The sequence below is a fragment of the Notothenia rossii genome (assembly GCF_949606895.1).
Source record: "Notothenia rossii genome assembly, chromosome: 1".
Taxonomy (NCBI): domain Eukaryota; kingdom Metazoa; phylum Chordata; class Actinopteri; order Perciformes; family Nototheniidae; genus Notothenia; species Notothenia rossii.
Window position 1 is genome coordinate 70432548 of NC_136912.1, and position 126435 is coordinate 70558982.

Sequence of the window (126435 nt, forward strand, 5' to 3'; positions counted from 1 at the left end):
ATTTCTGACCTCTCAGCGAATGTCATGAAAAAAAGGTTTGAATACATTTGTGAGCTACTACTGCATTAGTAGAGACCTGTTGAGCGCAAGGTACAGTTAAAAATAATTCCGTAAATGATGGCCAATCAAATGTTCTTTTGACCATAATACAAGCTGACTGTGAGAAGTGTTTGATTGAGTATTAAGTTGTTGCAAATTGGTGTAATTGTGTACAACTATGTTTACTCATAGGTTGCAAGTGGAGGAAAATGACCTAATTTGCCGGTACATTCAAGATGGTCGATTAAAAGAAAAGGTTTTTCTTTCGCGAAAATAGCACCATGATTTTTTTTAATGAGAAGTTGGTTGGAAAAAGCATATCCACCAGTGGAGCAGAAACTATTGGGAACCACAGATTTAGAGCACAGTTTTTTATATTGACCACGATGTCTGAAAGTAAGCCCTTTTTCACCTCTCACTGCACAAGCTTGAGTTATCACAGGGTCAACACCATGATCAACAACAGTTCCACTCTTTAGAAGTGACGCATGTACTGAGATTGGCAGTTGTTCGATGGCAGTAACAGCTGTAAGCATTTGATTCCAGCTCTTCTTGTGCTGTTTGTCACTTTAAGAAGAGGGACACAAGTTTGCAACGTGACTACATGGCCGTTTGAAAGCCAGTGCAATTCTCTCCATCAGCATCATCTTAGAATTGTTTTCTTGTAGTAGTCAGATGGGAACGGAATAGGAACATCCTGTAAAGCTACAGCAGCAATAGACCTGTCTCCTCTGATTCTGATTTTATATCTTTGGAGCAGTGGTGCTAACAGTCAACATGTACAATTCTGTATTAAGTATTATTTACTTTTATAATGTACAAGAGGCTTGTTTTATAGAACTGTACATCATTCAAGTATGTGCACACTGTGTGGAGCGTCTGTGTGTACATGATTCTGAGAAGCACTTATTGGATGTTATCACGCATATGTTAATATTTGCACATAGGATTTTAGACCCTCAGAGTGAAGATATTATGTTGGCTGTATCTCAATTTAGAATCTTTTATCTGCTCTTTGTTAAAGGCTCACAGTGAAAGACAGAAAATGAATTATTTGTGCAACCAACAAACTCTCTGAAAACCAGCTTTTGGGCGTTTTTAGGTATGTTCTACTGACTACAAGGGCAACAAGATACATTTCTAACAGCATTAAACAAAACAAATTGACAGATTTTCATGAATCTTAGAGGAAGGTGTAGCTTGGGCTAAGGAATAAGCAATTACGTTTTCAATTAACAGGGTGTATGAAAAAAATATTTAACATTGCGAAATAGGTGCATTTGGGCTGCATTCATGTTTTTGGAGAACATTTGAAAGCCCACTGAAGTGGGAACAACAACTCGTAAAGAGCAATGTGTTGTTATAACTCTTTGAGCAATAAAATACAACACATCTTCTTCGAATTGTCTATGTAGTTTCCAAATTAGATCTTAAAGCTCACATAAGGTAGTGGGATGTATGGCTTCCTTATTTGGGAAATGGGACCATCCATGAAGCTTGCTAATGCGAGTGCAATTCTAATGTATTGTCTAATGAAGCATTTTTCAAAGTGTGAGGCGCGCCTCCCTGGGGGGTCGGCAGAGAGCTTCAGGGGAGGCGCAGCGTGAGAAAAAAAATAACGCTGTCTGTTGAGACCGAGTTCCCCCACCTCGCTGAACAGTGTTCATTCCCTTCACCGCCAGACTGCCATCTGTGTGTTCTGGAGAATCACAGAACGGCCGGTCGTCAGCTGGCCGTTGACGGCCGGCTCGGTTTGCTGACGGCCGGCACCGCCCTTTATTTTTTATGTTTTTAAACGGCATCATTTAAGTTGCGCTGACAGGCGACAGAGGTCCGTTCGGCGGGCCGTTTCCACGCAGCAAGGCTCCCCCCAAATGCTACCAGTGCTCTACCAATTTGTGTGGGCTGGCCTGGGTGAGATTCCAGGGCTGATTTTTAGTCCCCGTCTGACACTGCCTTTGATCAAAAGCAAGTACCAGTCAAGGGTGCAGCCAGATGATGATCTATTCCTGTCTACATTGCATCCCTGCATCATCCGTCTGTGCGCATCAAAGACGCAGACTCATTGTTCCCACTAAAGTAGGGGTGAGTGTAATAAGGAGGCAAAGTTGACGTCCAGTGTTTTCCCGGGAGCAATTTATCCAAGAAAAAACCATAAAGATCATAAGGTTTTAAAAAGTTATTGTTTAATGTTTTAAGGAGGTGACGCTACTCAGCCAATCAAATCGGTGCAGTCAGTGAGCACGATAGATTCAAACACAGAGATGAGACAAAAAGAGAGAAACAGCAGTGAGTCATTTCAAATGGCGTGCTCAAAAAGGAGAAAGGTAGACAGCGAAAACAGAGCATTTAATGACATTTTCTCTTACTGGACCTCTTTGAAATGCAATTGAATACCCCTGCATTATAGCAACAACAACAATAATAATAATAATAGCAATAATAATTGGGAGGGGGGGCGCGGCTGTTCTTATGTTCTCTGAGGGGAGGCTCACCCTCCCACACATTGAAAACCCCTAGCCTCATTTATTTGTTTGTTCATTTGTTGTGACTGTGTTTCTCTGTGAGCACAAGATATTATACTGTAATTGCCCATTGGTGGGAATAATACAGTTGAATGTAATTTGAATTTGTCAATGGGCTAAATCAAATAAAAAATGTGTGAAATAAATTATAAATGACTGAAATACTGTATCCCCACCAGTGTCCTCAGACATTTACAAGAAATGTGTAAATGCGACCCCTGCCAACGCTGATGCATGCGAGGTGGGTGGACAGCCTCAGTGGCAGTGAGCCAGTGGCTCCAGCTAGAAAGCAGTTGAAGATGAAAAGGAATGGAAATGCAAAGCGCTCAGCTAAATCCTCCCCAATGATTTAGAAATGTAGCATCCAGCCACTGTGAATCTCAAAAAGCCACACAGGGGCATTTAAAAACAGTTTGATGAGCACTCTCCCTCCCTGCCTTGTGAATATTTATCGCATGTCATCAAAGGGTTACATTCACACCGTATTTTCACACAGAGATTTTCAGTGGCCTAAGGAAGGCTTCTAATTTACACTTTAATGATAGGAGGCTGACACAAATGCTAAATATTTCCTACATTTACTGGTTAATCTCTCTTATCCTTAAGGACTTTACAGCACAATGCATGGGGTCACTTTTCAAATTAAAATTGGATTCACGATGCTCACGCTGAGAGATATCACCTTAACGTTTTGCATATTGATAAAAAATTAACATGACTTTGAAAGTAGCCAAGGACATTGGACTGTCCCAACAGTTTGGTTCTGAAGTGGCCTGTGGGAAACAAATGATGTATTCATATCAGAATGTGGCCGATTATTAATTGAATGTTATCAGTCAAGGCCACTGACTGGTTATAGAACAAGTTCAAATGACTGAATGCTACTTTTATCAGGCATGACTCAGGGTATTACACAGAGGTGGGAAAAAACTGAATTAACACCTGCTTCTGGTGCAGGTGGGTATTGAGACTGTATTGGAATGGGGCCAAGATATACCCCTCTGCTGCAGTTCAGCAGGGAAAGACTAATTACTCTCCCAGGATACATATTGCATGAATATGTTATAATAAAACAGATTGGACCTATCCTTTAAATGACATGCATTATTATTATTGTGTTGATTGATAGAGATTACACATATCTCAATGCATGTTTATTGTGTTTCAAATATGGCTGACAGCCGGTTCTCTTTGGTTTACAGTTGTGGCTTTCGAGAATTGGACTTGAATTCTTAGGTGATTGTTGTATACTAACTGTAAGTTAGCTACTGTATAGAGCAAACTAGCTAGCAAAAAGTAATCCATTCCAAGTTAAAGTTCTGAGATTCAGCAAAATAAAGTGTTATGTTTGTACAAGGACAACTTTACAGACTTTATCACAATTTTAAGGAAAACAGATTTGATGTTTCCATATTTGTCAATACGGCATACTTTTTGATCGAAAATGGTGGCAACCTTTTTGAGATTTGGTGGGACAACATAACAATTAACACTACTTAATTGATCAATAAAAATCAATAAAAATGTAAACATAATCAAACCTAATGTCAGCTAACGCCAAAATAGTATACTTGCTATTAAAGAGGGTAGAGGTACCATTTCACAAAGAAAATATAAATATTTAAGAGATTACACTGTTTAAAACATCATTTTATACAAAGTTAAACCAAAAGATGAGATGTCAAGACGGATCTGTCCGACTCGACTCAGCTCAGCAGATGACAGTGACTGATTGATCTTCCTGCGGGGTAACTTTGTGACTGCATTGTCAGATAAGTGTGCAAAAGGCTCGGAAGAGCGGGACAAGCTGAGACATATCCCACCAAACCAAATCTTTCCAAATTTCAAAGCTCAGAGATGCTTACGAAACAGCGTGGCAAAATCCATCTTTCTGACAGAATCATTTCCAAAGCCCAAACCTTCAACGGGGCTCCTGGATGCACTTCTGAGTGCGCTGCCCGTCTGGGAGTAAGCGTGTCAATGTGTGTGTGTGAAAGGTATCGAGAATAAGAGGATAAAGTGTGAGTCATTCAATACAAAATATAAAATGTGTGTGTCGGTTGTTTCTGCTTTCTTTCAGATATTCCATAGAACAAGAGTGTTACTAACTAATTTAGCCATGCACCCTTTACTGGTTTCACTACGCGTCTGTGTGCCGGCTTGTAAGAATTTGTGCTAGCGTGTTGGTGTGTGTTAAGGAGAAGATTACTGGTGTGGACCTTTCAAAGGGTTGTTTTCATCTCTCAACAAATACGTCTGAGGCACCAATTCAAACAAGTCGCCTCTTAGCACTGTGTGTGTGTCTGTGTGTGTGTGTCATCTCCTTAAAAAAAACAGGCTGCGTGGTACAAGTTTGAATCCAAGGATTATACCCTGAGGCAAATTGACTGAATGAACTGGACCTTATGGTAACAATCCTGTGAGGTGGAACTGAGTGCAGGGAGGACACTCCAGATCTAACAAACATACACTTGCTCTCTCATACTCACAAATCTCCTCCCCATGAGGTTTCTCTATTGTTCATTCATTCCGTTATTCAGCCCAAGCCTTGTCACTTATTCTGATCTTGCATATAAACCAAGACTTTTATGACCAACGTTAGAAGTTTTGTTCAATTTTTCAGTGAAGTCAGCCATATTGTTGGCACTTGTAGCCAGCCTTCAGTTAATAGTTGTTGAACAGGTTCACAAAGAACAACATTTTCCATATTGGGTTGATACTTGTTTTCAAGTAAACAGCAATTTGGATAAAGATAAGACAAGAGATGTCCTGATATTTCAAATAATAATTGAGGAAGGTTTGAAACAAATTTAAAAAAAAGTTGAAAAACTTGGTTACAACCAGTTAGCAACCAAGCTACCATTGCTAGTTTGTCATCCAGCCACATAAATAGAGAACTGGTGGAGATTTCAAGCCACTTTGTACAAAGATATCTACATTCCTCACTAGGCTTACAAGATATTCTTAAGAAACAGGTACCTAATCAAATGAGCCAGAACTATTGAGAAGACCATGGACTTTCTACTGCCAAATGACGGCTGGGTAATGAAGCGAGCACCCCTACACAAGCCAACCATGCAAATAGAGGAAGGGTGGGGCCACAGAGCTTTGAAACTATTTGGAGCCATTGAGGTGCCGCCTCAGCATGAAACCTTTTTTGCAGTTGTAAAATGTTGATGAATTAAAACACACATCTTGACACGTTCAAGAGAAGTTGAGGATAGGATCAACTTGTATGGGGTTTTTGATTGTTCAACTAATGAACAGTGGAGATGATAATGAAGTATGAAAACTAGGGCCGGGACTCGATTAAAAAAATTAATCTAATTAATTACAGGCTTTGTAATTAATTAATCGCAATTAATCGCATTTTTAATCACATATAAATATTTGACCTGAGAACAGTGAGAAGCAATTTTTTTCACATGGATTTTAGTATACCATTGAATAATGACTGAATACATAAGCTTAAGCGACAAAACATTGTTTATTTTTTTCAAGGTGGTCCTTAACCAAGACCAACAGAAAAGTGCAATTGTTGCCATAAAGTGTAGCAATAGCATATTTAGGAATATAGTACATTTCAGAGATTCAGCTAGCCTATAGGTAGGTAGACCTTCTGTAAACTATAACACTTTGTTTTTTAAGTATAACACAATACTTTCAAGTACATTCAGAACATTGGAAACCCTGACTATTAGAAAACATCTCTCTGATGCTTCAGAGGCCATAACAGACTTTGTTGATTTACCAACAGTTGATTTAAAAAATCTAATACATTTCAGTCCAACTCTCTCAATAACCTTGGCCAAAACAATAAACAGTTCAACATAAAGTGCAAGTTGCACCAACAACGTAATAAATAGTTCAACATAAAGTGTACCATTTAAAATACAAATAAAAAAGTGCCAGTGATTGACCTCAATCCCTCCTATTCTTCCAATATCCTGATGAAAAATAAAATCTCTCTGTTGCATAGGCCACTGTTTGATCAATGCGAATTGGGTGTGGGTCCTTGTACTCCGAGTCGGGCTAACGTCCACGCTAGCTTCCAGGCTAGCTGCTATATGTTTTGCATTGAGGTGATGCTTGAGGCTTGATGTGCTGCGGTGATATGCAAATTCCTTTTTGCATAATTTGCAAACAACCGTGCTCTTATCGAGGCTTCCATCCGTCCGTTTTTTAAAACAAAATGTCCCATCCACGGGGCCTACCAAAGCGGTCTCATCAGCTTGTTCGTTCATGTTTGACTATTGTTCACTGTGGTTTGTTGTTGTTTGAAGTCATTAACGTTAGTTGGTGCTCCAGTATAATCGGTACCCCTGAAACTCATCCAGTGAGAAACGTTCCGCGGTGCAAAAATAAGTGCGATTAAAATGCGTTAATTTTTTTAACGCGTTAATTTTTGTGTAATTAATTCATCTTAATTAACGCGTTAAAGTCCCGGCCCTAATGAAAACATAACATTATGTGTCACTATTGGAAAGGTAACAATAGCACTTTTACATGTAAGGAGATGTATCATCATAATTGGTCTGCTCATTTATTACATGCATTATTAATATACAGCATGTATTGAAGTTTCTGCAAAATAGATTTTTCTCAAAGTACCATATTCAAAATGAATTAACTGTTCGGCAGAGTCATAGACCCCATCTCTGAATGTCTGTAATGAATGTCTCTGATATGTTTATGCAGCATTTTCTTTATAACATCTTCGTGCTGTCCTGTCCTTGAGTCAGTAAAATGTTTCATTAACAAACTACAATTTAATTATTTCTTCAAAATGTCAACGCTTGCACTGACAGGGAAAAAGGATTCTTATTTTCTGAGACACAACACTGAATTTAGTCAAGTTTGGATTAAAACGTGTTTGAAAGAAGCCCAATGAGGACCAAAGTTCATAAAATAAAAAAATAAAAAATAGTATTTCTCTATGGGGAAGAAATATGACATTTTATATTTAAAATACACCTTGTGGTCTCCTTACCTGTAAATGGGATCCTGCATCACCATCATCTTGCTCTCATCCCACGTCCACTCCTTCCTCTGTGGAAACAGAAACAAAACAGTAAGTTCAAACAAAATGTAAGATTTTAAATAAGTAAGCAAAAGACTGAAGTAAGGGGACTTAATCTGTTTATGCCCATTGTCTTAAAATCCAAAGTGAACTGTATAAAATAATATCTATGTGTGGAGATAAGATAACATTTATTTTTAGTTCTACTTTGATCCGGCCATCGGTTTCAATTTACCTTCCAGTTTAATGCCATGATCAAAATGTCAACACATGAGCAGCGAGCGGGAATTATTCATATTGATTTCTATCTCCACAGTGTTCTGTTTACTCAATCAGTCAATCACTCCTATCTCTGTTCTTTCTTCGCCTCCGAGGCTCTCAGAGATGTAAATAGATTGCTGACCATCACTCTTGACATTTCCGATTTCGGGCCAGCAAGACAAACGGGATGAGAAAACGATCGAAGGCACAACATCCTTCTATCGAGCGGCCTTTCATTCAAGACCGCCGCTTAATTTGACACTGAACCTTCGATGATGGCTTTAATATATACCTCATCAGCCAATACAAGACAGAAGGGACATTTGTATAAACACTTCCTTCCCATTATATCTCTCTTGAGAAATTCCAATTTCAATCTTTACTTTAATTATATCATCAATGTTTTTCAACAAAACTCCCTAAAAAATTGGTATTTCACCAGGTTGCCATGGTTTTGCAGGGCATAGCCTATTTGACTGTCAGTTTGTGCTCTGAGTACAGATGAATGTCACATGTATGCATAGCCTACAATATGAGATGCCTTTATCCTATTCATGTCAAGTATGCAGGCAAACAGAAAATACTATTTATGTCTTCCTATCATTTGTTGATTTGGTCTCACGTCTATGTTACATGTTCGTTGATATTCTGCCTTGTAAGACAGTTTGGGCTTTGAATCTAATGATGCAAGATACCACACCATGCTGTTGACCAATCACAGAAGAGCATTTAACCAATCAATCAGCGAAGGCCCTTATTCTTGATAGAGGGTAAAAAAAGGTGCTGAAGCAAAGGCAGTATGGGAAAAGTAAAGCACTTTTTGAGAACAGCATTTAACACTTCACGGTAGAGGCAAAACATGTGAACCTGAAAATGAGTATAAATGGGCCCCTTTAACACTGTAAGACAGGATGCAAGACATCGCCACAGTGAGAAATACGTTTTGATGCAGGTCCTTTCTCGAAATACATGTAGAAGTTTATGCTAAATATGGCCAAAACTGCAAAATCCAGGAGACCCAGCTGTCCGATATGGGGGTCGTAGCAATAATCCACATATTCTACATATCATGTACCATTCACGCAGATTACTGTTCACACACTAAAGTTGGCGCACACACTTACATGACTGAGCATGTATAATTGTGTAATGAATAAGCTTCTCCTGAGAGGACCGTTCAGACAACTCAATTAAGACTCCTTTTAATGAGACCCTAATGTATGTCCGTGGTGTACATCTGCGTGCAATTACAAGTGGAGTTCAATACATAGCCCTTTGTAACATTCATTCAATAGAGAGGTCCTTGATGATCCAATTGTTTTGATTATTTATGTTAATTAACCGGTTAGCCAATAGAGAGTAACTCAAGTATTTTTATTACCTTTTCAACAGATGTCCTTCAAACTGCAGCACTAAAATGGAAATACATTATTTTAATAGTCACTAATAAAAAAGGTCTAGTTCCGTCAATGTTAATGTAATACTTTTATCATTTTAGGAGGAAACCAATGGAGCTAATGGAGCGAGTTTGTGCAGAATTTAGAGGGAATATTCTCTGCATCTGAACATGGCATTCAATGCAGAGAATATCAACACATAATCAGGAGTCTATTTATGTTCTTTTCCACTAAGAAAGCAATAAGATGTGACTTCCTAAAGGGTTAAAACAATCGGTTGATCTTTTTGCACCAACATGTCAACACTGAATCAGATCTTTGAGCTATTCCTACAAATATTCAATCTAGTAAAAACAACTCAAGAGTTCCTGTCCCAGCAGACTGTTATCCTTCTGAACCGTTCTCACACAAGATGATGGTTGACAGTCACTGCTTGTTTTATTAATATTAAAACACATTTTAAAAAGACTCAAGCTGGGTCCAGCTTGTTCCAGCAGAGCAGCCTGGAACCTTGAACGACAGTGAATGGTTTCAAGTCTGGATCAATGAAGATGAAAAACTAAACGCTTGCTGAGGAGCATGGACGGAAATACTAAGTGGTTTCTGTTTGTTTCCATCCACCTGTCAGAGTCTCTGTGATTCTCGACGCCGGATTGTCTCTGAGCATTACAGCTGTCCCCACCAGGAACCACAGATCAACTTGTCTCAACACTCCTCTACTTCAGCTTCTTCAGGTTTATCTTTGCTCGTGCGTCTCATCTTTAAACTCTTTCCTCTCTTTTCATCCCGTCTCTTTGCTTTTCAGCAACTCTCCGTTTTTTTATCTTCCCCAATATTTTAAATTCCTCTCAGGACCCTTGTCCTACCTTTTAAAGTCTCCATTCCAGTAATGAAGAGGAGGATCGATCACCACCTCCTGTCACTAACAGGATGCAGGCAATTCATTTGGATTGGCACTTTAGCCCAAACAACCCTATGGCATCAATGAAACCATATTTTTGTCAAGCTCTACCATCTTCATGTCTTTATTGAACTGTCACAGTCTTGTCTATGAGCCTGACCCTCTATTGTACCTGTACCTGTCTTCAATGTTGTTCAATTCACTGTAAGAGCCCATGGTTTTGGTAGAAGATGTACTGAACTTGTCTCTTATCCATATGCAGAGAAAATAGGTCCCTTGCGAGGATGCTTTTCCACTTGTTGATCTTGTTTTGAGTGCTTGTGTCACCAAGCATTTTGAGACTCAACATGATCCAACCAGTTAAAGGAAAAGGAGGAAAGCGAAGGGACAACATGTAGCAAAGGGTCAAGGGTGTGAATCTAACCCGGATGCAGTTACAGTTAGGACTTGTAAGATTAAAGATGTTCTTATAATCATGACCTATGAAAGCAAGAAATTATTATCATTATGACAAAGTGTATAAGCTTAATGGATTAAAAAAGGTTTATTTCATTAAACAAACTTCATATAAACTTATGATGAGAAAGTAAAAAAAGAGACTGAATATGATTGTACTAATGTTCAGTAGTCATATGACTATTGAACATTAGTACAATCATATTCAGATGTGTCTTTATCTTGAAAGAATACCCTTTTATAGGACTTGAGGATCAAAACCTCCTGCTTTCAAATCTGACTAAATAACTACCAAAACATATCAAATTCACCAAATAAGAAGATGAGAGAGAATATACAGTTCAAACAAAAGAAAAGGTCACTCACTTTTTTCTTTTTCCTCAAGCCCACTCTCACACCGTCTACAGACACCACGATGTTGACTTTTTTCTTCTTGATGTTTTTCACCTTGAACTCATACTGTTGAAACAAGACAGACAGACAGCAATACATTACTATTTGTTGGGGGTTCAAATGTAGACAGTGACGTTGCTAAAGACTCAGATATTTAAAACATTGCTTGAACTTTTTGGTGAGTCATGTGGGTGCAGAAAAAAAAAAAATTAAATAACTTAATAATAGTATCAGAATAAATGTTGAAACGCAGTTTGTCTTTTTTTTTGCGCCATCCATCTTTACATGTAGTTAAGGCCATGACATCCTGTGTTACAGGGGACTTTTACAGCAACAGATGATGATGTTAACATTGGAAAAGTTGTTACATATTGATAACTAAGTTTGCTAACTTTCTCTTAAAAGCCTGAAAAAGGAGGAAATAAATATGTTATAGTTATTATTATTTAAAATTGCCTTATATTTTGAATACGTTGTATAAAAGAGAATTATAGATTGGTAAATTAACAGAAAGTAATTGAGAATTATTTAGATGATAATTATAATCACTTTTAATTCATGCTAAAATGGCAATGGCTGTTTTCAGCAAAACAAATATGCATTTTTCCGTTTTATATCATATTACAGATAATACCTTTGGGTTTTTAACTGAAAAAACAAGACATCAAAAACTTTTAGGAACTGACTTTTTCTAGACCATTAATCTAGAAATGAATATACCAAAGATAATCAATAGGTGCAGCCAAGTAGCACGGGCTTTGTTGATATCTATACGTTTTATTGGAGATCTTGGAATATGTTTGTATGATGGCAACCTACTGCAGACAAAATTGCACGCCATGACCGTCAAACTATACAATAAGACATTTATATGCCAAGCATTTATATGGCACCTTTCTGTAGTTAAAGATTTCTCGAATCCTTGCTACAGTATTTAAAACGTACTGAGGTTCAAAACCCTGCTGTGTAAGTGCAGAGGAGGGATCATTTAAAGTTGGCAGGAAAAACTCAATGAGCATAAGACTCCTTTGAGAAAGGCACTTGACCCAGACAGTACTTGAGTTAAGCTGCTAGGAGGCTAATAGCAGACAAAAAAGTCCACCATTACATTTGTGTAAAGTAACATTTAAACAGTCACTTATTGAATTGAACTTCTTTTACACGTTGCCATTGAAGAAACAAAATAAAGCAGTTATTCCCCTCCACTCGAATTCAACTTTTGACGTGTCGTGTATGTTGAATCGATTTGTCAAAGCAAATGACAAAGAGCCCCGCCGAAAGAACACAGCATGGCATGCAGACCTATGTCAAAGTCAATGTATACACCAAAGATCAGACTGAGACAACCTTCATTGTCTCCACTGCCTCTAACAGAGCTGTGAGCAAGGTCAGCGTTTGAATATCAATACAACGCATGTGTGAAGAGTGGCTTTAATGTTTTAGAAGAATAATATGCCAGTGCAAGGGTATATGCAAACCCTACCTCCCTTAGCCGCAATTCTCTGCATGCTGATGTTGTTCTGAATGAGTAGGATGTAATTGAGTTGTATAGAAGCACCTGTTACACTAGCCAGGAGAGACATTAGCTCCAAGTACCGTCTATTCTGTCGTTCAGCACTCTCACAGAGTTGGCTAGTTGCCGTGTCCTGCTGGGTGAAACATTACGATGCTTGTGAAAGTGGAGTGGACGCTCATTAAAACTTCACTTGCCTGCAATGTTTATGTAAAAAAAAAAGTCTTGGTCATAAAAGTTTTCCATCCCTGAGATGATGCAAGATTCATCTCATTTGCCTGAATTTCAATTATGTTCCCAGGTATCGATGCTCGTGGGGAATCTATTCGGTGCAAGGAAGTGAGACAATTCAAACTTACGGCGGCAAGGAAATGGCAACAGCATTGAGACAGTACTTTGTTCAGACAAGCTGACAAACGTCTATATCTCAAGCCATCGTTTGAGTGAGGCCACCACAGGTTTTTTAAAGCTGATTGAGCTTTGGCAGCTTCAAGTGATTGTTCAAGGTCACTTTTGAAAGTTTCTGGCAGCACTGGTTGCAAACAAAATCTGCAGGGTCACACTGCTGCTGAAGATAAACTTCTGATGGTGTTTATCCTTTTCACTGAATCAGCTATCAACACATGAATCTGTCAGTCAGTCGCACTCTCTGTCCTTTGCTGTGTTTTGTTGGTCTTTTTAAGGTCTTGATTTGATCTAATGTGGTTGCATTTGGGTCCACATGAGAGCAGTGAAGTAGGTTTATATCAGCATTAACACATTTTCAAGTGTTCTTCAGTTATGGAGAATTAGATGAAGAGAAAAACTGGTTTCTTAAGTATCGCTTTATCTGTAGAGCAAACTCCAAGATGTTAACTTTGAATATTTCTGCTTACCATTGCTGGGATCATAAGCGCAAACCAATAAATCAGACTGTTCGTAAAGTTAAAACAACGCTGAGCCAGTTTTCAGCCAAGAAAAAGATATGCAGACCAGGCTGTTTGTGTTTTTTGGGGTTTTCTGGTGGACCAAAATAATGCAAAGTTTGACAAGGGTCCTTTGAGGGACCCATCGATTTGAACGTTCCAGCAGATCCTGACCTGCTTTGGAAAGTTGTGTGCAGTCAGGTGCTATAAGTAAAGCAATAGATTGTTTAGAAGAAAGAAATGTGGATCTTGTGGATTTTAGAGTATGCAACTTCAGTCTTTTTATAGATAAATAATACATAATTCAAATGCTCGAATGTTATTGTGCTCATTTTCTGCTTCATATTGGTATTTTGAGAAACGCCCTCTGAAAGGAACTTTGGGATTTAAGATTCTGAAGACCATTTACATACAAAAAAACGTATATAACACACAGGAAAAGGAAAAACCCAAAAAGCATAATAACTAAAGTCCTTTAACTAAAAAGGAAAACATGTAAGATAAGCTGGTTTTCCATCACAACATTAGCTGTAATGGTGATATTGGATTGTTTTATGTAGAATCAGTGGTGGCTGAAGTTCATAGATATTTTACCTAAGTAATAGTAGTAATACCACAGAGAAGAATTGGTCTGTTGAAGGTAGAAAACGCAAGTAGAAGTACAACAATATTGGCATCAAAATCAATCAAAATCAAACAGTAGCCTACAATAAGTAAAAGTAGCACATCACAACCTATCATATATTCACCTACATATGCACACACAACACAAATTACTATTATGATGCTTAATAATAATTTGAATTCTGAGGGGCAATTTTACACAATTAAGCGTGAAGGTCTAGAAAATTAGGTCATGTAACAAACAGCAACAAACACAGCTGGCACAAAGAACGTCAGCAGGGCAGTTGACCTTTATTTGCATCCAATTACTGTTTGGAGGAATGGACTGAAATAATGATGATTTATTTTACAAAGCCTTATTAGCATTTATTTGTACCACTATACTCAACAACCTGTTGATACCTTTATTAAAGAACAGGAGATGCACACGCATATACAGTACACTCCCCAGAGTATATCAGAGAGTAATATAGAGAGAGTTGGAGCACTCATACCATTTGGTTCTTGTCTCAAAGTGTGTAAGTGTTTATGTGTTTTGACATTTATGAGCGTCTTTATGGGACTGTTTTAATCAGCTGTAATGTTGACTGTGCTGCTTGTGCAAGGTTTAAACGTTGGTATGCAGGATGGATGGCCTGATTGACCTCCATGGAGATGATTACAGCTGCAATCAAACAGACGTTATGCAGGCTAAGACTGTATGCAGCACAATACGGGAAAAAGCACTTCACTATAATACGTTTGTCTATTTCTGTCTGATAGGGCCCGTCATTAAATCCACACGCAGCTACAGACACAGCAGCGATATGATTTAAATGTAAAATCTCATCACTGCATCTATCTGTGTTACATAAGGATTTAAATGGTAGCATTTAAAATACTTGTATAACAGAAAGTGCTGCACTTGTGGAATCGCACAGGCATTTATTTGACATAACCGGTAATTTATTTAGTCTGACTTTTCCCTAAATGCAGCACCTCTCCACAAAAAGGTGTTTTAACGAGCTCGCATAACAGCTCACAACACAGTTAGGATTTATTTAGGATAGTCCCTAATGTCGCTGATGGATGACACTCCTGAATTTACAACTAAAATGCTATTAAATTTGACAGATTTTCAAAACATTTTAACTGCAGACTCAATCATCTGCAGTTACACACAGCAAGGGCCCAGATGCTGATTCTTATGACTGATGTCCTCTGTACATTAAGTTCTTTATTTTACTCACTCAAAGCATGTCATGTTTTACATGTACACAACTGCAAGGCTGTGGTCCTTCAGAATTGTTACATTTCTCACAAATGTTTTGGATAATAATTAACAGACATACATTTTTTAAAACATATTTCCGAAACGTTTGTCACAATTGTTACAATTACTTTTATGTAAAATTACTCGCATGTATTTCAGACAATTATACACTTCACGCCATTGTAGTTGGTATACATTTTAAGTCATTGGTGCAGTATTTTTGTTTTTTAAAGATAACCCATTTAGAAACTGAACTGAACAGAAATGAAAGAATTGAGGGTGACTTGGGAATTGATTTAAATGATTGGCTTTGGCTAACACCATGCAAAGGAGAAGGAAATGTTTAGCGAAGCCAGTGAAGTCAAGTTAGGTTTGTTTATCAAATGACCAGATTAACGAAAGATTAATTGATTATAAAAAAAATAGGTGATGGAGGCAATTATAGGTACGTTTTCGTTTTTACATTTGACAATAATGAAAATCTGCATATGATTAAGAACACAATAAACCCAGGTATAACTGGTATTGTTCAACCATGGAGTTGTTCCTGTGTTTTTCTGCTCTGGGTAGCAGTAAACAGGACGTGCTTGTGTGCAGCAGTATATAGGTGAATCATGTCTGTATGCAAAGCACTGACAGGTTATTAGCGTCTATGTAAACAAAGAGAAATTAAATGAAAATTGAAGTCCGAGAATAGGCCCATCCATCATGCAAATAAGTCTGTCTCAAATATGCAGCAAACATTTCCTGATAAACTGGCCATTATTTCCTAAAGGTCCTTTTCCTCCTGTTTCCAGTCAAATCCATCATATTGGCAACAAAGACGCCAAACAGCCACAATAACGTCCTCAGCCAGCGGTTTTATTTACACTAGCAGAAATATCAACAGGGAGTCCGGAGAGCACAATAAAAGGCTTTTGTGGATGATCACAGTTCATTCAGGGAGGCTGAATGGAAGAGGGGTGAAATAAAGGATTCAAATAAACATTCAGACACACACACACGCAAACAAAACTCAGCTGAGGTCAACTAACGGCAGACAATGTGAGCGCACACTCAGCCTAGAAGTAGGGCTTAGTAATCAATATTATATTGTTATAATGATATATGTAGGTATTATGTTAGCTTATCATAATATCAGATTCAGAATACTTTTATATATATATATATGGAATTTTATGGAAATAGATTTTTTTTAAGTTGCTCCATTTGAGAATGAGATAAAATATTAGATACATTAAAAGATGAATACAAATGTTTATATAACCACAATTGAAAGTTAATGCAACACAATAATAAATATCAAATAAAAAAATATACTTCTATAAAAAAAAAAAATTAAGGGAAATGTCCGATAATGTCCTTAAAGAATATTTATATAAACACTAGCGGTTAAAGCAATATGTGCACATCTTACCAGAAAATATAACAGTCATATTACAATGACAGTGATGTAAAACGGCTTAAATGTAGTATTTTTCCTGGTTTTAAAGACTGCATTAATACGAAGTAAGGTCATTTTGTATTTATATTTCATGTTAGTTGTTTTACAGACAAAGTCATTATATCCACATTACTGATGATTTTGTATCAACAATCTCATTGTGTGAATATTTTTTAGTAAAGCATCATTAGTCAATTCTACAATATTGTCACAATATCGATATTGAGGTATTTGGTCAAAATTATGAAAAACAAAAAATATTATTGAATACATTAAATATTATAAAAAATATACAATATCAACTATTTCTAGCAAGAAGCTGCACTTCCCTCCCGGCCAATAATGAGCATTGGATTTATCTCAATTTCTATTCTAGAAAGAGGGAAAGGGATAAAGAGTGCTGTAAAGGATTATAAAGAAGAAAAAAAGAGAGAAAAGGAGACAAAGAGTGAGAAGGTGAGGTGGTGGAGGGAGGAAACGATCATTTACTGAGAATATGAAGTTTAATTAACAGCGCAGATCATTAAGCTCATAATTACAAAAAACGGAAAGTCAAGGTCCCTTAAACGTGCAAAGTGTCGTGTTGTCATTAGGTGCTTGATGAAGTGAAAAGCATGTGGGTTTAACCTTCACAGAGCACCTCAAGTTACTGCTCATAGTCAGGACTATGTTCCCCTCATATCCATATGAAGATTTTTTTCTTCCTGTACTCTTTACAAGTTTCATGCTACATCAATCCTTCAGCCAGTAGAACATTTATAATAAGGTTGCTGGTCTCCCTGTAGTCGTTTTAAAAATATTTAATGTAGCCTAGATCCGTAGGGGATGTCTGGAAGAGCTAATGATCTGTTACTAACTTGTGGAATATCCTATATGGATAACAGTGTGATTGAGGGGTTCATTACACTGATCCGTTTGTAAATCTTTAAGGGCAGCCTTCGCAGAACGACTTTTGAAATATGTGTTTAATTATTTGAATCAACAGCTGCAAAAACCATTGAAGCTGGAGTTATTAAATGCTTCATGCTCTTAGAATCAAACAAAATTAAAGTTCAGAGGTGTACAAGAATCAGTAATTACCTTACCTTTACTTTGAAAAGCTCATATGAGGTATAACTCAAACAGCATTAGATATTCTGTCGCTTTGAATTTGTTGGTTTGGGTCAATGGTTGAATAATCAAAGACACCACAGGCAGCTGTCATTTGCACACTACATCAAAAGAAAGCCAGATAACTGGACTCATTGGACCGACTGCAGGTACACCTGAGAACCGGGAGCCAATGAGAGCGACCTTAAATCAACAGGAAAGAGGAAGCAGACAATAATACCTCCAACACTTCCCCCAGCACGATGACAGCCAGGCGGTGACGGAAAAACCAACAATCAAAGCTGTTAGAGGAATAGCCGGACCTCCACAGTGCAACATGAAAGGTTTACTTTCCCCAGTTTTAACCACAGGAAGAAACAAGTGCACCTCTGTTCTCATTAGTGCAGTGTTACCTCCCTATTGCACTGTGACATACAGTGTACAAGACATAACTTTTCCATTGCAGCATGTGCAGCAGAGTAAAAAATAAAAAAACATGTATTGAAAAGAAAAATCGACAACTATAAAAAATAACAGCATGACAAAATGGGATATTCGACAAGATGGGGAAAAATGTAAGGTGATGAATTGTATGGCATTATAACCAACCCTAAAATGAAGGGTGCATTTTGTTTTAACCTGTTAAGCCCTGAGCCTGTTTTTCAAAAAGTGAAAAAAAACTACATTTGGGTGTATTTGCCGTATTGGTCGATTTTGATGATTGACACCACTTTTTAACCGTTAGAGCCAATAGAATCGAGGGGGAGTTCCTAAATTCACCTAAACATTACCATTGAGGAGTGAGAGTGATGCACACGCAGTTTTCCCAAACCAAAAGCTTCATTACACTCTATATGAAAACTACGTTTATTGCCATAAATGTTATGATGGATTATCAGTAATCATTTCATTACTTTGTAACGTGTTACACCCAAGTCTGATTGTTAATTATATACAGTTTAAAAAATGCTACCATTATCACAATGCACATATTTGTTAAATAACCCTGCCTTTATACTGATCGTGAAACCTAAGATGTGGGTGAGCTTGAACAATTCCACTTCAAGATATCAGAAATGGAGGTGAGAAAAATGTTCAATAAAAAGCTGATTTTCTACAGCCAGCGTTGTATATCTACTCATCTGTGAAGAGCTCCTGCTGTATCTTCTGATTGGATCACACTCGAAGTAAGTACCAAGAGACACCATCTTTCTTACCTTCTACCACCGCACACTTCTCTCTTCCTTGCCAACCACAACGCTTTCATCACTTTCTCTTGGCTATACACTCGTCCCCCTGAATTCTTCGTATCATCTATCTTAATAGTATTCCTTTACTGCTGATCCCTCTAGTGCAGGCGTGGCCAACCAGTCAGAGGTTAAGAGCCACATGTTTTCTATGTTACTGCAAAGAGCCACATCAAACACACAGTAACTGATACCGCTTGTTTCAGTTTTTTGTTTTCTGGAGACAAGATTTCAATCACGTCACTGATGCATTTTTGTGGCATTGGGATATATATTTTTTAAACACCTTGAATTTCAGGGGGGGCGTGGGACTCCGTTGGCGGGGTGCAGCGCCCCTCCAAGACAATGGTAGGGGAAACACTGGATAGTGTTTAATCAACGATAGGTTTTCCCCCCCTCAAAGGTGATTGATTCACTGCATCGCAGGTATTATTGTGATTGGCTCTTGGGCCACATCAAAATTAGACGCGCTGTCATCCTCTCATACTGACACCTGAGACCACACATACACACGTAGGGAGAGCCGGGATGAAAGTAACACGGGACTAAAGTAACACGGGACGAAAGTAACGGAGCAATTTTATCCGAGCCCAAACAACTTTGACCGGCCAAATTACGTCAGAATTATGAGCATTCGATACTTAACAGACCTACTAAATATCAGGTTTATCTGTCAGGAGTAGTGTTGTCAGGATACCAACATTTTGGTTTCGATACCGATACCAAGTCAAAAATTGCGATTCCGATTCTTTTCTTTAAAAAAGGGAAACAGTCTTAAATGTAATTATTGTGCTTTATTTCACACCAGAACCATAACCAGAACACACACTTTTAAACAATGAGAACAATAAATTAAATAAATGACAAGAATTCGTATTAAATAAAATGAATACATTTCTTACAGACAGGCCTCGTGGTGTCCGTAGGCTTGCCCTCACTGTCAGAGATATAGCTAAAATACATCAAAATGTTGCTTCTGGCGTCTTTTTTGTCAACAAGCCGAGGCGCAGCGGCAGTTGCACTCCCACTTGCAGCCATGTTTCTCGTTTTCTCACATGCTCTAGCACAGGGGTATGCAACTAAAATTCAACGAGGTCCAGTTAGAGAAAATCTCCCCATGCAAAGGTCCGGAACATCAAATGTCTAACTTGCTTCATGAATTAGTGTGATATGTATTGAAGTAGCCTGCAGCTTTATCAACGTCTGCATGTCATCAACAACTGACTGCCAATCAATTAAAAGAAAGTACAATTCAAAAACAACAATATTTATTGTCAATTAACATTGAACTATACAGATATACAGTAAATACTGTGGATATATGTAATGTTCCTCTCGTGCTGCATTTAAAAATAAAATAGAGAAAATAAATAAAATAGCTTTTGAAAATATGTTCATCTTAAAAATGCTTAATTTTAGATAAATAAAATAAAGTGTAGCAGCAGCTTGAGTTTCCCTTTTTCTTTGTTAACCGTTTCACATCATGACTTAACAGTTTCAGCTGATTATATAACAATATCAGTCTTTATACATCATAACAATTGAAGTTTTAAAGTTCACTCACTTTTTTTAAATTCAGTGCGAGAAGTGAGCTCGAGCTTGTCCTGCCAGGAGTTTGTAAATCTGAGCTGAAATGGTGTCAAAAAAACTAAATTCACAGCCCATTCATCATTTGGCCTTTCTTTCATTCTGTGCAAAGAAAAAGCAACCTCTTAATCCAGAGATCTCACCATGACTCACGTATGCATGTGCACGGTGTGGCATGACAACCAAAACAGAAAGATACTGACACCAAGATGTGTGCACATTTATTTAGTATCCTATCCATGTGAACATGATTTAAGTTGGGGGGGGGGACCTAACCTCCTGTAGGGGGGTCCGGGGACATGCTCCACCGGGAAGACTTTTTTTTTAAATATGGAAGTTCAAAGCATCAATCTGGTGCACTTTGAGAGCAACATGAAGAGATCTATGGATTCATCTTTCAACACCCATTTGAAACAGAACTGTAAGCAGATTTTTCTTTTTGGATATTTTACAAATCATTCACCTTTTAAACTCTATTCTTGTCATTTTTAACAACTTTTTTGTTACTGTCATATAGTATTTTATACCTGTTTTTAATTTAGTCCCATTAATAACTATAATGATCATATCAAGGTGTGCCTTAACCTCACTGCGCTGAGGTTATTTGAGCCTCTCAGGAGAGAGATCTCTTCCACCTGGTTGTAGAAAAGCTCTTTAAATTCGTTAGCATAGCTAGCTAACCAGATGCTAATAACAACAGATCGCCACTGTGCTTACAACTAAAGCCACGCAAACACTGCGGCATGTGTACGGCTCCTTATGGGTACTGCAATATTTGTATGGAGCTATTTCAGGGTCATAAGTTTTGATCATTCAAAAAAATACAATTTATTTGAAAGTTCAAATTTTTATCCTGAACTTTGAAAAATACAATGATGTATTCAAAATAAAAAAAAGTATTTGAAATAATTTTTCAGGTTGAATATTATTTTGATTCAGTTCAGCAATTTTTTTGGAATAATATATTTATTTTCAGATTTCACTTTTATACATATTTTGATATTTGAATCCTTATTTTTTTCAGCACAGATTTTTCGTCTTCAGATTCAAAACAATTATTTTTTCAGTTTCAAATCTTGTTTTTTCAGGTTTCACATTGCTTTTCATCTTCAGATCGGGGGAGCTTACCAAAAGAGTAGTTTGGCATCCTGAGTGACAGGCCTCCCTCTGTCATGTTGCCTTCATGGATGTTAGAAAACTGAGACCAGCGTCAAAGTTCCGTTAAGCGAGCTGTTGAGCATCGTAGTTGAAAACAATCAAGTACAAATAAACTGTGTTAGAATGTGAAATTACGTATCGGCAACAAGCCAGCAGGTTGTTCTGGTGGACCTGACGCCATCCCCCGCTGTCTCACGGAGAGATACCGCAGGTCCTTCCTCCCTGCAGCGGTCAGACTATACAACCAGCACAGCCCTTAGTAGACCCCGCACAAAACAACACAGACCATAACACCTCTTGTTGATAAATACTAACTATGTGCAATATTTGCAGTATGTGCAATATATATGCCGTTAAAAACTGAGCAATATATACCTGGCTGCTAAATCCGCAGAACTGTCACAAGGTGTGTATTATGTAAAATGTGTAACTTTAAAAATATAATTTCTTTTTTTAATCTTTAATACTTTTTGTATGCATGCTTTAGGTAACATTAAGCTTTCTTTGGCTCTTGTCTGCTGTAACAATGTAAATGTATCCCCTGTGGGACTAATAAAGGTATTCAGATTCTGATCGCAAAAACCAAGCCAATACTATGCTGCGTTCATGGAGCTACGTGGAAGTGGGGAAGGACAACGTTTGATTGCGGATACGTGATTTCAGAGCTAGCACAGTTTATTGCTCTTATAACTTGATTGTTGCCAACTACGATGCTCAACAGCTCGCTTAACGGAACTTGGATGCTGGTATCAGTTTTGTTTACCACCAATCACGGGAGTATTGTGTATAGAAAGTGTGTAGTTGTATTTCTTGCGCTACCTAACATCCATGAACGTAATGACAGAGGGAGGGCTGTCACTCAGGGTGCCAAACTACTCTTTGGTAAGCCCCCCAAGCAACATCAGGGCCAAAAGTCTGAAAGCGAAAAAAAAAGATATGAAAGCGAAAAAAAAAGATCTGAAAGTGAAAACGATCTGAAGGCGAAAAAAAGATTGAAACCTGAAAAAAAAAGATTTGAAACTGAAAAAATAATTGTTTTGAATCTGAAAACGAAATATTAGTATATAATATAGTATTCAAAGATCAAAATATGTGTATAAAAGTGAAATATGAAAATATATATTTTATTAAAAAAAATGCTGAACTGAATCAAAATAATATTCAACCTGAAAAATGATTTCAAATACTTTTTTTTGTTTTGAACACAACATTGTATTTTTCAAAGTTCAGGATGAAAACTTGGACTTTCAAATAAATTGTAGTTTTTTGAATGATCAAAACTTATGACCCTGAAATAGCTCCATATATTTGAAGGGCTGGAGCGGCGTTCCGGTGCTCTCTGTCAGCACTCCTTTCAGACGAGACATATACCACGTGTAGACGTTACGCTCGTGTTGTGTTCAAGGAACCTGTCCTTGGCCAGGAAAAACAGGTACTCGCTTGTTTAATTATGTTTGCGGTCTAGATTTCTTCTTCTTTTTTGAAGTGAGAAGTTGTCCGTCAGTCGGACTGACGGACGGACTCCCCACCCCCAAAACGAAAACTCTTCGGTTCTCCACGAATTACACAAGTCACCCAAATCAGCGTTAAAAAGGCGGGAGGCGCCGAAAAATCCCCTATTAATGTATTGATTATAGCTCCGGGTCCCTATATGTCGGCGTCTGGGTCCGGATCCGGACCGCGGTCCGCCTGTTGCCGACCCCTGCTCTAACAGCTAGCACGTGCACGAGAGAGGGGAGGCACTTGACCATGCTTGAGAGGGGAGGGACTGGAAGCAGAGCGCTGAACACACACGGCTCTTATTAAAACTGCGCTTTCTCACCGGAGTACTTTCCCCCGTCATTCTTAAAGTACGTATACTAATGAAACGGAGGAATCGTCACGTTTTTAACGGCAGGGTATCGCGGTATACCTTTCAAGTATCGGTACACCGTGCAACACTAGTCAGGAGACAGTGTCTCTCCTCCAAACTCACACATATAAAATTCGATATGAAGTGAAGAGCCGCATGAAACTAGGCAAAGATCCGCATGCGGCTCGATAGGCGCGGGTTGGCCACCCCTGCTCTAGTGCATCTATGTATGTTCATGTCATTTTTTACTCCCACCGCAGACTTGATGGAACATCGGGCCCATTAAGTGCTACTCTCTCCCTTTATCATATTCCTTCTTCACTTTTGCACTCTCTCGCTCTACACACCGTCTCCCACACTCTTACATTTTCGTTCCACATCGCCCCGAACCCCCTCCCCCTTTTTCTCCAAAGACTGCTGGCTGATTCAATCTCCAGTAATGTTGTTTATCAAAAAGGCATTTCATTTTCCAAAACCATTTATGTTTAAGACACTTCAGGGTCCGTCATGATTCATCAATCTTAGCAACGCAACTATTTATTTTGAACTGAAGCACAAATTCTCAATAGAATATTTTAGTATACGCAACAGGAACACAGACACACCAATACAAATGTATCCGTGCATTTAGCGTCTAACAAGAGAAAGATATTAAAGTTCTATGGAAAAGCAATTTAAAATCGCATTACATTTTCTTTTGTGTGTCCTTCAATATAGGGAGATATGAATGAAGCAACAGTCTAAACAGCTATGAAAACTGGGCAACCCACATGCTGAGGAATATCGTGTGATAGGATCTAAAGATTCAGATACTAATCTGTCCCTGAGATTGTCTTGCTCAGTTGCACGCTAAAGAATACACTATTAATGTATGTTACAAATACTATATAGTATAGCCACAACTCAGCCACTTTAACTTTATATTATCCTTAGATGTTTTTGTTGACCTGACGATCTACATAGCCCACAAATATGGACAGTCCTTAAAGCCCGCGTCACACTGTCCCGAAATTGACACCCGATGGGCACACGATAAAGGACATTTTCAAATTTGGCTCTGATTGTAACAACATCGGGCCATTCTTGAGGGCATCTTAAGCCATCGTATGACCACCGGTGGAGTTTCTCAGGCTCCGGCAGCAACTTCGTGAGCGGCAACTTCGTAAGGCACTGGTGAGGGCATCTTGTCAAATCGTGTCATCTTTGTGTGACCATCGGTGCCATCGGGCATTCACCCTCACTCTGATTGGGGCGAATGCCCGATGGCACCGATGATAACAAGATGCCCTCACGATGGCCTTACGAAGGGCAAAATTGACACACGAATTCAACACGAAAATGAACCTTCGCAAGGTCCTTCGGCAATTTTTTGAAATGCCAAAGATTTTCCCACCGCTCACGAAGTTGCTGCCGGAGCCTGAGAAACTCCACCGGCGGTCATAACATGGCTTAAGATGCCCTCATGAATGTCCCGGTGTTGCTACGATCAGAGCCGAATTTGAACATTTCCTTTATCGTGTGTCGATCGGGTTGTTTTATTGCACAACAAAATCATGTAAACATATTATGTAAATAACCCAATTTGTGTTCTGTGAAACTGAAAAGGATATAATATATTATTTTGAAGGCGAGTTCACAGGAAGTTGTTGTTGCTATGGAAACAACATTACGGAGAAAACTTAATATATTCTACATATAAAGACGGATAAAGTAAAGAACAAAGTCTGAAAATATCAGTACAGTATCATAGTACTTTAATTAATAATTATTAATTGTTTTAGTTACTTTTGTTGCAGTTGTATGTCCTAAATGTAATGTAAATGTTGCCTTCGTGTGTGGTTCGGGGCCATCTTCGTGCGAAATTCACAATTCCATATTTGTGTGTCCATCGGGTGTCAATTTCGGGACAGTGTGTCGCGGGCTTACCAGAACAAATCCCAAATGCACAAATCGAAATTCATAATGAAATTGTTTTCACAGTGGAGGATTTGACAAGTCAATAAAAGATCACCATCCTAAAAAAATTGGAATTAACCAAAGCTTGAGCCAAGGCTTTGTTCCAACAACAATGGCCCACCTAAGTAATGCTTTCGGATGAATGGGAAAACAGTTCTTAAGCCAGGATACAACATTGTATACCGAGCCTTAGAGGAAGAGTGGATGCTTTTACTGTATATCTACAGATTAGTGGCCATGGTTTTCGATATTTTATTGGGGTGTCCCCAAACTTTCTGCCATGGTCCATATACTTTTGGCAACATCATTTAAGGTATGATAGTGTCCACTAGGTACGTTGGGGGGAAAAATTATCAAAAGAACAAATTGATTAACCTCAAGCCTTTGAAGATGTGATGGAAACTGCTGAACGTGGAGATGATGCTGAAGGCTGCTCAAAGCCAACAAACGGTTCTGCAAGTGTAGTTTATATAATTGAGTGTAAGTTGCTCAACACCTGTTCACTGAATTCCTGAGCACATTTTGTCACACACAAAAAAACAACATTAGGACTGGCAGTCAACAACAAACAACACTTTTCTCTTTGCCAAGAAGAGAAGTGACTTCCGTTGGTGCTCAGCCATCACTAATACTTAAAACGCAACATTTTGGACTGCATCCATTTGAGATGGCATTTCAACATCTGGACTGTCACCAGTATTAAAACAAATCATCTTATGCAAGGAAGTTTAGTCTTCATGCTTGATAAATGAGCCTTTCCAAAGCTGTTGGCACAGATTCCTGTTGTGCTATAGGAAGGAATGGAAATCTATTTGTCTGTCGACTGTCACAGTGTTAATGCAAAGTTAAAGACTTTCTCCCTTGACACTTTATCACTGTCTCACTATCTCACTTCCTAGATTCTGCAAAACATCTGACTGATAGACATCTATACCGGTGTTGGATTCATACATAGATAAGCTTCAAAGACAACAGATGGTTATCATGACTTCTAAAGAATCACTTCAAGCATCTCTCTGTTTCACTGAAGGGTGAGTGAGATTCCCGTAAGCCAGATCAATACACGTCTGACTCGTTATCTAAAGCGCAAGATGATGAAATTACAGCTTCTTTCATGAGAAATCTCTTCAGATCATCTGTCTTCTACCTTGGTTACAATGGGTGTAGCGTTTTTCAGTTAGCAGTTTCTATGATATTAATCAATATTCTGCTTGTTTGTGGGAAAGTTGAACATCGTCCAGAGACTAATATGATGATGGATTCCAGAAGAATATAAATGGCATAGGTGAAAGTAAGCCGCTATCGTGATTTCAGCCCTTCCATCAGTCTTTTCTTTTCAGTTTCTACCTTTTAAATTATCAGTTTTCCTCCACCTCCGGTCATGAGAGCTGGAGCAGGGAGAAGAAGCGTTCCAAGGGCTTTTTCTTTGCTCTTATTGAACCATGTCGGAGGAGAAATCCCTCTCTTTCCCAAAAGGATACAAAGACAAACTCAATTTAGAGGCAGTTTGTGTATCGACAAATCACTTCTAGGGCCCTGCTGTATAAAAGCTAAAGAAGCTCATGTCCCCTTATTGGGTAGCGAGATTACTGCTTTCTTCCATCGGAATAGATTTCATTTGATGATGAACACGTCAAATGAAAGTGGAAGCACTGATGTCATGATCAGACCATCATTTTCATTGGGGTCCTCTTTTTGATGGCGGTACAGCATACAGGGAACACTATATTATATTCTTAACTTCAATCACAGCCAATTGATGCCCTAACCTTGTTTGTTATGGTTGGTTTTGAAAGAAAAGAAAGAAAGATCTTTGACTCAGACAGAGTTTGAAAAAAAAGCCATATATGTAAAGAAAACTAACTGAAACTTAGACCCTGTAAAAAAGTCATGCATTGGATGGAAAACTATATCATAAATGAAACTAGTTTTAGGGCTATGGGATCAGTGCAAAAAGTTTACATTCTCGTTAGCTTTTTATCAATGAGAAAACGAGGAAAAGAAGAGAAGAAGAATTTCTTGAGACTTTTGCTTTTGTGTATTGGGTTTAGAAAGGATAAAGAAAGATCTTTCAAAGTATGGGTCTTATTATAGTTCAACACATACTGCTTTGGCATTGTTAAGACATCTAAAGCTTGACACATCTGTGCCTACTTACAGTTGCTAAGCTACAGTAGGATTGGACAATAGCTTTGTGGCAAGGTTAAGCAAATGATCAATTATGTAAAAAAAAGTCAGTATCAAACCTGAAAGTATCGTCAGTCAGTCCTACATACCGGATTTCCTTTCATATTAATAACACATTATAACAGTTTTGCCATTTGGGGATTATTCACGACTGCCAGAATACAGTACATTGGAGACAACTGAAACAGTGGAAGCCAAAGATGCACTACAACAAAAGTAACTTTTGTGTCAAACATCCTTTTTGCATACCAAAGATATACTGATTGGAGTTTGAGGTGACACTCAATCAGTATCAACTTTTTCTGTTGGGTAAGCACAGGATGAGAAGACTGAAGGGTCAGAAAGTAGGTTACAGAAACTTTTTTCCTTCTTTTTCTGAACTCAATTCACTCAAACACGGCGTGATATCAAAAGGGATGGAAAACAAATTAGCTCTGCATTTAATTATATCTGTGCCATTTTTGTCTGTAAATATGTCAGAACTGAAAACAACAGTGTTTATTTATCTCTCTTTGTGCTTTTTCCATGGATTAGTCCCAACAAACAGCAAAACCAAGGCTTTGAGAGCAAATGTTTGGGATGTTAAGTCTCTGTTTGGGACCAGAGAGGATTGGGAAATATGGAAAAAAGAAAATGTAATTAATACAGCTGGTTAAAATAAACTGTTTCCGAGAGAGAGAGGGAATTGCCATGTTTAACTTCCTTATAGAAACCAGCATGTAAAAGGCAAAAGTACATGTGTTGAAGTACATCGGATATATTAATTTGTTTTTGTTCTGTATCATTGTATCAAACTAATAACAAAAATGGTGGTACGTATAAGATCGACCACCAAATCTCTGGTGTTATGACATACCTAGATGAGAGTAAACTGAAACAACCTTAAAGAATGAAAGAAAACTAAGAAATGTTTTTGATTCATTCATTTTTATTTGCTGTTTGGGAGGCATTTGTGTGATTTAAAATACCACTATGGGTTCACCAGACAGCACAGAGGCAAATTAATGGGAATATACTCTGTAATTAGGTGCGATAGTAATGATTTAAATGTCTCCTTATCTAAACTAACCTTTTGGGTAAATATTCTCTGTCAGTGAACATCTGGCCCAATGAGACTGATTAGCATGTCAAAGGCTACCAGTCAGTCAAACCCTACATTCCTTAGAGACACATGCCAAATGACACTGACGGTGAGTGTGTGTGTGTTGTTGTGTGTGTTTCTGACTACAGTAGCTTTGATGCGGTGTGGCTCTTAGTCTCAGGAGACATTAAGTATTTTTTTGTCTGCACTGAGTGGCAAGGAAGTTTGATTCTTTCACCGTGAAGCTAAAAAGAAGGCCTTTTATTCAAGAATGGGGACCATTTATTCCTCAAAGTCTAATGATCTCAAGGCACTGTCTGTGGTCTTAATATACCAGAAAGGCAAACAAAGATGAAATGAAAGGAAGTTATTCTCAACTCTAGGGATTAGAACTGGATTGTATGCAGGAGAAAATTGCATTTTCATATTAGTATTGTCTGTATTTAGTTTAAAAAAAGGTAGAATATTACACAAATAATTTGAGGCAGAAGAAATTGTTTCTGAAAGAATAATTGCTGTCTTTTCCTTGAGTCTGTATGAGGTTTTTGTAAGTTACTATTTCACATTAAAAAAAAAACTTAATCTTAAAGAGTGTTTGTGGATTTAATTATTCTATAACAAAGAAAAGCAGTGAAAAACAACCTGGAGAACACATTTCAGTTTAAGATAGCACCTTCATTTTACTGTTTGAACTTTGTGTTAAATGTAGGGACTGTGGTCACTGTTAGAAGAAACTAGGATTACCAGCAGTCTCTGGCTTGACATGGGAACATACACATGGGTCATTCCTAGGTCATGTTTGAGCAAACGGCCAAAGGTGACATCTTGGTGTCGAGGATAGTCTCCAGGACAACAAAGTACAGAGTACTTCTGGACTTATGTTGTTGGTTTAGAAAGTCTTTGCTTCGTGTATACACTGTTTTAAAAGCCAAGTTGTCAGGCAGTGCTTCCCCCGTGGCTAACATTCTTTGATATCACAGACACACATTGCGCCACACGTTGGAATGGAAACTACAACAAAAAGGCCAGCCAGCCAACAGCTGAGACATTTTCACATCTCCAGAACAGCAGATAACAATGCGTGAAGCAAACATAAAACAACCCCCGCCAAGTCTCTGTGTCACCAAGGCACCCACTGCAGCTCTAATCTCTACACCACAGTATGAAACACACATGTAGGGAGAAACAAAAATCACAAACAGGAGGGGGAAAAGCAACAACACCAGATAACCAATTAGAAGGAGGATACTCTGCCGTTGACAAGGTGGTCTCGGTTGGAATTTGATTACAGCGGGGGCCGAGCAGTTACTGGCTGTCACGATAAAGCCCTTCAGAAGACACAGCAAAGGACTATCGGCTCTTTCAGCTTTAATTGGCGGTTTAATGAAGTTGACCAACATGTATCTGACAGGCTTTAAAAGGCGGACATCCTGTTTGTATACATCAAATACACCTCAGGCTGAAATATAACTCTCACAGGGGACGGCAAACGCTTTCATTATCAGAGACCCTGTTTAATAAATGATCTTATAATGTGTCATGTAACTTCTCTTCACTTTTATTAATGGTAAAATGTGTTTTACAAGGGCAATTAGCACCGGATTAAGGGAATGCAGTTGTTTTGAGGAAGAGTCAGCTTCCACTTTTGCTGATAAATGCTATTTATACACTAACATTTCAAGTATAACAAGAAAAGTATTACTTAGGGGATTATAAACAGTGGCACCTGTCAGCATGGGAGGTCTGAAGAGTACCCAGAGGCAGATCATTGCAGCCGAATGAGAAGATTATACAGTGTAATAGTCCACCCGGCATAGTAAATAAAGCTTTTAAATCAGATTTTATTTAATATCTATTTGAAAGATACAGTTCCTTGATGTAATGGAACACATATTCCACAATGTGTGGAGCTTTTGAAAGAAATCTGTAAATTCTCAATGTAATATTTGTAGGTATGTCTAAAGCTTCAAACTCCAGTCATGATATGTCTGGCTCAGCTTGGCACATTTGGATTTGAGGATTTTCACACATTCCCACTCTTGGATTTGCTCAAGCTCTGAGTGTCTGTGAGCTGATATCTGTTAGTCATTACACACATTTTCACGGGGATTGAAGTTACTCAGACATTGCACATAATCCTTGGTGGACTTTAACATCTTGAAGTCACTCTAGTGTTGATGTATGGTTAGGGTCATCTTTAGAATAAATACCTTTACTATATCAATGAACATTCTTTTAGTTATTAATCCAAAAGAGATATTCAGATATTTAGATGAAAACTGCGTCTACCAAATAGATGTGAGGTTATTTATTGTAGAAGTGTATTTCTCCTGGAGATTTTCTTTATTTTAACATATTCTCCCTGTGTATAACATTGGAAAATATATATAGCCAATTCTAGCAACAACAAATGAACTTATTGTTTTTGAAATATATGAAATCTAGTGTGTTTTTCAACCGCACGTAGGGTAAAGTCCCACAGTGAGAGTAAGCCATTATAGGCATAGCAAGGACATGCATTACTCAACTTTACGATTTGACTGAAATTAATACTCTGGCCTGCTTACCACCCCCCGCACCAAACTGCGAACCTTCGGGGACAGAGCCTTCAGTGTGGCAGCGCCCCCATCCTCTGGAACGCTCTCCCTGCGGAGATTCGCAACATCCCTCGACGCCTTCAAAAGGGCCCTCAAGTCCCATCTGTTTGCCAAGTCTTTCGGCCCCTAAATCGATCTGTTGTTTTGCCTGTCTGACTTTTTGTTTTGTTATTTTTGTTTTTTGCCCTATTACTTGTAAAGCGACCTTGGGTCCCTTGAAAGGCGCTATATAAATCCAAGCTATTATTATTATTATTATTATTAAGCTAAATTGGACCTGAATTGACTACAAATCTAGGAGTTAAGGCAACTGTTGGTTAGGGGTGTGATTGCAATTTACCACTTTGGGGAATCGTACAGCAGGAAACTAATCAACAAAATGACAACCTTTGTAATAACAGTCAGACTGACTATACCAAATATTCTTAGGTACATCTTCAGCAGAATGATGGTTGAGTTCGTCCTCTCGATACAAAGCCAGTAGTGTTTCAACTTGAGGATCAATTGTTTGTCCTGGCAAAGACCGGTTTCAGATTATCAGCCATTAGGGTTGTTTTGATTTGACACCGTCTATTTTTTCCCCTTCAGATCCATCTGCAAATGTGAAAAAGCCTGTTATACAACTGCCAGTTGCTAACCACTAGTGCGTTTTACAGCTTTGCGGTATTATCTGCTATGATTCACCAGCAGTGCTGTAGTTGGAGCTGTGTAGAGCCAGGAACTGCAGTTAAGGGTTCAGAGTTTCCCTCCCCCTGGGGCCATTTGTACTAGAAATGCTATTCAATCAGGCTAATGTAAGGCACTTTGGATGAGAGCTGTCACCAAATTGTTATACATCCAGAGTTAGAGAATAAAGAATGAACAACTCTACTTCCAGATAATAACAAAAAATGTCTCTCTCAGCATTCAACTTGTATTCTTTAAAGAAAAGGGCTTTTTATTTATTGTACATCATCCATGGCTAACTAAAGGGTGGTGTCTCTCCCAGGGGAAAGTCCTTCTGCTCTGTCTACGAAAAATCCTTGAACAGAAATGTTGACATCAGACTGATGACCGCAGCATTTCTGTTCCCCAAAGAGCCAAGAATAATCGCTTTTTATGGTTTTGGATTGCGACTGCTGATACAAACTCACTTACCAGATCAAAACACAAACCCCATTGGTAAAAGAAACCCTGCTTACTCTGGGACATTAACCCACTATTATGGACGCTTGCAGACTTTTACATACATTGGGACCAGACACCAAACTGTTTCACCCTGCCAGCTGTCTGGTACAAAGTCTGTGTAATGTCCAATTGAACCCAAGCCACTCATGCTCAAAAGATTTCTGGGTGAATGACTGTGTATGTCGATGACATTTCAATGATGTGAGTAAAACCAAAAGAAAACAAATATCAGAAGGAGAAAAAGAAGGTTAATTCATAGAAAAAAATTGCAAGGAAATATTCAATATAAACGAGATTCAGGAATATCCACCAGGGAGGGCCAACATATTTTCACACAAATTCAAGGAGCAAATTATGAACAGGCTGCGTGAGCTACCGTAAATCAATGCATTTCGTTACTCATTTACGATCTGCCAATGCCCCAACCTAATGACTATCTCCTGGTTTGTGCTACGTGTGAAAGGGAAACTACATGAATGTGTGGACCAGATTCTCAGTGTATTGAATGGATTTAATGAGAAAAAACATCGCTACAGAAACACAAACCGGCATACAAATACACTAAGAAGGAACATTTTTTACAGATAAATGTTTTCGCTCACAGAAAGAAAAAAAAGGAGGAGGATGCATGCTGCAGGATACACTTTTCTTGGCAGTTTTCCTCCTCAATTGAGATTATTCCACCATAGAAACCAAATAAAGCCTGAAACAACTCGACAAGGGAGGAACTTCACAGTGAGCCGGAGGGGGGATGGGGTAAGGGTCTCTCGTGTGATTAACAGATATTCATGACAGTAGAGGCAGAATCGTACTTCAGTTTTCCTCTGATATCTGATCTCATGGAATTGCTGTTTGAGGAAGCACCAACAGCCTTTACTTGCCTTCATTTACGCAGAACATAAGGAGAACCTAGGCTGTGTGATCACCGGAGCTGTGCTGAATACGGCCGGAGGCTACATGTTCGACAATGTTGTCAGTAGGCCTGTCGCGATAATCGATAAATTGACTTATCGTACGATAAATAAAAATGGACTCGATAACTTTTCTGAGCTCGATAAATTGCCGTTTACATGCGTGTTTGTTTACATAAGGATGTGACCAGCATTTTAGCTAGGAGCGCTGTGGCTGCCAGACGAGCTGTGGCTGCCGTCCATGCGCGCTGTGAGGGGCGGGGCTGACACACAGCCAGGTCAGGACACTCTGTGTGCACGTACAGCAGCGTAGCAGCCAAATTAATAATATAGCGACAAGCGGGAGACAACGTGTGACTTACTCGCGGGGAATTTAAAGTGAAATGGAATTGTTTACAAAACCTACACATCTCGATTCTCCGGTGTGGCAGTATTTTGGATTCAAGCCAAATCAACGAGGCCAACCTACGGACTTGAATGAGCCGGGCGGTGTGTCGCATTTGTTTAAAAAAGGTAGCGACAAAAGCAGGCAATACGACGCATTTTAAACTACACCTAAAACACAACCACTCCATTCCGTTTTCCCAGCTGGTAGCAAACACGGCAGCTGGAGAAGGAGAGCCCCCACCTTCCCGACAGTTTACAATCAAAGATGCATTTGCCCGGCAATGCAAACATGTTGGTGTTCCTTGCTCGAAAACTTCGAAAAACAGATTTGGATATGGCCTGTTGAGTCATCTGGGTCTTTGTATGGACAGTGGACTGTACACATGACTGTTGTTTTAAGGAGATTTTTTTTGCTTGTGAGACAATGTGTGCTCATATTGATTTATTTATATATATATTTATCTATCCATCTATATAGAGATGGATAGATAGATGGATTGAGAACTCTGTTTTCCAGCCTGAGTCTATTTAATTTATTGTTTTGGTTGTGTGTGATTTAATTAATTTATTATAATTTAATTAATTTGTTTTATTTATTATCATTTATATATTTTAATATTATTTCACATTTCATTTGCAATGTTGAATGTTCAATAAAAAGTTCTGTTTGAAAGGATGTACTAGAATTATTATGATATATTATCAGTATGTCAGTGGTCTAAAATGGTCTTACAATGGTGCCGACCATATTATCGTTTATCGCAATAATTTCCAGGAACATTTATCGTCCAACAAAATGATTTATCGTGACAGGCATAGTTGTCAGCTGTACCACCGGTTTCCCAGCAGGGAAAAAAGAAAGGAGAGGAAAGCTCCAGGTCAGATAGAGAGAGAGACTTCATTCTGTACCACCATTATCCAAAATGAAAAAAAAAAATTCTAAATAAGGACAGACGATTAGGCCTTTTATCAATACTGATTCAGCTGTTTTGTCACACTTTCTAAGACCTTCTTTGTGTATCAGGACTATTTTAAAAACAGAAGACAAAAAAGCAATGTTTTGGATTGGCAAATTGTTAATAAAAAATTCCATCAATGGTTTAAGGCAGCAGATGACGAATTTGGTCAGCAAGTGATATTGTTGGAGATATCTTTTACTTGTTATGCTAACAATGAACATCTATTTTCAGATAAACAATGGTTCAAATCACATAGTGTAGAAGGGGTCACTGGTAGTGACAACCCAAAATGAGTGCAATCCCCCGAGCTCTTGGGAGATTTTTTCAGATCATTTCAGATCATTGATTTGGTGGAACCCGTCTTGACTCCGGGCGGCTCGAGTGCTGGACTTCGAATCAGGGGGTAGCAAGTTGCATGTCTTTGTGTCCCTGGGCAAGTCACTTCACCCCAAATTGCTCCAGTGGGGGTTGTCCACAGTACTGAATGTATGTAAGTCGCTTTGGACAAAAGTGTCTAACAAATTACATGTAATGTAATGTTGACTGATTTCGGTAAGTCCCAACAAGAATGCATATTGGAATAAGGTAAGTGCTGAGGGGATTTTGTGGTATTTTCTGTGGCAAAAGAAATCAATTAATACTGATCTGGTCTAATTATATTTGGGTATTTTTTCTGCAATTAACTTTCCATTTGTAGGTCAATGTTTCTTACAATTGTTTTTGATAACACCCAGAAACCTAGTCCCAGTCTTCCTGTGTTTTTCCCACCGACTAAGCAGAAGCTATTAAATGCACCATGGCTTAAAAAACTTGCCTAAACTGACTTTAACTGCTTCCCAAAGCATACTATTTATTTGTACGGATTTTAACACAACTCAAACTTTAATGGGACGCTGTAGTGCTATCGGTTATCTTTTGAATGGAATGCAGCCGCACCTCTATTGTGGTCAACCAAATGCCAATCCCTACGTCAAGGGGGAGGATAAGTAGCCTTTTTTCCCTCAAACCATTGATACATGGAATGTCAATGACCTGTGATTACCCTGAGCATAGAGACTTTTAGAAAAGATTACGTTTATTCCTGCACATTTTGATTTAAAGTAAACTTTGTCACTTAAATTTACTTTTTATGTTCTTATCCCCACCGATGTATAGCCAAAAACTCAGAGGAATGGAACATTTCTGCTCTTTAAGTGCTTTCAAACCTGACATAAAGTCACACTCCAATTCACTTCCAATCCCATTTCAATCTGTGAAGTTTCTTTTACAGTACTTAAAGCTTTTCAAAAAAGGACTCCATGAAAATGCCCACCCCCTCTTTGTTCCTCCTCTCCATAGGTTGGCCAAAATTGGATTTCCCGAACCACACTTGCTGGTGAATTGAAATGGCTATGGAGATCCCTTGTTGTAACAAAATTAGGATAGTGCTAGATAGAGGGAGCGACATTACATTACATGTTAGACGCTTTTATCCAAAGCAACTTACATACTCAATACTGTGGACAATCCCCACAGGAGCAATTTGTGGTGAAGTGTCTTGCCCAGGGACACAACAACATGCTGACTGCAGTGGGCTTTGAACCTGTGCTCCCCTGATCCGAACACCTACGGACAACCTACTACGCCACACCCGCCCCAGCGAGAATAAAGAAGTCCAGCACTCAGCAGTGGGATTCTTGAATAGTTTGGAGGTGTGATGCCCACTAGAGAGTAGGGAGAGACTCTGCTGACTCAGGCTGTAGCCACACGAGAACGGTAACGGTCGTATCCACTACAGTTCTGTATCATATAGACGGTTCGGCCACACGAGGCAGACAGGGAAACGCAGATAACGATAAAGGGTCCCAAGGTGGGTAGATCTGGGGACGCAACGCTCTGGGGGGCCAAACGGCTCTGTGTCTACGCCCAATACGATCACTTTCTGATAACGATAAAGCAATAGCCCCGCCTCTCCTCACCTCTCCTGCTCAGAGGTCAGCTGCTGGGCTGTCAGAAGAGGGGGAGGAAAAGACAGGCTCCATTTATTATTCTTATATAGAGTCGTTATCAATTTGTTTTAAAGCTCAATAAATAACAAAGAAGACCGCTGACCGGCACTTTTCTAATTTTGTCCGGAAGATTGAAACTTTAACGGATATGTTGACCGGCGAAAAAAATAAAACGGAAACTCTGCCGCACGGTTTCCTCGTCCCTTGGAAGAGGCGGAGAGGTGGGTGTTTTTCATCTGCTGGTGGACTAACCGGGGAGATTTACAGCAGGAGCACACGCTTGCCTCGGGGAGGGAGAAAAAGAACCAGAGCGTCCACCGCGGAGAATAAACAGAAGGGCAACCATGGCAACCATGCGTAAGAAGTCTTCTTCGCTGCTTTTGGTGTATTTTGTATCAGAAGTACAGCGCCACTTACAGGCCCGGCATAGCGTCTCCAGCGCTTTCGAGCGGTCTCGTGTGAACGGACACGTTTCTGGTGCCTATTGCGTGTGGCCGGAATACTTTTTTGATATCAAATTTGGTTCGTTTGCGTTACCGTTCTCGTGTGGCTCCAGTCTAAATCAGACGTTATGGGGTTGCTAATTGGCAGAACAAAGAAAAGGTAGCTTTGGAACCAAAATTCAGAAAGCGGCTTTTAGTTTCTACAAAGCAAAACAGAGCTTTTAGGGGATTGAGAACCGAAAATGAGAAAGATGCAGAGGCAAAACCGAAAAAAGACAGGTTTTTCTCCTCTTGTCAGCATTGCTTCTTCCACACTGACAGGTATTATAAGATATGAAATAGGGAATATATTGCTTTAGAGACAGCGATCCCTACCATTAGGGCAGAAGCCAACTTAAGAGATAATGGTTTTTCAACATGATTCATTCAATATAGGGAAACGAAAAAGATAAAGTATGGACGGGGAAACTGTGCTCTGCTCGCCATATCGCTTGTCTTAATCTTGAAAGCCGACTGTTTTTTTCTTGTCACGCTTTCTTCAGAATAATCCCCAACAAACAAACATCAAACATTATATGTAGCCATTTCCATTGGCAACAGGAATCATAAATATCCCCCATAGATGTTCCTGATAAAAAGGACATGATTAAGGGAGTTATGTCAAAACGCCTTTGTAAAAATAAAAAAATGCATTATTATTATACAACTGCTCCACAGAGAATGGAGTGATCTAATGTTCAATTGTTGCAAAAGGGTCTTCAATTCCAGCACAGGGATCAAATACATCTCTACGCATATGGTGATAAAAATAACACACTGACAATAACTCTGTTAGATTAGGAGTGTTAACTCATGTCCCAGTGGGGCAGCTGCATTGTTGATTCTGGTTGGAATCCAGCTATCCTGTTTGTCCAATAAAATGGTTGGTTGCCCAACAAACAACAGTTTATTTTTCTAAAATGAAAATGCACATTTGCACTGCAGTATCCTTTTCTATATACCAGATGCTTGGTTTGTATTTAAGATTTGTTAAAAAATCCCACAAAGCATCCAACCCAAAGTGAAAAGATGATAAAAGGCTATAAAATCTGGCTTTTATGAACATATTCTTAAGAGGAAAATAAAGCAGCAGCTCCTTCCAGGGTTCAGTCCCTGTAGACTAAGTAGACCAGTTGCAAATGCTGTCACAGTGTTAAAATGGCTTTTGGGGATACTTTGATGTGGGGCCAACCTGGACTCAGTGCATGCTCAGCAGACCAGGGAAGAAACAGCAGAGAGAAGCAGGGTCGTGGGTGACTGGCAGCTTGCTTTGCTCCTCATATTTTTTCAACTTCAGGGAGTTTAAATAGGGTAAAATAAAGAAGAACGAGAGAACGCAAACCACATTTCTTGGTTCTCGTGTTAAAAATCAGATTGAACTTGAAGTATCGGAGCAAACCACTGTGTTTTAAAAGAGTGACATTTTTCAATTATTATGGGCAATATGAACACAAATCATTATGATATTCATTTTTAAATTGACAGTTATGTAAAGGAATAATATCATTTATTTCATATTGTTTGTATATGTATTTTATTGGCTCCACATCAAAATGAGGAATATGTTGACAGGTGTTATTGAGAAATACACTTCTCCGTTCTCTTCTGAGTGTTGGGTGTTCTGAGTTGTGAATTGTATTGCTGGGCAATGTGGATCTGAACCTTAAAGAATATAGAGTAAAAAATAATAATATAAAAGGTTTCAGCTAAATTGGTTCACAACTGATTATTTTAACAGCTGTCAGTTTAAATCCTGCCATTTTAACACACGTCTGTTGTAACAAAAAAATGGTTGGGCATGACTAAAGGTAAAACAGACTTAAAGCAAAAGGAATGTTGATGCAATAATGCAGAAAAATGACTTTTCTACATAATTGCATGTTTGTGTCTGGTCTTTTAAACGTCCCCCCCCCCCTCCCCTCCGTCTGTTCTGCATGCTGGTATGACTGGGCAGCTATCAGACGCCCCCTGCAGCACTCCCATTCTGTCAGCAAACGCACACATCGCCAAAGTTAGAGTGGGCCTCCCTCGCACTCTTGACACACATGATTTCATTCATGCATGCACTCCGGCAGGTACAACCATTGTCAGACAGCTCTCTTAAACTCATACGATAAAAAAATGGCAAAAAGCTGGCTAGCAGGCTTAAGCAGTGATACAAGATTTGCTTTGCCAGGCAGGGTCCTTGTAATTTGAGTGCCTTTCCAACCCTTAGCTTCTCCAGGAAAAATGGTATCAAAGCTGACAGCATCTTCTAAAATTCCCTTTGCTGCGCTCACGGGCCGACAAAACCAGGAAACGGAGTAATGTAATGCGTTACTGTTATAAATTCAGTAATCACACTATAGTTACTAACATTGCGCGAAAAAATTGCTAGATTCTCCCTTAGACAGACTAGACTAGTAGTTACTACATTATTCAGAAGTTTACAGTAATTTTGAATAATAACACGGCGGGTTTAATAAACGGAGCCTCTCTTTTCCTCTCCTTCTCTCCCTCTCCTGAAAGCCCGCCTGTGTCTCATGCAGCTCGCTGATCCAGTGAATGACACGACAGTAAATAATAAACATTTAGCTAGTTCCAGGGGTAGATAAGATAGGTCTAACTTTTAACATTTTAAATATTTCAAGTCACTAAAGGGATTTCTGCCGCAGGTTTATATTTTCGTAATATTTGCGCGACTTGTCCACATATACAGCTGTCACAGGGGTTGAGCTGCAGACTGAGACAGAGACATCAACAGCTATAACTTTAGAGGGGTGGGGGAATGCCTATTATTTTAAATTTGTCAGAAGAAAGGACAGGAATGTGACGGTAAGATGCACCTGCAGAGGCTACATGCTAACACGAAGCTAGTAGCTAAAGACCCCCGAACCCAGAGTGATGATGTTGAGTGAATGCCGACTCCGAACAAGCAGCAGTCTTCCTTATTGCAATAGTAATTGTTATATGTGTGCACATGTAGGCCTAAGTGTTAAGTTTTGGCTATAGGCTGTTGATGAGTAACGCAAAAGTAATTTAAAGTAATGAGTAAAGTAACGCGTTACTTTATGTAGATAGTAACGGGGTAAAGTAGTATATTACTTTTTTTAAAGTAATAAGTAATATTTATGTAATATATTACTTGTTTTGAGTAACGACCCCATCTCTGGACACAACGCAACGTAACTGCCAACTCAGAAGTGCACTGAACAATGAAATTGTTTTTACTATACTTCCAGCATCACTTTATAGCAGTGGCGAGCCGTCAGGGCCCTCTAGCCCTCTATGATTTAAAAAAAACTTGATTTAATTGTATTTAAAATAGCATTTCCAAAGAAATAAATCTGCCTATTCACTTTCTATTTGAATGTGAAGGGTTAAAGGAAAGAAGCTTGTCTCTGCGAGTTACTGTGAAGATAAGAGCTGATTGGTGGTCCAGCTATGAATTCACCGAGGGCCAGCGATAGCAACTGAACGAGAGAGTAATGTCAAATGACAGTACAATTGACCAATCATATCTTCCCTTTAAATCGGTGGGTTTTATTATCAGAGACTTTATGACAAGTTCTGCCCGCTGTGAAGCTTTTCTTGTTTCCAGCAACAACAACTTCCTGTCAACAGCGTAAAACTCGCCTTCAAAATAAAAGCATGTCAAATTACAGTTAAGACATATATACAACTGCAACAAAATTAACAAACACAATGCAATATCCTTTTCAATTTCAAAGAACACAAATGGGCCTCAGAGGGCCTAGGTATAAAAGTCACAGCTCGCCACTGCTTTATAGTAAGTAGACAACAACAATTTGAAGCTAAGTGGCTGAAATACCCCAGTAGAAATGGTGCATGCATTTCAATCACATTTAATAAAGTATCTGAAAAGTATATATTTATATAGATTGTGTCTTCCAAGGTGATTCCTTTCATGTTAAAAAGGTTGATACTCAAGTATGCCAACCCAATAGGTAATAGAATACAATAAAAAAAATATGCTTTAAGTTCCTATGACGTGGAATAGTAAAGCTATGTGAAAAATAAATGTGTTCAACTCTAGCTTACCTGCTCAATTTATTGACAAGACACACCGATGGCAACTCGTCGTAACTGATCACATCAGTGTTGCTCATTATTAAACCCATGCTTCTGGAACCTCTGGGTTGAGCCTCAACAGGGGCAGGAGACAAACCTCTGGTGAGCCATCATATGACAGGAATGCTAATATGACTTAATGAGCTGAACAAGTTCAGGAACTCGCTAGATGCACAAAATAGGAATGCATGACTTCACTTCACTTTCTTAACTTCTTTGTTCTTTCGTGGCTGATAAGCTTCAACGGTAGCTAGTTTTAAAAAAGTAAATCCCGTGACTCTGTACTACAAAATAATATGATTTATAATAGTTATTCTAAATTAGTGACAATAGAATAGAAATTTGGCAAAGATTTTTGGCACAGTCAGGGTTTCAACCTTCGATCGACAGTTTCCTCTCAATTGATGAAGCACAAAACAAAAAGGAGTGTTGCTAGCTTCAATTTAACAAGCTCATTGATGAATAATGCAAAGGTGGGCTTTTTGCATTGTATTCCATCTTCTCACCAGTGCCTGTAGAACACATGAGGCCTCAGAAGCAGAGGTAGTAATAAAATGTCTTCATTTCCTCAATGAAGTATTTTCAAAGATATTAAAACATCTGCAAAAGGGAATATTTTTCAAATGATTAGTCCGACAGCTCTCTTGAACATATTCATAGAGTAAAACAAGGCCGGCTCAGGAATGCAGGCTTTGTTTGCCAAGCTGAGACCCTGTCATTTGAGTGCCTTTCAAACCCTTAGATTTCCTGGAAAAACAGTATCATAGCTGACAGCATCTTCCAGATTTAATTTTGTCGAACTCTGTCATCTTTTTGATCCTATTATGATCTCAAAGTCCCATGAAGCAGTTCCTGTTTGTCCAGGACAATACTGCACTTATTTTCCTTATTTCCAATTTATTTAAATGTGAACACAGCCCACCTCAAAACACAAGTTGATATCATTTTTCTGTGAACGTGCCACTCATCATCTTATTCCATCTCCACCTCAGCTGCGCTCTCTCCTGTCTCCGTTCCCTTTCCTCCATTACTCGTCTATCCTCCTACAGCTCCAGCTGTTACCCTTAAGAGACTTTGTATGGTGGCCATGGTAACGTACACTACAATACTTGACTGTCTTCCGCTCATTATCATACACCAATGGATGTTGAGATTGCGGGACCTCTCCCAATCTTCTGATGCTGGCCAGATTTGCATAATGTGAAGAAAGCCGTTAATGGTGAGCAGGGCACAAGCTGGCTGAGTTTCATGCTTGAGCGAAAACTGATATGAGACTCAGTAATTAAAAAAAATAAAAAAAACATGATCACTGAAAAGGTGATAACGTGCGTGTGTCTTGCTCTCTCAGGTTTTTTTCCATCTCCTCCTGAGAATCAGTATTGACAGATACGCTTTTTTTCCCCTCATCCATTGTAGGTGTGAGCAACTGCCTGTGTGTGATAGCCCTTGTTTGACCTAAAAATGTATTCCCTCTCCACTTCACTTTCTCCCAGGATGCTGTTATTGGCAGCCAGAGCCAAAGGTAACAATTGAGCTTGTAAAGAACAATGTACACCAAGTCCTAGGTTTCCAATCTTGAAGCAAAGATTGCAGAGGTTATATGGCCCAAGGTGCCGAATGTATTTTTCTATTATCCTTCATTTAACCATGGACACTCATTGTGATTGCTTTTTTAAGAACCGCGTCCAAGAACACTGCTGAACATTCTCCAAGGGAAACACTGAATTGTATGCATACACATGTTGAGAAGAAAACAAAACAGCCCTCTCAAAGCTCCCCTTTGGGCTAACAATTCATTACGTGTGATACATAGCAGAAGACAGGGATTACATGAGGAAATGCTTGGCATGCTGGTCTATATGCAGCACACGCACAGCAGACGTGAGCGTGCCTAAATCTGATCCTACACATCCTGTTAATAGACCATATTCCAAAGCTTGCGTGATAAACTATAGCTTCAGAATGCCTGTTTCCCTTGGTGAAAATTGGTCCACTTTGATATTTCACTTATCGTTATTCACTATAAATCTGAATATTGGTGGTTTAGGAATGTTTCTTTTAACTTAGTCTTTCAAACCTTCTTTGTTTTTATATCTGTAACTGCCAGGATTAGGTCACCCAACACCCAGCAGGTGTTACTATGTATCCCTGGTACTGTTTGGTACGGATGATGGATCAAATATGGGGCTGAAATCTCAGCCGCACACACAACATTGTGCTGCTGCATCAATTCTTAAAGCATCATAAAAGTGGAGTCACAACCTGTTTGGTGCAACCTAAAACTGAATTAACAACAATAATACAGCTAAAGCTGACAACACTTCTCTGAATCCAAAGGTGAGAAAAGGTTTGGAAAAATAAAAGGGACAAAGCTATCAAAAGAAAGCAGATACAACCAGTTTGCTCTAACTTGTTTTGAAGCCAAAATCCTTTGGTAGATCAGAGAGTAGTGGGATAGGTTATTTTTTTAATACATTTTAAAGATTGTTCCTGGGACTGCCAGGTTATAGCGCCAATCAAACATTTCATCATGATACAATATTATATACATTTTTGGGAGAATTACATTATGCCGATATCACATCAAGCTGAAATCCTTTTAATCGAACTACATTTTAAGGTTTATTTTCATTTAATTTAAGGGTATATTTAAGTAACATTTAAACCAACTGATATATAAATTGATAATTGTATGACTAACATCTTTTTTTACATTCAAATGAGGAATGTTCACTTCTAATCGGAGAGAGTGAATGTGCACTTAATGCCAGTTTGGCTATTAGTTTTCAGGATGTACAAAGCATGGAGAGATGGTCTAACACAGAAGGGTAGATACCATCCTGGATATCAAAAGCGATACAAAGTGATGCATCTTCAAACGCTGTGCTGCCAAATGTCCATTATGAGTCCAAGTACATCCAGTCCATACCTGTGGAAAACAATCCTCTCAAACTGTCTCTGTAAGAAGAAACGTTGAGTAGAATGTCCACTAACTTTTAAAAATCTGTTTGACATTTGCATCACTGAAAATAGGTATGTTTTTCATTTCATCATCTGGTTTTATACTAAAGAAGCCATCATTGTCATATTCTATCCATGTCGAAAAAATATACTTTGAGATGCTACTTTCGTCGCAATAGGGAACCCTTATTGCAGGAGGGGGTCCATTTCCTTTGTCCTTGTTTGATACTGACCAATCACAACCCTGTGCTTATCCTTTCTCTTTGACATTTAACCTTATTTAGATCATCACTACACCCCTTTCCCAAACTATCTCTTTAACTTCCCAGGTTTTTTCCCCATGTATAAACGCCATCCCATACATTTTAAGTATCTTTGAGAAAACTTTGAAACAACCTGACTTCTAATTAGCACCTGTGAGGAATACCCTACTCACTCACCTTACTTTTCCCTTTAGTTCACTGCCGTTATCTTGATCATTAGCTGGCTATGGTATGCAGAGTACCTCCAGATCGTCCCGGACGTGCTTCTCTGTCAAATTAGCACTCAGTTCCTGCAGTGCGGGTGATTTATGAAGCCAGTTAATACTCCAGCCTGGGAAAAGCGTTATGGCCATCACATTCTAAAGAGCACATCATCTCTGATATGACTGCCAGGTTTGCCCTGATGAGGCCTGTTCTGATGGATGGACTCAGGCCTACTGAAAGTTATGGCAATTTAACAGGGGGCGGGGAACTGCATTAGCTATAGACAACAAGGTGACAGTTCGAAGTACAGTTCAAAATATATGAGCTCTAAGTGATGTGACAGAGGAGGACGAGTTAGTCATAAATGGGTGTGATAGGAGTCCAAGTAGATTCAAGTAGATATCCTGTAGGAGTGGGTTGTCTGCCAGGTTGGATCGACGGGAAACAAAACCCACCTGACACTTACTGAATTACCATTTCACAAATTTAGGCACAGACTAACAACACACTTTTCAGAACAGTTTTAAAGGGAATGCATCAACATGTTGAGCTAATGCTAGGAGTGAAACAAACCCTATTTTAGTATGACTTTGCTCAGAACACGGAAATATCTATGAAAAACTGCTGATTTGTCAAATGAGGGCAACACTTGTTGAACTAAATCCAACTCGTATCTTTCTACGGTAGGTCCAAACATTAAGCAAAGTTATTTTTTCACCTTACATAAATCATTACATTTGAACTACTGAATCATTTGTGTGATCACTGTTGATTAACTCCTAACAGCAAAAGTACCAACAGTGTACAGTGCTTCCATGTAGCTAGCAAAGGATGCTATGAACGACAAAGTTGAAAATATTGCTCAAGTGTCATTGCAATGCCTAGGTTCAATTTGCGTTTTATAATGTATATGCATCTATTTGGTAAGCAGTCCGATCACAGACTAAGGAGTTGTATTTTTACTGACCTAGCTGAAATGAGTTGATACTCTGGTTGTGTCCACAGAATGAAAACAGAAACATAATGAACACAATTCCATGCAATACTTAGTTAGAAGTTCATCATTAGAAGTTTATAAAATCCATCTTACTGCAGGCTGTATGCAAGTGGATAAAGATCAGAAACTGATAGCGGTACCAACGCCTGAGAGGCTTAGCAATCGATGAAGTCGGGTGTACTTCATGTGTATTCCATCCCCAGTTATAATATGTATAGTTAATCACGTTGTTAGGTAAATACATTTAGACTGGGGAAAGCTGAAACCAAAGACAGGAACTGTGTTTTCTTTTTGTCAAATACACTGTCTGCTCCTTGCCCAACAACAGGTCAACATCCGAACGGCTCATATAAACTCCTACGGTATCTAATGAGCACAGCTGCATACACACACTCAAACAGAGAGCTTGCTTTTCAAGTTTAATTACAACACAAATTTCACCTCCAGTCTTAACAGATAAATATTCCTTCAAAAAGGGGTTGAGCTCGAATAATGTCTCCTCAAAACACAGCCGCACTTGGATCAGATAAGTTGGAAGCTGCTAATATGATCATTGTACACTGCAGGCCATTGAGCAGTTGAAGGATATGCTTTTATTGAAGGAAACTTCAATGACTTCTTGTGAAAAAGGAGTGTTGCTCCTCTCAGTTCCCTCTTAAAGATGTATGTTTCCCAAGGATTTTAACCAGGAACCCATCAAACACTTCTCCAACCTGTAGGCTTCTAATTATCACCGCTCACATTGATCGGAGGCTCAGCTCCCTTTAATTTTCCTTCCACAGTTGGCCTGAGCCTATGGGCGCATTTAACATTTTTATTCTAACAAAATTAGCAATGCAAATAGATCCACGTCCTTAATCTATTACCCGTGGTGTGATAAACACAAGAGACTCAACGGATTTGCGCAGGAAAAGAAAAAAGGTTTGATTTCAAAACCTCTTTTGAAACTTTAACAAAATAAATAACTCATAACAAATTGCTCGTGTTACCGCCCTTACATGCTAAACTCTCTTGTAACAAGCATTGTCCACATCGAGACGGGTAAAGAGCTTAACGATACCACGGTCTTTAATAATTCAGCCCCGGGGCCAGTTTAATACCGGGGCTCGGTGCCCATCCCTACTCCTGCCTCATCTATAGTATCCTAAAGATGAAAAGCTGGGAGGGCAAAGTGAAGCAAATGTAGGAGAGAATCAAGGTGAAATGGGAGTTTAGGGTTGGTTTGGATTGAGTGCTATAGCTGCCAAGTAATTATTGTATCTTACAAAACACTTACAAGCCACTTAACTGAGTTGGCCCCTTTCAATCTGTCTCTGAAATGAAAAAGACTTCATCCAGGGGTCGATGTTTTACTCCTGTCCTTAAGGCTTAGGCAAGCAGCCCATGTCACTGTCATCAATACAAGTTTAGCCAGACAGATCCATCTCAATAAAGTGTTCAAGTGGCTGCTAGCATCATGCTGTTGATCAGCTCCGCATGACACTTGCCTGGGGAACAAGACAACCCAGACGGGACTTAGTTTCACTTCCCTAATTGGATTCCATTTAGCCTCATGTTGCGCTAACACAGGGCTGAAATTAGTGGGGTAATGCTTGGCAAGACATAAAAAATCAAATGAGAAACATCCTGAGGTTGGGGACTGAAAAAAAGCAAAGAAAAGATTAATTCAAACGGGCATAAGCATACTTATAACCACCAAATCTGGCAATTTCGTTCCTCACAGAGAGAAGAGTTTGTCTTGTGGCCATAATGATAAGTTGGTGCACAGGGGTGTATTGGTACACTAAATGTACGGTGCTGCATAGTATTTTTATGGTATTTTTTTTAGGGGAAAAATATAAACATTTAATACTTCTGGACCCTTACTGATGACATACTGTATCTATGTAAGCCGAGCCGCAAGTTTGCACAGCAAGGTCTGCCTCAACCAAAGCCAATGTGATTTTTAAATTGGATTTTGGATTATAAGATCTTTGGCTAACACACATATATGATAATTATACCTATTGTTAAGCATGATAATCCTCACATATTTATACCACTTTGTAATTGTTGAAGCTTAAATGAACTTGCCAGTGTAATGTTTTAAACAAACAACATCAACACTGCTAAGACTGCTAACGAGTGATGGAATCACGTAGTCTTAATTAGAAACTTGTCAGAAACAGCCTGTTTCTAAGGCTTCAGCCACAAGAGGACGATAATGGTGGTATCTGCTACAGTGCTCTATCAGATAGACGGTTCGGCCACACGAGGTCGACATGGAAATGCAGAAAACAATAACGGGTCCAAGATGGGTAGATCTGCGGACGAAACGCTCTGGGGGGCCAAACGGCTCTGTGATTACGCCCTATAACAATCATTTCCTGCTAACGATGACGCCATGGCCCCAGTGTTTCGAGCCAGGTCCCGGTATCTCGCAGGACAGTGCATCCAGCAGGAGCATCCAGCTAGATTTGATCGATGCGAGCGAGTGAAGTCTAATCGGACAGGAGAGGAGACACGTATGCTCTGCATGATAACCTGCAGCTGCGTTTCCGTTTATCGTCCTAGTGTGTCTGCAGCCTAAGACAATTGTAATATCTTGTATTTGTACTCACTCCCTGGTTTGAGAATTATTCCTGCACCACTCTATTGTCAAAAAATTGTAGGACGTATTTATATACAAGCCTGATGGCATATACTCAATGTTAAACACTCTATAGCAGCGTTTTTTAAAGTGTGAGGCGCGCCCCCCCGGGGGGGAAAAATTACGAGAATTTCAGCAAGGTAACTTCAGCTAGCTTTATGTGAGCGGCAAGATGGATCGATTTTTAGTGAAGTTACCTTAGTTACCTAAGTGAGAGAGGAGACAGCGGCAGAAAACGTCACTTGCATACTTTTGGCTGTCTGTGGAGACCGATTTCCCCCACCTCGCCAAAAAGGCTGTAAAAGTGCTCATTCCCTTCACCTCCGCCTACCTGTGTGAGTGCGGGTTTTCCGCATTGACTTTGATCAAAAGCAAGTACCGGTCAAGCAGGGGCGGATCTACCGGGGTGGCATGGCAAAAATAGTCTTGCCAACCCAGCTGCCACCCCAGTTGGCAGCTTTGTTTTGAAATAAAAGTTGTGGCTCATCGGACATTTATGAGAGAAAATCCCTAATGTCCGAGTGCAAGTGAATGCAGCACAAGACGCAAGCCTTGTAACCCCTCCCCCGGCCCTGGCGCGAGCGAGGAAATGTTATTGGCGGCGATTTCATTTGAACGGGATGGCGCAAAACGAGAAGCATTCGGACCCAAGTAGACGGAAGGAATGAGATATTTGCGGTCTACAATGACAGAGAAGAGACTGTCAGGTTTGTACTCAGCATTGAATCAAAACGCACAGAAGCTTTAGATCTTGATAGTTTTGTGAGGTGTTTTGCTGAACAAGATAAGATGGTACTCGCCGCATTCAGCTGTAATAGGCATGCCAACTTGATGCTCTGCTCACGGATGACTCGATGTCGATGAGCATAAAAAACTGATGATGACCTTACGTGTGTAAATATATTTTTTTCTTTGTGGGGGTCTGCCCCTAAGTCCTGAAAAAGCCAAATAAGACTGTGTTTAAAACTACACTGGCCAGTCAAAAAAAAGTAACCACTTTGATTTAACTAGGCCAGTAGGTAAGGGCATTCCACTGGATAATAATACCCCTGCATTATACCAACAACAACAATAATAATAATAATAATAATAATAATAATAATAATAATAGCAGCAATAATAATTGGGAGGGGGGACGCGGCTGTTCTTATGTTCTCTGAGGGGAGGTTCACCATCCCACACTTAGAAAACCCCTGCTCTATAGCATTAGTTTCTACTTTAAAAGTAGACAAAAATTGCTAGTTTGATCACAGGGACTAACGAAAGAATCTTGCGTTTCACACAAAACACCCTACTTGGCCATTAGTCATAGCTTCGCGGATATGACATGAAAGCCGGCCCTGTTATTGCATGGGAGATTTCCTGCCTCGAAATAGTAAAAACAACTCAGCTGACAGAAACAGCAGGTCTTGCTAAGTGGGTGATAAAGCAAGAAGGGGAACACATAAACTTCCCTTTCCATGATAGAGTTATAATTTCTCTTGTTAGACAGAATGTAGAACAGAACATTGACAAACTATGTTTCTGAAAATATTTGCTACATAATGGAAACATAGCCCTGTGACCTGGAAAACTGTTAGATTTGAACATTCCATCCCCTAGGATGCTGTCTCCTCACTACTTCAGCTGTAGTTAGAGATGTTTCAGCCCACAGCCTACGCAGTTATGGTATTCAGAGAGTTGCAGTTAGTGATATAGTTTATGGTTTTAATTACATCTCATTTCATTCTCATAGCTCATTCAAATGTGAGGTGTGAGACCTTGGCTTAAGAGTGTTGCCGTTGAGACAGGGCCTATTGTTAAAAGTGAATACAAGGAATTCAATTAACAAATTCATAATTCCTAAAGCAGTTGGAGACTAAATAAATGTGCTTTGATAATGTTTTCATGCACTGAGAGCGAGATGACTCACCTTTTCATGTGCAGAAATGTTAAGCCAAATCTAAATGGAGCAACTATCAGGGTTCATTTCAAAGCCCTCTGGCAGTTCGGGAGCATTCATACCTGGAATTATTCCTGTGCTTGTCGGATTATCTGCCATTGCCAATAGCTACACAGCATTATTCAACACTGTAGCGTTACACCATATGAATGATAACAAGGCATAGTCATTCGATATCCAGCTTTGGTATCATCTTTTATAATATGGAAAAAATCTCAACAATATAAAGCACGTGCTTATAATGATAAGTGTGAGAATTATCCTATCATCACGAAGCTTAATTAGAGGATCCAAATTAGTAACACTAAGCCAGAACATTAAACCCCATTCAGGCAAATCTACAGCAACATTAATAGCATGGCTATGCGCACAAGTCATTACTAAAGGCTGTTATAATAACCATTAACGGTGGCTGCACATTCTTCAGCAGCCATATAACCGTAACTATTTTCATTAAGACTTCAAATTCCAACTCAAGGAGTCTTTCGAAAGTCCTACTTGAGGTTAAGTTCAAGGAGAAAAATAAAAAGAGAAAAAACATCTTTCAAAATAAATATTTAAAGAACTCTCGCATCTACCAATCATAATGAATGCAGTGAGCACCTTGAACCTGCATCTTACAGTGTGTTGCTACCTCTTCTAGTATCACACTTGACGACATTTCAAAGCAACTCTGTGTGGTTCAAATGATGAATTTATTTCACGTTGGTTACCAGCAAAGAAGAGCATCAAAAGGCAGGAGAGCTTGCAACAAATACATAAACACCTTTTCTGCGCTAGCCAACATGTGACCAGCTGCATTGCATTAGCCTGAATTAAATATCTTATTGATCCCAATTTATATTTTCAATCTTTGGTTGCACTTAGTGACTGAAAAGAGGCAGGTCATGCAGTGGTGAATGATTATGCGAATAAACCAAGTTATCACAGCTCACTGCTTTGGACAATTTGTCATCTTCAGGGTGATCTTCTATTGGAGCGCATCCCATCCCCCCATATCACACACGATCAATGTTTGATAGCATGGCTCAAGAAGAAGTAAAGCAAAGAAAGTCCATCACAATGAGCAGTCCATGCCTACTGAAGGATTTCTGCATTAGACTGAAAACTGCTAGAGTGGATTAAAGCAATGGTTATCTACCTTGGGGTCCGGACCGATGAGGGGGTTGCACAATTATTTCTGGCGGTCACCCAATCGTTTTGGTGAAAGAAAACTCGAAAAACCGTATTTTTTTCTTGGAAATGTCTTTTATTTTCTACTTCAGCTGCATCAATAACTTAATTTGTGCTTAGCTGTAGGCCATACAGCTATTATATGACATATGTCAAGACATCAAAAAGTTCCTACCAGAGTGTAGTGCATCTACCATCTACTTTGATTAATCAATGCGTTTACATGGGGGGGGTGGAGAAACATTGGTTTAGAGCATGTATCAGGAGTACACAAATAAATTGTCAACCTGGTCGCGCTCCTTTTGTTAAATAAATCACATTTGAGAGTGCTGTGACATCAGCCAGGGATCCCCCTCTGCCAGGGATACGGGGAATATAAATGCCATTGTTGGGTTTCAAACAGGAACAGGATACGCAGCATGTTTTAATCAGCAGCTTCTTTCTTCATGGAAAATTCTGCCACAGGTGCCGGCACACTTCAAAGCTTTATGATAAGAGGGGCTTATGAATATTTTAGTAACAGGCTACAATGTTAAGCTCAGAGGATGTGCTATCAAACTTTAAAACTCTACACCACCTAGGAGCTCTTAATGAATATAACACGGCTAAATTAACACTGACAGCGTGGTGCGAGTCAAGAAATGAAATGTGACTAATATAACAATAAACACAAACTGTGAGATTTTATGGCTCATTTTGTATTTTCTTGTTTTTATTCCTCTAACAAAAAACGTATTATTGTTAAGGGATAATAACAAATATTAAAGCAATGGTGTTTTATCGTTACGGTTATATTACGGTATATGACGGACACAGTTTTAAATTGCTGTTACATTTCACACTTTTCAGTTGTTGGAATTAGTAACGGCTACACCAGGAGACTATTCTCCGATTAGAACACTGAGCAAGTGAACAAACAAAAAACTGAGATCATTGTTTTTGGAGCAAAGAAGGACCGATTAAAAGTAATCGCAGAGCTTCAGTCGGCAGACTACAAAACCACTAATAAAGCCAGAAATCTAGGTGTAGTGATGGACTCAGACCTGAATTTCAACAGCCACATTACAACAGTCATTAGGTCTGCTTATTATCACCTGAAGAATATATGAAGGATTAAATAACTAATGTCACAACAGGACTTAGAAAAGCTTGTCCATGCTTTTCAGTAGACTCGACTACTGCAGTGTATTCACAGGGTTGACAAAAAAATCCATCAGAAAGCTGCAGCTGATTCAGAACGCTGCTGCACGTGTCCTCACTAACAATAAAAGATTGGATCACATCAGTCCGGTTCTGAAATCTTTACATTGGCTTCCAGACGGCCAAAAAATTGATTTTAAAGTACTATTGCTAGTTTTTAAATCATTACATGGTTTAGGACCAAAGTATAGTGTTGAACTCCTGCATAATTACGAGCCATCAAAGTGCCTCAGGTCTTCTGGGACGGGTCTGCTATCGGTTCTGAGAGTAAAAACAAAACATGGAGAGGCAGCATTTAGCTGTTATGCCCCGACACTCTGGAACAAACTACCCAAATCAAGCACGTCCGCAGAAACGCTTACTATTTTTAAATCGAGACTAAAAACATATCTCTTTGCCGCTGCTTTTAATTGAGATGATCATATTGGAAATACAGTATGCCTTTTAAACATGTATTGTATACCTGTGGTGTTTATTTGTATTATTTCGTTATCTTTGCTTAGTAATGCATGTTGTAAAATGCCATTATATAATGTGTTTTTACTGTATTTATTCCTAAAAAGTATTTTAAATTTGTTTTGTAAAGCACTTTGAATTGTCGTGTACAGAAAAGTGCTATATAAATAAACTTTGCCTTGCCTTGCCGATACTGGCCTATGATCTTTTCATGTACAGAGATAAATCATTGATGTATGCATCTGTTAATTAATTCTTATAGGGCAAAATAGGGGCCTGTGCAGTGTTAATTTAGGAGCCACCAGGAGTCACAGCTTTACGGTACGTCCACACGGCAGCGTCGCGTTGAAGCTTGCCGGTGGGCGTGTCTGGCGAGCGACCAACAACCAACCAAAAATTATTCAGTAGATTAACATATGTTTGCGTCGGAAAAAAGAAAATGGCTGCCTGCGGACTTTTCAACAAGCTAGTTATAGACCATTTTGCAGTGTACATTTTGGTTATTTGACAAAAACACACAAATATTGAAATGTACCTATTGTCTTCATTTTTTGTCTGTATGTGGAGAAAAAACTGGGAATCTGCAGGTAACATGTGTACAGAGAACTCAGGAAGAACAAGGTATAAACACAAGGCAATCTTGCTGCTAGTTTAAAGTAGATCAATTCTGTAATGAATATTATTTCTAAAATCATTCAACAACAAACTACTCCATGATGTATAGGAACCCTAAATTAAGTATATTATTTAAAAATTAATATTACATTTGTTATATACAAAGTTATTAATGGTTTCCAATACCACATATTGTGATTAAAAAGGGGAAGTGATTCATGCTTTCCAAATTAGTCAATTTTTCACGCCACACATTTTTGGCTGATGTTGTTGATATAGTACCCGAGGAAAAAGGCGCTGTCGGCATAAAACAGGACCCTAAGCCATCATTTGGCTTTACTGCATGTTGACTAGATTTGTATTATGAATATATGCAAAACAATGTAAATATGTCAATAACCCTGCAGTGCCAGCTGTTTGTATACAGTATCTCATTAACTGCTAATTTCTGCTTTGGAAATGTACATTAATTAAGGCTTAGGGCTTTTACATGCATCTATTGGGGTAATTGGAGATATCCGTCAGTAAGCGCTTTCCACATCCCAAGATTCTGGGAGTCTAACACCAACTAAAAGTATTTTGTCCACAGTGACGTTTAACCAATATCTTAGCAGGTCCTTTGTACAATTAATTTGTTCAACTTTAAAAACAACTGGCTTTCAGGTCAGGTAGGACCTGACATCAAGACATTCAATCTACAAAACAATTAGAATGTAGCAAAGCGGGTAGAGCTTAACAAGGAAGCGAGACAATGAAGCTGATTAGGGGGCAATATAACACCAATTCAACTCTGACCCTTTGATTAAAAGGAAAAGAAGACAATTAAAATGGACATACATCTTCTGGCGTCAAACCGTCTACAACCAACAATTACTCACTTGGTCCTCTCAAGAGAGTGTAGACTAGACACCATCATTATGAGAAGGCAATGGAGATGGTTTAAAATGAGTAGAAAGAATGAAAGCATTACAAGAGACGGTGAATGAATGAGTCCTAAAACAGGTACGAATTTGGTTAGCATTTTAACACGGCTTGTATCAAAGTCAATGGTGTTGGGGAGAGTGAGGCCTTTGGTTAAGATATTTTACGTGTTGTTCCTTGATATAAAATATGTCAGAAAATACTCCACTTGTGAATTCCTTAAGTGTCTATGACTACAGAAATGGTAGACTATGTGCAACAAAATAACACATTTTTAAACCTGGGTCATTCATTCGCTGCTTATTGCAATCCCAAGCATTAAGCATACAACTCCACTCATCGGTGAATCATCCAGCCAGCCTCCCTGCTGCTTTGAATCCAGCCAGTCAAGAGTTCACACAGATCTGTGGCATTGGAGGGTCATGGAGGGCGGCCATTTTGTCAGGCTGATCTGATATGTGCAGTGGCCGGAAGGTAATCTCTCATTGGGACCAATTATCTTGAGTCTCTGGTGAGATGGCAAATTAGACCAGCTCCAAGGAGCCCTGTGAATGCTACGGTAACCATTGACAGCATTCCGGAGGCTCATTTCTACGACAGCTCTGAACCATTGAAGCGATGTTTTAGACGATTTGAAGAGCACAAAAACATCCACTGAGGAAACTCAAAGTACAGAAGTAGTAAAAAGAAGAGGTCACAAGAAACAAACATAACTGTATTGTTCAAAGAAACTACAGTGCACCTGCTTGCAACTCTGCTATGTCAGTTAGTATCTGAGCTACAGTATGTTTGGTCCTTCAAAGTCAATCACTTGTTGTATTCCTTTTTAAATAAGAATGAGAAAACACTGGAAAAGTTGGCAAGATTCTCAAGATATTTAATCCTCTATTTTTAACCTCTGTCGGACCCTGACGACCATTCATTCTTGACATGGTGGATACACTGGGGTCAAGGGCTAACAAATCACAGGAGCCAGTTGCTATGGAAAAAAAATAGAAGTCGTTTTGGACAAAACATTGTCGTTTGCGTCACTGCCCCACTGACCAGACTGCGCTTCACTGAGACCAGAGGTATTGTTCTCAGTTTCCCCTCCATACAAATGTCCTTCCTGAAACCAACTTCCACCACACACACACACACACACACACACACACACACACACACACACACACACACACACACACACACACACACACACACACACACACACACACACACACACACACACACACACACACACACACACACACACACACACACACACACACACACACACACACACACACACACACACACACACACACACACACACACACACACACACACACACACACACACACACACACACACACACACTATTAAAGCTAGGCCAGCTTTTAAACAGTAGGGAGGGTAAGTGGAAATGTTGACATTGCACACATCCGGAGCATTATTAAAACAGGTCTACCTGCACTCCAGTACCCATAACAGACCCTCCCTTAACACATACACACATACATTCCCAATGGATCTTGTTATGTGTACAGTACGTCCTGCCCTGTGCTGGTATTTGCTCAGCGTCCTGTGCAAGTACAACTTTTTTTTCTTTTCTTGTTTTATTCATGCTGCATAAACACCACGTAACATGGGTCTATTGATCCCTGTTGATCGATGGTAATATTCTGACATGCTGTTATGCTGGCTTACTTTCAGCATGTTTTGTTTTCCCATCTGTTTATTTTGGACTTGTCTAGACTCTATGGGGTAAATACAACACCAAAGTGTCTGCCAGAATGGAACAATGCATGTTAAATTTTGATCAATAGTGACAGACAAAGAGAGAGTTTTTGACACTTAAATGGGGTGCTTAGTCGATGTGTTTATATAAAACAACAGGATACAGATTACATAACCAGTGATCCATCTGTGGCCACTGATCTTCCCATGGGGCTGAAATGTGCCTTTTTGTGGAGAGGAGTTCTTTCTGGCACAATGATATTGTCTGACAGCATAGATCCGAAAATATGCTTTTCAGATTTATGGATGTCATGATACCAGAAATGAAGTAGTTGATGCCAACACCGGCCAAATTCCATGATTTAATTCTGACTGATAATAGAAACTTCCTGTATATTTATGTACACTTTTAAAGTATGTGTACAACAATGAAAAACAAGTACCGCACATTTTTGGGATCATCTATGAGAAAAGTACAATGATTAAAACATAACCTTGCAGAAATCAAGGAGACAAAATCTGATACAAAATAAATTGGTATCAAAAATATTAGAGGACACTATATAAACTTAACACAAAAAGTAAGGAAATGTGTGTCTGGTAGATTATTTACTTGTTGTAACAATAGGCGCTTTCACACCGGAGTACTTTTCCCAGTATCGTTCGGATAGTTTTTGAAATGTTGCATTCACAACAAAAAAAATGGTGAAGCCGCCATTTTATTTGCTGGCATTAGCATTAGTAGCATTAGCATTAGCCCAGCGCACCAACCGAGAGAGACTAACTTATGGCAAAACATGGTGCAGTGATGAGGAGGTGTCGGCGTTCTGGCGATTTACTCGGAAGGCTTCAGTAGAAGCTGCTGGGAGTCCCAGCTGCTGGGAGTCCCAGCAGCTGGGAGTCCCAGCAGCTTCTAAGATAAGATAAGATGGTACTTTATTGATCCCAATTTGGGAAATTGTTTAAACCCAAAGCAGAAGAAGAAGTGACGTCATCGGCTTCATTTGCCTAATCCTCCTTCAGGGACTTATTCCTGTGTGAACGCGATCTGCTAAAAAGTTTTGATGAACTAAGTACTGGGAACTAAGTAAGGCAAAGTACTTGGTGTGAAAGCGCCTAATGCTTTGTGGCAATAAATCTTAGGCCATCGGAAAGCATGTTTATTTACCTTCCAAATGGTGCCACATTTGTGAGGAACATGCATAGGAAAGAGCAGCAGAGCTGAGTATGTGTGTTTCGCCCATGAAAAATGTTACAAATCTCCTCTGCCAATGCCAAACAGCTTTTTTTTGCTATTGACTTTTGTTTGATTGAGTTTGGTGGATAGGATGATTGAAGTCTGATGAAACAAGACTTCTTGTCAACAATTTATTTATTAACAATTAATTTAACAAGCACCCTCGGTATCTTGTGGAAGAACCTCTCCTCCTCATGCCATCACCAGCCTGCTCACACACTGCTGTGGGATGGCATCCCATTCTTCGACCAGCGTTTGTCCCAAGTCAGCCAATGTGGTTGTGTTGGCCACTCTGACAGGAACAGCAGCCCAAGCTGATCCCAAAAGTGTTCAATGGCGTTGAGGTCAGGACTGCAGGCAGGCCATTCCATCCTCTCCACTCCCAAATTCTGGAGGAAGTCTCTGATAATCCTCGCTCTGTGGGGGCGAGCATTGTCATCTTGGAGCATGGAGTCGGTCCCAGACTGTTGAGATTGCTATTGGTTGCAGTATTTCTTCTCGATCATATCTCTCTGCATTGAGATTGCCTCCAATCAAGAAAAGCCTGGTTTTTACAATGAGGGACGTGCCGCCCCACACCAACACACTGCCTCCACCAAAAGATGTTACTCTATCAGTGCAGAAATCAGCAAAGCGTTCTCTGCGTCTTCGCCACACTGTGCCCCTACCATCCAAATGCCATAGGCAGAATCTGGACTCATCGCTGAACATAATGTTCCTCTACATGTTGAAGTTCAAGTGCAAGTGTTGCCGACACCAGCGCAAACAGGCCTGATGGTGAAAGGCAGTCATGGCAGGCCTCCTGGCATCCGTACGAGACCGGAGATTGGCTGCTGCTTGTCATTGGCAGAGGAGATTTGTCACATTTTTTGGCCGCAACCCACATACTCAGCTCTGCTGCTCATCCCACAAATGCATGTTCTTCACAAATGCGGAATAATTCGAAAAGGTAAATAAACACGCTTTCCAATGGTATAAAATGTATTGCCAAGAAGCATTGTTACAACAAATAAATAATCTACCAAACACTTAACAGAAAAAGTAAGGACATTTGTGTTTGGTAGATTATTTCTGTTGCAAGAAAAAGTATGTGAACCCTTTGGAATTACCTGGATTTCTGCATAAGTTGGTCATAAAATGGAGGAAGCCACTGCTGTCCAGAAAAAACATTGCTGCACGTTTGAAGTTTGCAAAAGAGCACCTGGATGTTCCACAGCACTACTGGCAAAACCAAAGTTGAGTTGTTTGGAAGAACACACAACGCTATGTGTGGAGAAAAAAAGGCACAGCACACCAACATCAAAACCTCATCCCAACTGTGAAGTATGGTGGAGGGAGCATCATGGTTTGGGGCTGCTTTGCTGCCTCAGGGCCTGGACAGATTGCCATCATCGACGGAAAAAATCATTCTCAAGTTTATCAAGACATTTTGCTGGAGAACTTAAGGCCATCTGTCCACCAATTGAAGCTCAACAGAAGATGGGTGATGCAACAGGACAACGACCCAAAGCACAGAAGTAAATCAACAACAGAATGGCTTCGACAGAAGAAAATACGCCTTCTGGAGTGGCCCAGTCAGAGTCCTGAACTCAACCCAATTGAGATGCTGTGGCATGACCTCAAGAGAGCGATTCACAACAGACATCCCAAGAATATTGCTGAACTGAAACAGTTTTGTAAAGAGGAATGGTCCAAAATTCCTCCTGACCGTTGTGCAGGTCTGATATGCAACTATAAGACACGTTTGGTTGAGGTTATTGCTGCCAAAGGAGGGTCAACCAGTTATTAAATCCAAGGGTTCACATACTTTTTCCACCCTGCACTGTGAATGTTTACAGGGTGTGTTCAATAAAAACATAAAAACATATCATTGTTTGTGTGGTTTTAGCTTAAGCAGACTGTGTTTGTCTATTGTTGTGACTTAGATGAAGATCAGAACACATTTTATGACCAATTTATGCAGAAATCCAGGTAGTTCCAAAGGGTTCACATACTTTTTCTTGCAACTGTATATTTCTGCAGCCGTTAGTGGCCGACTCCGCCTACTAAGGGCTTCTTGGCAACTCTGCAGAATCCTATGGGTGACGTCACGGACACTACGTCCATTTATATATACAGTCTATGGTTGTACTACAGTATTGTTGCTCTATAGGAGTGTGTCTAGGTTCTGTCACACCTAGGTGTGTAATCTAACAATATTTAATTTGCTTTCCCCTTTTTTTTTTTTTTTCAGCCCTAATATCCTGAATGGATTATCTTTGTGACGCAAAGATCTGCCCTCTAACCAGTTATTTTGAGCACAACCAGCTAATGAGATAAAATCTCACATCACTGAAACAAGCAGCCTTGATCAGTGAAAGCAAGCCAAACACACAGACGCAGCAGTCATACATCTGTTAAATGATTGATTGTGCGTGTTCCTTGTGTGCATGGGTTCTGCGAGGACTCTCTGAAGTTGCTTTATCAACACAGCTGGCCTCTGAAGACTAAAAAATCCACAGCACAACTTCATTAGACCCAGTTTTGGGTCTGAGGCTGCCAGTGCAGTCATTCTTGTTCCATGACAGAATGCAGGGGGTGGGAGAAATCCTGATGAAATTTCATCAAGCTGCTTTGCAAGGGACATTTGTGTGTCAAAGTCTGAGTTTGAAGAGTCAAAGCAGACCCAGAAAATAATTTCCACTTAAGACAGAGTTTGTCTTTCGAAAAACCTGTGGGATCGAAAGGGAGCAATCTTGTTGGATTTGTGTTAAAGGCTCTTCAACGTGCAGCAAGTAATGAAAGTAAACAAGTTTCATGATGTCAATGTCTGCCTTTACTGTTTTTATTACCAGATCTGTCATCTCATCTATCTTGAGAACATTGTTATTTGAAAAACGAAATAAATGCTTTCCCGCATTCATTATATTTGTTTGTTTTGAGCCAAATAATACCAACTGGATAATAATTGCCAACCTTCCTGTTTGCGTTCCATCACTTGATGTGGAGGAAATGATTTGTGTCCATATTAACTGTGCTGCAGACAAAAAGCAATGCATAGGATGAGTTTTGTGGTTATCTATCTGGATGCCTTGTGCAAATTCCAACACACAAAGCCACAAAGGAGCTTGTTAACAAGAAATAATTCTGACCTCCTGAACTCTGAGTCAATATCCAGCATATATGCAGAAAGGGAATATTCAACTATCGAGAAGAGATACAGAAGTCGGACAAAGGGTTAAAGATGAAAATCACCTGCTGCATATAAATGAGTTATAAAAAAACAAGTGCCTGAATAATTGCTTAAGGCTCAGGTACAGTACAGATTGTGGTTTTATGGATCTTATGTTATAGAGGTCAATGCCTAGATATCTCTTATTTCTGGAAGTTGTAATTACATTACTGCAATTGATGCTGGAATGCCATCATAAGTTTTGTGTTTCTCTCTCTCTCTCTCTCGAAGAAGAAGAAGAAGAAGAAGAAGAAGAAGAAGAAGAAGAAGAAGAAGAAGAAGAAGAAGAAAATTCATATTTAGCAAGGAATTGAGAACAAATTAGATTCTAAAGGAATAGTCAAGAAATGTAAATGTTGTGTCTGCCAAACCGTTCTGTCAAACCTGCCAAAACGGCTTGCCATTGTGGATTGTTAAAACTCACCCTAATTATAAGCTTAACATATGATTTTCTTTTTATACAGAAATATGTTTTACTTGAACGAAAAAAAAAAAAAAGATATTTTCTGATCAGTTGGTGCAAGAAAGAGTGATGATAGATGCTGGAAAGATGGCAGGGTGATCGTGTGAACTTAAATATTAACCCATTTTGATTACAATAATATTCTGTTAAGTATGAAACCATAGAATTTGTGCTGACAGAAAATGTAATTTCTGTCATTCCACAAATACCTCTATAACATTTAACAATGTAAAACTGCTTAATATAAAAGTTTGGATGCTACAGTTTTGCATTTCTGTGACATGAAAATATTTGATAAAACTGTCTCGAAGGGTCAAACAACTAAGAGGTTTATTTTTAAAGCCCCTTCCCAGGGTCATTGCGTTATCATATTATAACCAGGCAAATGCACCAATTAATTACTTCCTAATAGAAAAGATGCACTGTGACATTCACATAATCAAGGATGATAATTAAGACATTCATGTAGCATATTAAGACCTCATCGCTCAGTAATTTATTTGTCAACATACACTTGTTTTCTCAAGGCACAGTAGTGTTTTAAACTTCAATGACATTTGCTTTCAGAAAAACAGTTTTTCCTCATGAACAGACATCTAATCGTCATGCTTTCTGTTAGCAGATGTGACAGTGCTTCAATAGTTTTATTCAATTAGTTGAATATTGAATTTGTTCAAAGGCCAACCAAAATAGATTGCCACCGTTTAAAAACAAATTTCGCTCCCTTTTACACATTTTATCTTTGACATTCCTAAAGGTTTTGATGGAGGACAGTGACTCATTTATCAGCCAGTTGTGTTTTGAAGTAGATTCATGCAGATTTATATTGGTGAGTTTTAATCTGCGTCAGATATTTTCAGTTCTCTATCAGATCTAGCCTTTTCAATTGTATCAAAAGAGGTATGGGATTATCTACGATAATACCATTTTAAAATAAAATATAGAAAACATTATACCAGTAATTGAGCAGGTTTTAACTCATTTACTCCAAGAGCGGAAACACACATGAGACATAAGAATGTGTAGATATATTGTAGAGGAACAGATGGGGTTCATGCATCTTCACTATCATTGAGTCACTAACAGCCCTCTATCATTCTCTGCAGCTCACGTCCTCGTCTCTAAACAACAAAGGCTGTAAATGTCTGTCAATAAATTCACTCCATGTGGACGTGTGAAGTCTGACACCATAATGTAAGGCTGGCATGAGTCCCTGCCTGGCTGCTGCCCAGTACATACTCCGCTTGTCAAACTCAATATTTCAAAGATAAAGAAGGGTCAATCTAAAAGAAGAAATGCCCAAAAGCTATTAAACATAGCGTTAGAGCAGTGGTTCTCAAAGTGGGGGGTGCGCCCCCCCAGGGGGGCGCAGAGGCATGACTGGGGTTCGAGAGAAAAATGGTTATTAACAACAACAAAAAGATTCATATTTTGAAAAATTATTGATTTGAAAATAATATCATACAGCACTATTACGTATGGGTCTCTGTGTTTCATTGAAGCTCGGCTCTGTGTGTGTGTGGAACGAGCCATTTTGTGTGCGCGAAAGGAGAGAGAGAGAGCGCACCGGTACCGGAGATCGTTGTTGTTAGCTTCTGGTGCTAGCGAGCTACGCTCACGGATATAAGGAGTTTTTTCAACAACAAAGTGGAGGAGAGTCCTCTCCTGAGAGACTCAGTGAGCTAAAGGACTCTCTCAGTGGGTCTCAACCGTTTTGGTCACCATTAATGTAAACAATTATTTCCGAGGCACACGTTTATATGATCATTATAGTTATAAAAAAATAAGAGAATAAATGAAAAACAGGTATGAAATATTATATGACATTAAAAAAAAGAATAAAGTTTAAAAGGGAGTGATTTGTAAAATATCCATAAAGAAAAAGTAAATCTGTTTACAGTTCTGTTTCATACGGGTGTTGAGAGAGGTATCCATAGATCTCTTCATTTTGCTCTCAAAGTGCACCAGATTGATGCTTTTAACTTCCATTTTTAAAAATCTTCTTTTTTATTTTCTCCAAAGGGGGGGCCTGACAGCAAAAGTTTGAGAACCACTGCATTAGAGAAATGTGAATTAATCACCTACTCATTGTGGTTTCTTAGTTAAACAGACATGCGTCAGAGTAACATAAAAACTGGCAAAGAGTTGGCCAGTTTCAGTTGCTTAAATGGCCCTTAAAATTAAATGCATTAACATTGTTTAGTTGAAAATGTTTTTGCACTTTAATATCCCATGCTGTCTGTAGGGCTCAGACATGATCGCTGTTTGCTGCAGGATTACATCTACTTTACTGCCCATTATATCACTCCCAAACTCAAACCAAGAGACTCACATTTATTACATCATTACTTGGATGTATGTGTAACATCAAAGGGTTACTATGTAGGGTAACAAAACATGTCCGACTAACACCTATTTATTAGCTCTAAAGACTATTTAAAGGTGGGGTATGTAATTTTGGAGAAACCAGCTCAACTGCGCTAGAATTTGAAAATAAACAGCCGGAAAACATCTGCCCCTTCCTTCAGACTTCCTTACAGAGCCCCTCCTCTAACACACACAAACGTGCACATGACCAATGAGGGCACGAGATAAGTTTGTGCACTATGGAAGGCTTACAGGCTGGTAGGCCATCCAGTTATTTTAGCCGGGCCAGCTAAAATGATTGGTGGTGCTTTTTGCGGTACTACGGCTTCCACAGATGAAATGTTTTTATGGGTTTTTTGTCAAAGCACTCAAGATATTCATTGCTATCGGGATGTTAAGAGCATTCCATGGAATATTAACAAAAAGTGTATCTCGAGCCGGTTTCTCAAACTTACCTACCCAACCTTTAAAGAGGAGAGTATACAAGAGTGGATGGGCTGATGGAAAATAAAAAGGAAAGGGTTTGGATTTTGTGTTTTACACCTCTAAACTTTGAGCTTGTTTTTCATCTTTTCTACCTCCAGCATTGGGCTGATGGATTACGATGACAGTGATGGATGGCCGCGTTGCTACTTTACCCTTCCTAGACTAAACTACAATCAATTAAGAGGCACACCATCCTCTGAGCTGTAAATGAGACAATCAGCAAGATATACATCATCTTCTCCCTGCTCCCCCTCTGACACAGCGTAAGGCAAGAAAATGACGAGGCGTCAGCTCATGGTGAAAAGTGAAGTGAAGAGCAGACAGCGAGAACGCTGCATTAAAGAGGGAAGGGTAGGGGCATATCTCGAGCATATCATGCAGTCACTGTCGCCCATCATTACAATGGAGATAGTGCTCCAAGGGGGGATTTTTTTTATTATCGGTTAATCTGACTGTTTCTCTCCTTTTTCGTTGATTAAATTATTATTGCTGTAGATTGATGAAATGTCAGAAAACAGTATAAAAAGAAAGGAGGATTTGCCAACTTTCCCTGAGCCCAGAGTTACTTCCAGAAAGATTTAATATACACAGCCATACAAAACTGAAAATATCATCAAAATCTTCACATTCTATGAGCATGAGCCAACAAAAGATACGCCTTTTTGTTTGGTAAAGGACTAAAACCATAAATGGAATAGCAAAAGTGCTGCCGATTAGTCTGATTAATCAAGTTTAAGTTTTATGTTTGTTTACTCATTATAGAGCTGATTAATAACACAAACACCAGTATGGCGATGGTGATGACGGATTCTGAATACATTTCTCTTTATGGACGCATCAATCATTTGTATTTTTGTTGGCCTATAATAATTTGTATCACTGGCAATGGTAGTAGTATTAAGAGTTGAAATTCGGAGACACATTTCCTGTGGTTTAAATTATATGGAGGCCTATTCTGAATGACAGAAATACTGCTTTGGAAACAAACTTTAAAAATGCCAAAGTAATTTAATTGCATAATTACCTCTGATATATATTAATTTAAATGAAATGTGATCACAAAATCAATCAAGAACTGCAAAGATTAATCCATGAATTGCCAACTTTTTTGTTAATCAGTTCATTTAAATTGTTATAGGGAAATAACTGAGACCATTTGTTGATTCTAGCTCCTTTAAGATGTGGACAAATGAAAAAATTAATCGAGAGAATAATCATAAGTTGTAACTCTAATTAAATCATAAATAAAAATATTTTGCAGCATTATACAACATATATATATATTCCCTATACACAGTCATCTCAATCTGTTAAATTTAAAAGCTGCAAATATTGATTTGTTTTGTTACCGATACCGACTGCAATGTGAAAAAGACAGAAAAAAATGTAAAATGCTGTGAATGACAGCACGTGATGAAGAACTAAATACAGAAACAATCATGAGAGTTGGAGAGAGGGCAGACAGCAATTGAGACAAAAGAAATAAAAGAATAAATAATCGAAGAAGAATGTTTGTGGGTTTGGGGCTTTCTGAGGACCGTTTTTTTAGCACGGTGGTTGTGGGCAAAGCAGGGCTGACAGCAGCAGCCTGCAGCTTTAATGAAAGTGTCTGTGGAGGGGTAAGGGTTTCATTAAAACCATATTGGAGGGCAACCTCATTTCATCATTCCAACACACACACACACACACACACACACACACACACACACACACACACACACACACACACACACACACACACACACACACACACACACACACACACACACACACACACACACACACACACACACACACACACACACACACACACACACACACACACACACACACACACACACACACACACACACACACAGTGGAGAGCCAACAATCTCTAACCTCCCCATCATCCTTGACTATATTTCATCTGTGCTGATCTAAAAGCCAGGGGAATCAGTGAAGCAATGCTAGGCGGATGTGCTCTGATACTCCCCTCTGTTTGTAAAAAAAAAATTCTGCATAATAAAAAACTAGAGCACGTGACGGCAGTTACAGCCATGGGGAAGACTTCACAGGAACAGAACGGATAAAGAGTACAAGACAGCTGTATCACATTGAATATTGTGTTGTTGACGTACCGGAGATGATGGTTTTAATACCGCTATTACTGTAACTGCGCTGTCAAACTCTCATTTCCTAAACTTCCCTCTCAAAAAATATCTGTGAAATTTAAAAAGGATTAATGGAGCCTTTTCTTGAATAGGGGAAATGCAAATGGATTGAAGGTGGTATAATTTAAGCAAGTTCAGAGGGGTGCACGAACAGGGGTGCCAAAATACAAATAATGATAGAAGAGGTTTTTTGGTAGTTTGCTGGAGGAAGCATTAAATACAGCACAGTGGAGCAGATGAAGGAGGGCCCACTGCAGGATTGAGACACAGCCGTAGGGAGGAGATAGGCGGAGGAGTGGTTGCTGTGGCAAGATAATGTCGAGGGCCCAGAGCTGATAGATGAGGGCAGCTCTAAGGTCAGCGTGGGAGAGGCAGATGACTTCATACCATTATCACTCAGCACTGTGCCACTGAATGTGTGCTCTCATATATCCATATATTTGAGGATTAACCAGTGTCAATATGTAAGCATTGTATACCAAATGTGCTCTTTGTATGTTTTTTCAAGTATATAAAGTTCCAATGTAGGCGAGCAGTTGAAAGGTCTATACTAACTTGGGACAGGAAGGGAAGTACAAAAAGTCACCCTTACTGCCATTGTCTACTTACAAAAAGCTGTGTAATGCACACTGTCCTAGGATCTGTACAATTTTTCTATATGCAACTTTTGACAATTATGTCTTGTTCAGGAAGACCCTGTGCAGTTCTCAGCTGCCTAGCCTTATAGGGTGATGCAATGACCCTCAGGGCAACTAACACTACTAAGCTAGCTAACATTAGTGGGCTAAGACAGATGTTCCTAAAAACTCAATGAACATATAATGTTGGCTCCAACTATTCCAACTAAATGACCACAACAACACATCCCATATCCTTGTCTGCCAACCACATGTATCAGTGACTGTCTTTCACTTGATTAAATCTATTTTAAATACGTACCAATAATATCCTCTTTAAATACCAACCACTAATGCAAGTTAATAATCACCAGTTATTATGGTTAGAAACTGAGTCACTACATTTTGCCACCACCATGATTGCAGCGCAGCTCAATGGCAGGAGATACAAAGTGGTTTGTGTTGAATATTGTTAGGGTCCTTTTGAGCGCTTCAGAGTTTTTAAGAACCAGCGATTGCCAAATTGAATGTGTGTTTTCATTTAAAGAATGACATTTAACGCAATGGAAAACATTTCAGACTGTTGTTTAATAACAAACAGCCATTTTAATTTCTCAATGTAGATAAGAAATTACTGCATCACTTGTCTGACAAGCATATAAAAAGTCAAATGGGTCGATACTTTGTAGAAATGTTGCTATTACAGAAAACACAGTTATGCATTCGGACACATTTTTGATGAAGATGTGCTGCTTTTCTCTTTATATGTCACTATAAATAAATGTGGGTTTTGGCTGATAAACAAGCAATGTGAAAATATCTCCTTTGGAATCAAGTCCATGAATTGATCTCGAACTATTAACAGATCCATGCCTTAAAACAACAATTAGCTAACTAATAAATATACCTTAATTTAATAGAGAAATGGGCACATCATCTGGGTGTAGAAGGGAAGGGTCCCCTTCCCTGAGAGCTGAGATATGAAGACAATGCTAAGGATGCAGGAAAGGCAATTCCGTCCAACAATGATCAAAACTACACTGGGGGAGGCAGAAGAGGTGGCAGGGGAGCATAATGTAGAGAAAAGAAGAGTGAGATGAAGGTACGGAGGGGGATGAATGATGAGGGAGGAAGGACCAAAGGAGAAAGGAGAGGAGAGGGACGGGAACAAGAGGCAGAGCCAGAAGAAAACAAAGCAGAGGAGTAGGGGGGGAGGGGGAGAGAATGAAGAAAAAGAAGAAGGAGGAGGAGGGCAGGGAGAGATTAGGGGGAAAAGAGGAGGTAAAAGAGATAAAGTGCAGGAAGTGGAGGAGGAGAAGGTAATCTAAAAATGGTCGGCAGTGGGAGAGGAGAAGAGATCTCAGGAGAGAAATCTAGGGAAGTAAAAAACGAATGAGGACGCTAACGAGGAAGAGCCAGAGGGGGAACTTTTTCTGGATGTTTTGATTCTTTACCCGTTCCTTATAAGGCAATTGTAAATAGTCCACTTTCAACTGTAAAGTGGATGGTGTGCAGAAAACAAAGAGGAAGAAAGTGGAAAGAAATATTCATTGGAGGTTAGGGGAGCCTTGAGGCTGAAAAGATGACTGAGGGAGAAATTGCGGCTCTTTATTTGAAGGCATTCATGCCAGTGAGCGACTTGTAATCCTGTAAAACTGTTGCTTGAGGAGTCAAAACGTCATTGTAATCGGCATGACTGCCTTGTTTTTCTTCAATCGTACCCTCTTAAGACAAGCTACACCTTACAGAAATGGGCTGAAGAAATGCAGAACACAAGCTGGACAGAGTTTACAGCTCTTGATTCCAAACGAAGGATCAGGTTTGAGGTCAAGCAATACCAAAAATCAAGGGAGACAAGGTGACAGACGAGAGAGAAAGGTGACAACCCCCGAACAGATAATCAAACAGCTATCCAGACAGCAGTTAAACACCAGTCATCAGGCTCCTGCGGTCTGAGAGAGACACACACACACACACACACACACACACACACACACACACACACACACACACACACACACACACACACACACACACACACACACACACACACACACACACACACACACACACACACACACACACACACACACACACACACACACACACACACACACACACACACACACACACACTTCTCCGCCTCATTCTATTTTCATTTACTCGTTCTTTATCTGACCAGCTTCAATCTTGTAGGCTACTCACTTCGTTTCTTGTAGCCCTCGAAAGGGTTTTGGAGGTTGATGCCTCGGTGAACGTGAATTGTTTGGCTTTCTTGTCCGCAGCAGCAGAAAGCATTTTCGAATGTTTGAATGAATCAAAGTGGGTCGTCACCTTTGATTTTCTCTAAGACTTATGCTCCAACACACAGTTGCACGGGGTGCAGAATAGTTTCCCCCCACTTTCGTGAAAGACATCGGGGTACTGCTTTGCCCGGTCTTTAGCAGAAATGTTCGTCGTGTGAGTTCCACACGTTCACTCAACGGTGTTGTTTACTTTCTGTGATGCGCGAGCTGATGACGTCGCGTGAACATCATCATTACTTCACTTCAAGACGAGTTAACCTTTTTTTTTTTCAACTTTGTGTGGAAAAATGCGGGGATTATGCGGCCTTTTCATAAATATGCGGCCTTTTAAAAATCTGCGCCATTTTTCTGATTATGCGGTAAATTCTGCGATCGCAGAATCGCGTTTTTCTGGAGGGTCTAGTAGATCGCGTTCACACTGGAATAAGTCCCTGAGGGAGGATTACGCAAATGAAGCCGCTGACGTCACTTCTTCTTCTTCTGCTTTGGGTTTATTGGCAGGCCACAAACAACTTCACGGCGTATACTGCCCTCCGAGACTTGGGGTGGCAGTAAATCACCAAGTCCCGGGTAAATCGCCAGAAGCGCCGACGCCTCCTCATCACTCCACCGCTCCCACGTTTTATTTTGTGTTGCCATAAGTTAGTCTCTCTCCGTTGGTGCACTGGGCTAATGCTAATAATGCTAATGCCAGCAAATAAAATGGCGGCTTCACAAAACTTTTTATTTTTACGGGGCGTGGTTTGCAATTCGCCCAGCCAATCAGAAAATGGAACCTTTTCCTCCCCAGGAAAGTACCACCTCTCTAGCAGGGACTGCAAAGGGGTAAAAAGGTTTGCATGAACTAGGTTGTAGTTCCAGATCTTTTTGGTGTGAACGCAAAATCCAAAACTATCGGAACTATTCCTGGGAAAAGTACTCCGGTGTGAAAGCGCCTATAGATTACAAATAAAAACAACAATAGTGGTACAGTCCTTAAAATCCTGTGGAGAGTTTCTCCTTCAACTGTCTTGTCGGTAACAATGGTGGTCTGAATAATTTGTGCGTGCGTGCGTGCGTGCTTGCGTGACAGAGAGAGAGTGTGATTAAAATAGCCCAATTGCTTTTACAGTAAATAAACATTGAATGTGTTAAATTGAATAGGAAAGGGGATTAACGTTAGTGGCAGGTTGTGTATGAGAGAGAATAAATAAGACAGCCCAATATTTTAAAAAAAATCTATTCGCAACTTCCCGCAATTTCACCGCACAAAATCATATAAAAACCCTGCATGTTTAATCGCATAATCAAGGATTTTAGCCCGCATAATCAAGGATTTTTGCTCGCGTTTTTCTGGAGGGTCTAATCTACTCTTTAGTTCCAGGAACTCATTTTTAGTAAAAAGGATTGCAGGGTTGTCTTTAAAAACGCTTGTTTTGACCAATCTTAAAACCAGAAGATATGCATTTTACATTGACAAGACATAATATATACAAGATATACATGTATATACAAAGGGATCTTATCTAGACCTGCTCACTTAATTTGAATGGGATAATAGCATTCTGGCAGTTCTTTAAAGGGGACCTATCATGCAAAATGCACCTTTGTACGTCTTTTATACATGAATATGTGTCCCCGGTGTTCCAGGGAACTCACCAAGTGTCAGAAAACACAACCCTCTCTATTTTCCTCCTTAGCCAAATCTCTAAAAAAAGGGGCTGCAACGGATCTGAAAAAAACGGATCCAGATTTCAACACTTTTCTACGTCACAAAGAGGTGCTCCGCTTATTGGTCAACTCTCCACCTATCAGGGGAATGAGCCACGGCCATGTGCATTGCCAAACCTCTCATTCGCATATACTGTAGGACGGATTTCCGTCCATTTGGCTACTCAAATGTTAACGAAACGGACAGACTTCCGTGCACATCAGCGGCTGTCGGATTAAAACAGTTTAATGCATTTTTAACACTCACGTACCCAGGATTCCTGCTCCTTTCCTGGGTTACAAAGTGAGGTGACGCAGCCTGTCCTCTGGGTGCGCTCTGTGGGGGGGGGGGGTATCGCAGCCTGCTCCTCTCTGCCTGCCTGCCGCTGCGCTCTGCCTCTATCCACACAACTTTTCCCCGCCTTTCAGAGACTTATTGCTGGGTCAAACCCTAAGTTACAAACTGTACACATTGCATTCTTGCTAATTGGCCAAAATATGAACGGAATAAGTAGCAAGCATCGTAACAAACAGAGTAAAAATAAATAGGGACAACAGCTTGTCAACTCTACTTGCCCACCTTTAGACCTCAGAAATCGGGAGCATTTCGAAATGTAAATGGTGGGGGGGAGGGGGGGGTGCTAGTGGATCGCCGGAGCTGTTCGATTAACATTAACATGCTTATTGTAGTTGTAAGTGTAATGCCTTGCGGCCTGTAGCACCGTCCTTGATGGAGCATATGAGTGTGCTAGACCTGTATTTTACAGGATAGGAGTGAGCAGAGAGTAGAGTAGTTGTCGATTCTTGTTCTGTTTTCTGTGAATATCTGCCTCACCCTCTCAGACTTTGAGTTGCGCGCGCTACTAAAGAGACGTGTTACCACGGAAACCAAACAATGGTGTCGCTGTATTAAAGTCCGAGTGGAAACAGTCGTGTGTAAATCTGATTTTGTCAGAAATCGGGAGAAATGCGGGAGAAATACAGTATGACCCCGGGAGGAAACCGGGAGAGGGCAATGAAATCGGGAGTCTCCCGCGGAAATCAGGAGGGTTGACAAGTATGTTCTCAACTAACCATTCAGAAACGTCCTGCTGCAACCGAGATGTTTGCACCTCCACCAAAACCTCCGCTGCTAAAGGGTCAGTTTCTGGATCAAATTGATAATATGCTTGAACACATGCATTGCTCTGAGATGACATGTTTATTCCACACTCGTAATCACAGCAAACATGGTAACGTGACTCTCGCCGGCTCAGGCCCCCCTCTTCTGCAGGGGGGCCTGGTCGGGAGCCTGGTAAGCTGCTGCTCGGAATTTTCAAAGACAGGCTTGGAATAGAGCGAAAATGAGAGAAACGAGGCATGGCTAAAAAATGATCCGTTTGGTATTTTGAAAAATAAAATGTATAAATATACCTTATATGGTTATGGTCATACACTATATCATTTAAATATAGCATGATAGGTCTCCTTTAAATGTGATATCAGTTGAGTATTTAGTTTGTTATTGTTGAGGATCCTCTAATGGAGCATCATGTAAAAATACATCTATCCAATTAAAGTTGTACACATGACATGTTTTGGCAGCTGTTAAAGGCAGGCCGGGGCAGGTCCATGTGATAATTCCTCACATGGACCCTATTGACTGACTCCAGGCAGACATAAACTCAGCACTAGGTAACTTGAAAAGGCACTAAGGATTGAAACCTTTTAACACATTAAAGCTTCCGTCCAATGCGAATCACTGTAGTTGTAGCAGGTATTTTATGTCTGGCAGCTGATTGAAAACTCTGTGATTTTCCTCTAAAGCTGACCTTTCCTCTACTTCTGAAAGAGTTCCTCTCCGCCCGGCGCAGCATCATTCTCACCGCATCATCCCTTGTTGATGCTGCGGGGCAACTATGTCAAAGTTTGCAACCAACTCAACATCAACCTCTGAAAATCTCCTAGATCACCGCCTACTCATTCCTCTCATTTAGTGCTGACATTTACAGGAGGGGGAGCAGAGTCAGGTGATGTTCTAGACTCTGTGTGGGGTTGGGTGTGGGGAAAAAAAAGGTTTCTAAATAAAAATGCTGGGAGGGAATCCAGCAGCATCTGTGTGTTATTATACATTATCTTGTCCGAAAAATGAAAAGATGGAGGGAGGGATCAGGGGAGGTAAAGATGTAATTAGAGTGCAGTTAATACTGCTGACAACTCAGTTTGAGGCTGTTTGCCTAGTTTGTCATTGCCAGCCTGGAGGCTATGAGGGTGGTGTGTGAGTTTTACTGAAACTGGAGGATATCTTCATCATGCGCAAACATTCAAAAACAGTGTGTCAGGATTCATTCCCTAGCAGGAACTACACTGTAGGCGGTATACAAAGATATGAGATATTCTATAAAGCCCTGTTGTAAAAGTTAAAATGTAAAGATTTTATGAAATATACCAACGTTTATGTGTTGCTTATAGTCACATGGTTGAAATAAATAAGTCTCCTTTTTCAAATGTATGACGGCGACAGTATTAGCTGGACAATTCTCGAACAACCAGGAGCAAATGTTAGGACCTGGTTCTTGGATATCCATCTCCAGGTTATTTAATGTTCCCCTGGATTAAAAAGTTAATACAAAATCTGCGGCATGAGATATGTTTCTGTGGCATGGCGGACGTTAATTATGAGAAGGGAGGGATCAAATTAAGTCGCTGTCTCCATTAGTTACAGCAGGGAGTGACAAAGCTCCTCTCCAGTTTCTCAGAAAAAGAGGCTGTGACTCAGCCAAAGTTTCTCTCGGCCTCTGATGAAGGGCAGGGCGATGTGAAGGGCTTAACAGATTTTTTCCGAGGAAAAAGGACTGCATGGGGGGATGGAAAGGGGGCCGGCTAGTGATGAAAAGGTGGGATTGGAGAGAAAAAAGATAGGGGACAAGATGAAGAGACTTTGCAAAGATAAAAATATAGAGTGTTGGTAGAGAGAAATAGATCAGTTAAAAGCTAAATGTATTTCTGTTTGATTTACAGCCCTTAGCATCACAAGGGAAACCACGCAGGAGGTGTAAGTAAACAGTGAATGTGGTTAAATTACGAACATTTCACACACATCTTTGGTAAAGCATAAGATTAGCCTGATATTCAGACTGAGCTGCCTATTTGTCTGTCATTTTTTATTTTGTATTGGACATTGTTTTGTTCGCCAACGCATTAACATACACGCTGTTATTATAGTGATAAAGAAAGCGAGTCTAAAGGTGAATTTACATCCCAATCTACATGCAAACCCTCATCTATCGTCATGATGTAAAATGAAAAAAGGAATCACAGATACAAGCTTCCACATCCCATGGTGCTTGACCTTTAGAAGGCTCAAACCTCCAGAGAGAGCTTGGAGTACAAAAAACAATCATTCATCGTAAAGGGGTTTAGTGGAGGTAGATGGGTTTCTAGAAATCTCCCTCTGGAGGTATTCCAAGCAGGTACAACAGGGAAGACACCCCAGGGCAGACTAAGAATACAGCGGAGGAATTATTCATATCTAATTAAGTCTGAGAAGACTTTGGTATGCCCCAGAGAAGCTAAAAGAGGTGGCTGGGGACAAAGGTTTGAAGCAGGCCCGGTTCCAGAACAAATGACTCAGGGTGCATCTGAGATTAGAGAGGGTGCAGTGGACCTAACACTCTCTAGGGGGGTTCTCACCTCTTCTAGGGGGGTCCGGGGGCATGATGTGTGTGGGGGGGGGGGCAGCTTCCAACAGGAGTCATTTGGGGGGGCTCTTGGTAAAAAAGGTTGGGAACCCCTGGCCTAGAGCATGGCGCCAGTTGTTGTAGCCAGTTGTGGTGAAGGCATCTGAATTACTTGAACCGAAATGTCTACATGCATAGCAGAATATGGCATCTTTTTTTACATGAATATTCCAGCCAACCTCTGTTTTGAAACCATGAGCTGCAAAATGAGCGCCTTACCCCACTGTACAGGCGAGTTGGGGGCTTTTTTAAATATACCTGGGCAGGCTCTGTTTTGCCGAGGTCCTCTGGCACTTGCGGGCCACTGAGGGGTGGCGGTGTTAGGGGCAACGAAGACGACTGCGGCTGCTCCGCCTCCGTGGGCGAGGCGGGCAAAGCCGGCGAGTCGGGCGTTAGTGTCCATGACAGTGGCCGCGGGTAACGTAATGTCCCCATGATCTGAACTGTTATTACCTGCAGTAGATGCAGTGTTACTGCTGGCGATTAGGGCTGGTTGTTTTCATTTTCTGATGTGCATCATTGACTGCTGTGTAAGCACCTTGCAGATGACGAAGACACAGCGGCACAGGTCACGCGCAGCTGACATAATAACGTTACTTACCGTTTAAATTGACCAAATAAATGCAGCAGACAATGTTATTTAACCACAATTACAATTGATTTTTATTTCAACTATATTCTTCTTCTTATTATTATTATTATTACTACTATTATACATGTAATATTTTTCACTTTTCACACTTTTTTTTTTTTTTTAAATGAAGGTGCTTAACGACTCAACTGAGGGTGCAATGCACCCTTATGCACCGCCGTAGAACCGGGCCTGGTTTGAAGGCTCCCGGGCTTAGCCTACTTTTCAAAGCAACCAGGACCCACTGAAATAATGGAAGGGTTGATTTTGAGATATCGATTTGTGGGCAGGCAATTGGTTACCTAGAGATCACTGCAAACATTGCTGCTACAACCCGCTGCTTCAGATACACGCTTTAAAACATCAGGAGGATACGTCCCCTCCTGACCCAGAAAGCGACACAGGTTCTGGTCCAGGCTCTCGTCATCTCACACCTAGACTACTGCAACTCCCTCCTGGCTGGTCTACCTGCATGTGCCATCCGACCTCTGTAGCTCATCCAGAATGCAGCGCCTCGTCTGGTCTTCAACCTTCCTAAATGTTCCCACACCACGCCGCTCCTCCGCTCCCTTCACTGGCTTCCGGTAACTGCTAGAATCCACTTCAAGACACTGGTACTTGCGTACCATGCGGCGAATGGATCTGGCCCTTCCTACATCCAGGACATGGTTAAACTGTACACCCCAGCACGTGCACTCCGCTCTGCATCAGCCAAACAGCTCGCTGCACCCGCACTGCGAGGGGGACCCAAGTTCCCATCAGCAAAAACACGTGGGTTCGCTATCCTGGCTCCAAAATGGTGGAATGAGCTCCCCATTGACATCAAAACAGCAAAAAGCTTACACAACTTCCGGCGCTGACTTAAAACTCATCTCTTTCGACTCCACTTCGAGCGATAGAATTACTAACAAAGCACTTATATACTAATAAAGGACTGGCTTATCTAAAGCCAGTTGAGTAGCACTTGAAATGTTTTGGCTCTATGAAACCTGAACTTATAAGATTCTGTTTTCTTCAAGTTAGTATCTTGTTGGTCGAACGCACTTATTGTATGTCGCTTTGGATAAAAGCGTCAGCTAAATGCAATGTAATGTAATGTTACCACCAAACAAACACATAGTCAGGTTACTTTTTCCATATAAACGGAAGGCCAACAAACCACATGCAGTTTTATTGTGACGGTTGATATTCTCCTCTCAGCTATTGGATCTTTTTTAACAATTTTTGGGGTAGTTTTTGTTGGGGAAATATTTTCCAAGGTCCATAACTTTAACCCAGTTTATCAGTTCAAACTGTCCTGACTGAGCACAGGCACCTGTAACCTTGGCTGCTGTGCTCTCAGTGTTCTTTCTCCCTGTTCCTGCCTGTTGGCGTCAGCTGATAGAGGTGTTATGATTCTATCTTGTTATGCAGCAGGTTGATTAGTCTCTCTGAACTAGCTAAATACATGGGTCTGGGGTAGAGTTCTTCAGATTTGACGTGGCAACTCTACCGTGAAGTCAGAACCTCTGGCTCTTGGTCTTGTGATGTGAATTCTCCGGCCGAAGCTCCTAAATAAACCATCAGTGTTTGACATCAAAGGTCCTGCTCTTCCCGTGTCTCCTTCATGAGTCGGTGACTCCCACTGCATTGCTACACAGAAGTTTCCCTTACAGTTTTCAGTCGGTAGGAGATAAGTTGCAAAAGATTAACACAAATAATTGTCTCCTGAATTATTCCTTGGCTATAACAGGAAATCATATATCACAATATGTCTGACCATATTGATATTGTGACGATTTCGCTGAGTTGACTATTGACGCTTTAATATAATGAGAATATATCACATTATGGATAGGTATGGTCCGATCGCCGGTATCAGTATCGGCCGATACTAGGGATGTAACCAGTGTTTCCCCTACCATTGTCTTGGCGGGGCGCTGCGCCCTGCCAACAGAGCCCCGCGCCCTGCCAACAGAGCCCCGCGCCCTGCCTGAAATTCAAGGTGTTTTTTTTGTTTTTTTACATTTTTTTTATTATTATTTAAAATAATTAAATATATATATAGCACCAAATTGTAACTGAAGTAATCTATCTACGGTCACGTTTCACATTGAACATGTGCTCTTTTATTAAATAAACTAAACGCCTATGTTATTTATCCAATGTGCATGTTTCAGTGTCTACTGCCGTGCGTATTCACATTCTCCCTCCGTTCTGTTTCTGAAGGGCGGGGCTCCGCTCCCCGGAGAAGGACACAAACAGCCTGCCCAGGTGGACGCGCGCGGACGCGACAACGAACGTAGCGTGCGCATTCTAAAAATAGCTCACAAATGGTGAGAAGGTACCGCGGTTTTGAACTACAGTATTGAATTCGACAGAAAACAACAATGAAACGCCAGCAGAAGAATAGTCTAATGAGTTGGGTGAAAAAAAAGACAGGAGATGTGAGTTGGTTTATTCAGTAAATTAGCTCCGGATAATTGGATGTTCTGTCTACACCTGTTGATGTGAGGCTAATGCAGGATTTGCTAGCTTGATGCTACCGGCATTTAGCGGCAGTGACTCAACAAATTGCCACTTAAAATGTATCGTCAGCAATGTATGACAAGCAGAATGCTTGTTTAATGTTAGACTCACACAAATAGCTCAATATGATCATAACACGATTGCTTTCATATCAGAGATCAGATGAGGTGGAGCTGCCTCCAGCAATAGAGGATGAGGCAGAGAGAAGCAACAGCAGCACAGGGTTGCAGCAGGTATGTTATATGCTGTAGTCAGGTGATTTAAATGTATCAATGAAAGGAAGAAGTGTAGGCTACATGATAAGAAGGGAATACAGTTTGAATTAAAGTAATAAAGTGTAACACTGTACTTTATTAATTTTTAATGTACAAATACTTTGTTACTGTACGATATCAATAACAATAATCCACAGCTCCTCTCTCTGCTCCAGAGGATAAAAAAAATTCGGGTGCCCCGAAAAAATGTTTCGGGGTACACGAGCAGCACCCTGCCAAGGCAGTAAACCTAGGGGAAACACTGTGTAACGATATATCGAATATCGCGGTCAATAAAAGTCTCAATACCGTCGTGAGACTGACAAAATCTACCACGATTAAAAAAAAAAATGTAAACCTTTATTTAACATTGAGATCATCGATCTCTTTTTCAAGGGAGACCTGTCCAACATGGCAACAAGTAGGTTACAACATGAACATAAAACAACAGATAACACAAAAGGACATCGTATTTACAGGGCTACATGTACATACCTAGAGACATTGACAAGTACCAACAGTATTCTGTATATCTCGCCCTGTCAATAAGACTCAGCTTCTTGGCAAAAACTGTATTGTTTTTGAAGTGGTGGAGAGACAATGCACAGTTTTCCCACTGCTGTCACCCATGGCCAAAGCATATCTCTCTGTCGCAGCAACGGCAGTACCAAGCAAGAGAGTTTTTCCCACATGCTCATATTCCTAAAAGATAACCTTGATGATGCTGAGTGAGTAAGTTAGAGTTGAGTTAAGTGAAACTTGATTTATTTTATTGCAGGGTCTGAATATTATATGGTTGACACTTTAAAATACTACTATCCTACTAAAATTCTGTACAAAACAGATTTATTATTTAATAAAAAATAAAAAATGCAAGTAAAACATTTTTTTTTTTTTTTTTTTTTTTTTTAAAAAAGGAATTCACTTTTCTTTTCAATATCGCGATAAAAATATCGTACCGTGGTGTTTTTACCGCGATATTATCGTACCGTGAGTTTTTGGTATCGTTACATCCCACGCCGATACCGATCGCCGATCCGATCATGGGGGTGGGGGCTATGGGGGTCTTCCATTTAAAGTGATGTTTAAAACTCAGTTAATGGGGCTCATTCACTGGCGCTTCCACAAACAACAACCAACATAATTATTACATTCTAATGAAGTACATTATTCAAGTTTACATTAACTTTGGATAATAACACGGGAGAAATGAGCGGAAGCGCTCTCTTTTCCTCTCTCCCTCCCCTGACAGCCCGTCAGTCAGAGTCCTGCACGGGTCTGATTTTCAAGACCCGCTCCCGCCCCGCACCCGCGATGTGCAATACCGAACCCGCCCCGCCCCCCGCATATATTACCAATTAGTTCCGCAACCCGACCCGACCCGTCGGCACAGGATCCGCAACCCGACCCGAACCCGCATATATATATATATATATATATATATATATATATATATATATATATATATATATATATATATATATATATATATATATATATATATATATATATATATATATATATATATATATATATATATATATATATATATATATATATATATATATATATATATATATATATATGAGCAGTGAAAACGGACTCAACGCTAACTTTGTAAAGTGGTTGCCAGGCTGGCAACCAGAAATCAGCTTTTGGTTGCCAAAACTGAAAATACAGTTACCATTTTTAGTCACCTTGTATTTTAAATAATTAAGATACTATACAGTTATACATCAACTTAATAATAAAAATGTGACACAAAAGAATGTTCAAATACTTTACAATAAGTCATTAACACAATTACCGTAATTTTCGGACTATAAGCCGCGCCTTTTTTCCCATTTTTCGACGCTGCGGCTTATATAACGGTGCGGCTAATCTATGGATTTGTACAGCTAACGGCCACTAGGGGACCTCCTAAATCTATGGATTTTACAGGTTACAGTCCACTACCTTTAACTCTATGGGCTCTATGGCCGGTCTGCGCCCCCCACCTTTAAGCGGCGGGCCAGCAGGAAAAGCTGGAGGCCGGAAAAGAGTGAGACAGGTAGCGCGCAAAAGTAAAAGTGGAACCGAGAGTGGTACGAGAGACAGAACGAGAGCAAGACAGACAGATATTACGAGAGCGAGACAGTTTGTCCCCGTACCACTGGTTGAAAACCACTGCTGTAGATCACTGCTGGTACGTGCGCTGGGAGCGCACCGTTTAAGTTGAAAAGTTGAAAAGTTTGTGTGTCTGAAACGCTATGTGATACAGTACAGTTTACACAGCACATGTTCTGTAGCTACTATTGCACTAAATGGTAACACTTGAATACGCTATGCAAATATGCAACTTGTTTGTTGAAATGTTAATAAATGGGAGCTTCCTCAAACAGCCATCTCTTTCCCGACAATCCCCTCTCTTCACGAACCCTTATGGTAATTAAACATTAAAACACCTGCGGCTTATAGTCCAGTGCGGCTTATATATGTACACATCATTCAATTTAGCTGCTGCGGCTTATATTCAGGTGCGCCTTATAGTCCGAAAATTACGGTAATTGAAACTTAAGTGGTAGTAAACTTGTCCACCCTCAATTGCTGGTATACAAAATACCAGTAGTGCAGCTGTTCTTCTAGTGTCATGTTCTTCAAAGATCCCTCAAAAATGAATTGAGCAAGTCGCAAATTTCGTCATCAGTTGTCTCCTTTTCAAATGTGGGTTTCTCGTGCTGATCCCCACCATAGATCCATTGGCCTTTCAGCATTGAAGTCTTGGATTGGCCAGACTAATACATTTCTAATGTTAAATAAATGAAAACCATTCACAGTTAAGAATTAGATATTGATTATTAATGCTGTAAATTACCTTTCATATGTCTAACTATATTTAAAATGTGTTACCTTTTTATAGAAGTGATTATATTTGTATGCCAATATTTTCCGATAGTAAAGTTTTGTTTAGAACTTTTATTTTGGTAGTAATAAGATCGGGACTTTTATTTTTGAAGGAACCTTTACCGGAAGTGAATGGACAACTAAGCAGAATGTACATACTGTATATGTTTCGCCTCCCAAGACTTTACACATTTCTTCATTGCTTTAGTTCGGGTTCATCTTGCGCTTTATCAGTTGAATCACTTTGAACATTCGTTTGAGATGTTGACGGGTTGGCCGAACTTTTTACCCCACAGTCAAACAACTGAATTTGCTTCGCCATTTTTTGTGAAACAAACACGCGGCGCACCGCGCACGCGAGTAAACGTGCATCGCTTTCTGGCTCCGTAATCACACCAATGCACGTGCAACTTAAGTATCAGGTTCCGACTGGTCACAACAATAATTAAATATCACTCTTAATGCAACAAATAATTTACATCTATTTTGGGGTGCACATTTAGCTGTTTGCTGTCCTTATTTCTTCATGTTAAAAACTGGTTGCCACTGATGGCAACCAAAGGCCAAGAAGTGGTTGACATTTTTTCTGAATGGTTGCCAATGGCAACCGTTACTGTCGAGCCCTGGCTTACAATCGAGTTACTTAACGTTTCTTAAGTAAGCCTTGCATCATTGTGCCTTTAGCTATAAGCAATTTGCATAATGCATATTGTAATAGGCTAATTCATGGGTAACTAAATAATAGACAAGTTTCACTTTAACTTGCACTCTCTAAGGCGGTGGGCATGGAGTGTCTGAATGGTCTGCGGCTCATCAACCCATTTACTCTCTGGAGAACAATAAAGCTAGTTAAGCATTAGCCACTTTTTAGATACACTGCGCTTATGTGACATTTACAGCCCGACTCTCATGTTGGGACAGTAGAAAGCGGCAGCAGTCTAGATTAACGTTACAATGAGCAAACTGAGTGACACATTTACTTGAGTCACACAAATACCCATCACGCTAAACTGACCCGTCAATCCAATCACCTCCAGTTACATTACATTACATGTTACTTTTATCCAAAGCGACTTATATACTCAATACTGTGGACAATCCCCACAGGGACAATTTGGGGTGAAGTGTCTTGCCCAGGGACACAACGACATGCTGACTGCAGCAGGGTTTGAACCTGTGCTCCCCTGATCCGAACACCAACGCACTAGCCCACTGCGCCAAAGCCTCCCTAGTTAAGGAGGAGGAAGAGTAATGGGATGAAGGGTAATGAGCCATGCAAGGCTTATTATCAGCTCACTTTTTGACCTTTCAACTGTGACCTTAAGTTAGAAAAAAAATTGTCTTTGAAAACTTCCACCAAACAGAACAGAGGAAAGGTTAGAAGACCACAGCTTTAAAATGTCCCTCGAAGATATTCATACATACTTTATGTATGCATAAATGCTGAATATTTACACATTTCAAAACAGTAGGGAGGAGGACAAACATAAAATAGTCTTCAAATATTGAGGATATCTCCCTCCAGACATACCAATCCGTCACCATTTCCTGAGTCATGCTATGAAATGTTTTTTATTATTTAAATAAAACACATTTCCATAGTATACACAGGTGCTGGATTTTCAATATGCCTCTGGTCACCAGCCATGTGTCAGTCATCCACACCAACCAATCAGAAGTGCTGTGCTCCAAATGTACCAGCAGTTGTTAACCAATCAGAAGTGGCCCATGATAGAAGGTGATATACAGATTGATCCAATCACCTGCCAAGTATTTTTGAAAGTGCCTGCCCTTGGCTTCCAATGGAGCTTTCCTAGATGGTTTGGTGAAAAAGACCATCTGAGCCAGGTTAGTAACGCTCCATCACATGTTTTACATCTATTACAGGGTGAATCTTAAACTGAAGCTTGACTTTAAAGCAACCCAACGGAAGTTTCATGTAAGTTTAGTTCTTTCACTCATAGCTCGGGCTGCAGGGGTGCTAGAGACGGGAGCATGTGGATGCGACCTTCCTAGCCGGAAATATGGCCGCATTTTACAATAAACTTCCGTTGGGTTGCTTAAAAACAAATATCGCAAATCGAATCGCAATATCTGTCAGAAAAATCGAAATTAGATGATTTCCAGAAAACGTGCAGCCCTAGTGTCTGTGTGTGTGTGTGTGTGTGTGTGTGTGTGTGTGTGTGTGTGTGTGTGTGTGTGTGTGTGTGTGTGTGTGTGTGTGTGTGTGTGTGTGTGTGTGTGTGTGTGTGTGTGTGTTAGGGCTGCACAATTTGGGGAAATAATCAAATTGCGAATTTTCTGACTGATATTGTGATTAAGATTCTAACCTGACTCAGATGGTTTGTTTCACCAAACCATCTAGGAAAGCTTCATCGGAAGCCATTTGGAAAAATATTTCAAATACTCCAAAATCCAATACTTGGCAGGTGACTGGATCTGACTGGTGTGGATGACTGACACACAAGAAGAAAAAAATAAAAATAATCACAGGCTTTGCGATTTGAGAATCGCATCATTTCAAATTGCGATTTCGCTTTAACATCGATTCATCGTTCAGCCTGCGTGCGTGCGTGCGTGCGTGTGTGTGTGTGTGTGTGTGTGAGGCAGGTGACAGACAGCAAAAAAGGCAGCACGTTTCTGCAGGATTTTTTTGGATGCATCTGTTCCTCAGAGGTGTTTACGGGACAGAGCGGGTACTCCGCTGTTGCCTTAGTGAGCCAAGGCACAGGCATGTATGGAGAAGGGCAGCCACATTTGCTAAGCTCTTAATAAACCGGAATTGGCTGTGTTCCCATTTGGTTTACGGCCACATTAGTTGTATTTTTCACAGTAAATGTTGGTTCGTGAAGGGAGATTTCAAGAAAACTCTTTCGGTTTATACTGTGCAACACATGTCATAAAGAAATGTTGTCCATTAAAAAACATACAGAGTTCTCCCTTATATCCTTCCTGTAATGAATTATGATAAGGAGACTGCATAGAATGACTGAAGTGTGTGCTTATTTATCACTGAGGAACGACAGCACAGCATTCTAAGTAGTATAAATATAAATAACCAAAATATGAATTGAAAACCTGTTTTAATCCAGGTGAATTAATTAGACAGATTCTAGATCTTGTTAACGTCAATCAAACTGAGGCATTTTACCCAACATTGATCATTAAAAAAATAGATTTATTAACTGCCAAAATAAAAACACTGCAAATGTAAATATCACCCCATCAATTAAGCATCTTTCTATTTCCTTTTCATCTTTATTTCTGTTTTTTTCTCCTTTGTTCGATTAACTTTCATTTTCATCATTAACCATTAAAGAGCAACTTGCAGGTTTTTGTTTTTACTACATTTATGTTTAACCTTGCCTGAAAATTACAATTAAAAATGTTAATGCAGGATTTGATATGTTTTACAAGACATAAGGGCAGGAATTCAGAGGAAAAGGAGCCGTTTTGAGCTCTGCTACTAAAAACTGCTTTTTTTTAACGTCATACGTCAAACGCGTCATATTACGTCACATGGGGGAGTTAACTTTCTCGGACTCGTTCTCTGCCCAATCCGCGGTAGTAGTTTGTAGTTAGTTTGAGCGGTTGTGATTTAGTGAGCTGGTATTTTTTCGGTAATTTTACATTGCATTTCACCATTTGTAATCATGGTGAGCTTGTGTTTGTGCAGGTTGCACAAACTCAAGCCTGTCAGGGCATCGAGTCCACAGTTTCCCTCACGGGAAAAGGACCGGAGCTCGCGTTCGTTCCTGGGTGCGTTGTGCATCCACCTCCCTGCAGCACATACTCCGTCTCCACAGCTTTATCAAGAAACCGTATTACATCTCTCTCCCCCCCTTCGCTGCTCTCTCTCTCCCCCCTTCGCTCCTCTCTCTCCCCTCCGGTACACGGCACCGTAAGACGTAGTGTGGAGTTGCATTAGGTAACGCTGTGGGTGCTGTACTGCTCCAGCAGTCTCCTTTGTGTTTGTTTGTTTCCCCCTGTCTGTGTTGTTTGTGTGTGCGTGGTGGCTGTCACTCCTGGCTCCCAGCTCAACCTCCACTCACCTGCTGCAATCAGCTGTGCACCCTCCCCGACTACACACCTGCTTTCCATCAAGCCATTTACAACGGCATATCAACGGAGGCTCCACAACCTATCAGCCGTATCTCGCGTCTCCCCTCCGATACACAGCACCGTAGTGTGGAGTTGCATTAGGTAACGCGAGATACGGCTGATAATTGCGCATTAGTTTCTGTTATGGATCAGTATCAACAGTCCTGCCAATAACGTTACTATATTATCAATAGTACTTTAGTTATAGCCTGATATATGATTGCTAACTTTACAATGTTGTGATGTGACGATAGCTAACATGCTAACGCCGGTCACTCACCAAGACAGCTGCTCTGTTCTCCACTGGTTCTCCACACACCAAAGCTCCATTTTTCTCCGATGGCCGTTATTTTTTCTAATCCTTGGCTGCTCCTGGTCTTTTGGACGCCTAGCAGGCTCATAATTATAATCATATGCATTCGAATATATATTTTCAACCTCTTCTGTGTCAAAACTAGCATTGTGATCCATGTTTATTCATACGTTAGACCGGCCGCTCTCCCCCTTGTTTCCCCCATGTTACGTCACACGCGGGAGATCACGTGCCGAGGCTTTTTTATGCGGAAGTGAACATTTCTTACAAAAACGACGCCAGATGTCACTGTAGTGTATATTTCTGTATATTTTTGGGAAAATCTAGTGTATTCATCATTTTCCTGCACATTTATTCACTGGTGTCTCAAACCTGCAAGTTGCTCTTTAATGTTATATGATAAAAACATAGTTGTTAATTGACAAAGGATGCTATCTTAAATTCCAGAGAAAGTCATGACAAGGGGGTGTCGGGAAATGATACAGTTCTAAAACAAATATAACCAAGGCTACATTTGAGCATAAATATTGTGACTATCTCCGTGTGCAACAGTTGATATAGCACTCTGTGTAGGCCTGTCGCGATAAGCAATGAATTATCGTGACAGGTCTAAGTCCCCGGCCACACGAGGACGAGAACGGTCGTTTGCGTTACTGTTTAGTGTCATATAGACCGTTCGGCCACACGAGGATGACCGAATATGACAGTAAACAACTGCGGAAACGATAACGGGTCCCAAGGTGGATAGAACGGCATACGCAACGCTCTGGGGGGTCCAACGGCTCCGTGTGTACGCCCTATACGATCATTTTCTGATAATGATGACGCAATAGCCCCGCCTCTCCCCACCTGCTGTTCACCCCCGCGTCAAAGTAAGCTGCACACTGAATTCAGATTATTTATCTTTCTCTTGATATGGACATAAACACGAGTGAAGTCTAATCTGACAGGACGGAGACACGCAGCTCTGCTCACCTGCAGCTCCTCCCGCTGTGATGCAGCGTTGAACGGAGCAAAACACACACTTCAAGTCAGATCATCACCCTTAGCTATTTTAATTACCTCTCAAACTACCTAAACTAGTTATAAATATGTTTATTTTTACTGTCGGCCGGGTCACTCATTAATGGATCAGCTGCTGCTTGAGACAGACACTGACGCTGTCCGAAGAGAGGGAGGAAAAAGAGAGGCTCCATGTATTTTATTATTATATTATATAGAGTCTTTATTCATTTGTTTTAAAGCTCAATAAATAACAAAGAAGACCTTTGACTGGCACTTTTATAATTTTGTCCGGAAGATTAAAACTTTAATACACGTTGACTGGCGAAAAACTCTGCCCGGTTCCCTCGGCCCCCACCGCGGAGAATAAACAGAAGGGCAACCATGACAACCATGCTTCTTCGCTGCTTTTGTGGAGGAAGTTACAGCGCCATGTACAGGCTCCTGCATATGTACTGCAGCTTCTCCAGCGGTGGGAGCTAAACGGAGCTGTCTCGTGTGGACAGACACTATCCGGTGAACATTGCGTGTGGACGGAAGCTTTTTTGCGATTGCGTATGCGTTAATCCTATGCGTTTAGCCGTATGCGTCCTCGTGTGGCCGGGGCCTAACTGTGTGTACTCAGAGGCACTCAGAACCATGCAATTACTCAAATGTAGCTGTCACAGGATATATTGGTGTCTCACTTGATGGATCCCAGCAGGGATAACTTACCATGATGGATTAATGAAGTCCTAGCTTGTAAATTTTCTTTTGAATTTCGTCAGTGTTTTGGCCAAACAGTTAAATTCATGATTTAATGAAAAATACTGCAAACATATCTTGTCACACTGCTGAAACAATTACTCTGTTTAATGATCAATGAACAATAAATGAGGTGCTGGTGAGAATAATGTGTGCTTTTTAATCTCGTAAAAAAAGCAAATATTTGATTGTTACAGCAATAAAATGAGCAGATTCATTAAAAACAAATATTTCAACACGCCTAATGTATATTAACTATCGGTGAAATGTTGGTCATATAATGACAAGGATTAATTCAGAATTCATTAGTCTTGACATTTTATAGACTTATAAATTAGAATGTACAGAATTCTGTCATGATATTACATTATAATTCTAATAATATTGCATCTACAGCCTACTTTATCATTGCAGTATAGACCAAGTGCCAGTCTCGCTTGTCTGATTGCATAAAAAGTTTGATTTCTTTTAAAAAGACCACAATACTGCCATATAACCATAAGTGAACTCAAGACGTTTTGGTGTTAAAAAGATGCTTGTGGCAGCTAGGTGTAACCTGGTCCATACTTTGTCAGGACAGACAAAGCAATTGTAGTTTTGTCTATTCCCCCCAATTTCCACACCACACCACACCACCGCTACTCTTTCAGTCTCCTCCCGACGCTTCTAATCTTCTCGTCCCATGCTGCTCCATCTTCCATCACTCAGTTAACCCAGCAAAAACAGATTAATGAGAAATTAATCCCTTTAATTCACTGCATAGGTTTTGTCTCCTTTTAACCAGATTAGCTGTTACCCAGACTTTGCCAGATAATGATAATACATTTAATTTGTAGGGGGCTTTATAGTACGCAGCATGTTCATCTCAGCATGTGAGATAAGATGGCTTTATGCTGGATGTCCTTAAACTCATTCAATCCCTATCATGCCCCTTTCACACCAACACGGTTCCCGTTCTAGAGCTTTTCTGGTTTGGATTCGGAACCGGTTTTTCTTTTCAGCCACTGTTTGGTTCACACCGCCCAGAGCCCGACTGGTGCTGCTGCGTCATGACGTCACCGTTTACGTGGCTGATTTTCTCCCCAACGGCGTTCACTACAACAACAATAGGGGACTGCGTCGGGTCGATGATCGTGTTGCTTTTAATCATACGAAGCCAGATTAAATTAAATAACGACTTCTCCAAGCTTATACTTTTCTCCAGAGTGCCGTGGTTCATTGTTTATTAATGTGTTTCAGCTGCTTTTTACCGACCGCTGCAGTTCTGCTCGTCCACCGGAGTTTATTCTCCTGTTAACTCCGGGTTAGATCACACGGCAGCAACCGAAGCTAAACTGACTATATTGACTACTTGTTGTTGCTATCCTATTGTGGCATAAACCGTTTTCTACAGGAACATTTTACCGGCGTATTTTTCATTATGATTCTACTTGTGATAGTCGGACATGACAACCTGTGCAGCCCATGTATTGATTCCATCCGATAGCTGCTATAATACAAAACAAAACATCTGCCTGCTCTCCACAATGATCAATAACAGCAAACGGATGGTCAAAGTAAGGTACAAATAAACAGAATCACACGAAGCCTGGTTAGTGTTGCCTGACTTTATAAAGTGTGTTTTTTTTTATAAGTGTGTGGTTGCGTTCTAGTCACTTTGCTCAGCGCTACTGCTTGTTACAACTTTTATTTGCCGTACTCGCCTTTAACTCTTAGCTCAGGTTAATCTCGCCCCCCTCCGACGTAAGCGTGACGTATGCGGTTCTTGCTTCAAAACCGACAATTTGTTGGTGCTTGAAACTAACCGGATTCCGGAGCTTATAGGCGGCTCGGCTGCAACTCAGGAAAAAACTGTGCTTTTCAGTCTCTAGCTCCGAACTGGCCCTGGTACCGCATGGATTAGTTTGTCGACAGAAATGATCGACATTCTTGCTAATGAATTCACGTTCCTTGTTTTAGCTTTAACAATAGTTCCAAAATATGTGCATTTTCTACTTTAGGACGGATTTTATAAACGCTTTTGTCATTGAGCCAAATACAGGAACAAGCCAATGAAATAAGCATACCCAGAACTGAGTATGAATTAATCTATTTATAAACCATTTAAATTAGAAAAAGTTACTTGATCCATCAAATATTTGACCAAAAAAAGCAAACAAACAAGGTTAATCCATACTGTAAAAACAGAAGGGGTAAGAATACGAATACACTTTTGCGATAAGCTTTGCTTTCTCACTTATTCTGGGACATCTAATTAATCATTCCAGAATAACATGCACAACAAAGTGTGTGTGTGTCAGTGTGTGTGTGGGTGTGTGTGTACGTATGAGAACGAAAAAATACTCAAGATCCTGCGGCGCTGCACATATTGCTGCACTGTAGGTGGCTGTTTCCTGTTTTGCCGTGTCATTAGTTTGTTATCAGCTACTGGCTTACAGGTGACTCATGCACACAATGAACAATGACACCATATATCAAGCGGTCGCCTGGCGACCAGCATAGCTCAATCTGACAGTGCAGAAAGACGAGGCTGTTAGAAATCTTGGAAAGACCAGACGCATTGGGGAGCACCGTTTTACCGAGCATTCTTTTAGAAACTCCACAAGGCATCAAAAGTTACAAACAAGTGCATCTGAGAAACTAGGAGAGTACTTTTCCCAGGAATAGTTTGGATAGCTCCTGGGATTTTGCGTTCACACCAAAAAGATCTGGAAGTAGAACATTTTGCCCCTTTTTAGTCCCTGCTAGAGAGCAAGGACTTTCCTGGGGAGAAAAAGGTTCCAATTTCTGATTGGCTGGGCGAATTGCAAACCACGCCCTTTAAAACTCTGAAAGGTTTTTGTGAAGCCCCCAATTTTATTTGCTCGCATTAGCATTATTAACATTAGCATTAGCCCAGCGCTCCTATGGAAAGAGACTAACTTATGGCAACACAAAAGAAAACATGGGAGTTGTGGAGTGATGAGGAGGTGTCGGCGCTTCTGGCGATTTACTCGGAAGGCTTCAGTAGAAGCTGCTGGGAGTCTTCCCAGTGCCCAACTCCGGGGACTTCCGGCCGGGGACTTCGGGTGGCAGTATACGCCGTGAAGTTTTTTGGCGGCCTGCCAGAAAAACCCAAAGCAGAATAAGACGTGACGTCAGCTGCTCCCTCAGGGACTTATTCCGGTGTGAACGTGATTTACTAGATAGTTCCAGGAAATAAAAGTTCTGGGAACTATTCCTGGGAAAAGTACTTGGTGTGAAAGCGACTATTATCCCTGAAGTACTTTGGAAAAGCAGAGAAAGTGTTACTGGCTGCAGTCAAAAGCATTGTCAAAGTTTGAGAAAGAAAACCAGAACACCTTTCTGTGTCAAGCCTTTAACAGAAGAAAGGATAGCTAGACTTGACGCGTGGAAAGGCATTCAAAATCTTTGCTATTCATCATCATAAGTTAAGAGAAAACAAATTTGTCTGTGAAAAATGTATTTTCATGCCTATTCAACAGCCTCTGAAATATGTCTTTACCATGCTTTGTCTGCAAACACCTCTCAAGAACTTTCTTGGGCTGCTTTCAGTTTTCTTTTAGGGAGTGACATTTTTTATTTGTCATACTAAAACATCTCTATAAATGTTTCTTCATTCCTGTATGAATCAAGATCATGATAGCCTTTCAAAATGAATGGGACCAGTCTTGTTGGAATGAGTGATGTATTTTTGATGTAGTTAAGTCGTAGTGTGTCCAAATCAAGTATAAACCAATAAAAAAAATCTTTTTTAATTTATTTTTCACAATTTTTCCTGAAATTATAAATAATAAATCATAAAATATAGTGGGTAAAATAATAATGGTGCTCTTTAAGCATATTTTTTTTCCTTTGTTACACGAGTCTGTCAAGCAGAGTCAAAAAATACAAAACTTAACAGTCAGATCCTTTTAAATCAATATGATAACCATCTTCAGTCAAACAGCTAAAATGTCTCTGCAAATAAATCGATCACTGTTCATTTGCCAAAACAACTTCTGTGCACCACATGTAGTTTTTATCATTTCCTTTACAGTTAAGGTCCTTACACACCAAACTGACACCAAAGAACACCAAAGAACACGTCCCGACGGATCGTCGCCTCACGTCTCCTGCGTCTTGGCCATGTTTTGCACTGGAACACAAGGCAAAGACTTCAGCCAACGTCCAAGTTGCACGTGCGAACTGCGCGTGCGTGAGTGGCAATAACTCTCCTTACCAGCAGCAGTGTGAGAAAAAGTTTTTAGAGAGTACTTGTCCATGGACAAGTGAGTTTGGCAATTTACTTGTCCGAATACATTTTTCACTTGTCCAGTATGGACAAAAATTGGGGCACCTGGAATATTCTTCTTCGCCATCATATTTTACATTTTCCCACGGTTTTTACACCGCTAACGTAAGTGAGCCGTAAGATTTTACTGCATCACACATAGGGTTGGGTACAGTGGCACGGCCACTTTTTTAAATCTTTATTTTTTCAGGCATCTTTTGTAAACAGTATAGGTCAGTAGGAACTTTCTGTATAAAGATACATATGATTTAAACAGTATAGGGTCAGTAGGAACTTTCTGTATAAAGATACATCTGATTTAAACAGTAGGGTCAGTAGGAACTTTCTGTATAATATACATCTGATTTAAACAGTAAGGTCAGTAGGAACTGTATAATAATATACATCTGATTTAAACATCATTGACAAATACAAACAAGTGGCTGTGTATTTTTTGTAACATGAAGGTATATTGTAGAACGTTATAGCCTATCATCATTGGAGTTCACACAACGGAACGGTTCACATATATATAACATTCTGTATAAAAGAAAAGTAGCCTACAAAAAACAAACACATCCTATAGGCTACATAGAGGATGCAATCAGGAGCTGCTTTGTAGGCCTATTATTTTATACGAGCGCATCTCCTGGCATTCTTCTGCGCAAAGACCTGTATAACAGTCTTTAAATCTATACTGCGCGCACGTCGGCTCTCAATACTAAGGACTGCTAACCCAGACAGTCTCTCTTGCGACATTGTGTTCCTCAAATATGTCTAAAGTTTTGAGAAAGATCTCTCAGCACTGGCAACAGTCACGGGTATAGTTCAAAACAATTTCAGTGCTGTGGCAACATCGGGGATACTTGGCAAAATGGACTGATTTTCAATGAGCAGGGTTTGTGCAAGGTCTTTGATTGTTCCACGGTCAATTTTCTTTATAGTAGGCTTAAGAGTATTACGGAGGGACAGGATCTGGAAAGGAAACTCGGCTGACAGGTCGTCTTTATACTGTCCTGATAAAGCACTTGCGGACTCAGACAGATCCTTGTCTGTTGCGCGCAAAAGTTCGCGGGGAAGCAGAAAAGAAAATCGCTGTGCAACTTCGCTCATTCCAACAAATCTATTTTTGAGTTGGGCAACGACAATATCGATATTTGCGTAAAATACCGCCACTCTAAAATGCTCCCCTGCGTCTTGGAGCCGCTGGTCCTTGCAAAGCTCTGAAAAGTGCCTCTTTGTGCGCCTTGCGCGTCTGTCTTTGAAGAGACTGTGGACACCCCATGAGGATGCCAGGTCTTGCGCGTGCGCTTTTAAGCCATCAAACTCTCCTCGGAGTCGGGCAAGTGTATCGGTTGCGTTACCAAGCATTGCTGTCGCCTGTAAGAGGTCCACGTCTTTGCGCTGGAGAGCTTGGGACACAATGTTGACTGTTTCAAGGACCTTGCCCTGTATTACAGTCATTAAAACAAACTCAAAACTCTCCATGGCCTTTTTCAAGCCGGTCGCCTCGGCACGTTCCTCGCTTTATTTGGAGAGCAAGTCTATCTTAGTAGGCGCTTGCATAATGTCAGCATAACGGAACCGCAATGATTGGACGGCGTCTTGTCTTGATGCCCATCGTGTCTGGCATAGTCTCTTCAGTGTAGGCTGGCCAGCCTTGTGCACTGAGAGGTGTGTTTCCAAAAGCTCCCATCGTTTGATGCTTCCACTAAAGAATACATATAGCCTTTCAACAGTGTCGTAGAAGTCTTTTATCTCAGGTATATTTTGGCATGCGTCATTGAGTACAAGGTTTAAATTGTGCGCAGCACAATTAATGTACACTGCGTTGGGCTCTTTATCCCTTATGCGTTTTTGTACACCGGAGTAGACGCCACTCATATTGCTAGCCCCGTCATATCCTTGTCCGCGGGTATTCCCAAGTAGTATCCCCTTTCTCTCCATCGATTCGAGAATTTCTCTCTCTAGACCTGCAGAAGTTTGGTCGGTGACTGCATGGAAGCCCAACAAACTTTCGTTTATTTTCACCTCTGTAGGGTTTCCATTTTCATTATTTGCTATAGTAACATATCTGAACACTTGACTCAATTGGTCTACTTTTGAACTGTCCTGGGTAGTGTCCATTATAATCGAATAGAATTCTGCATTCTGTAATGATTGTGTCCTGCACTTTTTTCGATAGCAATGAAATTATTTCGTTTTGAGTTTGAGGACTTAGGTAGTTCACCTTCTTTTTGCTTTCAATAAGCCTTTGCAGAACTGGATCATAACGTGCCATAAATTCTATGGTAGATAAGAAATTACCATTATTTATTTCACCTATTTTCTCTCTGTGACCCCGGAAAGCAGAGTTGCGGGAGGCCAGTGTTAATGTAACATCAGTTATTCTGGTTAGGATCTCGGTCCAAAACCCCACAACCCCACCTCTCTCTTAAACTCAGATTATATTTGCGCGTCAATGGTCAGATTATTTTTCCACGTATCATAAACGACACATGCTGCCAAATGAGAGCGAGAGAATTTGTGTTCCTTAATCTTTTTAGAGAGACCCTGCCAATCATTTATTCCTATTCTCCACGCTTGGTGGAGGTGATTGGCAGACGGTCTGTCACCGAACAGCCAGCACTGCTCACAGTACACCCGGTCCATAGATGGCGAGAAAAATAGCCACTTGCGAGGAATTCTACATCCAATTTTAGATGTTTTGTTATAGTACTCTTTTGAAAAGCACCTTCCCTTCCCATCCCTTTTGAACTGCCCTTCAGGCTTGCATGGCCCGTTATTCAGAATGTACCGTTTAACATCATCGTCTTCTAAATCTACAGGGAATTTCCCCCTATCAGTAGGGTATTCAGTCACAGAGTTGTCGCTGGCCAACGTGTCCCTGGGGTGGGTGGGAGCTGCTGTCACTGTCGGGGCACGGCTAGCTGGCTGGGCAACCTTGGCTATGTCTGAACTGGCCTCGGAGGGGGCACAGCTGACTTCTTGCTGACATGCAAAAATGAACGGATTAGATTCCAATTCCAATGTAACCTGTAGCATACTCTTACTGGTTATGGCGAATAAAACTTTCTATTATTCTAATGTCTAACCTGTTTCGAAGCGCGAGGCACGACTAGCTGGCTCGGCTGTAACGGGGCTGCTGGGCTGTCTGCCTGGACTCGGAGCTGACGGCCGGGGGCCGTGGGGGGTTGCTAGCGGTCTATCTGCAGTAACGTTATAGTCTACGTCTACCTTTGCTGCCTGCTGGAACAATGACGTTATTTTAGGTAGTTTTGCCCTCTCCTGTTCAGCTTTCGCTCTCATTTTGCTTTTCTGAGCACCGCTTGGGTAGTGGCGCTTCATTTTTCATGTTTACCGGCAACGCAACAAATGAACGTTATTTATATGAGCAATGCTTCCCGCTTTGTTTTGAACGCTGCCCAGCCTGCCAATGAACATTAGTTATCAGCCGGCTAGCCCTATCGCAGGTGAGCAAATAATTATAATGATACACTGTTGTACTACTACAGGCAGTGTACACATGACGGGGACGGGGTGCCTAGCAACATAGAAGGGAGGGGGGGGGCCCCGCCCTCTGCGCCCTGTTCCCGCGTTACAAAATCTAGGGGGGTGCGGGGGCCTCCGCTACGCCACTGGTTGGGTATCATTTGTATTTTAACGATTCCGGTTCTGCTTTTCGATTCCGGTTATTTTCGGTTCTCGATTCTGTCCCATGACAAACTGGGATAAAAATGTATTTATGAAAACATTAAGTCAAATCTGTATTCCTATTTACAAATCACTTCATACTGTTGAATTTCATGAAGGTTATTAAATACAATTATATAAAAATGATCTCTGCATTGCAGTGTTTCCGATACCATGGTCTTGGCGGGGCGCTGCGCCCTGCCAACGGGGCGCTGCGCCCTGCCAACGGGGCGCTGCGCCCTGCCAACGGAGCCCCACGCCCTGCCTGAAATTCAAGGTGTTTTTTTTATTTAAAAATATATATATTTATAGCACCAAATTGCAACTGAAGTAATCTATCTACGGTCACTTTTCACATTGAACATGTGCTCTTTTATTAAATAAACTAAACACCTATGTTATTTATCCAATGTGTGTGCATGTTTCAGTGTCCACTGCATTCTCCCTCCGCTCTGTTTCTGAAGGGCGGGGCTCCGTCCCCCCCCCCCCTCCCCCACACACACTCACAATCAGAGACAAGAGCGGAGGAAAGGAGGAGAACAACAAAGCGTAAAAAAGTCAAACAAATCTGCATTATTGCCCCCCCGTTTCAAATGTGTTTATTATTTTTTAACCTCAAGCCTTTATCGTCACGGAGGAGAAGGACACACACAGCCTGCCCGGGTGGACGTGCGCGAACGCGACAACGAACGTAGCGTGCGCATTCTAAAAATAGCTCACAGATGGTGAGCAGGTACCGCGGTTTTGAACTACAGTATTGAATTTGACAGAAAACAACAATGAAATGCAGCAGAAGAATAGTCTAATGAGTTGGGTGAAAAAAAAGACAGGAGATGTGAGTTGGTTTATTCAGTAAATTAGCTCAGAATAATTGGATGTTCTGTCTACACCTGTTGATGTGAGGCTAATGCAGGATTTGCTAGCTTGATGCTACCCGGCATTTAGCGGCAGTGACTCAACAAATGAAAATGTGTCGTCAGCAATGTATGACAAGCAGAATGCTTGTTTAATGTTAGACTCACACAAATAGCTCAATATGATCATAACACGATTGCTTTCATATCAGAGATCAGATGAGGTGGAGCTGCCTCCAGCAAAAGAGGATGAGGCAGAGAGAAGCAGCAGCAGCACAGGGTTGCAGCAGGTATGTTATATGCTGTAGTCAGGTGATTTAAATGTATCAATGAAAGGAAGAAGTGTAGGCTACATGATAAGAAGGGAATACAGTTTGAATAAAAGCAATACAGCACAGTGTAACACTGTGTAACACTGTACTGTATTACTTTTTAATTTACAAATACGTTGTTACTGTACGATATCAATAACAATAATCCACAGCTCCTCTTTTTGCTCCAGAGGATAAAAAAAATTCAACAAAAAAAATCTGAGCACCCCCCCTGGGTGGGGGGGGGGGGGGGGTACCCGAGCAACACCCTGCCAAGGCAGTAAACCTAGGGGAAACACTGCATTGTTTAGTTAGTTATAAGTGGTGCAGTTTGAGAATGTACAATTGGCCCAGTCTGATATAACACAACACATTAGTGTTTTGCTTCCCAACCCAGCCACTGTGCTACACGTCGTTCTTATTATACATCCACAGTCCCGTCCCGCCCTGCCCCCATCTAACAGTACAGAAAGCGGCGAGATGCATTTCCTTAGGAATCCACAAGCAGAACCGAAACTAACAATTCTAAACGAAAAATGGCGGACACGGACAATTTGCGATTGAGTTCTGCCTTTTGTAAACTGAATTTATCAATAATTTGTCAATAAATGAGGGTGAAAAACGTCACTTGTCCAGGCAAGTCATTTGAAAGATCTACTTGTCCGATATCGTAAATAACACGTCCCGGACGGTGGGACGTGTGCTTTTTCGCACACTGCAGCAGGCGTCGGTAGTGTGTATTTGTCATTCAAAAGAGGCAACAACCGGAAGACAGACTGCGTGATACACCGAGAGAAGAAGAACAGACTGCGTGATATAAACAAACAACAAATAGCGTGTGCGTTCCATTTTCACTCTACAGCGAGAAGCTCATGGGGCTTTCCCGAACCTGTATCGAGAGTTAAATTAAATCTCAGATTTCTATAATAGTTTGTTTGGGTCCCTCACTTCCGTTTCGCTTCTCATGCACTGATTCGCTAAGCTGAACAGCCAATCAGTGATTTCTTTGGCCGACGGCCTCCCGATTCAACATATCGAATCGGCGGCGGAATGTTTCGGAACGGCCGAAAAGACACGACGGTGCAGTACACACCAAGACACACCAATCTGAGTAGGGCGACACGACGCTCATCGACAGCTCTACATCTAACGACGCCGAAAATCGGCAAGGACCTTTAAGTTAAAGTTTGGTTAAGTGCCTACCCAAGTAAAACAAATGCCTTCATCGCTTCTCAAGGAGTCCCATGCTGTCCAGAGTGACCTCTCTTCCAAGCTAGATACCTGTGGTTTCCCTCTATTGTGTTGTCAAGCCAGTGTCAAACCATTTTCAAACTAAAGGAGCCAAACCAAAGCCTTTTTTCCTGCCAACAACCACAGCTGCCAAGGCAGCAACACTGGGAGGTCCACTTTATAGGAGCGAGTTACTTCTGTGTAAAGGGCAATAAGAACATTTTGCACCTTGTGCTCAGCTGTGTCAGAACACATGTATCTGAGAGTGGGTTTTCTGTTGGAATTAACCTTCAGACAACGACATGCAGATACAGACAACGACTGGCCTTTTAAATAAGCTAAGGTGAACGTTAAGGATGGAAGTTATTTGCCCTCAAAATCCTCTGAAATCCTCCTCTAAAATTCAGAGTAATAACAACATGTGGGCTGTAAATACATGCGCCTGTGTGCCTTTGAGAGTGGTTTTGAAGGTATCATCGATTAATCACAGCACACCTACAACTTCATCACCATAATCCTCAAATACCTCTACACACCACTGGCACAGCCTATTAGGTGGCTAAGCCAACTGCTGCCAAACTGACAGACACACTGATTAAGATTAAGTCTGGTTTCTGGAGCTGAAAAAGCTGTACATCTTAAATTTACACAGCAGAAAGAGGGAGAGAGGTGGGGGAGAAAGATCACACTCCATTGCATTGCTTCAAAGGAAACTTCAAAACAGTGACAGGGCACATGGGAGACCAAGCCTCCCAGCAGGTCATGCCAAAATAAGCCTGGACAGAACAAAGTCTGCACGTTTAGAGTCCAAGGTGCTTTCATAACTGGCAATCTGTTTCTGAATGATACCACTGTAGTTAGTGAGTGAAATAGTCTTTTTCACACATCGTTACGCCTCGAATTGGTTAAGCTATTCTCTCTGGCTTCAGTGGGAAAGGTCACCAAGTTAATGTAATAATGTTTATATTCCACAATTTCCTCTATCAGAGGAAGTGTGAAACTGAAGTAATAATGTAATAATTAACTCAATCGGCTCAAATTCCCAAAGTCTTCCATCTTAATTAACTTCACAAGGAAGGACAAATGACAGTTGAAAAGTTGACACACTTCCTGACAGCTTGCTGTTTGGTCATTCATACACATGCCGAATACATTAGTGGACAAGTGTTCATCTTAAACATCTCTTGTGGTATCCTACCATTCATGTTTATTGGATATTAAGGAATATAAATGGGAAATAAATGCACTAACCCGTATTCTTCTCATCGCAGCCACTATCTCCACTCGGCTGCTCGGCCGCGTCACATCCAGACTGCCGATGTACTGTTGCCGGGAAGGTGAAATATGACAGGTACACATTAATGAGACCATAGTTGGCATTCACCTGTATTTTATTCACTCAAACAGTTCAAGTGTCCACTTTATGTCATAAATAACTCAACTTAAGTCTCTCAACTAGCTAACAATATACTTTAGGTAGGATAGCTAACTTTAGTTAGCCGACATCTCTTGGGCTGGATTTTAGCAAGAGAGCCGACTCACTTTATATGAGGAAGCTTTAGCAGTTTAAACACCTTCACAGAGTACTACAGTGGGGCTGTTTGGACAGGTTGGTTAACAAAGACAACGAAAACATATTCGAGACGCTATCATAACAATTCCCAGTTGTTAGCGCATTTACCTTTGCCTCGAAGTTGATCCCATGCTGGAACGCTTCCTCGTTGTGCAAAGGGATCCTCAAATCATGCCCATCATCAACGAGGTTGTACTTGGTTTTTGCAGGCATTTTGAAAGTATTCACCACTCCACACTGACAGTAAAACTAGGATAAAATGAACGGGAAACGAACTGGGTCTGTTAAACGGGGAGTAATCCAAGAAAAATTTAAAAAATCCAAATCCGGTTAGTGCATGCTCTCCATCGCAGCGAACCGTCCCAGCGCTGGCACGTTACACCGCCCACAACAGCGGCCAAGTGGCGGTAACTCCTCCAGCAGCGCTCCGGCGCACCGCTCCCCTAATAAAATTCACCGGAACAGCTTTAAAAACACATGCAGAAATGCAGAAACAGCGACATGCGGGGACAGATGTGTTTTCCCGACTTTTCCTGTGTGCGTGTGGAAGTTGGTTGTCCTGCCCGGGCTCCCCCCCACGCACAGAGGGAGGATGTGATTGGAGGAGGCCGGGGATCCCACCTGCTTCCATTGGAACAGAGGCGTACCGTGGCTCCGAGGAGGAGGGGCTCAAAGGCTGGTACCTGCCCCCTCCCTTCCCTCCACAAACACACGCGCGCACACATACACACCGTACATTCTTGGGAATAACCTGAATGTCCCTAATGCAAACAAAGGAGTGGTGTAGTAGGCGACAGTATATAAATACATATCTTTATACTTTGGCTTTGTTATTAACAGATGTAATACAGCTGTTTTGTATGCAGAGTATGTAGCCTACACTAGAAATAATACCAGCTCGCAAATCCAAGAGGAATTGTATGTCCTTTGTGGGTTAATATGCAAATGTAAGAAATGATCAAATATACTGACTGTAAGATAAGATGATAATGTATGGGAATCAAACTTATTGTGTTATAATGAGGATAAGACATGTTAAAATTGATTTACAGATGTGGCTGATGTGTAGTAAATAAAAACCTTTGCCTCTGAATGACATAAAAAAGAGCAAGGCTGCCAGCTAGTGGCCACATCTGCAAGAAAATAGTAGAGATATCATTTACAATAAATGCTAAGAATAAGATGTGATGTGATTTCTTTCTATAATTGTTTTCCTCATATGTATGCAAAAATAAACAACTATGAATGCATGAATTGTTAAACTCAAGGCTTGTATACATTATTTATGAATGACTCAATGCTCATGAGATAAGAGCACAAAACCTATTTGGCAGAATGTTTTTTGACATGTTTTAAAGCAACATTGTCTCTAAAGTTTGGTTTTTTATTGTTTTTTACATACACATTAACTCGTGAATATTAATGTTATATAAATGTTGCTTAAACATCTTGATTTTGTTCCATGTATTTTTGTTTTTGGATCATTATTGAACATGCTGCTTTGATCATCGCAAATGAGGGAAGACTGAGAAACACAACACCTAAAGCCTCCTTTTTTAGGGTTTCAGTGGAGTGTGCTCACCTTAATGTTAAAATTAAAACTCTATTGATACAAATCAAGGACATCTATTCAGAACAAGCACTTGAACAAAGAAAACCTCAGATCCTGAAAAAAAGGTATGCTTCAAAAAAATCACATAGATTAATAGATGAGATATGTCTTCAACCTTCTGCAAGTTCAGTTACATCAAAAGAGAAATTAGAGGTTCATAATTACAGTAATATGGGTCAAAACATATTTAAAATGCCGAACAATGCTGCAAAAAGAGGCTTTAGTCTATAGCTCAAATATAATCAGCCATAACACAATGTGATTAATTGAAGTTATGTATATAATGATAATATTTGTAGCTGATAATTCAAAGAAGGTTCTTTCCATTTGCACCATCAACACAGTCTGTTTTATAAGCATCTGGACAAACAAGAGAGATGTTCCAGTAATCTTTGGTCAGCAGACAAAGCAGAGCTTCATATTTAATGCAGTAATCATGTTGTATAATGCACACACCATCTGTGTCACCCTGGGAGTAGGGATGCTGCTCTCCCCTTAAGGTGGTCCCAGGCGTGGAGAGAAGGGGAAGTGGGGCAGCAGTAATTCACATTCTCACCACTTCTTTGGAAATATATAGTGAACTGCTGCTAATGGTGTCCTGCAGGCTTATACAGGAGGAGGATGTTGCATGCTGGATTTTCTGGATGTAATGGATTCAAAACCGGCTTTAAAATGCTTCAATGGCTGGAGTACAATTTAAAGATGCCCTATTATGCTAATTTCCAAGATCATATTTGTATTTTGTACTTATACTGTGACATGTTTGCATGCTTTAATTTGCAAAAAAAAGTTGCTTTAACTGTATCATACTGCCTGTGCTACAGCACCACTTTCACCCTCTGTCTGAAATTAAAGCCTAGTCTGCTCTGATTGGTCAGCTGGCAGGCTCTGTTGTCATTGGTTTACCGCTTAGAGCAGACCCGCCCCTTAGCCTATCACATACAATGTGTTGGAGCACTAGCCAATAGAAGTGCGAGTGTAACATAGTGATGTCACTATTTTACGGAAGTAAACAAAGGAATCCAATCGAGGTGTTTTAGGCAGGCAAGGAGCATGTGGGAGAGAAACTCCCTCTAGAGGGAACTTGATTTTAGCCTCTGCAGATCATTCACTACAAGAAAGGGAAACCTCCAAAAAGCATAATATGGCCTCTTTAACATCATGATTCATAAAAATCAATTCCCACATTTTATCTTTTTTTTTTTAATAATTCAAATATGAGATCATGTTAAATTCTTAAACGAGTGAGCTTTTAAGTAGCTGTTGATATTGAGGCCGATACAACACTTTATTGCTATACTATTGCAATTGTTTTCTATTTTCAGCATTTTCAAGGAAAAAAGGTATTACTGAATACAACTATTCCCCTCTCTTGGACCCATGTTGTGCTCATTAAGACTCTTTACAAAGGATAGAGAGCCTCTAAATCCCTGCCAGGTTTTTTAAATGTTGATCTTTTAATAAGGGCTTTGGCTTTTTAAAACATATGCTCCTGACATGAAGTAGATGTTAGAGATCATTGCACAAAGTCTACATGGTTCCACTAAAAAGCCAAAAGGTCACATGATAGGCTTCACAGCCGCACAGAAAAAAAATAAGCTAGTCTGCAGAGAACTGACTGAATTGGTGAGCTATACCACAAAAGAAACCTGTGTGTTGCCGTGTCTTTGAGTCTGTGGAGGAATAGCAGTAATCCTACATAATGTGCGTGTTACAGGTATAGTAATCATGTGCTTTCCTTCTGGTGAAGATGTGGTCAAATAGGAACGGTTTGAGGTGAGCTGTTTAGGCTTGACTTTGTTGACCTGTAATGGGTGTGCACCAACTCTTGCCCAATGCACAAGCTCCAGCTTCCCAAACAAAATGTTTAGAAAATCAATGGATAACGTCAGTTTTAAAAGTAATGATCATGTGTTTGTGGGATCATAATCCCAATGTGGGAGAAATTATAAGACTATAAAGGTTCCATGGTATGTAACAATTGGAGATAGCCACCATGACATCCCCAATGGTGTGTGGACTATGGTTTTTGTATATTTGACGGTCACCATCTTATTTTTTTGGAACCAGAAGTATTAACAAGAGGACGAGAAGGTGCAGCTATAGTATGACCGAATGCTAGGTGACAAAAGTGTAACTTTTTCAGTCAAAAACTAAACTTTTCTAAAAATCCTCTCTTCAGTGGATTAATGGGAACAGACTGGCGGCGTGTTTCAGTGTGAAACAGAACTAGTTTTCTTTTGGTGCCAACACCATTCATTGTGAGGTCAGTGTGTCAGCAGGAGCCCTGAAGCTTGGTTGCTCTCTCTATATCAGCCACTAGCAACAACAAGCACACACAATCGACTGTGTGTGTGTAAAGACTGCCCACATATGCACACATCAATGGACACACACACGGAGCTTAACACATCTTGAGGGCCTCTTAAGATGAATTAATAATGACGATTTCAAAGAATTTGGGGCAACGTGAGGAGTAGATCCACTTCGGAGAGTTTCAGAGAGGAAGACGATCTTCCGTTCTGTGATTTTCCAGAGCACACATGTTATGATATTAGGAGTTAGATGAGATCGCTGTCCATTTAAGAGAGAGAGAGAGAGAGAGAGAGAGAGAGAGAGAGAGAGAGAGAGAGAGAGAGAGAGAGAGAGAGAGAGAGAGAGAGAGAGAGAGAGAGAGAGAGAGAGAGAGAGAGAGAGAGGGGGAGAGAGGGGGTGTGTGGCTTGTGCATGTGTGTTTGTGGATGGTAGAGCGACAGTGAGGGAACGTGCGTATGTTTCTGGAAGTGAAACGAGGAAGCAGAAAAAAACAGAGGTCTGTGATGTATTTTGTGAAACAGAAGAACAGCTAAATAAATGCAACGGCCTCCAAAGAAGAGCTCGCCTCTCTCCAGTCATTTAAGCTAAAGTGGGTTATTGAACCTGAAGCTTGTTGCTTCTGCCCTCCTCGACTACGGTCTGGGAGCCGACAGGAAAGTTCAACACACAGGTGGCCAGTCCGCCCCTTTGTAGCATATTATTTCGATGAGAGATGAGCAGATCGCCACTGGGCTTTCAACTAAATACACAGCCACACAAAAACTGCGGCATTTGTGCAGCTCCTTATGGGTAGGCAATTAGTGAAGTGCTTTCCTCCGTGGTTAAACGATCAGCACTGCACCACGGAGGAAAGCGGCAGAAAATCGCCTGGAGATCAAGAGAGCGGGGCTGCGTTGCGTGCATGGCTTCCTTCTGCAGGTAACGGGGAGACGCGCTCTGGCGGCGATGTCGTTCAGCATCCGAAAATACAATTTAAATATTTGTGCACACTTATTCCACTTATTCCTAGTGTGCCACTGGTTACGGCATTGGCACGCGTGCCAGGGGTTGCCGAGAACTTTGGTAAAGAGGATTCCTTAAAATAAATGTTTGGTTCAATTAAGCTTTCAATCAAGCAATTACTTCTTAGAAGTTGCATAATGTCTACCAAGTCGATCGTCATCCTCTTTGTTTAGCACGTTGGCATGGAAACATTTCTAAACACGAAATAAACAGAAAGTACATCAGGGGCTGATGTGAGTGTCATTTAGCCATAAACCAAAGGAGTAGGATTAAATAAGTGTATACATAAACATAGAAATAAGTTACTAATAAAACAAAAAGAAAAAAAATACAGGAGTACATATATAAAAGAGTAATCAAATGCAGTACTAAATAAATAATTGAAAATCGGTAAATAAATACATGCTGAAATAAATATGAAAATGAATAAATAACATTATAAACACAAAAATAAAAGTTTAAAATAAAACATAAACAGATACATATATATTTAATGTATAATTACATTTACATGTATCACTTACATGTATGTTTTATTTGATGATGTAGGCGGACCTAACCTCATTCTGAAACAGGATTGATTTTGCTCCTCTACTTCTTCCTGGCTAACAATGCTTCGCCAGTCACAAACAATAAAAAGCATCAATTACAAGAATAGCATTAGCAATATATATATTTGTAATATTGCCTTTGTTCAACCTCTTTTCCAGCGATAGTCTTTCTCTTTCTGGAATGATCTTGGACCATAGCAAAGGTCCCCTATACTTTTTTTTCATAAATATATTATAGTTCTCATTTATATACAAAACATGTCTCTGAAATGTTTGGCTCGAAATACCAAACAGATCATGCATTGTAGCATGCCATAAACCCCTCTGTTTCAGCCATGTTTCAAAAGGGCTGATTCTGGGTCTGTAGCTTTAGATGAAAATAAATGATATGATAGCACTAATAACAAAGGATTATAATATTCAAATATACATTTTAACATACGGCTCCTACATTTCCAGCCCCTAATTGGCTAGGCATACCAATTACTAAAATACACTTAAATAGGATCATATCATCTAAACATAATTAAGCAACTGTAAGAACTTATATTGTTTTACTGGAAGTCCGTTTTTGTTTTCATTATACTTAAGTACAGTAGCACTGTCTGTCCAGAAGATAGATTGCTCCAGCTGAACCTGGATCTCTCTTCTTAGTATCTTGTCGACCTTGACGGCGACGACTGCTGCTGCTGTCAACTCCATTCTCGGAATGGTGATGTGTTTTAGTGGAGCGACTCTGGACTTTCCGATCAGCAAGGAAACCTTTCTTTTGCCTTGGTTGTTTGTCTGCACGATGTAGGTAGCTGTTCCATATGCATCTATGCTGGCATCGGAAAAGTGGTGGAGCTGTGCCATCTTCATGGGTTCAACCTCTGCCGGTTTGACGCATCTCTGCACATAAAAACTTTGACAGCTGCTCAAGGTCGGCCAACCATTTCATCCATTTCTGGGCCTGCCCACTGTCTATCTTCTCATCCCAACCTCTCCTTTCCCTGCAAAGGTCTCTCAGAAGGAGCTTCACTGGCAGTACCAATGGGGCCAGGAACCCGAGGGGGTCGTAGATGGAGCTAATGATGGACAGGATTCCTCGTCTTGTAGCTGGTTTGTCCTGTGGTTGCACTTTAAACCTGAAGGTGTCTGATTCAGTGCACCACTGAGTACCAAGGGCTCTTTCCATAGGAAGCTGCTTATGGTTCAGGTCAAGATCTTTGACTTCCGTTGTTCTGTCTTCTTTAGGGATGGACGACAGGACGGCCCTACTGTTGCTGACCCACTTTGTCAGCCTGAAGCCTCCACTGGTGCACAGATGTCTGTGGTCCCTGGCCAAAGCAACAGCATAATCTTCTGAATCCACAGACTTTAAACAGTCATCCACATAAAAGTTTCTGAGAACCGTTTCCACCACCTCGGGTGTTGTTTTGCCTCTTCCATCTTGTGCTGTTCTTCTTAGTGCATATGATGCACAGCTGGGAGACGATGTAGCCCCGAACAGGTGCACTGTCATTCGGTAGTCTTCCATCGGTTTATTCAGATCACCATCCTGCCACCATAAGAAACGCAGAAGATCAGCATCTTGGTCAGGGACTTTGACCTGGTAGAACATCGCCTCAATGTCGGCCATCAAAGCAATAGGCTCTTCTCTGAACCTCAGAAGGACACCAACAAGGGAGTTTGTGAGGTCAGGTCCTTGTAGCAACTGATCGTTAAGTGAGGTTCCTTGATATGTGGAGGTGCAGTCGAACACTACTCTTATCTTGTTTTTCTTTGGGTGGTAGAGACCGTGATGAGGTATGTACCACACACGTCCATCTTCTCGGTTTAACTGTTCTATGGGAATTTTGACAGCGTAGCCTTTTCCAATTATACCCGTCATGAAGTCCGGGTAATCTTTGTACAGGTCCTGGTTTTTGCTGAGCTTTCTTTGGAGACTTGCGGCACGTTGCTCTGCCATGCAGCGGTTGTCTGGCATTTTAGCTGTCTCGTTTCGCAGTGGTAAGCCAATGCAGTAGTGCCCATCCCTTAACTCTACAGATTTTATCACTGACCGCATGAACTGATGATCCTCCTGGGACATCTCTTCTTTGTCTTCACAGCTGAGTTCTGAGAAGTGTTACAAGGGGATTCTGTGTTATATTGCTTGATCAACAGTTCCTCTATGGTAGCTATGGAGATGTGGTTGGCTGTAATGTGGCTCACAACTCCATCAGCTGCCTTGCTGCCATCATCTGTCTTCTTCGGCCCATTCACTACCCATCCAAGGGCAGTCTTAACTGCATAGGGCCTGTCTCTGATGCCGTTTATCACCTGCCATGGCTCCAAAGCTTTAGGGGTATTGGTTCCTATAAGCATGGTGACTTTTCCTTTTATCTTTGGGATTTTCACCTCCTTCAGATTTGGCCACTTCTTTAGGTCTTCTTGCAGGGGGATGTTTCCTTTCTTGACCGGTATATATTTACATGTAAAGACCTTAGAGAGTTCAATGTACTTCCTTTCTTCAAGTCCACACGCTTCCAGGTCCAACAAGATACAACTTTGGGCTGGCTTCTCCTGACCCATAGTTCGGAGTAGGATCGTAGTTTCCTTGCCTCGAACGTTCAGCTGTGTCTTCAGTGATTCAGTGCAGAAAGTCGCCGTACTTCCTGGGTCCATGAAGGCATACGTCTCCACAACCTTCTCACTTTTACTGGACTTGACTTTTACCGGTACTATAGCCAGTACACATTCTCCGGCCCAAGTGTATCCACATGTTTCCTGCGTCAGTGACACGAGACCATTTGAGATGTTCTCATCTAGCTTTCTAAATGTAGCACTGTCCTTATCAACATGCAGAATTCCTGGGTGTCTTAGGGAGCAGACTTGACAGGTCATCCTTTTATTGCAGTTTCTGCGAAGGTGTCCCTGTGTAAGACATCCAAAACAGAGGCCTTTAGCTTTCAGAAACTCAATCCTGTCTTTTGGTTGTTGCTCTTTGATGATTCTGCATGAATCGAGTGTGTGGTCTCTATGGCAGAACAAACAGGGTTTTTGAAAAGCATTGACAGGCTTTTCGGCTGAACTTTAAGTTTGAGGGCGGTGTTTTCTCTTCACTCATTGGAGTGACAGCTGTAGCAAAACTGCTTCCCCTTTGCCAGCCTGACTTCCAAGCTTTAGAGTCTGTGGCCGTAGCTTTGACTTTTCCCTCATCATGCATGCTTCCAAAGAGGGGGTCGTTAGCCATTTGTGATTGTCTGTATATATATATATAGGTCACTAGGTCTGTAAACCTTGCTCTTCGTCCGTTTTTCTCTTGAACCTCGAAAGCAGCACTCTTCCATCTTTCTTTCACTTTGTGAGCTTTGAGGCGACGACTCTCATGTTAGTTGGATTGTTCATTTCGTCCATGTACTCTATGTCCTCCATGGCATTACGGCACGTAATCAGGAAAATGGCATAGGTATTCAGAGCTTTTCCATCTTCAGATCTGATCTGTGGCCACTTTAGAGTTTTATCCATATAGGCGGTAGCAATTTTAAGTTCATCACCATAATGTTTCTGGAGTAGAGCCCTGGCTTCTTTGTAGCCCCTCTGTGGTGCCATGTGCTCACAACTGCGGACAAGCTCTTGAGGTTCCCCTCCGGTGAACTGTTCCAAGTAGTACAATTTATCGCTGCTGCTCTCTGCCTTGCTGTCGATGACATGGTTGAAGGCTCTTATAAAAAGGACTTGTAGGTGAGCGGGTCTCCCTTGAACACAGGCAAGTCTCGTTTAGGAAGATAAGACAGGTTATGCTGCCTTACTAGCATCTCAGTAATCTGACTTTGACGCTGCATCACATCGTAGCTGTCCCTCTCCTCCCCTCTACGGTGACCTTCTCTGGGGCCCGGTTCGTGTGCTGCATCAGAAGCTCCATCCTGCGTGTCCATCCACATGCTTGACTCTGTTGGGCGTGGTTTGACAGTTCCTTTTAGTAGGTGTGCTGAGGCAAGTTTCTCACCATATTTAGCTGGTTTTGAAGCAGTTCTGGATCCGGTGCCAGATGTCTCTGACTTGCCATGACATTGGCTGCGTTTGAGGTAGCTGCTCATACCATCCTGCTGGTCTTCATACCCGTCAAGCACCTTTAACTTTGCATCACATTCAGCGACAGCTGCCTCCAACTCTAATTGTTCTCTTTGAGCTTTGAGCTGCTGGAGCTGCTTTGCTTGCTGCTGTATTAGAGAGGCTTATTCTTCCTCAAGAGCCTGCTTCTTCTTTAAGGATGCTGCTCGAGCTAGCAGCTGCGAGCAGAAAAAACGGTAGAGGAAGCCACTGTATGGTTACTGGCTCTGGAGGCGCTGTCTTCAGGCCTGATATAATCTACTTCAGACGAGCAGGCTTCCTCTTCACGGTCCTCTTTTGTGCCTTCGCGTACTCCTTTAATCCATTTGGATTACAGATAGTACAGTGGCATTTTTATATGTACAAAAGTGGTGGGGCACAGAAAACTTAGATGTCTATATATAAGCTTCTGCAGTGAGGTTCATGGCTGGTGAGGCACTGGCACTGACTCTTCAGGTTTACAAATATAATATTTTGACCTAAAATATAATATTATTTTCAAAAGCTTTTTTTGTCTGATGCTTCGATTAATTTTAAACAGACAGTTCAACAAAAGGATACCCAAAAAATTTAATTTAATCATTTAAATATTGAATTGTTCTCTCTTAGTAAGATCCCATTTTCAATAAAATTGCAGTCTTACCTTGACTTGAAGATGAAGTCCATTTGGCTATCCTTCTGGACAAAAATCTCTATTACTTGTTTGTAAAAGTCCTCCTTATCTTCTTGTAGTTTCAAAAGTCTATCATAAATCTAAGCAATAGATTTATGATTCGAAAATTATAAACACAGATCTTATTTTGAGCTATTTTCTCAAATCCTATGGAGAAATCTCATTGCTATTTGTGGAGGGAACCCATGCGCAGCTTACTTCCTGGTTTTGGGACGCGTCTCTCTCCTCCTCTTCACACACACTTTTCGCAGCACACGTACTTACAGCCAATCAGCTCTGAATTATGTGAGATGACGTATGGTGGGGATGGCAGGCAGCTCTCTGCCCCTATGCTCATTATTTTTTTGCCAGACACATTAAATAGGACAATACTCTGAACATGCGCAGTGTAGTTTTTACCGTCACCGTTCACTTAGACAGTGAGAGGGAGGGCATGATCGGGTTTTGTCCCACATGGCCCTAAACAGCTCAATAGGCACACACTGTAGACACTAATTAGAAGAACACAGACTAAAACAGCAATGTACAGACGAATCAGATGATTAAACATGATCTTAAAATATATTTTATTTATTTTTTGCATTTTTTTGTAATCATTATTTTTAATACTTTCTGCTGACACTAAGTGGGGCTGTGCCCCTGCCCCTAATGACCAGTCGCCACTGTATGCGTACAAAATGTTCAATGTTTGCTGACTTGGGATTAAACCAGTGTTGCTGGTCTTCAGACGCCTCCTCTTCAGGTAAGAAAATTACATACTCCTTGTTAATGTCATTAAGCTCTCCATATAATTTAGCAAAAATCATTCAGAATGTCTTCTTCCACTTAATCCACATTGCTATCATTTTCCTTAAGACGTTTCAGCTCATTAACCTTCTTGGTGAGCTGGCCCACCTTTGCTCTCCTTAATCCATTTAGCCTGTGGAGCGTCTCCTCTTTGGCCTTTGGCTCCCTCTTGTGGCTCCTTTCGGTTAGCTCTTCCATGGCTCTTACAAATTAAACTTACTACAGTGCTTAAACTCAACTAAAAAGGTGTCCAACAATAAGCGCGTATTGCATGATATACTTATATTTTATTGTGGCCAGTAAACACAATTTAAGTAAGACCGGTGACATACAGTATGTATATCCTCATCCCAAGGCATTCCTTTTAAACTACTTGCCATATTATTCAATTTAATATGAAGGTTTAATAGAATGTGAAACCTTTATTTACTCATTAGAAATGTATGAAAGTGGCTCTCTGTTGCGCTAACTGTAATTAAACACACTCAGAGAGGGCAAAGTCAAGATTACAGCACAACACTTACTGTATGAGCTGCTGCTACTTTGTGACTTTAGGTTTCTTTCCATTGGGGCGCAGCGTGTTGTGTGACAGTAAAAATGTGTCACGTTTGTTGCTTGGCAGCCAGAGGGCTCTTTTATGAATGAATCAATTACATTTGTATTCAGCCTGCCTCTCCTATAGACTTAATGAGGTCCAATAGTTTTGTTCTGCTCCTGAGCTCTTTCACATTCTTTCATAGTCTTCAAGGCGCTTTGTCTGCTTCGGCCTAATGGGCCTATGAAACTGTCTCCACAAATTCCATTAATGCTATTCAGTTGCGGTGCCTATTGACTCCACTGTCATTGAATCAAGTGCCTAACACACTGCAGTAAGCCTATCAAGGGCAGGAGGTGTGATTCATTTGCAGGCTGATATATAACGGCCAAGGAGGATAGTCTCTATTTGCGATAAGATGAGCTATGTCTGCACTCACACAAAGGGCTTGATTGAGATACACGCTTTATAACTCCAGCAGAAAACCATGCAATTTGTTGCTTTTGATTTCTTTGTTTTTTTAATTTAAGGGAGTTTGACAAACAACTGGAATTGGAAATTATATTAACATTATCGTAGAATCAAAAGGCCTTGGGGATTTCTCAGTTTGTTTTACTTTATTTCCTGGCTTAACAATTTGTTCAAGTGTTCTAGTTAAAAATATATATAATTGTATACACTTTATTATTAATATTATCTTTAAAATAATTCATAATTGATTAATTACTCATCATGATGTATTGTGTGTGTTGATTTGAAAAATGTAAAAAAAAAATCAACCTAATTTCACATGCTTCTTAATACAATGTAGTAGCAGGGGCGGATCTAGAACAAATATTCATGGGGTGGCAAGAGGGTGGCAGGAACATTTGAGGAGTGGCATTCACTGGCAGAAGTACATGCTAATTTAATCACAGTCATATCAATCAATGTTAACTTGGAAAGCCACACTATTTATATTTTAACTCAATAACATTAGGTGACATTATTGTGGCTTATCAGTAAAGCCTTAAAGGGGACCTATTATGCAAAATCCACATTTTCCTGTCTGTTATACATCAACATGTGTCCCCTCTGTGTAAAGAGATTCTGAAAGTTTCAGGAAAAAGAAAACGCTCACTTTTTGTCCTTATCCATTTATATAAAAACCTGTCTGAAAATGAGCTGATTTTGGCCACTTTATGATGTCATAAAGATTTTTTGGCTTGTGTAACCATTAGCCAATAACCAACCAAGGTAACCCCCGCCCACCTTATCACCTGAATCTCCTCCTAGAGCACCATTGTGTTCTTTTCAACCAAATATCTCTCAGAGGGACGTGGGGAGTGGCTCCTTATTTTCATCTAAAGTAACAGACTGAGAATCAGCACTTTTGAGTGCTAGTGGAGCCGACACCGTGCCGCGCCACACTAACTGCGCCGCGTAAACGCATAGGTGCGCCACATTTGCGGCTCAGTTGAGGCCCCCTCCGCAAGATGAGGCTCCCTCCGCAACATGAGGCCCCCTCCGCGAGGCGAGGCCCGCACAGTCTGCGTGATCTTCCTGTAGGGAGGGACGGCCCTGTGTTACCTTGCTATGGTTATATTATATTGGGCTATAATCTCTAATCTCAGTGTTCATATGTTAATTGAACTTTCTGTTTGCTGGAAAATATTGTAACAACCTTTTCAGACACAATATTGTTGTTGGTTTTAAATTCCAATTCCAATCATAGCAATATGCATGTGGGGTCATTCCACAGTGCTTAAATGATACTGATTATTAAAAAGATGACAAGATGATAGTCAGTGTTTGGATGTAAAAAAAAAAGAAGCAAACTGCTCCTGAGGCAGCTGACCAATAGAGGGGGCAATTGCTGCAAAAACCTTAATAGAGTCAGAAAGCCTATGATCTAACATAGTTTTTACTTTTGAAAGGTATGAAACAAAAAAACTATAAAATGAATATACCGTACATGTTTTTGCCATTGTTATCGATCTTTATTTAATGTTGGACTTTAATCAAGCTTTAGATTTTGGAACTGTCTTTACCCATAATTCTACGGGAGATGTAAACAGGGCATATAATGTTGCAAGCTGTGGGCTACAACTTCAGCCACATTCTTTGTTAATATTTAGGCATTCTCCATTGAAAATATTTTTGAAATTCCCCTTGTGACACAACCAATTAGCTGTTTTTTAGAGGTAAAAAGTTAGATTTTTTTAAATCCCCACAAAAAACCCACCATATATTCATGTATTTGCATAATCTTCTAAATAGTTCCCATATTATGTGATAAATGGATTCCTTGCTTTGTAAATAAATGAATCAATCAAATATTATTATTTACACAGATTATTTACTGTCCTCCAATATTTTACATCCATTTTACAATTTATTGTCTATCTTAACAAATTACAACATGTAGCGCAAATGTAGCATTACAACTGATCAATGATCAACCGGTTCCAGACAATCAGAGCTTGAGTCTGTCCAAGCCCAGATTGTGTCTGTGGGGGCCGGGGCAGGAGCTGGCTGCTGGGGCAGATCTGATTGGAGCAGGCTGATCCACGACAGTCCCAAGGGAGCCCCGGGGCCTGGACACAGTGACGTCTGAGCTGGGTGTGATTGAATGCATGTGCTCGTGGGGGTGCAGGTGTGTATGGTTGTCGTGCTGATGCCCACCGTGCACACCTTCAGATTTTGCATGGGCCTGCTCTGCCACAACGGCAGCCTACAGGGGAGGAGAACAGAGACAGAGAAAAGTATGGATTACTATTTCAGTTTCTACTGTTCTTAGGAACATAATAGGCAAAGATGTTGATGAGACCCCATAGACTCAATAACTGGACCATAACTTGTTTACTTTTTCAAACAGTTTAATGCTCCCCTATTATGCTATATTTTAACAATATATTATAGGGCCATATCTATACAAAACATGTCTCTGAAGTGCTTTGCTCAAAATACCAAACAGATTTCTCATACCCCTCTATTACCATACCCCGCTGATTCTGTATCTATGACATTAAGAAACACTTTCATGAATCAAAAGGCCAAACAAAAGGCCAAATGGGTTAGAAGAATTAGTTAATTTGTTATGCCCTGTCTAAGTCATGTTGTCCACATGTGGATCACTGCAGTTAAAGCAGGTACCTGAGGTTCGTAGATCTCACATGTCACATCGACAGGCTTCCGGTTCTTAAATGAGCTGTTCTTCTTTCCCCCAGAGGTTCTGAATTCAAACTGTTCCTCATGGTCCAAGTGTGAGCCCAAACAGAAGCCTCTATGCTGAGAGAGAAGAAATCAAGAACAGTTGCAGTCGCAGCATGACAGGACTCCAATAGAGTCCAAGTACAGCACATCATGAATTTAGTCACTCTTAATAAGTGTGTGTGTGAGACTCACTGCAAACTGACAGTCCATCGGTGGACAGTGACCTAATTCACTGGCATCTGTTGTCTTTGAACACACCGTCTCCACAATGGTGAACTCCACAAAATAGGCTGGACCAACAACCCACTGACAAAGCGCACAAAGACATGATGCTTACATATTCACACAAACTTACTTAGCCTATAATGCAAGCTTCATTATACAATATTGCACATTTCAGAATAAAATACATCATAATATTGGATTAGAATTATTCATACATTCATATGTTCATTACTTTCATCTGATGAAATGTGTATTTTTTGAATGTTTAAAATTACATCTGCCTATGTACTGCACATCAAATAAATGTAACCATAACAGTGTCAATGTTTCCTTCTGAAATGCAGTGGAGAATTGTATAAAGTAGAAAAACATGTACCTAATAACAGTATTTGAGTATATATACAGTACTTAGTTACTTTACACCACTGCTACACGCACATGTTTAAGTTTACTACACACATGATAACTAGTTACATAAATTAAAACGGAAAGTACATTGGAAGTTAGTTAAGTCAAGATTTCTAAACTTTCTCAGTTAAAATAGTTGCACATATAACTACGAAACTCATCCCTGATTATAAGTAACTTGATTATTTAGTTTTTGTTTTTATTTACCTGTGAACTAGCTCTTGTAATGTTCTCCAGTGTAAAGTAGTTGGCCAGGCTACTCTCTTCATTGAACCTCTGCAGGGAGAGATTGGTTGTCTCCTTGACGACGGGCTCATTCAGGTTGTCCGCTGTGGGACAGTCCGGACAAACACTAACCACTGCAGTGGGGGGAACTAAACGTCAGAGAACAATGAAAAGTGGAGAAAGCGTTTGTTGAGAATGTAACCCAGGCCCTTTGTACAGTTACTAACCTCCATTCAACCTATATAGAGAATACTTCAATGTATGTCAGTATCATCAATTATTAAAACTTAAACTTAAAACTATATTACAAAATGAAATCACTATCAAAATAAACTGGCAAAATACCTAATCAGTCTTAATGTTTCTGTTGATCTACCTTTACGAATTGCACAGGAGTAGCTTTGAAGTTTGACTTCAGCGTCAAAGGTGGCAGATAGCTCACATTCTCCATACACCTAAAGGAAACACCCAAAAACAGATTCAGTATAGATGCTGTATACATACAGTACATACAGTATAACCAAACTGGTTAGGTCAACATAGGCAACAAATGCAGGTTTTACAGAAAGTATATCTCTGGCATAAGTATTAAAATCATATTTGAAAAGCAGATTACGTTTTTGATAGGCTTTTGGGTTGAGGTTACGATTGAACAATTGTTTTCTTTTGCTTCATAGGTTTCTAACTGAGATAGATGACCCAAGAGTGTCAGCCAAGATAAAAGCTGTTCAAACGTTTGTAATGTTAAGGAAAGGAGTCTTAATGCTTCCTCTCTTATCTCCTTTACTTTATGTTACATTTGACGATCCTGTAACAAAGTAAAGGAGATAATACATAAATAAATATAAACAACTCTCACTTCATATTTGTACCTGTAAAATGAAAGTATTTCCGTTTACAGGTTGAGTTTGGTTTTGGACAGAATCCTTAGTTGAACTTAACAGCATTCAATTTGTCACTTCTATAATTTTCGATGTGTCACAGATTAAGTTATTTAAAAAAATATTTATGGTTGCATAATGCTGTAGCATACTGTAAGAGCAAATTGATTCTCTCTGCACTGAATCTTTTAAAATACTTTTGTCACAAGCTCCAACAAGGCGTTTAGGGCAGAGAGTGAATACCGGTGAACACACATACTTTACAGAGATGCTGAATGAGAAACCAATGTGAGTTTGGGAAATTGAACAGTATAAATCTATGTTGAACAATGGAATTATGATCAGTAGAAATGGCCATGAGTAAATACATAATTATTTATTTAAGTATTGAATCGCTACTTTCTTTTGGTGTGCCTCACAAAAAGAAAACCCTCAATGGCTTGATCTGACAGATTGAGGACATCACCGTGTGGTACTTACAGGGACATCACCAATATCCCTAACTTCACATTGTTTCCATGGTTTCCTGCTGGTGATGTGCCATTTGGTCTCCATGACATCAATGGTCAGTTTGTAAAGTGACACACCTTTCTCCTGCAAACACACACACATACACAGACACACATACAAATACTTGTAGTTTTCCTGTTATTTTAAGGTTGCTGGTCTACCTTCTTTCTACCAGTACTGTTTAATCTCTACATGTGTTGATCCCTGTACACAATCTTTTTGTGTGCTGATGTGAATGTTCACCCTCACCTTTTCAGGAGTTTGGTTGAGGTCATACAGTCTGTTAAGGCTCAGGATGTATCCGTTAGTCCGGTCCTGGTTGATCTGCTCCAGTGCCTCTTCCGCCACCCTCACCGCCTCAGGGTTAATGCAGCCTGGGGGATCTGCCCTGGCTTTCCCCCCCTGCTGCAGCAAAGCCAGACATAGGACCAGCAGGTACCCACTCATCATTTAACACACACACACGCACACACACACACACACACACACACACACACACACACACACACACACACACACACACACACACACACACACACACACACACACACACACACACACACACACACACACACACACACACACACACACACACACAGACACACACACACACACACACACACACACACACACACACACACACACACACACACACAGATTTGGCCACACGAAAACCCTAATCGAATTAATGAATCCTATCCTGGTAGATAATTTAACATTTAGGCTAACACAGGCCCTTGTTTGTAAATCTTCCTTGCAAGACCTGTAATCCTACTTTTTCCAGACAGGGTTTGGACAGACACTTGGGAGGCAGAGAATGGACTTTCCCCTCTTACCTAATAGATGAGCAAACAGCTGATATCTGCTGCTCCATAGGCCAATTGCTGGCTCAGACTGACGGAAGGGTCATAGTGCACTGGGGAACAGGCGAAATGAAACCAATGAATGAAAGCTCCTACACCTAGTTTAATTTCTTTAGTGTGATGCTATCATTGTAGACAATTCCAGAGAGCCTAATGAACACCACTGAAAATGTACAGTATGTTTTGGTTTTCAAGTAATGAAAGGTTTGTAGCTAGCTTTTTAGTATGGCAGATGCTGTAATCTTGGACTCAGCTAAATAACTTCTAGAAATGGTGAAAAGAAGGATGTAGACAACATTTAACTAAGAAACCCCAGTAAATCCTTTTGGTTTCTAGTGCAGTTGGCTGTTTACATTTGTCGGAATTAACTCTCACAATAAGTGCAAACAGCTAATCGCACTAGCATCCAATGCAACCAGATAATGTGCTAGCAATGGTGGAGCATGTCTTTTATAGCAGACAGGCTAAACCAGGGCCGTATTCACCATATACATTGGGGGGGATGTGTGTTCAGATACACTCAAAATGTCCCCCCCAATAAATAGCACAAAAAAAAAAAGTTTTAATTTTTTAATTTTTAATTTTTTAATTAAAATAATATTGCTATTCTATGACTTCTTTATTTTGGTTATTTGTATACTTGAAAATCTATATTTTCTGTTATTGTGAACTTCACCAAAATGATATTTCTTTTCAAATGTAAATTGGTTGCTTATTTTGTACCCGGGGGTGTATTTCCATGTTGCACGTCTGAGTCCACCTTCAGTTAGCTTGATGCTCCAAGCAGGTCAGTCATGTTTTAATTTGCCCTCCATCAGTTCTGGTATCTTTTCTAGTTAGCCCTAAAGTAATCTATATTATTTTTATTTCGTAATGGTAATGTTAATGAACCCTCCGGTTTAGCTTCTTTGTGTAAGTAACTTGTAGTTCTGATGTTAAAACCGAACTTTTCAGGAATAGTAGCCAACTAGCTGTGGGCTAGCTGGTTTCAGTTGTTAGCCAGGGTTTGGCGGGCTAGTGTCAGCTATGTGGAAAATGACGGTGTCGTTTTGGATGTAATCCAATAGATATTTATTCATGTGGATTATTTCTATTTTATTTTGTAATTTGTAGGGTGTGGAAAGATTTAAAACTGTGATGTGTGACACCTATGGAATACCAAAGGTGCCAGAATTAATTAAATAATAAATACTCTACAATTATTATGAAATAGTATTTCATAATCGTCAGAAGCATTGAAAAGATACTCTCACGCAGAAGGTTTGCAGTGTGCATCATAGCTTGTGCTGGGTTTAGAATGCTCAGAATTGCTAATAAACATGTTTAATGATCTTATATCCAGCGCTGCTGACCCGTATTAATCACATCAGCAACTGCAGATCGCCGAGGTCAAGCTGTAAGCATGAGCAAGAGGAAGGGTGGCAGTGACATTAGACAGTTTTTTGGGCAGCCTCAAGTTAAGAGCAGTGAGAAAGTGAGTATTGTTACCAGTCAGATAGCTTGTTTACTGATAATATTTCTTCCATGTTCACTCTGGTGTGTTCAGAGTAAAGAGAGAGAGGGAGAGAGAGAATGTGAGCATGGCGACCGGACAGGAAGAGTGTGCGCTGGTGACATGGAGGTAAGCCAGAAAGGAGCTATATTGATGGTTAAGACAGAATAATGACAACATAGAAGACTAATGTTAATGTACAGACTCCTGTGTCCCCCCATATGTATAATGTGTATCAACAGTTTTTCTAGTCAAGAGTTTACTGATATTTCTTCCATGTTCACTCTGGTGTGTTCAGAGTAAAGAGAAAGAGGGAGAGAGAGAATGTGAGCATGGCAACCAGACAGGGAGAGTGTGCGCTGGTGACATGGAGGTAAGCCAGAAAGGAGCTATATTGATGGTTAAGACAGAATAATGACAACATAGCAGTCTAATGTTAATGTTAATTTAAGATGAGATCATCCTCATATGTATTTCAGATAATACCATCAAGCAGGGAGAGTGAGTTTGACAATGAGAGAGAGAGCAGCCAGGCCGGCGAAAATGAAGGTACAGGAAAGGAAGGGGAGGAGCTTGGACTTTGCCCAAATCATCCAAATGTCAAAGTCATACCCAGTCAAACCCTATCAAATAGAATACTCTACTTTCAGGAGAAGTGGTTTGAAGATCATACATGGCTCCATTACAGCCCCTCTGTAAAAGGGGTCCTCTGTTTCTATCGTGCTAAATACTTTGCAGCACAAAAGTCTAAGCTTGCGTCAAAAGCAGATTCAGCGTTTGTCAAGACTGGTTTTAACAATTGGAAGAAGGCACTGGAGAAATTTAGTGTGCATAAACACAGCCAGTGTCACAAATTAGCTGTGATGACTAGGATTCAGGAGTCAGAGCCTGTTAATGTGCAACTTTCACGTGAGCTTGAAAGACGGCAGCAACAAGCAAGAAGAAATCTGATGAAGATTGTTGAGGGTGTGAGGTACTTGGCGCGGCAAGGTATGGCTTTTCGAGGCGATCAGAAGGAAAGTGGGAATTTAAGCCAGCTTCTAAAGTACAAGGCAACGGGCGATGCAGAGCTGACCTCCTGGCTAAACGGTCCCCTCGATTTCACCAGTCCGGAATTGCAGAACGAACTGTTGAAGGTGATGGCCAATACAATCATCAAAGAAATTGTGTCGGAAATAACATCAATGCCAGTGGTCCAGTTCGCAATCATCATTGATGGCACCCAAGATATATCAGGAGTTGAGCAGGAGTCAATATGTGTGCGCTCTGTAGATGCAGATCTACAACCAAAGGAAGAATTACTGGGAATCTACCAAGTGTCATCAACAACAGGGCAAAATATAGCCAAGATGGCATGTGATGTGATGACGCGCCTACAGCTTCCTCTGTCTCAACTCCGAGGACAAACTTATGATGGTGCCGCAAACATGGCTGGACGATTGCAGGGAGTACAAGCCATTTTAAGGAAAGAACAACCGCTGGCTGTGTATTGTCACTGTGGTCCCCACTCCGTGAACTTAATTACGCAGGCTGCCTGTGGAGCCTCTCCACTAGTAAGAGATGCAATGGGTCTGGTCCATGAATTGGGGGGCTTCTTTAATCAATCTGGGAGGTTCAAGTTGATTTTCAAGAATATTGCAAAATCAGAGCATGGTTCAACTTTCACCTCATTGAAAGCCTCTCTGTCCCACCAGGTGGACTGTACGTACCTCTGCCATCTGCTCAGTTCTCAAGCAGTATGAGTCAGTGCTGATGGCCCTTGAAAAAATGGCATCATGCAGCTTACCTGAAACTTCAGCCAACGCCAATGGTCTTCATGGAACATTTCTTAAAGGGAACACTGCGCTCGGCCTTTTAATGGCTGAAGACCTGATTGGGGATTTGGAGTGCCTGAACACCTCCCTGCAGCTTAGGAAACAGACCGTTTCAGGCATGTTGGAGGCTGTAGACCATGTCAAAACAAGCATGCAGGTCAAACGAACGGAGGAGCATTTTGATGTATTGTTCTCGAAAGCAACTGCTGTGGCAACAAAGTTGGACATACAAACCAATTCAGATCCCTCATGTCCGCAAACCTACAAAGCGTTACACCGGTCAGGCTGCAGCCCATATCCCTCCCGATGCCCAGTCCTTGTACAGAGTCCAATTCTACAATGCCTTGGACACAGTGAATACTCAATTCATAGAGAGGTTTGAACAAGCTGGATTCCACAAGCTGCAGTAGCTTGAAAATGTGCTGCTACACGGAGACATGGACAAGGTGGTAGAAGAGTATCCTGAATTGAATTCAAGACTACTGCAGGTGCAGCTGGCCATGTTTGGGGCTAATTACACCTATGAAACAAGCTCAGATGTTGCTAGCATTATTCGGGAAATGAAGCCAGAGGTGAGAGGTCTCTTCGGTCAGGTGGAAGCTTTAGTAAGGCTTCTGTTGGTCGTCCCTGCCTCTTCTGCGGAGGCTGAGAGGAGTTTTAGTGCCCTGAGGAGGCTTAAGACATGGCTTAGATCATCGATGAGTCAAACGAGGCTGAATAATGTGGCCATATGTCATGTGCACCAGAAGAAACTGGACAGACTGGACCTTGAAGGAATATGCCAGTCTTTTATCAGTGCCAACGATAAGCGCAAAAAGGCTTTTGGGTCCTTTACTTGAGGGTTGGGCTTTTTGGGCGGGTGCCTGGGAGGAAGTTGGGGGTCTTTTTGATCTTGAATGAGCGGCAAGCAGCTAGTGCGAGTCGTGGCTGTAAAACAAAAGGGCAATAAAGTGTTCCTGTTTCTACTGAAATTGTGTGGCACAGACCTTTCTATGGATTGAAATGCTTTAATGTGATTATGGTTATAGTTGTACTTTATTCATCCCTGCCATTACAAACAACAAAACAAGAAAAGCTAAACTAGATAAAATAGGGCGATGTAATACAATGCACAATTAGACATTATGGTAAAACATTTTAACCAGTTAAGCCCCAAGCCTGTTTTTCAGGTCTCAGGTTTGAAAATGACATTCCCAGAACAATTGACTATATCTTCACTTCTAAAAATGGTTAAATGAATAATCTTTTTTCTCAAAGCAATGATAAACCTGTGAGTTGGATGTAGAAAAAGTCAGAATAGATATAGATGTTTTTAAAGTAAATTCAGATTGAACAAAAAATGTAAATGATAGTGTCCGTGCAAAAAATAAACCATTACTTATTGTGAAAACCACCCTTGAATGATGGGATAGTAAAACTATAATCCAAACTATAACATATAATAAGTACCCTGTATCAAGATTGATGCAAAACAAGTATTTCCAAGGCACACCTTTATATGTTCATTATATTTATACAAAATAAGAGAATAACAGAATAACAGGTATGAAATCATTCCAACTCATACTACAGTTTAAAAAGGGAGTGATTTGTAAAATATGCATAAAGAAAAAGTACATCTGTTCAGTTCTGTTTCACATGGGTGTTGATGAGATGTATCCATAGATTTAGTCCCTAATGTTGCTCTCAAAGTGCACCAGATTGATGCTTTTAACTTCAACATTTAAAAAAAAATCTTCCCGGGGGAACATGCCCCCGGACCCCCCTAGAGGAGGTTAGGTCCCCCGCCCGCCCACACCCCCCGTCAAATTGTCCCACCCACATTGAGGATGCTTCCTACATCCATGCCTGAGACACAGTTTCGTGACTATTGTTGTGTTTTGCCCCCACGGGCAGGGGCATGGGGTTTAACAGGTTTTAAAGTATCCAATGTGTTCGTGATTTTTTATGTATTTTCCTTTAGAATGGCAGGAAATTAGTATTCCAATTTTTATTGAATTTTTGGTCCCCCCCAATGTTGACTCCATGAATACGGCCCTGGGCTAAACCATTGTTTTATTTACGGGTTATCAAATCCCGGGTTATTTTATTTTTTTCTCCCTGTGTTTAATTTAGTCAGAAAATATCCACTTAGCATTTAGCTTACAAGCAAAATACTGGAAAATAATAGGGTATAAACTGAACACAATTGGTTTCTTCCATATGTTTTTTTTGTAAGAAGACCATCTTGTTGGCTGTGTCTTTTGACAACGTTTGTCAAAATATAGAATTTGGGATGAGCATATCAGAACAACAATGTGCCATACAGTCAGAACTTTCTCCAATTAAACAAAGATAAAACTGAGGTAATGGTTTTTGGAGCCAAAGCAGAACGTATAAAAGTTAGCGCTGAGCTTCAGACTGCAATGTTCAAAACAACAGATAGAGCCAGAAATCTAGGTGTAGTCATGGACTCTGACCTGAGTTTCAACAGTCACATTAAATCAGCCTACTATCACCTAAACAATATTTCTAGGATTAAAAGACTGATGTCAGAGCAGGATTTGGAAAAACTTGTCCATGCTTTTATCTTCATTAGACTCGACTACTGTAATGGTTCAATCAAATCCTGTTTATGCAAATCTGACAGTTCAAGCACTAGCCAATCAAACCACGTGTAAGCTGGGAGAGACATACCGCAGTTCATTTCCTCATATTCCAAACGAGAAATTACGGTAGCAAATCACCCGGTTCATTACGACCAGTAACTATTTACCGGGATACAAACGGAAGGTACCAGGCATGGAGGGAGGTGGCAGAGACAGTGGATGAAACTGGTAGGTTTTCCCCTGTTTGGGGATTTTATATCCAGTTGACTTTGTTTAAACATTGCTATTGCTTTGTATGTCGGGGCGGGAGATTCATGTGATTGGTTGTTGGTCGCGTTGCTCGCAAAAAATCCCCAAGCTTTCAGACACACCCAGCTCCAAGATTTTCAAGATTTTTTCAAAGCTGCTGTGTGAAAAGTGGATCACATCACTCCTGTTCTGAAATCTTTACACTGACTTCCTGTGTGTCAAATAATTGATATCAAAATACTGCTGCTGGTTTATAAAGCTTTGAATGATTTAGGCTCAAAATACATTTCTGACCTACTGCTAAATTATGAACCATCCAGAACTCTCAGATATTCAGGGACTGGTCAGCAGCCTTGCCTTGCCTTGCCTTGCCTTGCCTTGCCTTGCCTTGCCTTGCCTTGCCTTGCCTTGCCTTGCCTTGCCTTGCCTTGCCTTGCCTTGCCTTGCCTTGCCTTGCCTTGCCTTGCCTTGCCTTGCCTTGCCTTGCCTTGCCTTGCCTTGCCTTGCCTTGCCTTGCCTTGCCTTGCCTTGCCTTGCCTTGCCTTGCCTTGCCTTGCCTTGCCTTGCCTTGCCTTGCCTTGCCTTGCCTTGCCTTGCCTTGCCTTGCCTTGCCTTGCCTTGCCTTGCCTTGCCTTGCCTAACAAATAAAAAACACAAGCTTTTGCTAATATCTTCTCCGCATAACCTTTAAGTAGTAATGTTTAGTAGACTTGAGAACAGCACACACACAAAATAAATGATGACCTTATTGGTAGTGAAGTTCAACTTTATTTTCTGAATTGGAAAATTAGGTTTGCATCAATTATAAGAACAAAGCATAACATCGCAGAAAACACAAGATCCCCAAAGAACAGAACAAAAAATGATTTGACACCAGATTTTTGTGATGTTCAGAAGCAATCATTAATAACGTGCAAAAGCAACATATGAAAAAGTATGAAAAAGTTCAATTGTTTTAAATTATATTTGGATATGTGCTTTGACAAAAAATCCATAAAAGACTAGGCTTGTTTGAGACGAGCTGCGGCTCTCCTCGAAATTAGACGAGAATAGCCGATCGCAGCCGGGGGAGGTCTCAAAAAGCTTGCCTGAAGTCGGACAGCTCGGAGTCGGCTTCTTCTTCTTCTTCTTCTTCTTCTTCTTCTTCTTCTTCTCTCGTTTTTTTTGGCGGATTGCAAACAACTTTAAGGTGCATACTGCCACCTCTGGAGTCGGCTTGACTCGGTTTGCGTTTATAAAGAATGCACAAATGTGTTTAATCCATGGTTTAATCGTTAATGTCAGATATGTAAGTAAATACATTTGCTCCTGCTCAAGATTAGATTCAACTTTATTGTTATTGCACATATTACAGGTACTGAGACAACGAAATGCAGTTTAACTTCTAACCAGGAGTGCAACAAGCAGTAAAGTGAAAAGTAATGTACAGAATATACAGAATAAAAGATAGAATGAAGTGCATGATGAATAAACAGTGAGGAGGGGTATGAATACACTAGATATACACAGCAGCCTGTGAGCAGTATTAACAGTGTGTATGAATATGCTAAGATATATAAAGTATGAAAACGGTAAGCAGTCCAAGTATAGTATAACATATATATAGATATTAATTTCATGATGATAAACATTGTGGAACAATGATGAAAAATGTGAATGGAAGTGTGGTAAAACTAACACAAAACAACAACAAACTTTTGCCGAGCCAATTGGAGAATTTCATCACCAGCACGTGGTAAAAACCACCAATGAGCGCTCAGCTCAAGATACCAGCGAGTCGTTTCCCATCAAGCATTTCGCTTCCGTAGGAGAGGAACTGCGCCGCCTCGCCGCGCCTCGCCCATCTTTGTCCCGCGAGATTTCAACGTCTCATGCAAGCGAGCCTCCAGAGCAAGTCGGACAAAATGACTAACCAGCATGCAACGCATTAGCAAGACGTTGATCGAAATTGCGCAGGTCTGCGCAGGTCTCGCTTGTCTCAAACAAGCCTAATGTCATCTGTGGAAGCCGTGGTACTGTAAAAAGCACGACCAATCATCTAAGTCGGCCCGGCTAAAATAACTGGGTGGCCTACCTGCCTGTCAGCCTTCCATCTGTGCTCAAACTTATGTCGTTCCTCATTAGTCATGTGCGCCTTCGTGTGTGTTGGACGAGGGGCTCTGTAAGGAAGTGGTAGATTTTTTCCGGCTGTGTATTTTCAAATTCTAGCACACTCCAGCTGCTTTCTCCAAAATTACCTACCGCACCTTTAACGTTCCCTACACACGGCGGCGTGCTTGGTCGCTTCAACGCTTCTCCCCGTTCACTTTGAATGGGGTGACGTCACGATTCACCGAACTGCATTGTGGGAGCAAAGCGTAGCTTCTCTCACGGTGCTCGCTGCAAAAGTAGAGCAATGTTCTACTTTTGCCGCCTCGACGGAGGCGTCAGCCAATCGAATCATATGCCAGTACAAGTTCTAGCCAATCAAACCGCGTGCTTGTGTGTCTGGGGCGGGAGATTCATGTGATTGGTTGTTGGTCGAGTTTCAGCCCCCCCCGCCGGCAAGCGTCAACGCACACCGCCGTGTGTAGGGGCCGTAACTGGGAATTACAAAATGTGTTATTTGTTAAGCGTGGGTTGTGTTTAAGGTCTAGAAAACACTGATAAGAGCTGTTTGCAGATTGTGCAAAGCTGATTTAGGCAGTAAGCCTACGTACATGTCTGCAGATAATGTACACGGAGTGACTGAGTTTAGTTTACCGTTTTACGTAATGTGTTTTGTGAAAGCTACAAAAAGTTAACAAATATTTATGTCTCTGATGTTGTGTTTTTCTACTAGCAGGATCTCATAGGCCTATAGGACTTTAGTAATCAAGTCTGCACCCAATATGTATGATCTTTTTGGAATTCCTTAATATTTTAGACAATTTTAATATAATGGTTGATCAACATCCTCCAAATAGCCTATTCCATGTATACATCCCTCATTTTTAAAGATGCATATATATATTGCATATTTTTGTCTGAAACCAATGATATACAAAGTGTAACAGTATTTAGACATTTAAAAAAAGAGCACTGTTGACTGTGAAGGTCTGCACTTTATCACTTCTTATCTATTTTTGCTTGTTCTTATAAATGTTGTGCTTCAGCTCAACTTAGTTCAGACTGACAATTCAAACTTTATCTCATACGTTAAACAAAATATCACTGTTAACAGTTTTAAATATGTGCCAAACATGATTTAAGTCACACATATACTTGGTTATTATCAGAATGCCTCCTAAAAAATATATTTTCATGCATT

At 40.4% G+C, this 126435-nt stretch overlaps 2 protein-coding genes across 3 annotated transcripts; both read right to left on the minus strand.

Moving 5' to 3' along the window:
- Positions 1 to 7550: 7550 nt before the first annotated feature.
- LOC307019423 (carboxyl-terminal PDZ ligand of neuronal nitric oxide synthase protein-like) lies at positions 7551 to 99714 on the minus strand (the record flags this gene model as incomplete). Its single annotated transcript, XM_079650296.1, has 4 exons — positions 99253 to 99714; positions 98823 to 98894; positions 10966 to 11058; positions 7551 to 7613 (listed from the first exon to the last, which is right to left on the minus strand). The coding sequence occupies exons 1-4, from the start codon at positions 99355 to 99357 to the stop codon at positions 7551 to 7553; spliced, it is 333 nt and encodes a 110-aa protein (XP_079506422.1). The 5' UTR covers positions 99358 to 99714.
- Positions 99715 to 112653: 12939 nt separating this feature from the next.
- Positions 112654 to 116954, minus strand: LOC307015177 (fetuin-B). 2 transcript variants are annotated; one of them, XM_079643644.1, is made up of 7 exons: positions 116390 to 116954; positions 116111 to 116224; positions 115126 to 115204; positions 114732 to 114883; positions 114084 to 114197; positions 113832 to 113966; positions 112654 to 113409 (listed from the first exon to the last, which is right to left on the minus strand). In XM_079643644.1, exons 1-7 carry the CDS (start codon positions 116588 to 116590, stop codon positions 113152 to 113154), a joined length of 1053 nt encoding a protein of 350 aa, XP_079499770.1. In that variant the 5' UTR covers positions 116591 to 116954; the 3' UTR covers positions 112654 to 113151. The 2 variants fall into 2 exon arrangements, with proteins under 2 accessions (XP_079499770.1, XP_079499769.1); XM_079643643.1 differs by having other exon boundaries at positions 114732 to 114898; positions 116390 to 116953.
- Between the last annotated feature and the right edge of the window lie 9481 nt (positions 116955 to 126435).

What these genes read in the sequence shown, in the direction of transcription:
- LOC307015177 (XM_079643643.1), bottom strand. Translation starts at nt 116,590, where the DNA reads ATGATGAGTGGGTACCTGCTGGTCCTATGTCTGGCTTTGCTGCAGCAG. An exon ending in TCAACCAAACTCCTGAAAAG is followed by an intron (nt 116,225 to 116,389) that starts GTGAGGGTGAAC and finishes GTGTGTTTGCAG; the next exon opens with GAGAAAGGTGTGTCACTTTA. An exon ending in GGGATATTGGTGATGTCCCT is followed by an intron (nt 115,205 to 116,110) that starts GTAAGTACCACA and finishes TGTTTCCTTTAG; the next exon opens with GTGTATGGAGAATGTGAGCT.